The sequence below is a fragment of the Telmatherina bonti genome (assembly GCF_933228915.1).
Source record: "Telmatherina bonti genome assembly, chromosome: 12".
In the NCBI taxonomy this organism is placed as follows: Eukaryota; Metazoa; Chordata; class Actinopteri; order Atheriniformes; family Telmatherinidae; genus Telmatherina; species Telmatherina bonti.
Genome location: NC_136610.1, coordinates 35,917,733 through 36,023,436, shown reverse-complemented (window position 1 = coordinate 36,023,436; position 105,704 = coordinate 35,917,733). Strand labels below are relative to the sequence as shown.

Below are 105,704 nucleotides of genomic sequence, written 5' to 3'. Positions count from 1 at the left end.
ATATATATATATATATATATATATATATATATATATATATGTGTGTGTGTGTGTGTGTGTATGTGTGTATAGTACATAGTTACATGTACTTACATGTTTTACTTTTTGACGGTGGGAGGAAGTCAGAGTAGAACTCACGCACACACGGGGAGCACATGCAAACTCCACACAGAAAGGCCACCCTTCAAACCTCCCCATAGGCTGAGGCTCGAACCAGTGAACCTTTTGTTGTGAGGCCACCATTTCTTCTCCCTTCACATCTCACATCAGATTAGCCTGATTGTTGTTGTGAAAAATAAAAATTACACATCTTGAAGTCCTTGTGAGATGGAGAAGGAGGTTATGTATCATTTTCCTCATTCATACACATATAGTAAACATACGCACACACCTCTGATACTAACCCTGATCCCAGTGCAGCTGAGCTCAGCGGTTTGTGGACACGTACCTCCCTCTCCTCCACTAATGTAATTGTGTTTGTCGCCACCATTAACAGAAAGTCAGTGTGACCTGCCAGAAAATGAGCCCATAGCAGTAATGTGATTACCTGCGTATGAAACATAATGATAGACGATGAGAGCGAGATGCAGACAGAGCAGATCAGACAAAAGGAAAAGGTAAGATGGAGTGAGAAGGGGGTGGAGGGGGACAGCAGGTAAGTGGTAATGCAATCACAATTACATCAATTTGATTGTGGTCAGAGATCACTGCTTGTGATGGTAAATATTGATCGGATGAAACCACTGAGGCAGAAATATGAGCTAACAGGAATCCAAGCAGCAGAGAGGAAAGGGAATACACCTGCTCCAACCTGCATTTTACCAACTCAGGAACTCAGAGCAGAGGATGAACCTCTCCAATAAAACATGACATGAAACAGGGATAATGAAGAAGCTGCTTTCTTTTAATAAATTACTTCATCCAAAACACGAAGTTATAGTGATGATTCTTCATGTCCAATTGAAAAAAACGTGTTTGAAAGCCTTGAGCTGTCAATAGCTCCTTTTTCATTATATTTTTTTACAAAGTAAAAGCAATGTTTCTAAGTTTTGACAATAATTCCAATTTGCAAGTGTTTCCATTGAACAGTGTTCAGCGCAAAAGCCTCAGTCAGCTGGACGAGATTTTACGAGAACTGAGGCTTATGCAAGGTAGACACTCTCTTTACAGCTGTGCTCATAGGTATTCATCCCTTTTCATTAAAGAAAAGCTGAATTTACAACAGTCACTCAAATAACTGGAGACTTAAAAAGGAACAATAACTAAACATTTGCAAAAATATAATTTAGTAATATAAGACACTGTTTTTTCATTTAATTGAGTTGAAGAAAGAAAAACAAACAAAAAACAAATGTGTCCTGGACAAATGAGAGACTTTTCTGTTGAACAGTGGGACAAAATACCTGTCAACAGGTGCAGAAGTCTGACTGAGAGGAACAGAAAACACCTGACTGGAGCGGAAACATTAAAGCATTGTTCGACTAAATATTACTTTATTACTGATGTAATATGTAATAAATTATCTTATTTGTTTGCTTTTTTAAAAAAAATATTTCTATTGAACCAGAATTAGAAAATAATGTGATGATTTTCATAAAAACATGATTTATTATTACTTGAGTCAATTTATTTTACAGTCAGCTGTTTTTTTCCTTCTTTAATGAAAGGGTATGAATAAATATGAGCACAACTGTATGTGCAGTTTATGGTAGACACATAGCGTTATTGTGCAATTTCTACTTGCTGTTGAGAATTTTCTACCACTTTTCAAAGCTTTTTTTTTTCTTGCCGTTTGTTCCACACCGTGCCATCTTTACCGAAAATGAACTGGTCCCGACGCCCGACGTCACATCCAGGGACACGAAAATGCAACCAAAAAAAAGTTTCCATATATTTCTATATGGACACATCTGAACAACCATCTCATGACAGTGTAAAAAACCTTTTAGCAATATTTGAGACTTGTTTAGAGATTTAAGTGTTTCCATTTGCGCTTTTATTGCGATATTTAGTTGTTGCCCAATTCTAGCTGTAACGGAAACACACCTAGTGAGAATACATGTCATGTTTCTTCCTTTAGCATTTTAGCTTGCAGGCAATCCTGCTGAACTACTTGTCGAATAAGACTACCAGTCAAATGTTTGGATACGCTTTCCCAATAAATCCAATGGAAAAGTGTGTCTGTTGCGGCAAAGATAAATTATATGAGCGCCACCGTGGGCTAAACTCGGGGCTCTCTGTCCAACGTGCGTTCCAATAAACTCCAAAATACCTCTGTATTAGCAGCGACACGTTTATTCTTTCCATCAAGTTCCAAGATTATATCAAACACATGAATAAACGTTATACTGACTAAACAGACTCCTCCAGTATGTGTGATGCGATACGACTACCTCCAAGCTCACCCCACTTCCTCATCCATTCATCTAAACACCGGTAAGTTGGCACCTTTCAAACTTTGTGACACGCCCACTAACACGCCCATTACGCCAATGCTGATGCTGAGCATCCTGCGCCACCTCATGAATATCCACACATACTATTATGGCTCCTACATTGTCCAAATGACAAGGTTTCATCAATGCTGTCGAGTACTTTTGATGGCCGACGGCAACTGTTGCAAACGGTGAGGCTTGAAGTTATTGGTTTAAATGCGACACACAATTTCAACATTAATTCCTACACAAAATCCCTTGATTTGACTTTTACGAGTAATTCAGAGTGAGTGTGTGCAAACTGAAAGTTCACACAAGTCTTTTAAACGTTGTTTCTCCCACACAGACGCTCAGGAATCGTACACTTGTTGTAAAACGTTCAGTTCAGGCCAAAATCTTCCCGGAGCAGGAAGCACACACATTTTCATGCCCAGATGAGAGAATGAAGGATGGACTGGTGAGATCCCCGAGGAGCTGCTCAGCTTTATACCTCCACTATGGGTGAACACACAACATATTTACAGCAGTGTTTTGAGGGCGGTGTGAACGGTTAGCTAAGTGTTTCTGCAGAAGCTATGTTCACAAAAGTTTTTCTGTTCATGCTTTGATTTTTTTTTACTCATTCTTTATATAAATTTATTGAAAAAGACAAATATTTAAAAAAATCTAGTTCTTGCTAGCTCTAACGTGAATAATTTTTGTTCTTTATTTCCTTTCAGAAAGCTGAAGCGAAGATGCTCTGATGAAGCTAAGCTCAAGGATAAGCTAATTTTTCCATCATCTGCGTCTGTATGGATGATTTATTACTGATTAAACTCTCATTTCAACCTGAAATCACAGCTGAAATAACTTCAGGATGACCAGAGAACAAAACGCTCGGACTGGAAAAGCAGTAAGACGGAGCTCCGCGCGGTTTCATTTGCATCACATTATTATGGATTTACTTTTAATTCTTTGCTGGTGCATGACTAGATCCCAATGGCATACTGGGAAGGAGTGTGTGTGCATGTATGGGTGGGCGGGTCACACCAGTAATGGCAAAAACCATTAAATACTAATGGAAACGTCATGATTTACTAGTACAGTACAACCTGGGTTATAGATCAGGCGATGATACGGTACAGCCACTGGTTAGACCCTAACTAGACCCGTTTTAGCTTTCATCGCTGATCAGTGGATGGATGGTCAGCTAAGAGACTTGTTGCTGTTACCAAACCAGGAAACTGGAGGTGGTCTGAAGAGTCTCAGCTGTTTGTCGAGTCTGTATGTTTGTCTCAGCGTAAATGACTAATTCAATCTCCACTGTGGTGGAAATGCCAGATACAGAGATGAAGTGACTTATTTTATTTTGTGGCATCGTTGAACAGTGGTAAAACAGCAACATTTTCTCATAGTAACAAGTTGTGGAACATCAAGACAGTCGTAATTTCACTGTGAAGTGCAACTATTGATTAACTAGGTAATTGTAAATGTCATGGGAAGCTGAATCTCCGTCACTTGGCAGTTTTATGGGCTTAACCAGGATTTTGGAAAATCGTGAAGGTCTCGAGTCCCAACAAGCAAACGTTTTAACGTTTTTAGAGCTGAACTGGTTTGGAACGTTAAGTCTGCTAGCGCTGTCTTTGATGGGAAACAGTCAACAGCAAATTAACAGTCACTCCAACCCAGCTAGTTTTTTGGTTTTTTTTAACCTCCCAGCATGGCAGCGTAACAAAATGTGACGTCAGCATGACTGGTTTGTTATTCCAGAACATTTCTTCATATTTTAGGTGCCAAAAACAAATTAGTGCATTACTGCCGTTAAAGTGTCTCGAATGTAGACCAGAATGCTTCCAAGAGCCTGAATTAAAACATTTTCTCAATCCCACGCCCCCCCCCCCCAGTCTCAGAAGCATTGGTCCAGACCCATCTGACTGCACTCTGAAGAAAAGTTTTGATAATTTTCATGTGGAATTGTGGCCAATCATAACCATAATGTGGACCAGTCATGGAGATATAGACCAACCTCCTCATTTGGGATTTTCTGTCCAGAACTGGTCACATGTGGAGCTTTAAGTGAAAACATTTAAAAACATGAGTTGTTAATATAAAAGTGCATTTTCCACAAACAAGGATTTTACAGTTATACATTTAACATCATGTGGGGTCTAGTGCCATTTATAGAAAACACCGCGCCCACATGAGCGTTCAGCAACAACAAAAGCAGTTATTTTCCTCTTCTTTCCATCTGGTCTGTAGCTGCATTTCCATCACCCCTAGATGGAAAAACATCAATACGTAAAACCTAAATATACCAATTAAAACTGGGAATAGAAACACCTGAATTAAAAAAAAAAAAGCAAATATTGTTAAAATGTTTTATGCTCTCATGAGGTGGTTTTCAGATGGGTGTGTATAAGAGTATACAGCAAAAGTGTGATGAAACATACGCATTCCTTGGATGTGACCAGTCTTTCAGACAAAGATTGTGCAGTATGGATAAACTGGCAAGGGCATTAAAATCTAACAAATAAAGAAAAAAATATAGCTTTGACATCAAACAGCAGCAAAATGGAAAGTTTTAGAATGAGTTAGAAAGAGAAAAGAGTGAGAAAGGCTTTGAAAAGCTGTGAAAACATCGAAACGCTACTTGGCATAAACCGCATTTCTCAAAAAAAAAATAAAATAAAATAAAATAGCTGATGGGATTTTGCGAGAATAGTGGCTTAAATATTAAAAAACCTGCAAATCACAGTTGTAGTTTGTTGAAATATGTAGAAAATTGCTTTTATTTATAAAACTAAAGAGCTACTGATGATTCAGCAGGGGTAAAGCAGACACGGGACTCTGGTGTTGAAACTCGCTTGTTTTATGCCCCTGATGACGCAGCGGTTCCACGCTTGAATCGCAGCACGGGAATCTTTGCTCCATCTTTTGTTTGAATGGAAAATAAAGTTTTCCCAGAAAAATAATTTTATTCAGTTTTGCTCCTGTTGAATTCACATCCAACAGCCTGAAGAACCAGGTTTATATAATAAATATTAAAAAAAAAAAAACATGTAATAACCATCAACATTATATTATTTTGAGTACATAAACAACATTTAGTCCTTTTCCCCTCCTTCATCCAGTCTCCCTTTGCCTCCTCTTGTCCATCTGTTGTGTTTCCTCCTTGTCATCACACCTTCGCTCCACTCGTCTTCATCCCCGCTGCGAGATATTGGAACTGCAGCTTCATTCTCGTCCACAGACTCACATTCTGGAACATCGACACGTAAACAAGTAAATAAATAAGGGATGAAGTCGGAGACCGAACAGAAAGGAATCTGAGGGATTATTATGGATAAAACTTTTGGCCTGGTTGTGTTAAATCTCCTCATAATGTCCAGAAACCAGGATCAAAACGGCTATCGCCATCATTCTGGTCTACAGATGGTGGTCCGGAGAGTGAGAACAGAACTTGGGGAGAGTGAAACAGCTTTTCACTCGGAATAACTTAGATCTGGAATGAAACTGATCCCTCTGGTGGAGTTTAAAGGCTGGAGAGGAAAACTCTCTGCCAACGTCGCCGTCTTTAAAAATCCCTTTTTCATTTAAACACATGTTGAAGCTGTTGTATCGTAAAAAAAAATCTAAAATTAACATTTCCAAAATAAGAATGGGTCATATTTTACAGTGAAGAGTGTTGCTGTCACCCCTGCAGCTTTCCTCATCTGCCTAAAAATGCTGAGCGACGGACCAGAAGTCACCCATCAGTAGGGAAAAGGTACTTATTCTGCTAATGGAAACAATAGAATCACATCAGCAGGAAACGACGGATCCTGAAATCTGAAACTGGCTGAAGGCCCACAGCCGCATAAAGAAGCCATGTTGAAATGTGAAAAATTCAAACTTGGAAATGCTGACTGGTCAGGAAGTAATGTCTGCTCCATGGGGGTCAACCTGATTTTCTCGCAGTCCGAACACCAGTTTGTATTCCATCAGGTCACTTTCGATGCTCCAACCAGAGTCGGCTGCAAACCGACTGCTGGTGAAACCTGCACAAACCTCAGCCGAGCCCGAAAAACTGTTTTCTAGTTCTGTGCGGGGAATTTACGTCCATGATGTCCAGACAAACTTATTTGAACAAAGATCTGCTCGACCGCAGCCGTTTCCAGCTGCTGTGTAAACAGCTGATGAGCAAAGTATCACATGACTCCACAGCTACGTGTTATTTAGGAAGCACCGTTTATTTTCCTTGAGTTGATATCTTTAAACACTCGCTGGTTATCTGAAAGACCTGATTTTTGTTATTAAAAACAACATTAAAGTTGCTCTTTAAACATCTTTGCATCTATGTAAAGCTGTATTTCACACCTCCTTAAAGTGGCTGCTGCCCCGTGTCTGATAGCAGACGTCTGTTTGTTGCTACATTATAAACTTGTGAATGTGCTGCCGTCTTGGCAGAGTCTCTCCTGGAGACTCCTGGAGAGTTTATCTGGTTAAATTCAGGAGGAACTTCTTGTTTGCTTTTCTGAAATGTTTGTTTTTACCTCCATAATTTTACAGGATATTAAAGTTTAGGTGGCCAGGGCATCTGGTGAGGATGCCTCCTGGACCTCCCTGGTGAGGTGTTCCAGGCACGTCCCTCTGGGAGGAGACCCCGGGGAAGACCCAGGACACGCTGGAGGGATTATATCTCTCGGCTGGCCTGGGAACGCCTCGGGATCCCCCCGTCAGAGTTGGCAAATGTGGCTGGGGAGAGGGAAGTCTGGGCTTCCCTGCTTAGGCTGCTGCCCCCGCGACCCGACCCCGGATAAGCGGCTGATGATGAAGATGAAGAGTACACACGCTTGGTATCGAGCCGATATCGATACTGGAAGTTTGATTATCTGGACAACACGGAATGTAATGTAGGGCCCTAAACTTTCCACAATCACGGAATCTCGGGACGGAATCGTGGAATTGGCCGATTAAAACGGAATATATTTTCTAACATGTTGACTTAATTTGACTGCAATCGTACGGAGGAGGAACGTTTGGGGTTAAACTGCATGGAGGCAAACAAATCTGAGTGGCACAACAAGCCCCTCCATCTTCAAAACAACGTAAGCGTGACAAAGCAGCTGCCTGCGACTCTTCATCAGGGAAAAAACTGCGAAACTCAACATTAACCTCCAGTACAGAGCCGAGCAGTTCTCAAATGACCTATGTGTTTTTAGTGAACTGATGATTTGCAGATTCTGTCACCACTCCGGACTGAAAACTTTAAAATACACGCAGTGACCACATCGTGTCCAAAAGCCACGTGAAAAACAAGGAAAAGTACAATGCTAGAAAGTAGGGCTGTGACGATATGCTTTAGTCCCGATTCAATACCAATTTTTTTTTGTGCCAATTTGATTTAAATTGCGATTCTCACAATTCCTCGATATGGCTGATTTTTGTAAGCTTAAAAAAAAAAAGGGAAAAAAAAGTAGAAAACTTTTTTTGCTAGTTATTTTTCTTGATATAATATTAGGAGAAAACAACAGCCAGACCATCATTCTGCTGCTATAATGCCGAAGAAGACAAGTAAAAAGATCAATAAAAATATAGAAATGACAATTTTATAATGGATTATTTTTATCTAAAAAAAAAAAGAAAAAAAAAAGAAAAAAATCAATTATAAAAAAAATCACGATATTCAATTTTTTTTTTATTTGATTTTCCAACCCCTACTAGCAAGACCACGTTCCCACAGAAGTGCATTACTGTTTTTCCATTCAAGTCATATATACATTTTTACTTTTATTTAATAAGATAACTGAATATAGTCTTTTTTAAAAGAAGGATTAATAGCTTATGCATCAGAATAAAAAACAACTCCCCATTCCATTAATCTGGCTGACATGTACATGCAATAAGATTAAAGCATTACTTTTTGCACATCTAAATCATAGTATTTATGTAAATCAATTTTGTAATAGAAGTGAAAATATTGTCCATTCCCTTTTCCTCATTTCTTCCTCTATTTTTTAACTTACATGTTTCATTTACATGTCAAAAATAAAAAAATTTATCAAATCAAAATGATGTCGGAACCACCATCCAATTGCGATTTTTATTAATAATAATTTACATTGATAAATGAAACACATTTAGTATTGCATATGTAAATGAATGTTTTCATCATTTATCACAAGAGCTGAAAACCGATACTTTCTGCTGGATGTGGTCTTCATCAATAGATGCAACTACAACCCCTCGACTTCATAATTTAGTGCGTGTTTTTTGATGCACTTTAATGTTAATGCATGAAGGACATGTGCTGTCTGTAACCTCAATAAATTTAAAGTGAATTTATATTTAATTAGTATACATTTTAGTCATTTAAATAAAAAACATTTTTTGGAAGGAAAATAGGAGTAAAAAGTTAAAAAAAAAGAAAAAAGAAAAAAGTGATCTAAAAAATATATATATTGGGGAAAAAAAAATTGCTAAAAATGAAAAATAGCAGAATTTGGGATAAAATGTATTTTATAAGGCCTTGTAATGAACAGCTGATTAGTTTATGTCCACTCAAAACATTTATAACTACTAGTCAGTTTCTATATCTTTATGTTTGATTGAGGTAAAATTGGGGGGGGGGGAACTTACTTGAGGAAGGCTGGTCATCTTCCTCATTATCCCATGGTGGTCATACTCGCTGTAGACGTTGGTGTCCTCCCCGGGGTCGTCGGCCAACATGTACAGCTCTCCGGCGTGGACATCGGATAAGTTCACCTGGATGGAGGGAGACGACACAGATGGTTTCTTTCAGTCTCGACTTCGCCGCCGTGTGCGACACGAGATGGACGATCTTTCTGGTTTCACACAGACAGGAAGGTGAGAGGAAGTGTCGTTGTGCTGTGCACACGTAGCATGAGATGCACTCACCTGAAAGGTTTTGGGGTTGAAGCCCAGCCAGAGTGTGTATCTATAGTCCCAGTTTCGTAGGGAGTAACCCATCACCCTGATGTCTTTAAGATCAGGAAGGTCAGAGTTCACCTGGAAACAAGAAGTCCGAGGTGTGAAGGATGCTGAGTTTACAGGAAGCAGCAAGGCTAACATGTAGCCCAGAACTCTGCTAGACGACTCTACCAAGCATCAGCATCCAAACCGACTGCAGGCGAGGATGTGAGACTGGAACAGGACAGCAGCGTCTCGTCGTTTCTGCTGCACGGCAAAACGTTTTACTCTGGAAAACTCTGCTAATCTGATTCTGCCTGTTTGAGATGAATCGTGAAGGTCCTGCTGGCTTCCAGGGAGATGATGGTCCTGCTGGCTTCCAGGGAGATGAAGGTCCTGCTGGCTTCCAGGGAGATGATGGTCCTGCTGGCTTCCAGGGAGATGATGGTCCTGCTGGCTTCCAGGGAGATGATGGTCCTGCTGGCTTCCAGGGAGATGATGGTCCTGCTGGCTTCCAGGGAGATGATGGTCCTGCTGGCTTCCAGGGAGATGATGGTCCTGCTGGCTTCCAGGGAGATGATGGTCCTGCTGGCTTCCAGGGAGATGATGGTCCTGCTGGCTTCCAGGGAGATGATGGTCCTGCTGGCTTCCAGGGAGATGATGGTCCTGCTGGCTTCCAGGGAGATGATGGTCCTGCTGGCTTCCAGGGAGATGATGGTCCTGCTGGCTTCCAGGGAGATGATGGTCCTGCTGGCTTCCAGGGAGATGATGGTCCTGCTGGCTTCCAGGGAGATGATGGTCCTGCTGGCTTCCAGGGAGATGATGGTCCTGCTGGCTTCCAGGGAGATGATGGTCCTGCTGGCTTCCAGGGAGATGATGGTCCTGCTGGCTTCCAGGGAGATGATGGTCCTGCTGGCTTCCAGGGAGATGATGGTCCTGCTGGCTTCCAGGGAGATGATGGTCCTGCTGGCTTCCAGGGAGATGATGGTCCTGCTGGCTTCCAGGGAGATGATGGTCCTGCTGGCTTCCAGGGAGATGATGGTCCTGCTGGCTTCCAGGGAGATGATGGTCCTGCTGGCTTCCAGGGAGATGATGGTCCTGCTGGCTTCCAGGGAGATGATGGTCCTGCTGGCTTCCAGGGAGATGATGGTCCTGCTGGCTTCCAGGGAGATGATGGTCCTGCTGGCTTCCAGGGAGATGATGGTCCTGCTGGCTTCCAGGGAGATGATGGTCCTGCTGGCTTCCAGGGAGATGAAGGTCCTGCTGGCTTCCAGGGAGATGAAGGTCCTGCTGGCTTCCAGGGAGATGATGGTCCTGCTGGCTTCCACGGAGATGATGGTCCTGCTGGCTTCCACGGAGATGATGGTCCTGCTGGCTTCCACGGAGATGATGGTCCTGCTGGCTTCCACGGAGATGATGGTCCTGCTGGCTTCCACGGAGATGATGGTCCTGCTGGCTTCCACGGAGATGATGGTCCTGCTGGCTTCCACGGAGATGATGGTCCTGCTGGCTTCCACGGAGATGAAGGTCCTGCTGGCTTCCACGGAGATGAAGGTCCTGCTGGCTTCCAGGGAGATGAAGGTCCTGCTGGCTTCCAGGGAGATGAAGGTCCTGCTGGCTTCCAGGGAGATGATGGTCCTGCTGGCTTCCAGGGAGATGATGGTCCTGCTGGCTTCCAGGGAGATGATGGTCCTGCTGGCTTCCAGGGAGATGATGGTCCTGCTGGCTTCCAGGGAGATGATGGTCCTGCTGGCTTCCAGGGAGATGAAGGTCCTGCTGGCTTCCAGGGAGATGAAGGTCCTGCTGGCTTCCAGGGAGATGAAGGTCCTGCTGGCTTCCAGGGAGATGAAGGTCCTGCTGGCTTCCAGGGAGATGAAGGTCCTGCTGGCTTCCAGGGAGATGAAGGTCCTGCTGGCTTCCAGGGAGATGATGGTCCTGCTGGCTTCCAGGGAGATGATGGTCCTGCTGGCTTCCAGGGAGATGATGGTCCTGCTGGCTTCCAGGGAGATGATGGTCCTGCTGGCTTCCAGGGAGATGATGGTCCTGCTGGCTTCCAGGGAGATGATGGTCCTGCTGGCTTCCAGGGAGATGAAGGTCCTGCTGGTTTCCAGGGAGATGAAGGTCCTGCTGGCTTCCAGGGAGATGATGGTCCTGCTGGCTTCCAGGGAGATGAAGGTCCTGCTGGTTTCCAGGGAGATGAAGGTCCTGCTGGCTTCCAGGGAGATGAAGGTCCTGCTGGCTTCCAGGGAGATGAAGGTCCTGCTGGCTTCCAGGGAGATGATGGTCCTGCTGGCTTCCAGGGAGATGAAGGTCCTGCTGGCTTCCAGGGAGATGATGGTCCTGCTGGCTTCCAGGGAGAGGGATTCTCTCTTCCTGTCATAAACTATGATGGTCTTTATGTCTTTATGAAATCTCATGGTGTTTCTAAGGTGAATGTGGGGTTCAAACCTGGATTATCCTGACTGAACATTGATAGAGGTTGTCCATCATCATCATCATTATCATCATCAGCTGATGGCTTCTTGAGACATTTACGTGGTAACACCTCTGTTACACACCTAAAAAACTGTTCAGGTTCGCTTTTTACCTTCTACTGTAGAACAGATCCTCATCACAGATTACTTTACTCTTTAGGATTACTTTCCTCCTTCCAGCTGTTGTCAGGTCTTCACTAAAAGTCGTGGTTTTCTGTTATGTGGAGAAACATTTGCATGTTCTGAGTTCGGGGTAAATCTATGGTAACGTGTTGAACAGAACACGTCTGCAGTAAAGCGACATGTCTCAGTTTTGGTTTTAGACCCACATGGTGCAAACAGCCTCTGCTGTGGAGAAGATGTATTCACGGTTTTGGGTTTGTTGTTTCAGACAGGAGGCATTAAAACGCAGACGTCTCATGGAGCAAGCTGAACTCGCCGCTGATGAGCAGCAGCTTTACAAACTGTTGCAGACTTTAACCCACAGCAGCAGAACTCATGAATATTTCAGCTCAACCAGCGTGTGCTGGAAGCAGCTCTGGTGCAAGCGAGGAAGAAGGCCAAAGAGCAACAGCGTTCAAATCATCTCACTGAAAACCACATCAGTCCAAACCGAGACGACAGCCTTTAAAAAGAAAAAAAGACATTACCTGTGGCGTGTCAGCGGGCCGAGGGTACTGGCTGAAAGCTATGAGTTCTGTGTTCTTGCCTTCTTCTCTGTGTAGGAACGTGTGGGCCAGGTTCCGTCCTTCTGTACACAACTCCACCTGAAAGCAGGACCACGTCAGAGTCCGCGGGATCACATCCGCATCAACGGGCGCGCAGGTCAGGACGGATTTTACACGTTGATGCAGCGCCGTGTGAACTCCCGCCACGCCACAACCAGTTTAGCAAACATCCGTCCTCCCGTGAAGGAGAGCGATCCAAGTCCAGGTGATGTTCTTACCAGACACGATGAGCCTCCTCTTTCCTTCAGAGCTTTGAGATAAAAGGCTTTGAGTCGTCATGACACAACCAGGCCGAGTCTGCAGCTCCGAACATCAACGGTCCTGCTTTCAGCCTCCATTCACCTCAATCACTCGGATTAGCAGTTTATACGTTTACTGCAGAGCAGGAATGAAACTAAACGCTGGTTCAGACTGAGATGAGAAACATCACGTTTCATGTAGATATTTTATCTGTCTGCAGTTGTTCAGACCTGCTGCTGCTCTGCTTCGGGGTCACATCTTACCATGGTTTAGTAAACATCACTCTGGTTTTACAGCCTCTGCATTGGTTTCCTGCTTCATTTTCGTAGTGATTTTAAAATTCTTTTGTTTTAAAATGTCAACATGGCCTCGCCCCACAGTATCTGTCCGACCCGCTTCAGACTTACACCCCTTCTCGTGCAGATCGCCCCCTGCTGGTTGTCCCAAACACCAAGCTGAAATCCAGGGGACCGCTCCTTTTCAGTTGTTGGTCCAAAACTATTCACCGCCGCTGCACCTGAGACGGGCGGGGTCTCTTTCTGCTTTTTAAGTCACCTGTTTCCACTGACTTAACACTGCTTCAGTTGCTGACTCCTTTTTTAATGTTTCTTTTATTCTTTTTATATATTGTGTGTTAAAATTTAAAAAAAAAAAAATATTAGCCACTTTACTTCTATTATATTCTGTTTGTTTTGTTGAGCTTGGATTGTGTTCAGCGCTTTGGTCAACTGTGTTGTTATACAGCGCTCTATAAATAAAGTTGGAATTGGAAAGTGAGAAAGAAACACGGGAATGAAGCGTCGACAAGCTGCTTTTGCAGGTTTTTTTACTTAAATCTGGGACTTGGAACGGAATCGCCTTTATAGTTTCGCCTGCTGACAGTCTGAGTTTTCTCTGTATTGCTGTTTGTAAGTCGCTCTGCGTGGAGACTTCTGCTGGACGCAGAAGATACGCCGACGGACCACTTCGTCTCCTGCATCGGACATGTCGGGGAAACCAGTTACATGGTCTGAGAACCTCTACTTGTTATCGAGGCTACAAGATAAAAAAAAAAGTCCTTTTGTTCTCGTAGACGTGAGACATCCTGCGGCCAAGCAGAACTTTCCTCCGGGAGGTGTTGTGCGATTGGTCGGGCACTTCAGGTGGGCGGGGTTAAACGCAGAAAAACGTGAAGCGGGTCGTGTCCACGTTTCTGCCGGAGCGAGGTGAACAGACAGTTTTAACGGCTGAGGTGATGAGAAAGCTAAACCACACCGGGAGCAGAATCCGCCTCGCTGAACAAACTCAGCGCTTATTAGACATAAAAGTGTGATTCCCGCCACAGACGAAGCTTCGCGTGCCAAAACAAACTTTGTTCTTTCAGCCTGGCGAAGAGGAACAAAGTTCTCGCATCTTGCGGAGCAACAAGCTTTTCAGGCAGTCCTGAAGGAAGGAGGAGGTCCACCCCGGTGCGGCACGGTCAGCTTATCCTGATCTGGAACATCTGGAAGGTTACTGGTTTCACTCCAGTGCTGGTCCCAGTTAATCCTGATGTTGGAAGTGCATCAGTCTCGACATGTTTTAGTCCCCCCACCGGCGCTCGCTGTGCAGCCGACTGAAACGTTGACTTTCCACAAACTGAATCCCTTAATGTAAAACCGAACGTCGCTTCCTTCTAAGTCAGCATCTCATGTTGGGATCCGAGTCCTGCTGGACAGACCAGGAACCCTCCATCCTCGTCTGCTGACTCAGCATCAGCTTGAGATGCAGCAGAATATTCAGCCATGTTCTACAGTTTCTACTGGACCAGGGTGCCCAAAGTGGGGCCTGCGGGCCAAAATCGGCCCGTCAGCACCGTGCTTTAGGCTCGCTGGTTGTTGTTTATATCAAAAGCCTACAGAGACAATACTTTCAGTGTCATGACCCTCCATGAGTCCAGACTCAGACTGACTCCATGACATCCTCACCTTGTAGGGGAGCCAGGTGCAACCCAACATGGAGAGACAGGTAATGTCTTCAGATCAGGGGTGTCAGACTCCAGTCCTGGAGGGTCAGTATCCGGCAGGGTTTTGCTGTTTCTCCACCAACGCAGCTGATTCTAAACAAACGCCTCCAGCAGCTTCTTGTCAACCGGTTTTTAAGTTTTGATCAGGTGTGTTGGAGCCTGGAAACAACAAAAACCTTCAGGATACTGGCCCTCCAGGACTGGAGTTCGACACCTAAGATCAACTTCATGTGTCCCGCTAAGCAGCAACCTGCCTTGTTCAACATGCTGTTATTTGTTGACATGTTGCAGTTTTCTGGCTGTAATTATTCTTTCTTTCCCTCCAACTACAGCGTTATTGTTCTATTGCCATATTGATTTTTTATGCAACATTTTATTTGCCCCGATGGGGAAAAATACACTGTATTAGCTGTTGTTAACTTCATGCATTTACTGTGTTTCGTCCTTAAAGCTGCAGCGTTTGGTGCGCGGCTCATCTTCAGTTTGACCCTTGGAGGCTAAAAGTTTGGGCGGAAACGTCCACCTATATTTCTATCTCAGTCTTACGGATCGTTTTGTTTTCTTACATTATTTACAGCTGTTTGTTCTCCTCTTATTTCTCTGGACTTTAAACCACGATGTCTTCCTTCATGCTGCTGCCCTGTGGCTTCTAACCCCCCCCCTCTGGGACGAATAACGTTTACCGAGCTGCACTTTCTCCTCAGAACGACTGACATCGGGCTGCCGGCTCCAGCAGAGACCTTTCTAACCCAGCAGGAAGGGGATGAAACCATACCTGGAAGGAAACGTCGGGACAGCGTTGAGGTGCTTTCAGACCAGCGAGGCGGGACACGGTGACGAAGACGTCCACCAGTTCCACCGTGTTCCTGATCACTTTGCCGTCTGAGAAGGGAGACACGGTTAGAGGTTTACCTGACAGCGAAGGCAGACAACGCGACAGATTTAAATATGAAAGCATGTCCTCGTCTCAGAGCTTCTCTTCACATCCATCCTGGTAAAACAAACCTGTTCATTCATTTGCTTACTCATGAAGCTGTAATCCAGTTGGTTTAGAACATCAATGAATGGGAACGTTGACTCCCCCCACCAGCTAGGGGCCGCGGTGAGACCAGGGACGAACATGATGAGCGGGACGCGCGTCGTCACGTCAAAATTAGAGTATTTAGCCCATTCTCCGTGCTCCCCTAAAGACCAACCTGCACCAGGAGAGGAGGCAGAAAGCATGAGTCTGCTTTAATGTTGGAGACACAAAACTATTCCATCTGGTCTGGCATTTAAAAATTCATCCAGCTTTAATATTAAACAGTAGCAGGAAGCATTCAGGTTAGCAGACTGGAAAACAAGTCGGACAGTTGATTAAAAAGAAAAGAAAAGGAAGCGTTGCAGACAAACAGCTTTAGAGGACGGAGGAGATGTAGGATGAGCTGGTGCAGCGCTGCCATCTGGTGCTCAGAGGCAGGAACAGCAAGGCTGCATGTAAAAACTGACATTTAATCTGATAAATATCATAAATCATCACGTTTACTAACCGTGATCGGAGGTGAACACAACCACGGTGCTGTCGGACAGACTCAGATCATCAAGAGCACTGAGCAGCCTCCCGACCTGAGCATCCATGTAGGACACAGCAGCGTAGTAGTGCTGGCGGATCCGCAGCTGGAAGACGAGACCAAACAGGATGATTTGGTGTTAAAATGTGGAAGAAACAGACTGTTATAAGAAGATTAGAGATGAGTCAGGTCACACCTGGAAGTCTTTGGGAATCGGGCCGTAGGGGAAGCTGATGTTGAGCCTCTGGACATCGTCCCTCTTCCTCACATCCATCCAGGGGTTGTAGGCCACATGAGGAAGGAGTTCAGGAACATCTGGGTCAGGAGCCAGAGACATCTTCTCCAGCGGGTATAAACTCAGGTACTCCTGTGATACGAGACCAGGTGAAGGGATCATCATGAAGGCGACACTCAGATCCCAACCAGAACCATTCCCTGCTTGGACTAACTGGATGTCTGCAGACTGGCTTCTGCAGCTCTTACAGATGTGCAGAACCACTTATCTAAATGCACACCGCGGTAACGTTCATCTGAAAAAGCAACTTCATAGAACTGTAAAGGGGTAAATATTTCTGAAGAGTGAGCGACTCATTTCCATCAGGTTCTTTATGAATGGATTACTGTGATGAAATCTCCTGACAGGTCTGCTGAAGCCCGCGACTGTTTTGTTCACACTGGGTGAATCAGCTCGATCTGCTCCAGATGTGGAGCTCAGCCCGGATCTATAGGCACCAGAGGGAAGATGGCAGTACTGTCTGGCCTTCTGGTCTGGTTTCTGCCGTGTAGAAAGTACCAGAGGATGCTCATCTGGTTTACTTTCACTCTGATGGGAGCTTTTCTCTGGACCAGGAACGCTCCAAATGAATCCTGATTCAGACCAAAGAATCAGACTCGGTCAGTCTACAAACGCAGGTCTCGGCCCGTTCCAAGCGGACCAAACACAGGAAGCGGACTACAAACCAAGTCCCTTCCTGCATGTGGCGTAGCATTGCATTGTGGGTAAATCCATAGCGATGGCGTTAAGGGTCCTCTGCCTCGTCTGGTGTTCATACTGCGTCCATTGTTGCAGTGGATTTCTGCAGGATACTTGCATAAGACACAATAAAAACCTAAAACAGCCATAGTTTGGTCTCCATGTTTAACTGGCAGGTGGAGGAAACAGAGTTTTCTTCTTCACGCCGGTCTGGTCCTCTCTTCTGATAAATACTAGTGCAGCGCCACCTCTGGTGGGAATGGGGAGATATTATTCTAATGGTTTGACCAAAGTGCAGCGTGAACACGGTCCACATGGATACACCCCCCTACAGCTGGACCATGTCCCCAACCGGACAGAGTCTAGCGGATTCTCCTGATGGGAATGCAGACTAAAAGTTTAACACTGACACTCATGCAGTCCATTCAGTCATAGTGGGTCCGCTCCATTTTCTGCCCTGGTGGCGAGCCGGGCGGGCGTAGTTTTCATTTAAACCGGACTAACAGCTGGATGAACGGCTTGTCAGATGAAGACGCTGCTTTTAAGCAACATGGAGGAACAAACAGATCAGAGTGTTTGCAGATAAACTCAATAACCCCCGACTGCAGCCTGGAACATGGAGCGGCCTGGATATTGGGTGGAATTGCAGGTTTAGGGTTAGTGTCAGGGTTAATCCAATCAAAATGTTGAGTCATTCTCCACCCTGATGCCAGGACCCCGTCGATAAACTTAGAAAATGTTCCAGCTGGAATAGAAATGTTTATGTTGATCCTTTACTAAAGTCCAGAAGATAACAGAGCATTAAAATGATTCTGTTGTGACCCGGTCCATCTCTTTTCAACCCAACACACCTCCAGTGGACAACGTTGGCCTTTACACCCTGGAAAATTATCACTTTATTTACTTTTCATTATTTTTATCGTCAACTTGGCTCTGAAAGATCCATGCCTCCACCTTTCCACCAGCAAATCCCCTCCCTCCCTTTTTCTCTGCTGACTGAAAAGGAGCGGACCCCGTCACAGCCAGTTGCAGACCTGATGCAGGAGATGCGTGTCGCTCGCCTTTCTGCATTAACTTCCACATCTGGAAAGTACATGGAGGTTTTAGAGCAACATCTGCTCCCAACCAGACAACGTCTCTTTCAGGGAAGACCTTGCAGGTTCCACCATGCTGGACCACATCCTGATGGTCTGCTGCAGTCCAGATCTTTAACCAGTACAAACATCTGGAACCAGAATGGGACAACGTTCCTCTCCTGGTCTCCTCACCTCCCAGATGTTTCCAGAGAGATGTTAGAAGAGGAGATGCTAAACATCATCCTGGAACTACTTTTTACTGACGTGTTGCTGCATCAGATTCACAATCAGCAGTTTCCTCATCTGACATGTTTATGTTCTATTGGAAATAAAATATCGTTTAACCCCAACGTGTCCCGTGCAGCAACAGGCGCTTCACTCTTTTCTTACTAAACTTCGCTGAAGGTCCGACATCGACTGTGTACCTGCGGTATCCTGAAAGGTATGTGTGGTTTATGAAAGCCCACAGCCAAGAAGAAAGGCGTGTCGTGGTTGGCTCGGCTCTTCAGTAACCTCACGGCCTCGTCTGTGCTCTCCAGGTCAGGAAGGGTTCCTCCGGGCTGCTCCGTCACGTTCACCGCACACAGCAAGTTAGCGTGGAGTCGACCGTCCTCTCCTTTACACATCTGGAAGAAGTCAACGCCATTCAGTGAAGCAGGAATCCTCAAACTATGTTTAGCCTGAACGGCAAAAAACTGTTTCTTCTTGCGTCGTTTTTTCACTCATCTCTGCAGATGACAAATGAACAAGTAGAGAAAGAAGGAACCAAGCCAGTAAGTACATCTTAAAAGGGATACCGTGAAACTTTCGGCCGCTAGGGGCGCTAAACCCGTAACTTCCCACTGGACCCGCGACAATGTGGCAAAATTAAACAGTAAAACCCTCAAACAAAATAAAAACTGCCCCAACATGACTATATTTCATAGTTCTGAGTGTCAAAATTGTAAGTTTGTCACAACTCAGCTTGCTGTGATGGAAAAGTTAGCATTAGCTGTTAGCTTATGGGATGTTAACTTTGAACAGCGTATGAAACTAAACCAGACCAGTTGCTCATCATTCTCTTATTTCTGATATTCATATGAATTATAAGAAATGCTTTTATTGCTGCAAACCAGCCCAATACAACTTATGCAACTTCCCAGCAGTAAGAATTAAACAACACAAAAACACTTCTGGGGTTAATCGTGAAAACCTCATAAAAATAAAAACAATGGATCTAATAAAATCTGAAAATAAGACAATAAAGTGTGGCCTACTGAATATTAGATCCCTCCCAAATAAGTCTTTATTAGTCAATGACTTGATAGGTGATCACCACATTGATTTATTCTGTCTTACGGAAACCTGGTTACAGCAAGAGGATTATGTTAGTATTAATGAAGCTACGCCAGCTAACTATTTAAACTTTCACATTCCTAGAACTACAGGCAGAGGAGGAGGTGTTGCAGCTATTTTTAAGTCAGAATTTTTAATTAATCCTAAGCACAAAACTAACTATAAATCCTTTGAATTCCTGACATTAAATTCATCTCATCCAAAATGGAATTGAGAGAAACCGCTCCTTTTAGCATTAGTGTATCGCCCACCTGGACCTTACTCCGAGTTTCTGACCGAATTCTCTGATCTCTTGTCTGAGTTAGTGCTGACTACTGATAAGGTCATTGTACTAGGTGATTTTAATATTCATGTTGACGTTGAAAATGATAGTTTAAACATTTCCTTTAGCTCTATTCTAAACTCAATTGGGTTTTCACAAAATGTCAATGGAGCCACTCACTCTCATGGTCACACTCTTGATCTTGTTCTAACATCTGGTATTGAGACTGATAAGCTCAAAGTATTTCCTCAAAACCCTGTCTTGTCCGATCACTTCTTATTAACCTTTGAATTCACTTTATTTGATTACTCACTGACCAAAAATAAATTCTACTATAGTAGATGTTTATCAGACAATAATATTACAAAATTTAAACAATCAATTGAATCAATTTTTTCACATCTACCATGTGTTAGCATGAGTCCCCCTTTAAGCCTTACTCCTGCTCAGATTGATCAACATGCTGATACTATAACAGCTTCAATGCGTACAACCTTGGATAATGTTGCCCCCCTAAAGAAGAAGAAATTAGGTAAGAGTATGAAGGCTCCCTGGTTTAATTCCCAGCTTCGAGCTCTAAAACAGGCATCAAGGCGTTTGGAAAACAGATGGCGTTCGTCAGGACTAGAGGAGTCTCACTTAACCTGGAAAGAAAGTTTAATTGTATACAAAAAAGCCTTACGTACGGCAAGAACAGCTTATTATTCATCTTTGATAGAGGAAAACAAAAACAACCCTCGGTTTCTTTTCAGCACTGTAGCTAGGCTTACTAGGAGCCGGAGCGCTGTGGAGCCATGTATTCCTTTCTCACTTAGCTGTGATGATTTCATGTATTTTTTCAGGAATAAAATTGACACTATTAGAGATCAAATCCACAATACTCTTCCTTCTACCTATAATGTTGAGCCTGTTGTGGTCTCTGAAGCATCCTTAGAACCAGGATCTGACTTGTGTCTAAATAGTTTCTGTCCTGTCCAACCCTCTGAATTAACTAAAATAATAGCTTCATCTAAACCATCCACCTGTATCTTAGACCCTCTCCCAACGAGCCTCTTTAAGGACATTTTCCCTTTAATTGATACATCACTACTAAATCTTATCAATATGTCTTTAGTGACAGGATATGTACCACAATCATTTAAAACTGCTGTAATCAAGCCTTTACTTAAAAAGCAATCTCTGGATCCAGAGGTGATAGCAAATTATAGACCTATATCTAATCTCCCGTTTATGTCCAAAATTCTGGAGAAAATAGTTTCAGCTCAGCTACATGCCCACCTGAGCAGAAATAATTTATGCGAGGAGTTTCAGTCAGGATTTAGAGCTCATCATAGTACTGAGACAGCATTGGTGAAAGTTACTAATGACCTTCTTATGGCCTCAGACAAAGGACTTGTGTCCGTACTTATCTTGCTTGATCTTAGTGCTGCATTTGATACAGTCGATCATAACATTCTGTTACAGAGACTAGAACAGGTGATTGGAATTACAGGTACAGCGTTAAGCTGGTTTAAATCATATTTATCTGATAGACTTCAGTTTGTTCATGTAAATGACAAGTCCTCCTCCCAAACTACAGTAAGTCATGGAGTTCCTCAAGGTTCTGTACTTGGACCAATACTCTTCACACTATATATGCTCCCTTTAGGCAAAATTATTAGACAGCATGGAATAAACTTTCATTGTTATGCAGATGATACTCAACTATACTTATCCTTTAAACCAGATGAAACAAATCAGCCCAATAGGCTACAAAATTGTCTCATAGACATAAAGACTTGGATGTCTAGAAATTTTCTCCTCTTAAACTCAGATAAGACTGAAGTCATTCTCGTTGGATCTGAAAAACTCAGAGCTAAATTTTCCGGTTTTGTAATGAACCTGGATGGCATTACTTTAGCTTCCAGTGCTACAGTGAGAAACCTTGGAGTAATATTTGACCCTGACCTGTCCTTTGGCCCACATATTAAGCAGGTTACTAAAACAGCCTTCTTTCATTTACGTAATATAGCCAAAATTAGGGACATTCTGTCTCGGAGTGATGCAGAAAAACTGGTTCACGCTTTTGTTACTTCGAGACTAGATTACTGTAACTCTCTATTACTGGGCTGTCCTAAATATGCCCTGAAAAGCCTTCAGCTGATCCAGAATTCTGCAGCCAGAGTCCTGACCAGAACCAGCATGAGAGATCATATTTCTCCAGTTTTAGCCTCTCTTCATTGGCTGCCTGTTGAATCTAGAATAGAATTTAAAATCCTTCTCCTTACATATAAAGCCCTCCACAACCAGGCACCACTATATATCAAAGACCTCATTGTTCCTTATATACCAAGCAGAGTACTTCGTTCGCAGACTGCAGGCTTACTTGTGGTTCCTAGAGTCTCAAAGAGCCGAGCAGGAGGCAGAGCCTTTGGTTATCAGGCCCCTCTCTTATGGAATAAGCTCCCAGTTAGTGTTAGGGAAGCAGACACCCTCCCCACCTTTAAGACTAGGCTGAAGACTTATCTTTTTGATAAGTCCTATAGCTAGGGATGGTTAGCATCCCTTAGTTATGCTGCTATAGGTTTAGACTGCTGAGGGACATTTCCTGATACACTGAGCTTCTTTCTTTTTCTCTTTATCTCTTTCTTTTACCCCCCCCCCCCCCATAACAGTGTTGCATCATTAACATGTATGTCTCCTGTCTCAGCAGGTCTCCCTGGCCGGGAGTAGCAGTTCCTGTTGTCTGTTGTCTTTCTGTCCTCTTCCCCCCACACAGCAGAGGCAGATGGCTGCCTGTCCTGAGCCGGGTTCTGCCGGAGGTTTCCTTCCTGTTAAAAGGGAGTTTTTTCCTTCCCACTGTCGCCAGTGTGCTTGCTCAGGATGGGAGATTGAGTTGGACTCAACTCAATCTGTTGGTTTCCTTATATAGGCTGTTATGAATTGGCCTTCATTATGTTTTCCCCTCTGTCTGTAAAGCGTCTTGAGATGGCATTGCCGTGATTTGACGCTATATAAATAAAGTTGAATTGAATTGAATTCAATTCAATTTGCACTAAATGTTTAGGGAGTCACATTAGCATTGGTCTGTAGCCGGTTAGCTTCATCTAGCCGCATTTAGCTTCTACTAACTAGTTAAATAAAGAAACAGACGTATCCTGCAACGTTCTGCGGCTCATCAGACACTTACTGTCGTTGTTCTGAATAAAAACTGTTTGAAAGATGTGAAAAAGTTCATCACATTTTTCTACGTTTGCACAACAAGCAAAGCGCTAACTTAGCATTCTGCTAACAGTGATGCTAACATAGCATAGCTTTTTCTTTCTGGCCTCCTCAGACACCGTTTTCACCTTCTTACTTCCTTCAGACATGACAAACTTTGGTTGGAAGAGGAGGAAAAAGTAGCACAAAGCAGAGTCCTCTGTGTTTAAAAAAGGCAGGGTCGTAAAACGAAGCGCTCCAGGTCACATGACTCCATGAGAAACGGATCCGCTCCTGCAGAGCTACAATGTCTGGTTTCTGAAGAGGTCAACCCCCTCGAAGCTCTGACACACATCAAACTCTGTATACTGATCCCAGAAATCATCCATTATTACTGACATCAGGCTGTTAGGGTGAAAAGTTTCACGGTGTCGCTTTAATAATCGCATAAAATCCCCTGAATAAAACTGTAACAAGAGAAAGACGAAGACAGACTGACAGCAGATCTGCACCGTAAAGTTGCGTTTTCCTCTCAGTTTGTATAAAACCGTTTAGATTCACAATACAGACATGATGCTGCACAAATTCCTGGTCAGATTACCACAGAATACATCTGTACTATTACACAGCAAGGTTTTTTATGCGCGTTACGACACAAAAACGAGCAAAACAAGCATCAGATCATAAAAATAAGTTGTTTGTACCTTCTTTTTCTCAAACCTGTATGATGCTGGATGGTAGGCAGGGATGCTCCAGCTGTAGGGGTAGTCATCTGTGTGGTTAGAGGCGATTCCTACGAGACAGCAGCACGATGAAGGGAAACAACAAAAACACAACAGCAACACAACCTGACTGGAATCCTCACCTGGATGGAACACCTTCCCCACCGACATGCTGAAGTAACCCTGAGACTTGAAGTACTGCGGCATGGTTGTGTAGTTCCCAGCGTGGGCTCTCCAGTAGGAGTTGAAGTCATAGAGCCTGGTTGTGTCCGGTCTGCGACCAGTTAACATGGACGTGCGGCTGGGTGCGCACACGGCTTGCTGAAACGGACGTAAACACGCATCACGCACTTCAGGAAGGTCAAACCCAAGGTTCGATTATCCAATGGGCACAGGGGCACCAAACACCAGCAGTTTGGACATAAAACAAAATGTATAAAAGAAAAGCCAGATAGTTACAACCATAGACTGTATATGAAAGATGGACGCGTTTTTTAGCCGGTTAGCAATGTGACTTAGCTTTAGCCCTTCTTACCTTCGTTAGCTCCTGTTAGCTCCGGGTTAGCTCGGTTAGCTCTTAGCTACAGAAAGCTCAGAGTTTGCTCAATGTCAATCATCCACCATGACGCTCACAGCCCCCCTCTTAGCGCCACCTCTTTGCCAATATTTGTATTTTCTGGGCGAGACGACACGCATGCCCCTGCCAAGATGGCGATGGTAGGAACCGCCCGCCGAGCTTCAATTCAGCTCTTCAGAAACCTACGGGTGACGTCACGGAGGCTCCGCCCATCTTTTATATACAGTCTATGGTTACACCACAATGTCTAGTGTATTGCTACTGGTACCTCTGCCTGAGAGATGTTAGAAATGTTGTTTCACAGTGTATCATTCACAATTTTTTACAATGTTAGGGTGTGGAAGGGGGCCCCTGTAACACTCTGGGCCCAGGGCCCTGTGAACTTTTAATCCGGCCCTGGTCAAACCACCTGAAAAGGATTTTACTAACCTGAACATACGCATTGAGGAAAACTTGACTTTTAGATGCCAGCTGATCGATGTTGGGTGATTTAACCAGAGCGTCTCCATAGCAACCGAGTGACGTCCGCAGATCATCTGCTACGATGAAGATGACGTTTCTCCTTTCTGGAAAGCATCATTCAGAAAAACTCAAACTTCCCACGTGACCGCATCAAATTTCCGGCAGGAGACACTCAGCAAACAACATTAAGGGTGAATAAACTTTTACAGCGCTGCCAGATAACTAAGTTACAGCCTGAATGAAATCATCCACTTAGATTAAAACAACACAAAGCAGCCAGGTGTCCCCAACAAACTGTAGTTTACCTGCTGTCGCAACAACAGCAAGGGTCACCAGGAAGAAAACACATTTACACACATTTATGTGCATTTCTGCTCCCAGGAAACGACTAAAGACGCTTTATATGCGCAGCATTTCCACATCTGAAAACAATGAGGCGTTTAAATAACTTCCTGGAAACGCGTCATCACTTCATTGTGTTTTTATTGGTCCGTTCAGCAGTCACTCCGCGAGGACCCAATTCATTATTTTATTTCATGTCATTTGTATGGTCATTTTAACAATTAAATTAGACTAATTTTAATAATGAAACCAAACTAATTAACTTGTTCACACACACACACACACACACACACACACACACACACACACATATATATATATATATATATATATATATATATATATATATATATATATATATATATATATATATATATATATATATATATATATATATATATATATATATAAAAATATAAATATATATATATATATATATAAATATAAATATATATATATATATATAAAAATATAAATATATATATATATATATATATATATATATATATAAATATATATATATATATAAATATATATATATATAAATATAAATATATATATATATATATATATATATATATATATATATATATATATATATAATAATTTTTTTAAAAAAAATTTATATATATATATATATATATATATATATATATATATATATATATATATATATATATATATATATATATATATACCTGTATGGTCATATTAATATTGAAACTAGACTAATTAACTTGTAAATATATATGTATTTCTACACTGGAACATAAACTAGAGATCTTAGTGGCTTCTTAATCAAATAAAAACTTCCAATTTGATTTTTTTTTCAAGTTGTTCAGGGAATAAATGAATAAATGAATGAATGCGGAATCTGACTGTTTACAACCCAATGAATGAAAGAAAGTGAGTGGTTTTATTCTGAAAGAATAAACCGGATTTACGTTGTTTATTATCGTTAATCCTTTAGCTTGACTTCCCAAAGAGCGAAAAGAAAGAAATGAGGACTCACTCCTAAAAAAAATTGCCCACAACAAACGAGCTTATAAAAACCTCGTACCACGTTATTCATTAAAAGGGACTAATTTTTTTCTTTTTTTTTCTTCTTCTTCTTTTTTTTTTTTAAATCTTGCAGTAATATATTACTTTTTTCCTCTGGACTCTAAACTGGGATTGTTTAGATCTAAGCAATGATATGATCTTAGCTGTCAAGTTTTCGAAAAATTCCTTGTGTGATACCTTATTAATTCACAAAAAAAATACAGGAATATATAAAGCATCTGTAAAGTTAAATAAAACTACGAACTTAAAAGAAATAAATGAAAAGAGACTACATTGATTGACGCTTAAATCCTGTTAGTAAGTGAGACCTGATTGCGTGTATAGACGATCTTTGGTCAGATAACCGGCTGCAGACATGGCGAACAACGCGACTAAACGAGAAGCTGTTTGCACCGACAGTGATGAATTTTCTCACGACGTCAAGAGGACGAAAAGCGACCAAGATAAGGAAAGAGAGGATGAGGAAGGATCTTACAGTGAAAACATTCTCGCTGGATTTAAAACGTCCAAAGTCTTGAGTGATTCTGCGCGGGAGAAACTCATGTTTATCCACGGAAAGGTATTTTCTCTCAGTCTGTAAACACGCACATTATTTCCAGGTTTAAGAGGTTATCTTAATTTATTGTTAGAGGACTAAATATTCCTGTTATGTTCATTTAAAGTGTCCACATTTTAAAACAGGAAACAAAGTTTACACTTCCTGTTTGATATTTCAGAGTAAAAGTCTGATTTGTGTTAAAAACGTTAAAAAAAAAAAAGTAAGAAAATTGATGTTTGGGGGATTATTTCTTTGTTGTAACAGTGCATCTTGATAATAAAGCTTGTACTTTTGGAAAGCCTGTTTGCTTTTCTTTTATACTGTGAAATATTTGCGAGGAAAATTGCATCTGTGGGACGAGCAGCAAAGTTGTGTTTGTGCTTTTTGCATGAACAATTTGCCAAACCTCTGAGTGTGCAGTTATTTATTCACCCATGACTAATGTCATCTTCAGATTGATGATCAGGATGCAGTGGTGGTGCTGGAGAAAACCCCGTTCAGAGAAGAAGCCCTTGCCGAGCTCTTCAGCAGCTCCTCGCTGAGGCTGGAGATGAAGAACGACATCTACAGCAGCTATCGGCTCCAGGCACCTCCTCACCTGAACGGTACGGCGCAGAAAGGATAAAATAGTGCATTATTCCTATATATATTTACATACATATTTCATTAAATAAAGAAATATATATATTCATATATTCATGGAGGTGTGGGTTCGCATCCCACTTCTGACACCAAACTGTCGTGGAATTTCTGATGAGAAATAAATCTAGAAATTTATCTACCATGTACAGATGTTGCGAGCGAGAGGTCTCGAGAGCTCTGCCCCCTGCTCAGAGTGTTACAGTGATCTTTAGGTGGACACAAATAACCTTTTCCTGGCAGCACTAGTCAAAACAACCTGACAGCTTGTAGATAACAACAGTCGAAGCTGAAACAGGCCTTGAACAGAACATTTAGTTTTATGCATGAACTCTGAACTACTCTAAACTATGCAGAATATATATTTAGTACTACATAAAAGAAGCTTAATAAAGGAGTAACATATTAAAACTACGCTATGTGCATCATTTCCACCACAACTCTGTAGTAAGACAGCCATGGAAAACTGGAACCTTTCCCAGCAGTGAGACAATCTGTGTTTTCATTTGTTTTGCAGAGATTAAGACCACAGTGATGCATCCGGCCACAGAGAAACACGTCAAGAGATACCAGAAGCAGGAGAGCTTCCTGGTGGAGGAGACGGAGGAAGACTACCAGTCCATCTCTCTACCTTACGTAGAGAAGCACAGTTTAAGCCTGCAGGTCAGCCGACTTGAACCAGCTCCTCTGTTTCCAGATTCCAGTTTGGAAATCACAACCTTTGCCTTTCTCTTCTCCCCTCAGTGGGTTTACAACATCCTGGAGAAGAAGGCCGAGACGGAGAGGGTCGTTTATGAAGACCCGGACCCGGAGGTGGGATTCGTCCTGCTTCCTGACCTGAAATGGGACCAAAAGCAGGTGAAAAGGACGGAGCGCTGGGAAGCAGCTCACTGGTTTCCAGCAAAGATTTATGCTGTTACGAATCTGTCAACGTGAGCTGGAAATGTCCAGCGGAACGTTTCCCTGTGCAGCGTTTAGTTCTACAGTTGTGCTCATATTTATTCACCCCTATTCATTAAAGAAGGAAAAAAAACAGCTGCCTGTAAAATAAGCTGAAATTAACTAAAGTAATAATAAATAAAATTTTATGAAAATCATGACATTATTTTCTAATTCTGGTTCAATAGAAATATTTTTTTTAAAAAGCAAACAAATAAGATAATTTATTACATATTACATCAGTCATAAAGTAATATTTAGTTGAAGAATCCTTTAATGTTTCCGCTCCAGTCAGGTGTTTTCTGTTCCTCTCAGTCAGACTTCTGCACCTGTTGACAGGTATTTTGTCCCACTGTTCAACAGAAAAGTCTCTCATTTGTCCAGGACACATTTGTTTGTTTCGCTCCATCCAAGGATGGAGCGCGAGATGGACAGACGGATCGGTGCGGCGTCTGCAGTAATGTGGACTCTGCGCCGGTCTGTCGTGGTGAAGAAGGAGCTGAGCCAGAAGGTGAAGCTCTCGATTTACCAGTCGATCTACGTTCCTACCCTCACCTATGGTCATGAGCTGTGGGTCGTGACCGAAAGAAGGAGATCTCGTATACAGGCGGCTGAAATGAGTTTCCTCCGCAGGGTGGCCGGGCTCTCCCTTAGAGATAGGGTGAGGAGCTCGGTCATCCGGGAGGAGATCAGAGTAGAGCCGCTGCTCCTCCGCATCGAGAGGAACCAGTTGAGGTGGCTCGGGCATCTGGTCAGGATGCCTCCTGGACCTCCCTGGTGAGGTGTTCCAGGCACGTCCCTCTGGGAGGAGACCCCGGGGAAGACCCAGGACACGCTGGAGGGATTATGTCTCTCGCTGGCCTGGGAACACCTCGGGATCCCCCCCGCAGAGTTGGCAAATGTGGCTGGGGAGAGGGAAGTCTGGGCTTCCCTGCTTAGGCTGCTGCCCCCGCGACCCGACCCCGGATAAGCGGCAGAAGATGGATGGATGGATGGATGGATGGATATTTGTTTGTTTGTTTCTTCAACTCAATTAAATGACAAAACAGTGTCTTATATTACTAAATTATATTTTTGGAAATGTTTAGTTATTGTTCCTTTTTTAAGTCTCCAGTTATTTGAGTGACTGTTGTAAATTCAGCTTTTCTTTAATGAAAGGGGATGAAGACTTATGAGCACAACTGTAGGTTTAAATAAAGTTTATTCCTTTATTTTCCAACGTCGCAGCGTCCTCTTCCCGTTCGCTCGGCGGCTTCCAGACGTATCGAGACTTTTGCAGCTCGGTGTGACGTTTTTACCGTTAGAAGCTGCTGAAAGGAGAAAAGCTCACCGTGTCCTCCGTCCTCTCGCAGCTCGACAACTTGTACCTGATCGCCATCACCCGCCAGAGACACATCAAGAGTCTTCGGGACCTGACGCCGGAGCACCTGCCGCTGCTGCAGAACATCTTGCAGAAAGGAAAGGTGGGTTTCCCGCTGGTCTCGGGGTTCCTGCTCAGGAGAAGTGACTGACTGATGAGTGTGTGTGTGTGTGTGCTGTAGGACGCCATCCTGCAGCGTTACAAGCTTCCAGCCGCCAAGCTGAGGGTCTACCTGCACTACCAACCCTCCTACTACCACCTGCACGTCCACTTCACCACGCTGGGCTACGAGGCGGCGGGCTGCAGCGTGGAGCGCGCCCACCTCCTCGCAGACGTCATCCAGAACCTGCAGTCTGCGCCGCGCTACTACCGAACCCGGACGCTGTACTTCCCTCTGCGGGCGGACGACGGGCTGCTGGAGCAGTTCAGGCAGGCGGGGAGGATGTAGCGGAGCTTCCGGGACCGATGGCGTGCGGCTCAGTCGGGTCCGACTCCTTCCGGATCGACTTTTCTTCCTTTTTAAAGCTTGTTTTTAATTTGATCAGAATCTTTTCCAGTCGGCGTTCTGCGTGACGTCACGACGCGTTTTTCATGTATTAATTAAATTAATTAAAGTCACTTTTCTACTGATTGCTGTTTCTGATGTTGTGTTCAATGACCTCCTGAAAACTCTGGTGTTAAGAAACCTCTGAAACCTGCAGATGTTTTTATTTTTTAACTCGTTTTCAGGACTGAAAACGAGTCCAGCAGTTTGTCTCTTTACCTGCAGGTTTCCGCTCCACCAGCAGGCGGCGCTGTCGCCTCGCTCCAACCTTAAAGTCTGGATTTGTCCAACTGGATGAAACAAGATGAGGAATAAGCTGCTGGAATGAAGCGTGAAATAAAAAGTCCAGCTTCATTTTGGGTCGTTTTTAGTTTGAGCAGCTTCGTTCTGCTGGACAAACTTTCTGTCCAGATGTTCCTCTGATGCTGCAGGTTTTCTGTCCAGATGTTCCTCTGATGCTGCAGGTTTTCTGTCCAGATGTTCCTCTGATGCTGCAGGTTTTCTGTCCAGATGTTCTCCTGATGCTGCAGGTTTTCTGTCCAGATGTTCCTCTGATGCTGCAGGTTTTCTGTCCAGATGTTCCCCTGATGCTGCAGGTTTTCTGTCCAGATGTTCCTCTGATGCTGCAGGTTTTCTGTCCAGATGTTCTCCTGATGCTGCAGGTTTTCTGTCCAGATGTTCCTCTGATGCTGCAGGTTTTTTGTCCAGATGTTCCTCTGATGCTGCAGGTTTTCTGTCCAGATGTTCCTCTGATGCTGCAGGTTTTCTGTCCAGATGTTCTCCTGATGCTGCAGGTTTTTTGTCCAGATGTTCTCCTGATGCTGCAGGTTTTCTGTCCAGATGTTCCTCTGATGCTGCAGGTTTTCTGTCCAGATGTTCTCCTGATGCTGCAGGTTTTTTGTCCAGATGTTCCTCTGATGCTGCAGGTTTTCTGTCCAGATGTTCCTCTGATGCTGCAGGTTTTCTGTCCAGATGTTCCTCTGATGCTGCAGGTTTTCTGTCCAGATGTTCTCCTGATGCTGCAGGTTTTCTGTCCAGATGTTCCTCTGATGCTGCAGGTTTTCTGTCCAGATGTTCTCCTGATGCTGCAGGTTTTCTGTCCAGATGTTCCTCTGATGCTGCAGGTTTTCTGTCCAGATGTTCCTCTGATGCTGCAGGTTTTTTGTCCAGATGTTCTCCTGATGCTGCAGGTTTTCTGTCCAGATGTTCCTCTGATGCTGCAGGTTTTCTGTCCAGATGTTCCTCTGATGCTGCAGGTTTTCTGTCCAGATGTTCCTCTGATGCTGCAGGTTTTCTGTCCAGATGTTCCTCTGATGCTGCAGGTTTTTTGTCCAGATGTTCTCCTGATGCTGCAGGTTTTCTGTCCAGATGTTCCTCTGATGCTGCAGGTTTTCTGTCCAGATGTTCCTCTGATGCTGCAGGTTTTCTGTCCAGATGTTCCTCTGATGCTGCAGGTTTTCTGTCCAGATGTTCCTCTGATGCTGCAGGTTTTCTGTCCAGATGTTCTCCTGATGCTGCAGGTTTTTTGTCCAGATGTTCCTCTGATGCTGCAGGTTTTCTGTCCAGATGTTCTCCTGATGCTGCAGGTTTTCTGTCCAGATGTTCCTCTGATGCTGCAGGTTTTCTGTCCAGATGTTCCTCTGATGCTGCAGGTTTTCTGTCCAGATGTTCCTCTGATGCTGCAGGTTTTCTGTCCAGATGTTCTCCTGATGCTGCAGGTTTTTTGTCCAGATGTTCCTCTGATGCTGCAGGTTTTCTGTCCAGATGTTCCTCTGATGCTGCAGGTTTTCTGTCCAGATGTTCTCCTGATGCTGCAGGTTTTCTGTCCAGATGTTCTCCTGATGCTGCAGGTTTTCTGTCCAGATGTTCTCCTGATGCTGCAGGTTTTCTGTCCAGATGTTCCTCTGATGCTGCAGGTTTTCTGTCCAGATGTTCCTCTGATGCTGCAGGTTTTCTGTCCAGATGTTCTCCTGATCCTGCAGGTTTTCTGTCCAGATGTTCCTCTGATGCTGCAGGTTTTCTGTCCAGATGTTCCTCTGATGCTGCAGGTTTTCTGTCCAGATGTTCTCCTGATGCTGCAGGTTTTCTGTCCAGATGTTCCTCTGATGCTGCAGGTTTTCTGTCCAGATGTTCCTCTGATGCTGCAGGTTTTCTGTCCAGATGTTCTCCTGATGCTGCAGGTTTTCTGTCCAGATGTTCCTCTGATGCTGCAGGTTTTCTGTCCAGATGTTCTCCTGATGCTGCAGGTTTTCTGTCCAGATGTTCTCCTGATGCTGCAGGTTTTCTGTCCAGATGTTCTCCTGATGCTGCAGGTTTTCTGTCCAGATGTTCCTCTGATGCTGCATGTTTTCTGTCCAGATGTTCCTCTGATGCTGCAGGTTTTCTGTCCAGATGTTCCTCTGATGCTGCAGGTTTTCTGTCCAGATGTTCCTCTGATGCTGCAGGTTTTCTGTCCAGATGTTCCTCTGATGCTGCAGGTTTTCTGTCCAGATGTTCCTCTGATGCTGCAGGTTTTCTGTCCAGATGTTCCTCTGATGCTGCAGGTTTTCTGTCCAGATGTTCTCCTGATGCTGCAGGTTTTCTGTCCAGATGTTCCTCTGATGCTGCAGGTTTTCTGTCCAGATGTTCCTCTGATGCTGCAGGTTTTCTGTCCAGATGTTCCTCTGATGCTGCAGGTTTTCTGTCCAGATGTTCTCCTGATGCTGCAGGTTTTCTGTCCAGATGTTCCTCTGATGCTGCAGGTTTTCTGTCCAGATGTTCTCCTGATGCTGCAGGTTTTTTGTCCAGATGTTCCTCTGATGCTGCAGGTTTTCTGTCCAGATGTTCCTCTGATGCTGCAGGTTTTCTGTCCAGATGTTCTCCTGATGCTGCAGGTTTTCTGTCCAGATGTTCTCCTGATGCTGCAGGTTTTCTGTCCAGATGTTCCTCTGATGCTGCAGGTTTTCTGTCCAGATGTTCCTCTGATGCTGCAGGTTTTCTGTCCAGATGTTCCTCTGATGCTGCAGGTTTTCTGTCCAGATGTTCTCCTGATGCTGCAGGTTTTTTGTCCAGATGTTCCTCTGATGCTGCAGGTTTTCTGTCCAGATGTTCCTCTGATGCTGCAGGTTTTCTGTCCAGATGTTCTCCTGATGCTGCAGGTTTTCTGTCCAGATGTTCTCCTGATGCTGCAGGTTTTCTGTCCAGATGTTCTCCTGATGCTGCAGGTTTTCTGTCCAGATGTTCCTCTGATGCTGCAGGTTTTCTGTCCAGATGTTCTCCTGATGCTGCAGGTTTTCTGTCCAGATGTTCCTCTGATGCTGCAGGTTTTCTGTCCAGATGTTCTCCTGATGCTGCAGGTTTTTTGTCCAGATGTTCCTCTGATGCTGCAGGTTTTCTGTCCAGATGTTCCTCTGATGCTGCAGGTTTTCTGTCCAGATGTTCCTCTGATGCTGCAGGTTTTCTGTCCAGATGTTCTCCTGATGCTGCAGGTTTTCTGTCCAGATGTTCCCCTGATGCTGCAGGTTTTCTGTCCAGATGTTCCTCTGATGCTGCAGGTTTTCTGTCCAGATGTTCCTCTGATGCTGCAGGTTTTCTGTCCAGATGTTCTCCTGATCCTGCAGGTTTTCTGTCCAGATGTTCCTCTGATGCTGCAGGTTTTCTGTCCAGATGTTCTCCTGATGCTGCAGGTTTTCTGTCCAGATGTTCTCCTGATGCTGCAGGTTTTCTGTCCAGATGTTCCTCTGATGCTGCAGGTTTTCTGTCCAGATGTTCCTCTGATGCTGCAGGTTTTCTGTCCAGATGTTCTCCTGATGCTGCAGGTTTTCTGTCCAGATGTTCCTCTGATGCTGCAGGTTTTCTGTCCAGATGTTCCTCTGATGCTGCAGGTTTTCTGTCCAGATGTTCTCCTGATGCTGCAGGTTTTCTGTCCAGATGTTCCTCTGATGCTGCAGGTTTTCTGTCCAGATGTTCTCCTGATGCTGCAGGTTTTCTGTCCAGATGTTCTCCTGATGCTGCAGGTTTTCTGTCCAGATGTTCTCCTGATGCTGCAGGTTTTCTGTCCAGATGTTCCTCTGATGCTGCATGTTTTCTGTCCAGATGTTCTCCTGATGCTGCATGTTTTCTGTCCAGATGTTCCTCTGATGCTGCAGGTTTTCTGTCCAGATGTTCCTCTGATGCTGCAGGTTTTCTGTCCAGATGTTCCTCTGATGCTGCAGGTTTTCTGTCCAGATGTTCCTCTGATGCTGCAGGTTTTCTGTCCAGATGTTCCTCTGATGCTGCAGGTTTTCTGTCCAGATGTTCCTCTGATGCTGCAGGTTTTCTGTCCAGATGTTCTCCTGATGCTGCAGGTTTTCTGTCCAGATGTTCCTCTGATGCTGCAGGTTTTCTGTCCAGATGTTCCTCTGATGCTGCAGGTTTTCTGTCCAGATGTTCCTCTGATGCTGCAGGTTTTTTGTCCAGATGTTCTCCTGATGCTGCAGGTTTTTTGTCCAGATGTTCCTCTGATGCTGCAGGTTTTCTGTCCAGATGTTCCTCTGATGCTGCAGGTTTTCTGTCCAGATGTTCTCCTGATGCTGCAGGTTTTCTGTCCAGATGTTCCTCTGATGCTGCAGGTTTTCTGTCCAGATGTTCCTCTGATGCTGCAGGTTTTCTGTCCAGATGTTCCTCTGATGCTGCAGGTTTTCTGTCCAGATGTTCTCCTGATGCTGCAGGTTTTCTGTCCAGATGTTCTCCTGATGCTGCAGGTTTTCTGTCCAGATGTTCCTCTGATGCTGCAGGTTTTCTGTCCAGATGTTCTCCTGATGCTGCAGGTTTTCTGTCCAGATGTTCCTCTGATGCTGCAGGTTTTCTGTCCAGATGTTCCTCTGATGCTGCAGGTTTTCTGTCCAGATGTTCCTCTGATGCTGCAGGTTTTCTGTCCAGATGTTCCTCTGATGCTGCAGGTTTTCTGTCCAGATGTTCCTCTGATGCTGCAGGTTTTCTGTCCAGATGTTCTCCTGATGCTGCAGGTTTTCTGTCCAGATGTTCTCCTGATGCTGCAGGTTTTCTGTCCAGATGTTCCTCTGATGCTGCAGGTTTTCTGTCCAGATGTTCCCCTGATGCTGCAGGTTTTCTGTCCAGATGTTCTCCTGATGCTGCAGGTTTTCTGTCCAGATGTTCTCCTGATGCTGCAGGTTTTCTGTCCAGATGTTCCTCTGATGCTGCAGGTTTTCTGTCCAGATGTTCCTCTGATGCTGCAGCGGCGTGGAGCTCTGCGGAGGAAACCTCGGCTTCTCCACGTCTGATCTCAGGTCCTGCTTCAGGACTCTCAGATGATGTCAACCCGACATTTCTTTGTCCTCCACCTGTCCTGCTTCCTCTTGTTTAAAAACGTTGTGCAGAGAAAATGTCCAGTTTTCCAATTTTATGTTTTTCAAAACAGATTTTTGCAGGTAAAAGAAAATAAATGATGTTTTTACTGTTGAAATGAGCTTTTTATGACGTTTATGTGTCGACACGATGCTGGTTCGTTGTTGTTAGACGTGTTTTTATGCTGGAATGATTTAGGGGTCAGTAAGTGGCTTAATAAACAAACAGAAGATGTTCAGCTACAAGATAAAGTCTGGAGAAGTTTTTGCTCCAGATGACTTTAAAAGTTTCAGGAAAGTTTTTCTGCTGGAAGGAAAATAAAGAAGAAAAATGGAAGATTGTTCAGATGAAGTGATATTTAACATGTCTGCTAAAACCACGTTTAGATGCATAAAAACCAGCTGCAGCCGCGGCATCCATCCATCCTGCTGCTGCTGGCCACGTTGAGTTGACTAAAAGATCAACGGAAGTAAACATCTCATCAGGATTTTATACATTTATACACTAAAACTTTGTTGCTTAAGTTTTGTATCTGAAATAACTTCTACACATTATAAAATGAAGAATTATTTCACTAAAAATTTATTTAAAATGTTTAAAATATTTATTACAAACTTCTCGTCTATAGCTCTTGTCTTTTATTTTGAAAAGCATCTTTAAGTTCATTAAAAGTTCCTCAGGAATAAAATCTATTATTTATAGTTTACTTTTATTTTGATAAAATATTATTTTGGTAATATCATTACTGTCCTGAATGTTTATACTCTGAATTAGGATTTTATTTTATTTTATTTTAAATTTATTTTATGAGAAACCTCAAATACAGAACATGTAAAAATAATATTTTACATATTTAAGTTAAATTCAGATACAAAAAGTTGAGAAACACGATTTCACTGCAGAAAACTTTAAGTATTTAAAATTTAAGAATTAAAGAATTAAAAAATCGGATGAGACAAATTTTCTTCCAAACAAACATCATCATCATCAGCATCATCATAATCATGGTCGGGGACATTTTATTTTTCCTGTCTTAACGGAAGTTAGTTAGTTAGTTAGTTAGTTAGTTGGGCGGCGCTCAGCTCTCCGCTCTTGATGCGTTCAGGTTCCCCTCTGAAAACAGAACTTGGAGAGCAAACTGAACTGGAATCATCTGACAAACAAAAAGCCAAATTCTTCTTATTATTTACTTATTTTATTTAGAATATAATTTATTAGATTTATTAATGAATCTGACTCAACCACAAACAGCAAGTCTTTCCTCTATAATGTATTATTAATTTTGAACCCTGAACGTAACACTTGAATCACTGCTGTTATTATTTTTACCTTTTGTCTTCTTATGCAACAAATTAAACGTTCAATTATCCAGAAAATTTCATTTTAAGGAATTAAATCAGTCAGAAAAGATTTAATTTGCTGATTAATAAAGAACTTTGTGAGAGTTTTATTACTGGTGACTTAAAAGGCTTTTTATTTTATATATCTAATAAGAGAATATGAATTTAATCCACACACATTTCTTTAAAGAAATGAATTATTTCCCTTGAGTGAGTTGAGAAAACAAGAGTTTTATCTTTATTGATAACTGTTCACGGTGTGATGTAGTTATTAATATCCAAGTGTTGAACCCTGAACATAACACTGAAGACACGGCTGTTTTCCTTTAACACCTAATCTGTTTATATTTATATAAACACACAAACTAATCAAAAGAAAAAGACAGGAATAAATTAAAATCAGCTAAATATTAAATATATTAATTACATGTGAGTAAATATAAGTTAATATACAAACATAATAAATGAGTTAGATAAATATAAATAAAATGAAAACTGAAGGGGGGGGGTCTGATTATTTTTTCTATTCAGGATTTTAATGATGTTTATTCATCTTTTTATTTTTACAAATCTCAAAATTACTCAGAAAATCTGTTTTGTTTTGGGTTTTTTTTTTTCCTGCTTTTTTATTTTTTTTTTTTTTTAGAAACCAGAACAACTAAATGTCATTTAGCTCCAGATCTGCTCACAACTTTCTGCTTGGAGCCTGAAATGTCTCTTATCATCAACAACACTTTTATTTTTGTTTGGTTTTTACATAGATAATGAGATTAAAAGGCAATAAATCCACCCAGACACATTTTCCTGAAAGAAGCTGGACTAAGTTCTGGCTGACATAAGGAAACGTCAGAGTGGAGGATTTTCCGAGCCGCCTGTGAACGCAGCACCGCCAAGCAGCGTTTCAGGACTGAGACAAATAATCCAATCAGCAGCAAACCAGCAGGACTGATGTCTTGGTTCCAGTCTCTGAGGGATGATTTCACTCTGAGGCCGTTCGAGCTCCAGCAGACACGGTGAGTTTCTTCTTCTTTGTGCTTTTTGGAGCAACTTCTCCGCACATTTGTCTGATCGGGTATCGATAGTCTGCATGTGTGTGAGGCTGATGGCTTGCAGTGGTTTGCTGCTGTCTGTGCGTGGACTGAAGTGGATTTTAATAAGTCACAGAAGCAGCTGAGACTTATTTCAGAGGATTTTTTTTTTTTAACTTAATGTGTGTTTATTTACTTTGCTAAATAAACTGCTGGGACAAAAATAAAGCTTGACAGCAAAATAATGATCTTTACTTTCAGATAAACAACTTTTCCAACACGATTAAACCCAAATAAAGTGATTGAGGTCAGTTTGTTGTGCGTTGGTTCGCACCATTTAGCTCCCGGGTGACCCGGAGGCGAGCCGGGTGGGCGGAGTTGTCATTCAAAACCAGCTGGGGCATCAGCAGGTCAGGCCCCCGCTGCTGGTAAAGGAGCGGACCTTCTCATGAACATCTGCATAAAATGCGTATTTTACATTCAAATCAATGGATTTCTTATAAACTACATTAAAGTAGACATTTTTTCTGCTTAAATCAGGGATTTAAACCTTTTTAATTTAAATACAGACTGCTAGATTTAAAAGTTTCAAGGGTTAAAGAGAAGAGTGAATTTGCAAAGCTGTCAGATCTGTAAGTTCATACCAACACACACATTCTTCATCCCAGAGTTTGTCTGTGTTTTCGCCCGGTGTTTGGCGAAGGCAGGTCAAGGACAGTCCAGATTAAACAGTTATCTTTCACGGTGTGAGAAGTGCTGTAATCCTGAACAAAGACATGAACTGATTCAGGACAAGCCGTCAGAGGAAGAAAGACTCCACTGATCCCTGATCTGCTGATGTAAAGAAGTCACACACAGCCCTGCTGGCACGAGTTTCTTCATGCTGTAAATAACAAAGCATGCACAGTTCTTCTTATCTTCCCTGATAAACGATGATGTTGCTCGAGTCATCAGGGAGAAAGGGAGTGTGTATTATCGCACTGGACGAGGATAGGTGAGCTTTAGCGCATCAGCATGGTTAATCTGACTGAGAGGCTTGATGTGTGGCTTGTTGCAGCCTTCCTGATTACATGCCTGATCAGGTCATGTGTCACAGGGTCATTGAACAAACTCCTCCAGCTTTTACCTCTGAGGACATGCTACCGCTGAGACATGATTAAAGATGTCCCTGTTACCTGGACGGTTGGTTATTCTGGCTTTCCTTGTATCCAGTCCAGCTTGAAGCAGAGCTGCCTCTTGTTATTGTTTCTCTAAAGGAAGCAACAAATGACTGAGATTCATATCAGCTAAAATAAAAGACTTGAAACGCTTCCTGTTTTATTAAAAGGACATACCACAAAGGTCAAGCGAGCACCACACAGTAAGTTTGTAACGTGTTTTTAGTGGATCTGGACGGGATAAAAACAGGAATTTATGCTGTTAGAGATGAAGTAACGGTTATTTTCTGAATAAAAAGAGAATAAAAGGTCATTTATGTTCTACGACAAAGACGGATACGAAGCATTTTTCTATCTTCTGCATCTTTTCCATCTGTTTTCGGAGCCTTGCAGTGGCATATCTACACAGAGCAAATGGAGCAGTACCACCAGGAAACTGCGGGGGCAGTGTTGAGCAGCACAGCTGACATGCAACTTGTGAAAGGAGCAAAGATGAAGAAAGGGCTGCGATCATAGACCATATATGAAAGATGGATGGATCCTTCGGCCGTTAAAACTGAAGCCTATGCGTAAGAGCATAAAACTGCAATTCCCCCTTCATCCACTAGGGGCTCCAAAACAGAGCAAATCCCCATAGACTCCCATGTTAAAAAGACCAACTTCACAGCAGAAATAAACATGTTTACAGCAGAAATAAACATGTTTACAGCAGGAATAAACATGTTTACAGCCTGGTACAAAAATCCATTTTAGGTTTAATAGGTCTCCTTCATGACACTCACAGTTGTCATGAAGGAGTGATTTTTTTTTTGGCATATTTAGGGGCGTGTCCTTTTGATTGACAGGTACCCAATCTCCCGCTTCAAGTAAGAAGAATGTAAAACAACTGCGCCTTTTAGCCGGTTAGCAACGTGACTTAACTTCAGCCCGCTTACCTCCGTTAGCTGGTTAGTTCCCGTTATCTCCGGGTTAGCTCTTAGCTACAGAAAGCTCTGAGTTCGCTCGATGTCAATCATCCACCATGACGCTCACAGCCCCCGTCTCAGCTCCACCTCTTTGCCAATATTTGTATTTTCTGGGCGAGACGACACGCATGCCCCTGCCAAGATGGCGATGGCAGGAACCGCCCACCGAGCTTCAATTCAGCTCTTCAGAAACCTACGGGTGATGTCACGGAGGCTCTGTCCATCCTTTTATAAACAGTCTATGGCTGCGACGCATTCAGTGCTCGCAAAGACCACCGCTGTCTGCTGTGCTACTTCTTTTTATCCGTTTTCCTTTTTTTACCAGTCGAAAGTTTGGATGTTTTCCTATTAAAGCAAACTGGAAAGTGTTTTTTTTATTTTATGCATTTGATCATTTTCAGACGCAAACAGACAAACATGCAGCTGGCGACGCTAAGACATCTGTAGACGATGCTACATGTTGAGTTGTGAGACTGCCCCCAGGTGGCCGCTTAATGCAACAACATGTAGATGAGCTGAGATCATAAGTAGCGCTTTTAGACACCGTTCTGGTTCTGTTCTCGAATCTCAGAATCCTGGTGTTTTCTGGTGAACTGGCTTAGCTTCTTCTTTGGTGGTTCTCCGGCAACTCCAAGGATGAACACTTGACACCACAGACATAAAATAGGTAGACGCCTCACAGACTGACGCTGCCTATTGGAGCTGACATAGCAGCGCGACCGCCATCTTGGATGCGTCCAGTGTATGGTCAAGATCAAGGTCAACTTTATTTATATAGCACATTTCCAAACAGTAACACTGCTCCCAAAGTGGTGAACAATATAAAAGAACACACACAGAAAACAGTACAGTAATACACTATTGTAACCACAAATTTAAAAATCAGTAAACAATTAAGTTAATAAAGAGTCATGGGGGATGTACAGGGAAGGAATATGCCGAAATGACAAAAATACCCACATTTTAACCCAATTTTCCTGTCGTTAGCATTTTGTTGTTAGCCAAATAAAGTTAGTTCCGATGACATAATATTAGAAATGTTAAAAATCCGACATTCTTGTTGGATATTTCTTGTCAGAAGTAATTCCACCTGATCTGCTATGAATACTACGCCAGTTACTGCAATCATACGGGTGTAGTTCCTCTCTCTGTGTTGACTCAGTTGGTTCTGGTGCTAGCGTAGAGCGAGGAGACGCGCTGGGTTACACTCCAGTAAGGTGTCTATGTATATTATGTATAAACCAGCTCCACATTTGCCTTTTTTTTTCTGTTGTTTGCTTCTCTAAAAAATATTAAAAATAGCAAAAACTTTGTTGAAACGTTGTGTTGCACAGCACTTCTGTGAACATTAGCGACCAATACGGGCAAAAAAACTAAATTGGAACTTGTCCACTGTTGATTTGATGTCACGATTTACAATGAGGAACTTTTTTGTTGTTGTTGTTAAAGCTGAAATCTGACTTTTCACGTTCTCAACCAACTGAGGTTCAGGAAACGGAACCGGTGTAGGTACCAGATCTGCTTGGGGCTCTGCGCCTACTGATGATTGGCTGGATGTTGGGTAGACAGTTGTGGTTGGTCCGAACAACTTACGGAAGTCGTTTTTCAGCAAAGTGGGATTGTAGCTTTTATTTGTGGGATACACGACAACGTTTATAAAGAAATCATCATTACTGATCGAACGGGACTGACCACAGCTGGACCACCACTTCTAAAACTCCCGAGAGGAGAAAGGCCGCCATTCGGAAGGCATCGGGAAATTACACAACTGAAAATACCAGGTTGACTTAATGTTAGCGACTCCTTTTTAGTTCATATTTGCAATATTGGAGGAAAGTCCTGCCTCAAGTGGAGGAGTTTAAATATCTCGGGTTTTGTTCACGAGTGAGGGAAGGATGGAGCGCGAGATCGACAGACGGATCGGTGCGGCGTCTGCAGTAATGCGGACTCTGTGCCGGTCTGTCGTGGTGAAGAAGGAGCTGAGCCAGAAGGCGAAGCTCTCGATTTACCAGTCGATCTACGTTCCTACCCACACCTATGGTCATGAGCTGTGGGTCATGACCGAAAGAACGAGATCTCGTATACAGGCGGCTGAAATGAGTTTCCTCCGCAGGGTGGCCGGGCTCTCCCTTAGAGATAGGGTGAGGAGCTCAGTCATCCGGGAGGAGATCAGAGTAGAGCCACCGCTCCTCCGCGTTCGAGAGGAACCAGTTGAGGTGGCTCGGGCATCTGGTCAGGATGCCTCCTGGACGCCTCCCTGGTGAGGTGTTCCAGGCACGTCCCTCTGGGAGGAGACCCCGGGGAAGACCCAGGACACGCTGGAGGGATTACATCTCTCGGCTGGCCTGGGAACACCTCGGGATCCCCCCGCAGAGTTGGCAAATGTGGCTGGGGAGAGGGAAGTCTGGGCTTCCCTGCTTAGGCTGCTGCCCCCGCGACCCGACCCCGGATAAGCGGCAGAAGATGGATGGATGGATGGATTTGTAATATTAAGTCACAATTTAAGCAGATATTTTACATAAATCCCAGATTAATGTTGTTTTTTTTGTGGCTGCATTAGATGTAAAGGTGTATCAGTAGCAGGCCAAACGCCGCTTGGTGGCGCTTGGTTTTAAGCACGTTTGCAACGTGTTGAAAAGTTGCCATGATAATAAGATCGATTCATCTTCAGATTAAAAGGAACTTTATTGATCCGGGAAAAAAATGTTTAGTTTGCCAAAAGAAAAATGTAAAAAAACAAAAATATCTACTGATAAATCAGAGACAACAAGCTTTTCATGGAGCGCCGCAGTGTGACGTCATCGGCAGGCGGAGCCCGAGCAGAACCAGAACCGGCGTGGAGCCCTGCTGGCCTCTCAGCAAACTTTGCTCGGCGCCTAAGAAGTGAACCTGAAGCTTCATGACACTGAAATCCAAAGTTGAACCTGAAGTTCCTGCACTAAGCCACTAATCCGACTGCATTACAGGCCTCTGCTCACTGTAACCCAGTCCGGTCCAACACCGTCTAAAGAGCTATTAGAGCAGGTTAACTCCACCACCGTGTGGGATGAAGTGACTGGTAATAAGTTAATATTCCCCACAGTAAGTCGTCTGGTGGTCCAGTTGGGAGTTACGGCGACACAACTTGCTGAATTATCAGTTAACTCATCATTAGGGCATCTTTGACTCTCCGTCTTCTCTGCCAAGTGTTCAGCTGTTTGCTGTTCTGCCTGCGACAACAAAAGGGTTGTTTCTGTCCGTGTTGAAGTCGTTCGAACCCGAGCTGGCAGAGATGCCGTCATGTGTCTCCTGAGCAGCCATTGGCAAGTCAGAAGTGTGACATCACCAAAGATTTAGCTTGTGATGGGGAAAGAGGCGAGAACATAGAGGTTGTGTTTTTTTTCTGTGGGTGTCTGGGTGCAGTTTTAATACCAGCAAAGAAAAGGACGGAGTTTGCTCTGGAAACGTTCCTTCTTGCACAAACATTCTGGTCGGGCTGATTGTGTGCAAACATGAACTGATTATAACAAGCGATTTGTGAGTCGTCATTGTCCTCCTTCAGCTTGTTAAACACCAACAAAAGAGGATCTGTCAGCATCCCTTCGGGACACTCCACAGTGCAGCAATGAGACGCATCGGTTGTGAACTCATTAAAAGCTTCACAATTCAGCTGAACGTTTTAAATAAACTGCTAGTGGCCCTCCTGTTGCTTTAACACACAACACATGTGATGAGATAGAAGGAGAGTTGAGTCGAAGAAAAGTGGATTGTTTTTATTGCCCCATAAACCTCAGCTGGGACCTGAAACGGAGAGGAAGAAGAGAAGTAGGCTGAGTTTCTGTCTCAGGCAAACACACACCACCCAGTCTGTCAGGCTTTCGGGCAGGAGTTTGATTACAGGGTTATTTACATTACAGCACAGAGCGACGGGGATGGAGGGAGAGAGAGAAAATATGGTTTCCAGATGTGAGGTGGAATTCAGAGAGCGGTCGAGCGACTCCCCTCCTCTTCGCTGGGATCAAGACCAGCCTCTGTGTGTTACAATGGAGAGAGTAGGACATGTATGGAAACCACAAAAGAGAGGCAAAGGACGAGGCGTTGCTCTGCAGGAGGGGATGGAAATGAGGACGAGGATGGAAGGACCAGAGAAGAGAGGGAGGGCTTCATGGTTGACCACAGATCCAAACATCTGGAGGACGTTTGGCTCAGTGGAGGATGTAGATATTCTGCCGACGACTGATCAGGTTATCGGGATAAAACTTCAGTTTTTACTGTTGAATCTGTCAAAAGAAATAAAGACTGTCCTAAATTAGAAACTCAGTTTAAGGTAAGGAAGGTACATGTAGGCAGGGCCGGATCAAAAGTGCACAGGGCCCTGGGCCCAGAGTGTTCTAGGGACCCTCTTCACCACCGCAATATTGTGAAAATTGTGAATGATACAGACTTCTAACATCTCTCAGCCAGTGGTGCCAGTAGCCACACACTACACACTGTGGTGTAACTATCTGGGTTTTATGTACATTTTGTTTAATGTCCAAAAAGCTGATGTTTGCCCTACATGAGCCCTACATGGGCCCCAAGGTGGTTGTGGACCCCAGGGCCTGTGCCCATAATGCCCATTGGATAATCCATGTAGGTGTGTACTGGGGTCGTTGAGGAGGTAAGGTATGAAAAGGAAAAATGTCATTGGGGTCGTCAGGTGTTTGACCAAAAAGCACAGAAAGTTTTTTGACTGCTGTGGCGCCAAGATGCCGATTAAGCTGCAGTTTTTGTTTGTTAAACTTAGTTCAACTTTATTTGTATCGCTCCACTTCACAACATTGCCATCTCAGGACACTTTAGACACATCAGTTTGAGCCAGTTCATAATAAACATCCTAGTTCTGAAACATCCACAGATTTAATTGAGTCTGGACTTGGATCCAATCCCCCATCCTGAGCTGCACAAGGCGACAGCGGAAAGGAAACCCCTTCAGCAGAACGACTCAGAGAGGACGGCCTGAACTGGTTGGAATGGAGACGACAGGAAAGACCAACATGCAGTTTTTATCCAGAAAGACCTGCAGAGAGACGTTAATGATGCCGATACTGTCTTGTGGTTGTACATGGAAAATGAGGAGCAGAGAGATGAAGAGGAAGTCCATCATGGACGTTCCTCAGCAATCTAATCCAACGGCAGCATAACTAAAGAATGACGAGACTCCCTAACTAAAGAGAGGTTTTAAACCTGATCTGGGGGAGTCTCCCTCCTGCACCCAATCTGGGATCTGGTTCCACGAGAGAGGAGCCTGATAGCTGATGGTTCTTCCTCCCATCGTACTCTTCGAGGCTGTTGAACATGAACTGTATATAAAAAGATGGACGCAGCTTCCGTGACGTCACCCGTAGGTTTCAGAAGAGCTGAGTTGAAGCTCGGTGGGCGGTTCCTACCATCACCATCTTGACAGGGGCATGTGCGTCGTCTCGCCCGGAAAATACAAATATGGGCAAAGAGGTGGAGCTGAGAGGGGAGCTGTGAGCTTCACAGCAGAAATAAACATGTTTACAGCAGAAATAAACATGTTTACAGCCTGGTTCAAAAATCAATTTTAGGTTTAATAGGTCAGGTTTACCTTCATGACAACTGTGGGGGGATTTCAGGCTAAATGCTAACTTGGCCACACTAGCTGTGTCGGAACGTCCACACTGTTCCCTGTATAGTGGTTCCACCCTCTTAGGGGTGTCCAATTGTCCAGAGAGGAAAAAGTAGTGGACTCAAACTTACCCACAATGCATCAATGCATAGTGGAAATGATTCAGGGTTTTTCTTGGTGGTTGTCAAACTGTTGCGTGAATTGACATCGTGTGGCAGGAGTAAGATATTACTACGAAGCTGACAGAAGCGTTGTAGCAGCATGTACGCTCATCGCTTCAGGGCCTAACCCCCAGACCTAAAACCTGGCAGCAGCTGCCAGAAAAAGACTGATTTATTGGTCTGAAGCTTTGGCCAAACTAATCAGTTTGATTTAATTTATTTCTGTGGCGATGAAGGACGTAATCTTCCTCAGTGTCTCAATGTAATTCAAAGCATTAAAATGGTAAGAAAACCTTCAACCAGTTCTGATGGCTCTCCAAACACCTTTCTATTTAATGACCAGAAGGTAAGAATTGGAAGTTTTCACCCTCCTGATCTTCTGTAGTCTCTGCGTTTCCCTCCCAGTGGGTCCCGACTCAGCTTGTTTCAGGAAATACCAACATCCCGTTTTTTTCTGTTCGAAGGGAAACTGACCGACATTCCTCTTGGCTCTGTAAACAGAAAGTCCGAAGACTGAGACATGCATATACACATATGTCCACACACGCTCGTGATGGATTCAAGACAGATGTGTCATGCTCTGGGATTCGTTTGGACGTGCCAGCGTTGGGAAAGTCATTCACACATGTATACAGAAACGTTAAGAGCTGCGTCTTCCTGTTTGGGAGGCGATAGTGAGCGTCCAGGTTCTTCATACGCAGAAGAGGGAATCGATCTCCTTCAGCAGGAGTTTTTTATTTACGCTGCTTTGGTGGGAATCGCAGAAACAACCAGATTCCATCTGCTGCTGTGGTCATCAGTAGCTTTACAGTAAAATGAAGTCACTTGTGTGTCAGACAGTGTGAGGGACAATGAGCCAGACTCTGCAAGACTGGATTTCTCCTCAGCTTTTCACAGATAACCCCCCCCCCCCCTCCACCCCCAGCTCTAAATGGCTGCCCTCATTGTCACTGATGAAGCTGTAAATTATGAGCTTAGAGGTTAATGTTTGGTAAAACATTAGAAACTTCAGTCTTTAGCTGCTCACAAGTCAGATATTTATGGAAATGTGGGGGTTCCTCTAACACAGGGGTGTCCAGTTCCAGTTTCTGAGGGCCAGAGTCCTGCAGGTTTTCCATGCATCCCTGCTCCAACACACCTGACTCCAACTAATCAGTCATTGTGCTGTTGGATCTATGTGATGGAAGCCAGGTGTGTTGGAACAGGGATACATGGAAAAACTGCAGGACCCACTTTGGGACCCTTGCACTAACAAAGAATTTTTTAACTTAAGAAAAAAAATAATACAATATGTAAATAAAAAATGTTGAATCAATTATATGAATTGAAAAATAAATGGACTGAAAATGGACAGGAATATATACATTTAAATATTGCAGAAATATAAAAGGATAAATAAGTAAAATCAAATGCTGTGGTTTTCTTTCTTTATAGGTCATAACATTGATTCCATGGTGTGTAATGGCCTTGTGGGGTGCTGAAAGCATTGCATTGATCGCTCTAATTAGGGCACAAAACGCATTGATCAGCGTTGGTTGAATGATTCCTGCATGGTTTTATTTATTAAGTCTTCTAGAATAACATGGCATGTTAAAAAAAGATTGTGAAATGGAAACAACACACTGATTAACTAACGTTTGTAACTAAAAAAACCAAACCTTCAAAACACATTTCAAGCATGTTGGATTTAAAAAACTTCATCCTGTCAAATCGTTTTGTTCTCACTAAAACTCACCATTAACCGTTATTTTTCCTCCAAACTTGACCACAAAGGATGTGCTCATGAATATAGTCATTAGCTGCCTTTCCATCACTCCTAGAATTACGAAAAAACCTAAATATGGCAATAAAAAAAACTGGGAATAGAAATACATACGGTTAGAAAAGCCTATCAAATATCACTGAAAAGTTTTCTGCTCCCATGAGGTGGTCTCCCAGATATGTTGATATAGAAATTAATTACAAAAATGTAATGGAAACGCTTTTTATTTTTTGCTTTTACACGTCGACAGATGTTACATAGGAAGTCACATGACCAGTTCTTTTGAGGTAAAGATGGTGCAGTGTGTATGAATGGAGGCAATGGAAACATTTTTTTCTAATAATTAAAGTGAAAAATATCATTTCCATCCATAATAGCAAACAAAAGCAAAATGCAGAGTTTTAATTAGAGAAATGAGTTAGACAATCCTCTGCATCAAGTGGAAAAGCCTGAAACAACGCTACATGGCAACCTGACAAAGACGCAATTCTCGTTAAATCTCGTCCGAGATCTTACGAGAACTGCAGCTATAGAAATATCGCTTTTATTTAGCGAAAAACCAACAGAAATACAGCTTGTCATTTTACATTTCACATTGTGATAATTTTTTTTCCCTTTGGGATTAATAATAAAGTATTTTTCATTATATTTCATGATTATGTAACTTTCCACATCTAGAAGTGACTTCAAATGTTTGTGTACATTTGCATGTGTGTGTTGTAACCACGACCACCTGAACTGACTCATCTCATCATACAAGCTGAAATCACATCGACTAAGTCAGAAAGAACAAGTTATACTTCTTTGTTTACTTTCTCACAATCATCCTAGAGTGTTTCCAATGGCCTGTGTGAAACACTGGTTTAACATACACAGTGTGGAGATTAGAGGTTTCCCATGCAGTGTTTTAGTTTAGTTTTTTTCTCCCATTTGCAGTGACACACCCAAGACAAATCTCTGTGATATTGCTCAATTAGACTTTTTTATTTAAAGTGGTTTTGCTTTACTGTTAACATAAATGTGTCACTACAGTGTGTGATTTAAGTCAGATAGGTCAAAACATCAAGACCCACTGTTCAGGTTTGTGTTTTACTTGGATTAATAATAATAATTTTTTTTTAAAATGGCTTAGGCCGTGTTTACACCATGTTTCCATGCAAAAATGCTCATCTTTTCCTTTGCATATCTGAAAACAGGAGAATAACTGGCTTCATGCACAGAAAACAAAGACCAGAAATGATGCAGTGCACATGCCCGGCCTCCAGGGGGCAGTAAAACTGACAACACACCAATGGGAGAATCTTATCCTCAAACACAACACAAATGTTTCATGGTAGCTGCTAGTAGTCTAGCGCATGTAACCCTTGAGTCTTCACCAAGGGGCAACTGCCGGCGGTTAGAAGTGAAGCCTTTGCTGAAGTGCCAAGAATATCAGTTCCCCCTTCATCCACTAGGGGCTCCAAGCTCATGTTTAAACATGTTTACAGCTTGGTACAAAAATCCATTTTGGTTTAATAGGTTCAGGTTTACCTTCATGACAACTGTGAGGGGAGTGAATTTTTTTCTAACTCGCCCGTTTAAAAGTAATTTAATCTCAAAGTTCTGCATATTTAGGGGCGTTTCCTTTTGATTGACAGGTACCCAATCTCCCGCTTCAAGTCAGAAGAACGTAGAACATCTGCGGTTTTTAGCCGGTTAACAACGTGACTTAGCTTTAGCCCGCTTTCCTCTTGTAGCTCTTGGCTACAGGCGGCTCGGAGTTTGCTAGATGTCCGCTATGTTGTGCTCTTTGCTGATTGAACAAGATCTTAGTGTGCTAGTTAAAGATTATGTCCAAGACGTCACGGGCACCTGAAGATTCCGATTCTAGTTAACACCAGAAGGACTCGGCTTGATTTGAAAGAAAATTTCATTCTGGAGGCTGTTCTTTGTGGTTTTATCCACCCAAAACTCTGTAACCATGTAAACAAGAGGCCAGAACGCAACAAAACATGTCTGTGCTGCTGTCTCAGTGTTGTGGTGTAGACAGACCTTCGTCATTTTCCTGAAATCCCTGCTGTAGATGAAAAGATGAGAAGAGCGACGGATTCAGGGTGGGAAACCCCAGGAGTCGGGTTCCTGGTATTAATCTGCAGCACAGCCAATGCATCACCAAATGTATTGGTGGAAGCACTGATTAACTCTACTCTGCTCCTTCATGATATTTTACTGGCAGCGTCATGTGGTAGACTCAATGCCGTTTGTTTGTGTGTGTTTGAGAGAAGAAAATTCTCAACCCTTGCTGATCTCCGTTACTGTGTTTGTGCATTCTGCTTTTGAAATGGAGCTGCTGAGCTCTGGAACCGATACAGCCTGTCTCTCTTTGTTTACATTGACACACAACCGCGCAAGCTCACACACACACATTTTACTGACTTTGACAGCTTCAACTTGTCTGAAATGAAATCTGAATCACACAGATGGCATTCAGTTTGGGCTTGTTGAGGTTGAGAAATTCATTCCACCACCACCATTCTTCTGCGAACAGTGTGATGATTTGTGTTTTTCCAGTTAATGCAACCACTTTTCACACAGTCGCCTCTGAACTGAGATAACAATTTCTGTGACAATGTAAAAGGATAATGTCACGTAAGGTGATGATTCATCATTTCCAGTAAATAACTTTTTACTTTCACTTGAATTCTGACAAATCCTTGGAGTAATGAAACAAGGTAAAAAATGTCCCCTGAAATAAAAACTCTTATCTGTAATGATCTCATTGTGATAGTTTTAGAAAAAATACCACTTAGCTAAAATTGATTCCTTCTCTCGATTGTGTGGGTCTGAGAGGATTTAGCAGCGGGGTATCTCCAGATCAACCCTTATGTCAGCTCACAGCCACTCACACATATTGTACACTTTCTGAGCTGTAGTGGTTGCAAGCGGTTAATCTCCCTGCTAATAATGATTAGCTGAGAGAGGCTGTTGAACGACTGCTAGACCCTCCACTGAGAAGGACAAAATGAAAACATAAGGCTGCATTTCATTTGATTAATTTTTTATGAAAGTTTTAACTTTATTGTATTTTTAGCTGAGAAGATTGATCATTTTGGTAGAGAAATATAATATTTTTACTTTAAAACAAAGAAAAGTTAACTGATATTGTCAGTAAACAACAAAAGGGGATAAAATTAAAGAATCTAAGGATGGTGATGGACAGAACTGAGATATGAGTTAGGCAAGTTAGCCTGGTTAGAATGCTAACCAGCTAGCATGACTAATATCCTTGTTTATTCAGGCTAGCGCATAACTATGGTGCTAACAAGGTAGCATGATCCTTTACCCTTGTGTTGTCATACTAACATGTTACCATCAAACTAACCAGCTAGCATGATACTTTACAATTCTCTAGTCAAGCTAGCAAGTCAGCATTGTTTGTACACTAACCAGCTAGCATGACTTGTACCCGTGTTTATTCATGCTAGCATGTTATCATAGTGCTAACCTGCTAACACAACATTTTACCACTGGTTTGTTGGGCTGGCATGTTTACCATGGGGCTAACCAGGTAGCATGACTTTACTCTTGTGTAGTAATGCTAACATGTTAGCAAGATTTGTATACTAACCAGCCTGAATGACCTGAATGACCTGCTCTCTCATTAATAAGTGAGTGATGTGAGGTTTACTCAAGCGGAAACCTTGGGTGGTTAAAAGTGAAGCCTATGCGGAAGTGCATAAAACTGCAGTTCCCCCTTCATCCACTAGGGGCTGCAAAACAGAGCGAATCCCCATAGACTCCAATGTTAAAAAGACCAACTTCACAGCAGAAATAAATATGTTTACAGCAGGAATAAACATGTTTACAGCCTGGTTCAAAAATTCATTTTAGGTTTAATAGGTCAGGTTTACCTTCATGACAACTGTGGGGGAGTGAATTTTTTTGTAACTCGCCCGTTCAAAAGTAATTTAATCTCAAAATTTGGCATATTTAGGGGCGTGTCCTTTTGATTGACAGGTACCCAATCTCCCGCTTCATGTCAGAAGAACGTAGAACAACCGCGGTTTTTAGCCAGTTAACAACATGACTTAGCTTTAGCCCGCTTACCTCCGTTAACTGGTTAGCTCCTGTTATCTCCGGGTTAGCTCGGTTAGCTCTTAGCTACAGGCAGCTCAGAGTTCGCTCGATGTCAATCATCCACCATGACGCTTGCAGCCCCCCTCTCAGCTCCACCTCTTTGCCCATATTTGTATTTTCCGGGCGAGACGACACACATGCCCCTGCCAAGATGGTGATGGTAGGAACCGCCCACCGAGCTTCAATTCAGCTCTTCAGAAACCTACGGGTGACGTCACGGAGGCTCCGCCCATCTTTTTATAGACGGTCTATGGCAAATCCTCATAGACTCCCATGTTAAAAACTTCACAGCAGAAATAAACATGTTTACAGCCTGCTACAAAAAAATCTGTTTTAGGTTTAATAAGGCAGGTTTACCTTCATGACAACTGTGGAGTGAATTTTATTCTAACTTTGCTGTTTAGAAGTAATTTCATCTCAAAATTCAGCAAAATTAGGGGTGTGTCCTATGGAGCTCGCTTACCTCTGTTTTCTGGTTATCTCCTGTTAGCTCCGGGCTAGCTCTTAGCAATGAGGCAGGTCGGCGTTTGCCAGCAGTCAGTCATCCAGTCAATCATTATAAGTATACAAGAACAAGAATAAACATCAGATAAGGCCCAGACATCTGGATAATAAACATTCATGTTCATTAACTGCTCTCTTGTTAAGAAGTGAGTGATGTGAGGTTTACTACATGCTAATGAAACCTGACAAAACAATAATAATGACCATAATCACAATAAAAGTCACGCAAACAGATTTGGTATCTGAATATATTGGTGTCTGTATCTCTCTTATATTTTAATTTCAGATATCTAAATGAATCAGAAACCCAAATGACCGTATTGGTACGTTACTATGGTGCTAAGCAGGTAGCATGACTCCTTACTTTTGGCCATTTGACATTATCAATTGAGCTTGGAATGTACTTTTACTCATGCTAATGTAGAATTGACGAGTTTGATATGGAAGTAAAAAGGTGTGTGGATGGAAGGATTCAAGTACACGCCTGCATTTGGAATGGCAACATACTGGATGACGTCAAAGCCGTTGCTGATAACTTTAAAATATGAAATGTCACAACACAAATAAACATGAGAGAGGAGAGTGGAGGATAAAGCTGAGGGGGGAGTATCTTGTTCACACATGCTTCATCCCTCCCTCACTCCTCCCTCTTTATCTTCCTCCTCGTCTCCTCTGCAGCATTACCGGTTGTGGTGACTGGGAAGAGAGGAGCGAGGCGAGAAGCAGTCAGTCATTCAGTCCATTGTTTATTTTTACCACCGTATTGTGACACTGTAAGGATCTGAACTTCTTTTAATAGAAACTTTTGGTCAGGAAAAGACATTTTCCTGTTTTTGACAAGATCCAGTTTCAAAGGAATCTGTCTTTTTTTCTCTAAATCACCAGCTATATTTTTGTGCTTCTCTACAGTATTTTTCAGATATAATTCCAGTTAGACTTCTGCTCTGCGCGTACATGAAGACCTAAAGACTTGTAAGTAATTGGACTTTAGTGGATCTGAAAACAAGAAGAGCCTCAGAAGATGGTCTGACTTGGACTAACAGGCGATCTTAGAGTTGCATCTCTGCTGCAAAGACTGAGACCTCATCAATTTATATGAGAACTGAGGAGAAAACCAGAAGCAGCTGGCTTTGAGGATTCCCAATTCCCAAACCAGAGGATTATATAGCAACAGATCAAATCTTCCGTTTGTTGGGAGGAAAAGTTTGGAAGTTCATTGTCACGTCATGGCGGGGATGTATGGATGCTTTAAGGGCCGCAAGTAAGTTCCAGACATATCAACATTTTGACCTCACACCTTCCAGAATGACTGATTTAAGTTTCTGCACTTATAACAGCAGAATCTGAGGCTGCACAAGAGGATGTGGGTTTTACTCTGTTCTTTCAAGCGGCTTGTTATTTTCAGCACAAAGTAGAGACCACTGACGACTAGTTGTGGGCAGCAGGAGTCTGATCTGGAATGGGAGCACACAGAAGCAGTGGCTTTTAGCTGGTTCTAACAGTTAGCCGTGACTCAGAGCTGATTCAACAGACTGATCAATTGGGAGTGAATGATTAGTCAGAGAATTCCCAAGGTAATCGCTTGTTTCTTGTTTCATGAAGTGGAATCGGACGGGAATTCCTGTAAACTTGTCTGGCACAGACTCAAATCATGTTGCTCAATTGTTTTACATCAGGAAATAGTCAGACATTTAATATACAGTGCGTGTGTGTGTGTGTGTGTGTGTGTGTGTGTGTGTGTGTGTGTGTGTGTGTGTGTGTGTGTGTTCATCCTGATGGATGTTCTCAGTGATTTTCAATGCTTTTAATTGGCTAAATTTAGAACTCTGGGCTTGGCAGTGTGTTTGAACCACATAATGAGTGCCTTGAGTTTTACTACAGTGAAGTATCTCTCTGCTTTTTATATATATAATATATATATATATATATATATATATATATATATATATATATATATACATATATATATATATATATATATATATATATATCCGAGCTGCGTAGATGTGGTGTTGGTCACACTGATACCCTCTTCCACAGTCTTTGTCTTCGTCCTTTTCGTCTCATGATAGGCCAACAATACATGCTTTTACAGCCACTCAGCAGAGTTGACTAAGACAAACATTTATTTATCTGATAGAGGGAAAGTGAGAGATGTGCTGCATGATTGCCGTCCACAGATTTAAGAAAAGAAACACAACCAAATCAGAGTTTACCAAAGGCTAGATTAAGTTAATTTATTTCTTATTCCAGTTTGCAAAATATGGGCTAATACTGCCTCTAAGGCTAATTCGGGTTCGTGGCTAATTGGCTGAGCTCATAAGAAAACAGGGGTTTTTTAAGTTGTTGTTTTTCCCTTCTTTAGTCCCAAAAGCAGAAAAAATAAGTCACATCTTTTTGAATACACACAGACATTGTTAATGTAGATTAAATTAAATTAGTTCTAATAGAGGTTAGCCAGCAGGAACAAACGTTTCCTCACTAAAACCAGCGCTGTTAGCATCAAGTTGACGGCAGGACAACTGTTTTATATCGCGGCGTACTACGTAACACAAGGTCTGTTCATATTCTACATAAATAAAGAAATTCATTCTCTATCAGGGCCGTGACAAATGAAATGCTGCAGTTCTAGCTGCTTGTTTTCGACATCAGAGCAGAAGTTTTTCCATCATGTGGTGTTTGGTAACTGTTGTGTTACTGGTCAGAAATTTGAAGTAGGCTGAGTTTTTATGGGACATCTGACCAAAACGGTGACAAACGATGATAATCTATACCAGTGGTTCCCAACCTTGGGTCCTCTGACCCTGAGGGGGGTCCCACAAAGAGCACAGGAGGTCCTAGAGGCTTTGACTGTTGTGGTTTCAGTGAAGGCCAGGTCCACACAGATGAGTTGAGGTGTGTTCACTTACATTTTTATTATTTGGGTGTTTCTGTCACACGGAAAAACCCAGACTTTAGAAGATTTCTTTAAAGAAACATGTCTGAAATGCCGCAAATGATTGTTCTTTTTCTTACAAAGGAAAAATAGATAATTAGCTTAATTTTGGTTTTATCAGAGGAAAGGAGTCAACAGCTCATGAAAGCATAAAACTAAGGATGGCTTCAACACAGGGGGTCCATAGTTTTAGTTACATGAAGGGGGTCCTCAGTGAAAATCTAGTAGGAACCGCAGACATACACAACACAAGGAAGGCATTTAGAGACTAACTTTGTTGTTGCCATCTTAAAACAAATGAAGAAATTTCTTTGTTCTTGCAGAATATGTTCAGGTTTCCAGTGGTGTCCACTTTCACAACAGCACAACCTTATTTTGACATTTTTCTCAATAAAGTTTCTCCCTTTAAAAAGAGCTATTTCAGAATCCATCATGCTTCCTGTCTCTTCTCTGAGCTCTCTTTAGGCAGTAAAAGTCAGTCTGATCTTAATCCTTGTCTTATCTCTCTCTCTTCCTCTCTCACTCTGATAATGTATTCTTGTGTTTTTTTTGATGAATCAGCTACACATTGACAACAACCAGCATGTTGAAATCCATTTTCTGGCATGTGATTTGAAACTCAGCTGTAACGTGATGCTCCATGTTGAAACAAAAATGTACAAACTGTTGTTTCTCATCCTCAGGAGGCTGCAGGGAAACAACAGCTCTAAGGATACATAATAAATGTCATAATGAATCAGAAACTCATATTTTTAACACCATAAAGTTACACAGTGTTACTGTAGGCAATGTGCGTACGCCACGAGAACAGAGAAATTTGTTCTCTTAACATTACAGATGGGTGTTATTTTATCTTGTAGCTCTGCTTGGAGTTCCAGCAGGTTGTTCTTGACACATCTGGGAAGGACTTTTTCTCATAACGTATCTGATAATTGTTGTTATTGGTTAGAAATTTGACGTAGACAAGGTTGATTCAGAAAAAGAGGAAAAAAAGTGATCATTTTCTGTTTTCTGCAGACAAACAAGTGGATAGATTAGAAGAACAGAAGTATGCAAATGCATCTACACGCAGTGAGGTGTGTCGAACAAAGTTTCTCATTAAGGACGAAATGTCATGACCAAAATGAATATCTCTTCCTAAACACCTTGAAATAACCAAACTTGCATATTCTAGCAGAGTGTGCAGGCATTTAAATAGTGTCTGCTTTATATTTATGTGAATAAATGTCTAAAAAAGGTTTTTTAAAAAGAAGTTGGCTAGATCTGCTGCTCCTGTGCAGAAGCTAGTTTCACCTCTCAGGCCAAACAATGCACAGTGATGTATGTTTGCACGTACATAAACTACCTCAACCTGTCAGATACTTGGTAAACACTAGGCTGATATTTTTATATTTATATTGGTCTTATTTTCAATTATTTTAATAACTTAATTATTCTTTACTTTTGTACTGAGTTACTGGAGCTACCAAAGTCAAAACCTTTTTTTTTTCTACTTCTGGGGTAAATATTTTTACTTTTGGAGTTGTTTTACAAACTAATTAGTTCCACTGATCAGGAAATACTTTTGCGTGTGGATGACTGGTGCAAATGCAAAGAAATATCAGCAGTTTTCATGCGCCTTGTACAATAAATTTTCTTTGTTATCTAAAACTGACACGCTGCCCATAAAAAGGGCGATGTCTGGGTGAAGACTGTGGATCGTTTTTATCCTGCTTTTACGTTTAAGAAGCTGAGATTTCCTCCACATTGTTCCACTGGAGCTTCATGGTAAATACAAATGAAGGCAGCATTTCCCCAAACGGCACAATTTCTCGGCTCGTCTTTGATCTGACTTTTCTCACAAAGCTCTGCGTCGTTTTTCTGCTCCAGGAGCCGTTATGTAAGCAGAGTGTGTGCAAGAAGAGTGGTGATGCAGCTGTAAATGAATGCAGACTGTCCGGAGTGACTGATGGAAGTGTTTGGTCAGTTTCTGTCTTGAGTCCATGTAAGGCTTGTTGCTAAGAGCGCAGCCCCCCCCCCCCCCCCCCCCCCCCCCCCCCCGAACAGGAGGGGAGACGAAGGACAGAAAGGAAGGAGAGCTGGGAGACAAGACGACTCCCCCCTCCCTTTCTAAACTTAAACAAATGATCTCTGAGAACAAAACAGGATGGTGTAAAACATTAAACTGGAGTTTCTTTATTAAAAATCTGAACCTGATTTGTTTTTAACTGTTTTTTTCTTCATAAAGTTAGTTTAATGTTGAAATTAAACATAAAGACTAATGATTTCTTTGCAACAAATCAGATTAAATTATACTTTTATGTTGATATTTTCTAATCGTACTAAAAGAACAGCTAAAGAATTGGGTTTTTTTTTTTTTATATATGAAATATAAAAATACATTTAAAGTGCACGCATTTGAAGTGAACAAAGGTGTAATTATATTGTTACTCCATAAATAAAGTTGAACTGAACTAGAACGGACTCTGGTAATTGTTTGTGGTCCACAAAACTGGTTGTTTAGCTGGAAAATTACAAAAATCATGTCTGAGATATAATTCTTTTTTTTCCAGGATCACTGTTGCCTGCAAACCATCCGCTCTGTCTGTATGACTCCCACATTCTTTGTATTAATTGCAAGTTCTTGTGATTTCTGTTCAGACTTCGTCCGATCAGTCATGTTTTACAGCGTTGGTCTGCAGAGATTGTTAGAATATTTAACCGTCTAGCTATTTCTTTTTTAAGGATTGCGTTTTTCAATCATAGCTCTCCAACTATCATTTGGTTTTGCTGTTTGTGCACTGAAGCATACGTATTTCAAAGGTCACTGTAGGTCATTGGTATGTTTTAATGTTTGATGGGATTAAATTAGAACTGCTTTAATGTAGAGCTGGGAATTTAAAAGGTTTGTTGAACAAACCCCCCCCCCCCCCCAAAAACTCAATTTTTTGTTTGTTTTGTTCCACCTACTTTGTTTACGATATTCTTTTTTTTAAATACATATAGAAACTGAATCCGTTAACACCAGTCAGCCTGCAGACGTGACGTTTTTATACATGACGTTTCCAAGCGGACGTGACGTTTCCAAGCGGACGTGACGTTTCCAAGCGGACGTGACGTTTCCATGGAGACATGACGTTTCCAGCCTCAGCTGTCAGATTCTGAGGCTAAAATGATGTAAAATGAATGTATGAACAGATAAAGCAGCATAAAGAGCAACCAGAGGTTTGTAGAAATAACGCACATAGATCAGCAGTGACCAAGTCTTTTCTCATCTGCACATCATTCTCTCACGTCTGAGACACACACACACACACACACACACACACACACACACACACACACTCACTCACTCACTCACTCACTCACTCACTCACTCACTCACTCACTCACACACACACACTCCTGATTGGACGTTACCGTCAGTTTAAGCTCTCTGATTGGTGGAAAGTCTGACAGGAAGTGTTTTCATCATCATGTCCAGGTGAAAATAGAGGTCTCTTAGCGACATGGTGGTGAAATAGTGATAAATAATTAGTGTTATCATGGATCATTGTGGATTTAGCATGTACGTCTGAATAAACACCACATTTATAGCTGGATTATAAACCTCCTGGATGAAATATAAATGCTTGGAAAACTTTTGTTAGATCAACTTAAGGGTAAACTCTCCATTACTATTTACCCCACCAAATTACACGCTACTGTTCCTGAGAAACGATCAGGAACACTCAGGGGATGCTGGAGATCCAGCAGCGTTTTAAAGGTTCGAGTCCTTTTTATTAAAAAAAAAAAAATCTATTCTCTGTTATTATCATTGGATGATTTTCAGATAAATTTTGAATGGGACATGTAGAGTTCAGGAGTAGAATTTTAGGACTCATTTCCTTCTTGGCCACCATCTGCTGGTGTGGAAGGGTTTACTGGGTCAAGGGGAAATACCACGGTTGTAAAGGCCACGTTCCCAGTGAGGCATGTGCAGCTTGACGACTTAGACAAAAAGAGAGGAAAGGTGGTGAGATAATGAGACAGAGGTACAAAGAATGAAGAGAAAGGGTGTGATGTCTGCTATAGATGTCTTCCTATAGTTTTTATATCCTTTTATGGACTTTTTTGCTCTTTAAAAAAAGAATACAAGCAAGAAAAAAGTTATGAAAAACTGATAACTTTAAAGTTAGAAAACAAAGAGCGAGATGTCCTGCAAGGACGCTTTGTTTTCCGATATTTTACCCATGAATGCTTTATTAAATGTAGAGAAGCCGGTGGCAAGATGGAGGATTAAAGACGTACACTGGATCCCTGTGTGGTGTTAATTGTTGCAATAAAATGAACCAAATCATGAACTATTCTGTTATTTGCAGCCCTGATGAACCGTACCACAGAAGTTCTATCTTTATACTAAATACACGGGTAGAAACTGTTTAATCTGAGTTGATTTTTAACAGAAGAAACAGGGGAAATACTCTCAAAACCCGGTTGAGGTGAATGAAACTGAACTTATAACACAGTTTTTTCTGTTAATCGTTTTGAAATGCACATTTGTTGTTTCTAACATAGAGAAATGAGGCTGGAATTACAGGTTCCCTAAACGCCTCAGGCCTGTGAAAACAGAAAACTACTGAACTCTTTGGAAGATGTCTTTAGCGGTCTCTGTGTACAGAAAGGCAATTTAGGCAAGGGGGCGCGTCCCAGTGTCCCAAAAACACGCCCCCCAAGCATGCACCCAATTTGCACCTAACATGTTGTGATAGCGCTCTGATTGCGTAATCCGAAGACGCCCCAATGCACGCACCCAACCAGATCGGCTCCCCACAGTCCTAAAAGATGAGCCAACATGCTCTGTGCTGCAACAATGCCCATCAAACTAGGCGGGCGGGGCTAACGGTGAAAGCTGGAGGGCAGGGTTAATGATGAAAGCTGATTGACAGGGCTAACGGTGAAAGCTGGTGGGCGGGGCTAACGGTGAGCGTTACTGCAGTTGTCCTCAGAACTCGGCATTTTGAGGAATGTTTTGCCAGAAATGATGAAGGTGGGAACTCGTAAGTTCCAAAGAACCCTGAGATTCCAGATTTCCAGATAGCCGCTAAAATTCTTAAAAGTATATTTTGTTTTCCAGCTGACTTTGTTGTCATTTATAGTTACAGCGGGCTTGTTACAGCATCGTATTTATTATTATAAATGATAATCACAAAAATTGTCTGGTGTTTGCATAATGCACATCTTTACAGCGTGTTTGTTACTCTGTTTACGTTTACAGCATTTCTAAATGCTCACAAGTTGACAACTTTGAAGGCCTCCGTTCTTTTTCAAGTTGGTGCAACTGGAATTCCACCTCCGGGTAATAACTTACATACCCTCGACAACTGGAAGAAAAGGAGTAGAAAGAAGTAAAATGCTAGTTGCTTGGTCAGCGCTAAGTAGCGTGGTGACTGAGGTTCTCTTTGAGTATCAATAATTATTTTCAGCTTCAATATGAAAATTGTGATGTCCCTGAATACTTTCACTGATAACGCAATATGACATAATTGATCTATTTTAGCTTAAAAGTAACTAGACCAGATTAACACTGCTATGTAGCTTCATGCTAACATCAGGCTAACAGCCTTACATAACAGTAGTTTTATTTGCACAGGGACACTGGTGATCCATGCAGATGTGGACACATGTTTATCTCCTCCTCCATGGAACCTGGGGTGTCCAATCAGATTTTTAGAGGAGCCCAGTGGCACCCTGACCCCCCCTCTTGCTTCACCTCTGGTTCCTGAAAAAACACTAAAAATGACTGCTGGCATCATCATCTGTTGCATCCTGCTCTTTTAACACTTTACGTGATCCTTCCTCTTGTTTTGCATGTGTTTAGAGCATCCAGATTCAGCATTTAGGCCGCTTGCTGGTTGTTCGTGGAGCAGGAGGAAGAAAGCAAACCAGGAAACAAATTTAATTCAGAAACATGGCTGGTTATTGAGTTCTAACGTCTCTCATGTGGCCTGCGTTTATTCCTTTCAGCCACACAGCTGAAGGCCGTTGTTCTGTTTGAGCCGAATGAAAAATCATCACCACTCTTTAATCGTGTTATCTAAAGCACGGCGCGTTACAGGAATTCCTCAAGCTGGTCAGGATAGCAGCGATGAAAGCTGGATTTCAGCAGTGTTTCGCTCCCACATCGCAGACATACTCTGCTCTGCTGCTGGTTCATTAAAACCCTGATTACTGTGGTAATGTAATCAGGCTGATGCTGGCATGGGTTAGTGTTTGGTACACGGTGATCTGAACTGGGCTTGAACCGATTCATGTTGTGTTGGAGCTAAAGCACGTTTATTAGATTAGAGATGTAATGTCGGGATCGTAACTGAGTTCATTAACCATATTAATCAGGAAATAAAGGCTTATTTCCTGAGTCAAGATGATTTACAAGTAAAAGCGATATCAGTCAGACATGTCTGCATCATGTGCTTGGGCGATACCAGTTAACACTGGTTGCATTCAGGGATTAGGACTGAACAGAAATCAGCTGTTTCTCTGATTTCTGCCTTGATGTAACTTTTCCAGCAGAGTTCTTCGATAAAAACTGTTTCTGAGCCGAGAATTGGACGACGTTCAGTCCCCTCATGATGTTTGTATGCTGTTGATTTGGATGAGAGTGAACTGATAGCAGACAAAATGATAATTAAAGTGTGTGTGTGTGTGTGTGTGTGTGTGTGTGTGTGTGTGTGTGTGTGTGTGTGTGTGTGTGTGTGTGTGTGTGTGTGTGTGTTGTTGCATGCATTCATTGTTCAATTCAGTCTTAAGCTCATAGACTAATATGGACATGTTTGTTACCTAAAGTGTCTGATGGAGGCAACCTCCTACTGGTCTGAATGCCTCGACATGCTAATCCATGGTTATGTAACGTGGCTCACACACACACACACACACACACACACACATGCACACGTGTTGAACTTCTAAATTAAGATAATTATACGCTTGAGTGTTTAGATAGTCTGCTTAGTAACTCTGCCAAAGTTTGTGAAAAGAATAAAACAGCAGCCTGAATAATGTCTTGAAGCGACACAAATTGGTGAAAGGTGCGTAATTTTCAGGAAAATGATGCTTAGAAAAGCTGAAGAAGATAACTGGGACATGATTTCTTGTGTTTGGATCTATAAAACGATGTCATCTATGTGTTTCTGTCTTAACAATATGACTTTTCCTGTGAAATGTAGTTGAACTGGTGTAAAACAGATTTATGAGGCTCTTCACACCCTGTTTAATGTGCCAGACAGAAATGATGTCGCTTGGCTGTAAAATGTGTCTCATAAGCTGAGGGAGTGTCGTTCTGTCGCACTCATTAACATAAAAACAAAGATTCAGACGCCGTTGATAAAATGTTGTGTAACTCAACCTTAGATAAATCCAACATATAATAATCTGTTATTAATCCTTTAACAAAGACAAAGTTAAAGTTCAGAAGTGGGATAATTTAGGAACAACTTCACTGCTTCAACAGGACGAATGAAGGAGGTGCTGCTAGTCCAGAGCGCTTCACTAACTGGTAACCAGTAAGACTGCACCATTAAGGTACCTCTCGAGTCGATTCCATTATTTTTAAGGATTTATTTCTGTCAAACTATAGAGAAATCCAACATATTTATTATGTTATGTTAATATAATTTCATGGAATTTAGAGGAAAAGTGTGTTAGTAGCAGCAGGGAGCAGCGACAGGTGTGTGTCTGGCATGTTGTTAGAATAACACATTAAAAAGCTACAAATTCATCAGCACTTGGAGATTTCATCGACACAAATCGACTGAAAAGCCACAAGCATTTGTTTTTTGTATTTTATTGCATTTTAATTAAAGCTGGAGGGGAAACCCTGATGAAGTGAATGAAACTGAACTTATAACACAGTTTTTTCTGTTAATCGTTTTGATAAATTCTACAAATTTACCGTTGATCACGTCGTTTAAATTTAGCATGAGTCTACAAAACCAGCGAACGTTTAATTCCAAGTATCTGAAACAGCAAAATAAAGTATTCCACATTATGATCAGGTATCAGAAGTTATTTTAAATGTACGTAAATGTGTAGTAATTCTGAGGTGACTCAGGTCATCATGCAAACATACAAAAACCACGAGTTCAGCCACAAACTTTCTGAACGCTCGGGTTAAATGTGAAGCTTCTGTCTGGAGGCTAAAATTATCCCAAACACAGGAAGAAATCTGCAACATGAAGGCTGTGAAAGAAAAGAAGCAAGCTTGCAATGGTCCATTCGAAGTCCAGATTTCAACCTGAATGAGGACTTAAAGCTGCATTTTCCCTCTTCTCTCTTCATTGTTGTCTTTTATCCCAGGAAGGCAAGAAAAAAAACCTTGGCTGAGGACGGCGGATGAAAACTCGTCCATTCCCTGACAGAGGGACAAGTAGAGACGATGCTGTGCAAACATGAATAAACACGAATCTTAATGAAAAGAAGCAACGTTGTAAAGAAGAGCAGGCCCAAAAGAAAATGATGAAATCTAAACATCTAAGGCTCCGTTCAAACTGCAAGGCTTGCTGCTCATATCGGATGTTTTTGTGAAATCCGAATTTTTTGAAATTCCGTTCATATTTCCGATCAAATGTGACTTTTATGTGATTTCCTGTATGAACCTCATGCGCACCAGAAGCGTCCCGCATGCGTAGAAGACACGGCGACGTGCAGTGAGCGTGCGTGTGACGTCTTTGTGTTTGCAGAAGTAAATATGGACGGCAGCAGAGCATTTGCTATTTTAAACGTTTTATCCAACCGCAGCCACAACAATGTGAATGGGTTCGTCTTAAGGAGACGTTTAACAGAAGAGGAAAGTAAAAGTTTTGGTCTTTGTGGAGCTGTGGCAGCAACAACTGTAGAGAGAAACGTTTGGGTTCGGAGTCGCAGTCAGGATTGGTGGGAGAGGGATGTGAGCGCATTTACCGATGAAGAGTTCATAAACAACAAACGCAGAATAATGAGGTTTGTCGTGTGTCGGATTAATGCGACCTGACCGTTCAGACTGAAGTCGCATGGCAAAAGATCAGATACATATCGGGTTTAGGACCACATATCCAAGCGGTCTGGGTCGCATTAGAAAATATCAGATCTGTGTCGTTCAGACTGTTAGGAGAAGATCGGTTACATGTCGCATAGGGGCTCAAACACCGGATTGAAGTCACTTCAGCCTGTAGTGTGAACGTAGCCAAAGTCAGACATACAGAGAGATGCCTCTCAAAGTATGCTGAGTCGGTACTTTCCTTTTATAAGGAAAAAGAACAAACATGGTAAACTTTTAGTAAAGTGAGTAAACTGAAGCTGCAGTTCAGGTTAGAAGAAGAAGAATTTAACTTCTTCGCTGCTTTCTGCTGGAAGCCTTCTGTGTTTACTGTAAGTCTCTTCTCCTTTTGTCTTTCTTCCAATTCTCTTGTGTTTATCTAACGGACTTTTCTTTCCTTTCATGCTGCTCTTTCCCACAACCCATCTCTCTGACCCCGTCCCTCCCTCTGTCTTGTGTTTCTCACTCCCCCTCACTCTTTTTTTTATGTTCCCCATCCATCGTCTCCTCTTTAACTTTGTAAAAATCCATCTTTCCGCCCTTGTTTCGATTCCCCTCCTCTGTCCTTCTCCATCATCTTAGATGAAGCGGAGGATGCCACCATGGGGAACCAGCTTTGGAAATGAGCGCAGGTCAGTCATATTAACCCTGATCTCCAACTGTAAGCCTTGTAGTCAGACCGCACAGAGTCCTTTAGACCCTGCCTGGCCAAAAACAGAAGCAGCCGCAGAGAAAAAAACGGTTTCATATTAATCGTTCACTGCATCATTGTCTCAGAAAGCTTCTGCAAAGTTACCTGCTTTATTTCCATCCAGTGTTGCTTCATTTTTCCACTAAGATCTTGTAGTGAGAGTCAGACCTGGAACACAGCCCAAAGATTCTCCTTAAAGCTCAGGTCTGGACTCGGTGTTTGTCAATCTAATGATGTCTTTTTCAGTCTGTTCTCCATGAATCCTGGTGTTGCCATCCATCCATCCATCCATCTTCTGCCGCTTATCCGGGGTCGGGTCGCGGGGGCAGCAGCCTAAGCAGGGAAGCCCAGACTTCCCTCTCCCCAGCCACATTTGCCAACTCTGCGGGGGGGATCCCGAGGCGTTCCCAGGCCAGCCGAGAGATATAATCCCTCCAGCGTGTCCTGGGTCTTCCCCGGGGTCTCCTCCCAGTGGGACGTGCCTGGAACACCTCACCAGGGAGGTCCAGGAGGCATCCTGACCAGATGCCCGAGCCACCTCAACTGGTTCCTCTCGATGCGAAGGAGCAGCGGCTCTACTCTGATCTCCTCCCGGATGACCGAGCTCCTCACCCTATCTCTAAGGGAGAGCCCGGCCACCCTGCGGAGGAAACTCATTTCAGCCGCCTGTATACGAGATCTCCTTCTTTCGGTCACGACCCACAGCTCATGACCATAGGTGAGGGTAGGAATGTAGATCGACTGATAAATCGAGAGCTTCGCCTTCTGGCTCAGCTCCTTCTTCACCACGACAGACCGGCGCAGAGTCCGCATTACTGCAGACACCGCACCGATCCGTCTGTCGATCTCACTGCAGGTCAATGTAGAATAACTGCAGTAGGTTGTGGAAGTTCACCTAAACATAGTTTATACCATTGTCAGTGACAACTGGCTGCATTATTTACCTATACATAGTTCGGCCAGTTAAACACTGTAATGTCCCTCCGTTACGGGGCGTTACCATAGCAACGCGTTAACCAGCTGGTTCAGATCAGCTGTCTTTTAACAGGTGAACGAGAGAAACGCGCTGCAGCCTGACAGCAGTTGTTTGGAATAAAACGTCCATCCAGGCCAACGTAAAATAGTTCCTATATAAGCTGTAAAAGTGGATTAAACAACTCAGAACCGTCCATTAGGTTATAATGCACGACACAGAGTCTAGAACACCACGACGCGATAATTGTGTTAAATAATCAAGATCTCAATTTCAGTCAAAATAATGGTGATTATAATTTTTGACATAATCGAGCAGCCCTACCTGAACCCGAACCTGGACCTGACCACCTGCAGCAGCCCCAGATGATAGGCTGCCCCCACAGGCTTGTGCAGTAGACACGAGGCAGGATCACTTCATCTGCCTCTTTTCCAACCATGATGCTTCCATCAATCTGGTCTCATCGGACCACATACCGCTCCAGAGTCCAGTCTTCATGCTGCCTAGCAACCTCCAGTTAGCCTCACTAGCTGCGTAACCTAAAGATCGCAATACAAAACTGTTCATGAAGTCACCTAAAATAAAACAGCTGAAATATAAAGGTTTTTACACCTTCATGAGGTGGTTTTCTCAAACTGTCAGAGTAAAAGTATATCACAGAATGTAACGGGAAAAACCTTTTTCATGTTTACACGTCACCAGATGTGACTTTGGAAGTCACCTGATCAGTTCGTCTCAGGTAAAGAGGCCGCACTGTGCACAGACGGAGATGGAAATCCTTTTACAGATAATTAAAGGGAAAAATATAACTTCCATCCTTGACTGCAAACAACAGATTTAAAAGGAATTAGGAAAGGAAATGAGGGAGGAGGGCCATGTCAACCCCTCCGCAGCAAGCAGAAAACCGGCGAACACTTTTCTCCTGAACACCATTCAATGGAAACGCCTGCAAATTGCAAGTTTACTTTGTCGAAATTATAGAAATATGTCTTTTATTTAGCAAAAACCAGAAAGGCAGCTACTGGTCAGTGGTTTTCTTCTGGCTCCACAGCGGTTCAGTCCGCTTGGCTTCCTTCACATGTTCTTCCTTTCACTGTTAAACCTGCTCCTGAGTTCTACTGCTGTTTTTCTTCCATCTGGCTCCACCAGACGTTCCAGTGACCATCATTCTGCTTGTTTTTCCACCATATTTCTGCCTGGAAGACTATGCTTCCCGCAATCCTTGCAGTTCTGAACCCAGTTTTAGTAGTTTCTGCATCTCCATGCATGTTTCCTCTGCTTGACGCCGATGATCTGACCCTTCTGAAACATCTTTTTATTGGTGAACCAGGCAGAGAACAGATCTAAAAAGTGCAAACAGCATTGCTTTGGAAGTTTTGAAGCCTCGTCATGACCGCGTCTGCCAGGAAATGATCAGCTCTCATAACAGCAACAGCAGTGTGTGTTTATAGACATTTATTCTACTTTATAGAATAAGAATGTGGATACGAGGAAATCAGACAGAAACATCAACAAGTCCGACGATGAAGACCAGAGAAAAGGTTGCAGGGAGGATAATCTGAATATTCTTTAGACTTTTAAGGTGTGATGTTCACATCACTGCAGCTGATTTGATTGCGTAACAGTAATACTGAAGAAAGATCCTGGGCATGTCTGCAGACTCTCTGGAATGTTCCGGCTGTTTCTATAATACACAACTCGCTGTAAACACAGCTGAGAAGAAACTCTCCAGTCGCTTCACCCGATGGCGAGCCAGGACCCGTTCGCACTGCTTCATTAATGTTCTCCTTCGCAGGGGAAACTTCCGGCCTTCTTCACATTATCAATGACAAATTATGATATAAAGTCTGGTTTAACTGTTTAATAAAGGAAAATTATAGAGCTGTTGATCCACTAGAAACTCGCATTAAGAAGAAGCTTATTAATGGTTTTAATAGGCTGAAGTGGGACTGTATGGAATGAAGATTTATGAATAAATGTGCCAGTTTGGCCCCGCCCACGTCGGCATGGCGACCTGTCTGGGTTAACTTGTCCTGTCCAGCATCATGTCAGCAGAATGGCGGTCTTTGCCAAGAGGAGCTTTGTGGATCTAAGTTCCTTCTTGATAATTTAAGTTTTAGTCTTTATTTTAAATTTGGCTTTTGTTGAAAATACATGTTATTGTGGAACCTGATGCGGGGGATATGAGAGGAGAAAGTAAGCAGGAGAGAAAAAGAAAATGAAGAGAGGAAAAAGGGAATGAGGTTGCACCAGATAGACTGTGTGAGATGTTCAGTCTAACCAGAGAAAAGCAGCACGGTTAGGGTTAGTTAACCCTAACCCTAGGGTTAGTGTTAGTTAACCCTAGGGTTAGGGTTACAGGAAGTCTCCCCAGTGAAGGAGAACATTAACCCTAACCCTAACAACTGTAAGGAAACAGAAAACCGCCTGCAGCCTCTCCAAGAAGCCAAACTAACAATTATCAGGAGAGTTTAAAAAAAAAAAAAAAAAAAAGAGACAGTCAAGCTGAAAAAAAAATCATTGATCGCGACAACAAAAACATAGTGGACACAAAGAAACGTGATTAAAACAGTGTTTTTTAACCACTGTGTCGTGGCACACTGGTGTGCCGTCAGAGATTATCAGGTGTGTCCTGAGAAATGATCCGATGTCTCCTGAATGGAAAAAGCAGCTCTGTGTTCATCCAGGTGAAAGATAATAAAATTCATTTTTCTTTCTATTTTATGTCTATTGAAGGCCACTTTGACAAGATGGACTTTATATTAATAATATGGGCCTTTTTTTTTTTTGTAAACAAAATCAAACAAAACATTTTTGTTTGTGGTGTGCCTTGTGAGTTTTCAGTGGGAAAAAAGGGTGTCTTGGCTCAAAAAAGGTTAAAAAACACTGGATTAAAGCTACAGGACGACTCAATCAGCAGCAGGTCAGGAAATGTGGAGGAACTTATCAGTGATTAGTCACTCTGAGTGTGACCGGGACCCCACGAGGATCAGAGGCTGACCAGGGAGTCCACGGGACCCAGGGACCAGCTGCCATCCCAGGGCATGCATCCCAACCAACCCACCACCGAGACGACCGCAGATCCACCCAGAGGCAGGAGAGAGAGACCAGAGGACCATGAGGCCCCATCGGGCGCCATCTTCCCAGAGACAGACCGAACACGGGGGCCTGAGAGCAGCCCACTACCCCAAGGCAGTGCCCCCCCCCGCCCCAGAGGGAGCAGGCCCCCCGAACTGCCACCCGCTGTGCTACAGACCAGAGGAATAAATATAAATAAACTCCTGGAATTTTCCTGCATGTTTGCAGCAGTAATGTGGAGGCGCTTCAGAAGCTACCAACTCCTTTCAGTTTTCCACTTTTCCTCCATTTTTATCCTTTTTATTTACTTCACTGAATAAAGCGCAAAGACAACAAAGTATTGATCTAAATCCTGCTGGAGCAACGGCACCTGAATGAGTGATAGCGTAGATAATCATTTACTCTGATCCGAGCTGGCTGAAGCCTTATCAGTACACACTTCCAGACAGACTGCCCAGGAAATCCCGAACGAGCGGCACGCCGAGGAACTGGATCTGATGAATTAATTGTCCGTCTGTGTGAGAGATCGGTTCGATCAGCATGCTGCAGCTTCCTACATCTTCCTGTACACTGGAGTGAAAGAAACTTGGTGAAAGATTTAGTGACTCAGGAAACTGTGCGAATAAGCGAGTGTACTGTTTTTATTGAGCTTAAGGAACCGTAATTTAACACACTTTCAGCTGCAAAACAACACTGTGCTCTTGTCAGGTCATCCTGTGTGTTGCGATGGGCGTTGCTAGGAGCTGGCTGTTCGGAGGATGTAAACATTTGCAAGCCATCACCGTTTACCCAGAGTACTGGAAACGCAGCAGAGATGTAAAAAAAGGTGTTAAAGTCTTCATGGATGTGACCTGGAATATCGGATTTTCACCACAGACCGTGTATGACAGATAGACGGCTCACCCGGCGGTTAAAAGTGAAGCCGATGCAGAAGTGCATAAAACTGCAGTTCCCCCTTCATCCGCTAGGGGCTGCAAAACAGAGCAAATCCCCATAGACTCCCATGTTAAAAAGACCAACTTCACAGCAGGAATAAACATGTTTACAGCAGGAATAAACATGTTTACAGCAGATATAAACATGTTTACAGCAGGAATAAACATGTTTACAGCCTGGGACAAAAATCCATTTCAGGTTTAATAGGTCAGGTTTACCTTCATGACAACTGTGGGGGGAGTGAATTTTTTCTAACTCGCCTGTTTAAAAGTAATTTAATCTCGAAAATCGGCATATTTAGGGGCGTGTCCTTTTGATTGACAGATACCAGATCTCCTGCTTCAAGTCAGAAGAACGTAGAACAACCGCGGTTTTTAGCCGGTTAACAATGTGACTTAGCTTTAGCCCGCTTACCTCTGTTAGCTGGTTAGCTCCTGTTATCTCCGGATCAGCTCAGTTAGCTCTTAGCTACAGAAAGCTTGGAGTTCGCTCGATGTCAATCATCCACCATGACGCTCACAGCCCCCCTCTCAGCTCCACCTCTTTGCCCATATTTGTATTTTCCGGGTGAGACGACGCCCATGCCCCTGTCAAGATGGTGATGGTAGGAACCGCCCACCGAGCTTCAATTCAGCTCTTCAGAAACCTACGGGTGACGTCACGGCGGCTCCGTCCATCTTTCTTTCGCTTTGTCATCCAGTTGTGATCCCACGTTGGCGGCAGCTGAGACGACGAAGAACTTAAAGCAACTGAAGCTTCAAGAACTTGTTTGTTTTACCATTCAGTCTTTCAAATGATCTGTTTTGTGATTGGATGTTATGTTATTAAGCTTCCTGTTTTATTTGGAACCAGCAGTAGATGATCTGAGTCTCCAGTCTAAGCTGTGAGGACGTCGGAAGGAACACTTGTCCTCATCATCTGTGTGTTTCTCTCAGCAGTGAAAGTGCTGCCATGGCATCCGGACCTTCAGAGCCGACCAATCAGGAGCCTGCAGAGGTCCAGGAAGAGTGCTCAGGTAGCAGTTTGATTATTTAAATACATATATATTTTTACTGATTCAAAGTTTATTTCTACAAATTGTTAAATGATTAAAACTTTGTGGATTTAATGTAGAAATGTTTTTCAGCAGGTGAAAGTGGGATGAAGTTAAAGTGATTCTTGAGTTACAGCTTTAAAACATAAAGTTTGTTAGACGCTACAGAAGAAGCAAGAACTGTTTTTGCTCTCGAGGCCACAGGAACAAGAAAAATGTCTTTTTTTTTTTTGTCTGGTCAGGTCATTGTCCATGAGAGGCTTTGCCTACGATGGGGCGGGAATCGCTGCGGGGGATGTCTGGCTTTTATGCAAAGTGAACCTGGTTATTTCATATTTAATAAGAAACTTCGTACATGGCAGGGTGGGTCGTGCACGCCGCTGGGTCCGTGTGTTTAAATGCCACATGTTGAAGAATTTTCTTTACTTTCTCACCACCTTGATCAGCTGTTTTATCAAAACAATCAGTTTTACCTGCAACAGCAAACATGCAGAAGCAGTAACTTCCCACTTCATGCAACAGGAGATTCTCATCATGATGAGGTGGAATGGGAGATTCTCATGGTGATGAGGTGGAACGGGAGATTCTCATGGTGATGAGGTGGAACGGGAGATTCTCATCGTGATGTGGTGGAACGGGAGATTCTCATCATGATGAGGTGGAATGGGAGATTCTCATGGTGATGTGGTGGAACAGGAGATTCTCATCATGATGAGGTGGAACGGGAGATTCTCATGGTGATGAGGTGGAACGGGAGATTCTCATCATGATGAGGTGGAACGGGAGATTCTCATGGTGATGTGGTGGAACGGGAGATTCTCATGGTGATGAGGTGGAACGGGAGATTCTCATGGTGATGAGGTGGAACGGGAGATTCTCATGGTGATGAGGTGGAACGGGAGATTCTCATGGTGATGAGGTGGAACGGGAGATTCTCATGGTGATGTGGTGGAACGGGAGATTCTCATGGTGATGAGGTGGAACGGGAGATTCTCATGGTGATGAGGTGGAACGGGAGATTCTCATGGTGATGAGGTGGAACGGGAGATTCTCATGGTGATTAGGTGGAACGGGAGATTCTCATGGTGATTAGGTGGAACGGGAGATTCTCATGGTGATGAGGTGGAACGGGAGATTCTCATCATGATGAGGTGGAACGGGAGATTCTCATGGTGATGAGGTGGAACGGGAGATTCTCATGGTGATGAGGCGGAACGGGAGATTCTCATGGTGATGAGGCGGAACGGGAGATTCTCATGGTGATGAGGCGGAACGGGAGATTCTCATGGTGATGAGGCGGAACGGGAGATTCTCATGATGATGAGGTGGAACGGGAGATTCTCATGATGATGAGGTGGAACGGGAGATTCTCATGATGATGAGGTGGAACGGGAGATTCTCATGATGATGAGGTGGAACGGGAGATTCTCATCATGATGAGGTGGAACGGGAGATTCTCATCATGATGTGGTGGAACGGGAGATTCTCATCGTGATGAGGTGGAACGGGAGATTCTCATGGTGATGAGGTGGAACGGGAGATTCTCATGGTGATGAGGTGGAACGGGAGATTCTCATAGTGATGAGGTGGAACGGGAGATTCTCATGGTGATGAGGCGGAACGGGAGATTCTCATGGTGATGAGGCGGAACGGGAGATTCTCATGGTGATGAGGTGGAACGGGAGATTCTCATGGTGATGAGGTGGAACGGGAGATTCTCATGGTGATGAGGTGGAACGGGAGATTCTCATGGTGATGAGGTGGAACGGGAGATTCTCATCATGATGAGGTGGAACGGGAGATTCTCATCATGATGAGGTGGAACGGGAGATTCTCATCATGATGAGGTGGAACGGGAGATTCTCATCATGAGTTGGAACGGGAGATTCTCATCATGATGAGTTGGAACGGGAGATTCTCATGGTGATGAGGTGGAACGGGAGATTCTCATCATGATGTGGTGGAACGGGAGATTCTCATGGTGAGGTGGAACAGTGTATTTTTGCAACTAGTTTTCTGCGTGCAAAGACGAGCGAAGTGTACGAATTTTCTCATTAGCTTGACAAACTATTGGAATTACAAACCTTGCTGAGATTTAATACAACTTTTGTTTAGACCAAGAAAAGCAGAAAAAAGCAAGTCAGTCCTTCTCATGTTTTTTGTTCTTAAAGCAGGAGATTAAAGTAGAAAAGTCCATGTCGTAGTTTCCTCTCAAAGAGCACCTTTTTCTCACAGTATCAGCTAATAATGACCTTACACTGCATTCACACCCCCCACCCCCGCTGCTTTTCTGAGGACGTCTGCAGTCATGTTGGGGACTGACGATATCTCAGCCTTGCCATGAGGATGGAGACACGGTGACCTTCCCCTGAGTTGATGACCTTTTTAAAGTTCCTTCTTTAATTTAATATACTGCATTGTGCCCTAAAATAGCACAATGAGTGGCGCAGTAGGGTGGTGCTTCCCCCTGATATTTCACTTTGTCCGTGCTGACTGCCTTCACTGGAAACCAGGTTGGAAGCTCCTCAAGCAAATCCAGGACTTGACTTTGTTGTGCTGCTGGAGAGCAGAGGACTTCCATCCAACCGCCTCTTTGTAGAAATTGGCTGAAAAATCAAATTATTTTCCATTTGGTTAAGTGGCAAATAATCAAGAATCTTTAGTGCTCTACAGAAAACAAACGTTTGTTTGTAGTTTATTTTTAATGTTTGTGAGATCCCAGAGGACGATGTGGGCGATAACGGGCGAAATGCTGAAAATGTTTCAACATAAGTGAAATTTTCAGCGTCCCTGCTCTTAGCGGCAGATTTGCATTCCTCAGATTCTTCGGTTGTGATTTAGCTCCAACCAGAAAGAGTATTTTTAGAAAAGGAGGAAACTCAAGGATTTCCCACAGGGAGAAGGACAAAATGACACAGCTGGCACTAAAATAATGTCTCTATTTTAAAAGTCTCTTCCCAAACAGTCCTCTGTTGCCCAGGGATGTGGATTCTCAGAATATTTTTTTTTTTCATCGGTTGTTTTGTATTTTGCTTTGCTTGTTTCCTGTCCAGACTATATTTCTGTCTGTTTTATATCTGTCGTGTCCCCGTCCGCTGAAATACAAACTGTAAAACAGGAAAATCTCGGTCTGGAATGAGTTTAGCTTCCGATTGTTTTTGATCATCTTCTAAATGATCAGAATCACAACTACCGGCCTTATCAGATTCAGTTCCTCCATAAAAACCTGGAACTCAGATTTCCCACCATGCACCTCATATCTAGACAGTTTCATTTAAAGTTTAAAGATGCATTACGTAGCTTTCCGACCTTAAAACCTGTTTTTACACTGTAAAACTTTCTTCTGCGACATCACACACTAGCAAACAGAGGTAAACACGCCGGCTTTTTAAACATGCAGAGAAACAAGAGGACATTACTGTGGGGAAGAGAGGAAAAGAAAGAACGAAGAGGACACGAGATATGAGACTCTTACTGACTGCAGAGAGACAGTTTTAGAGGCATTTTAACACCGTTTCGCTGCTGTTTGTCCAACACAAGTTCATCTATCAAAACAAACAAGCAGCTGATTTATATTAACCTTTAAGGATGCATTACGTAACTTTCTGACCTTAAAACTCTGCATTAGACATGTTCGATGACACAGTGACATCAATCATGTGCATTTCTGGAGCCGCTGCTGCCCAGCAGCGTCTTGAGGCTGAGAAACGACACGATACAACGTTTACATCCGGGACGTGACGTTTCACTTCACGTTAAAATAAGGAAGTGAATGTTTTGAACTCGCAACGTCGCAGATTCAGCAAAAAAACAAGAAGAGAGAAAGAGACAAAACAAGAGTCATCTTAAGATGGTCTTCTGCTGGCTGGAGAGAGCTAACAGGTCAGGTAGGATGCAGGATGGAGGCTGAGTTCAGTTTGTTCCTTCCTCCACGAGAAGCCAGAACTTTGTTCTTGTTCTCGAGAAAATGATCTCATTTTGTTCTGAAGAAAGTTCTCGACACATCGGGCCGGCAGAAGTTTTTTCTTGCGGGGCTCCGAGAAGTATCGTGTGATTGGTCGGACATGTGAGGTGGGTGTGGTTAACACGGAGAAAGCAGGAAGTGGAGTTGCTGCTTCCTGTTTTTACTGTTGCAGGTAAAACGGACTGTTTTGATAAAACATCTGATCGAGGTGGTGAGAAAGTACCAACATTTTTTTTTTTTTTTTTACGAACATTTTTACAAGTGGGATTAAAACAGTCGGACTCAGCCGCGTGCCCGACCCGCCCTGCCGCGTGCACAACCCGCCCTGCCGCGTGCACAACTCGCCCTGCCATGTGCACAACCCGCCGCGCCACGTGCACAACCCGCCGCGGACGAAGTTGCTCGTTAAATCTGAAACTAGAAACTCGGAGAGCGGAAACCTCCACCAAGCACGATGTTAAAGAATCCTTTTAAAACATTCCTGGATCCAAACGGTGATCCGGATCACCACCAGAATTTAATCAGTTCTTCATTTTCACATTTCCAACAACTCTGGAAATGTTTATAAAAATCCGTCCGTATCCTTTTGAGTTATCTTGAACACAAAGACGGCGGGAAAAACATGACCTGGTGGAGGAAACAACCGGGTTCATGGCACATAAAGCAGACATCTCCCCCCCCGCAGTGACCCCTCCCCGCTGCAGACCTGCTTCTCCTGGAGGATGGATGGACCTGATGAACAAGACGTTTTTTCTTCTTCTTGCTTCTCATGGAGGATGGAACGAGCTTTAGCCATCAATGGGGGGCGCTGACGGGAAAATGAGAAAAGTTTTGTCGTATATCTTGAAAACTGTTGGATCACCAGCTCAGCTGAGCGCTACAGCCGATCATCGTGTGTAACTTTCAGGTAAATTGTGATCAATAGCTCATCTTTTAAGCGATCTGCAGACGTTTTCCAGGGAATTCTATCTTACCCAGGAGGTTTACAGTCCAGCCACAACATGTAGAGTTTATTCAGAGGCTTTATAATGGGGTCTCCAGCTCCAGTCCTCCAGGGACACAATCCTGCAGGTCTTCAGTGTAGCCCTGCTCAAATACCCCCGACTGAAACTAATGAGTCATTGTGCTAAAGTTTCTAGGCTGTTAGATCCATTTTATTTTAGTCTGGTGAGTTGAAACAGGAATGCATTGAAAACTTGCAGCCGTGCAGGACCGACTTTGGACACCTCTGCTCCTTCTGGTAAATCCAGTTATCCATGATAACACCATTATTCATCACATCTTCATCACCATCACTACCATGTTGCTAAGAGACCTCTATTTTCACCTGGACATGATGATGAAGACACTTCCTGTCAGACTTTCCACCAATCAGAGAGCTTAAACTGACGGTAACGTCCAATCAGGAGCAGCCAAAGATCAACAAGTGATGAGAAAAGCAGGAAAATAATGATCCTCTATGGCTGGAATAAAGCCAAGAAGACGTTTGGGATGCAGCTGAGGTGGAGGTGCTGCAGTGAGGACAGCAGGTAGATAGTAGCAGGAAGACGTGTGGAAACATGGAAACTGTGTGTGTGTGTGTGTGTGTGTGTGTGTGTGTGTGTGTGTGTGTGTGTGTGTGTGTGTGTGTGTGTGTGTGTGTGTGTGTGTGTGTGTGAGTGAGTGTGTGTGTTTCAGACGTGAGAGAATGCTGTGCAGATGAGAAAAGGTTTGGTTACTGCTGATCTATGTGTGTTATTTCTACAAACTTGACTGGTTTCTTCTGGTTGGTCGTCATGCTGCTGCATGTTTTCCTGTTTCGTGCATCGTGTCCGTTCCAGGTGACGCCTGTTTAACCGTGCAGCAGGGAAACGTTTAAAGCCTGCAGTGAGATTTGCACGACTTGTTAAAGGCTGAGTGTCATTTCCACATCTTTCAGTTTTTACTTTGTGAAGCATCCGTCGATGTTTTCTGACAATAAAGCTAAACTAGACGACAGTAACCTTTTAACGCTAAGGCCATAAACTATTAGCAGCTCATAGTTTAAACAGCAGTGGAGGAGTTGTTACATGTTGGAGATTAAACCTGAAGCATGTAATTGCTGGTTCCTTCCAGTCCTGTTGGAGCGAGACAACACCATGGCTGAAGCAGTTTACCTGTTTCAGAGGCTATGAGATTTTCCACTGTGGCGCTAACAGCCGTGAACTTGGTGTGGGGGACGCTTTACAAGCTTTTGTGTGTGGTTTCTTCTGGGCTGCTACCTGCACCATTTCCAGCCAGCGCTGGGCTAATAGCTGTTTAACTAGAGCTCATTCTGGGGAAATGTGTAAAGATGCTGTGGCTGTAAATTCCTCTGTAATCGATGTGAAAATTTGTGTGAGTTGGAATGATTTTCTTTTCTTTTCTTCGCAGGAAAAAAGAAATCCAAGTTCCAGACGTTTAAGAAGTTGTTTGCCAGGAAGAAGAGAAAGGAGCCGTCGGCAGCAGAGGCAGACGATGGTCTTAAAGCCAGCCAGTCCAGCGACAATGTCAGCAAAACGTCGGAGAGCAACGCGCTCACTCGCTCAGAGAAGGAAAAAGGATCTGGGTGAGATATCCTTCCCGCTCGGAGTCTCCGGCGGGGCTGCACAAGTCCAGTCCTGCGACTTTTAGACCCTTTTTGCAACACTGAGACGGTAAAACAGGAGAGTTTTCTGCGTCTCTTTAACACGCTTCCAGAGTTTTGGTGTAAAAAAACTCAAGTGATGTTTTCTTGCAACGCCGTTTTGTGTAAACTGGAATCGGAATCATCGGTAGAGCTTGATCCAAATATGCATCGTATCCGTACTAGCATCGATATCGTTTGATACCAGCTGATTAGAGCAATCTGTTTTTCTTGCAAAGACCTTTAAGGGTTAAAAGCCAAGTAATGTAAACAAGAGCCAACCAATAGCTTAGTTTGTTTACCTTCTGTTTAACTAATTCAACCTCTTCGCTTTATTTTTTTAAAACATTTGTGTATGATAAAAGGGAACACCAGGGTTATTTTATCCATCCATCCATCCATCCATCCATTATCCTAACCACTTAATCCAATGAAGGGTTGCAGGGAAGCTGGAGCCTATCCCAGCAGTCTTTGGGCACGAGGCGGGGTACACCCTGGCTTTGTAGGGCTGTATGCTATGTGTTGACATTGTAGTTTGTGTTTTTTTATTGAGTTCATATGAGCCTAATCCTTCTGTTTATGAGATGTTACAATGACGGTGAAAGCAGGTGCGGTGCGCGCTCCCGATGTAGTGCAGTGGCGGGAGGCGGGGCTTAATGCGGAAGAGTCTCAATCCACTCGTTTTGCCCACAGGCTGATCTGACAGCCTACGGAGAGGGTCGGTCTGAAGTAAATAAAGCCATTTGTGACAATAACTCGATCAATCCCAGCCCTTCTGGTCTCAGAAATAAAAAAAAAAAAAATTAGCCTGAAATGGACAGAATAGTTCCACTTTAAATTTAATTTCTCAGTTCGGTTTGTTAATAAAAAAACGTTTAATTTCTTAAAAAATCTTTGTGATTGTTTTGTTATGATCATAATTATGATCAAGAATTCGGAAAATCATCATTCAATAATTGTGAGATTTCAAGTGAAAAGTATCTTTATCACTTTTGGTATCACTATCTGTGATATTTTCCGGGATCAACACTAAAATCTGAAGTATCGGCCAGGCCTAATCTTTGGGTAACATTGACGACTTTCACATTACGTTGCATGTGCGCACTCAGACACCTCCATGTCACCACGCTGTTTTTAGTTTGTTTAATCTGTTCAAACAAATATAGAACAGAATATTCTATATTTATATATTCTGTATTATTCTGGTAGAATTTTTATGCCATCGGCGAAAACGCAGAGGTTACACGCACCTGGTAGCTAGCGGTTAGCATGCAACAGTTGTGTGTGTGAGGCTGTGTCAAAGTGTTACTGCCAACTAGAGGCCTGGCATGTGTACTGCATCTGTTTGCATTTTCCCTGCAGAGATAATCGTCTTTCTGCTGATGGTTTTTTGTTTTTTAACAAGAAAGGAAAAAGCTTTGGGTTTTGCACGGAAACCGGGACTTAACTAAGGAAAGCAAGATTGTACTTTAACATCCGTCTCTGCTGAACTCTGCTTCTGCTTCCTGTTTTTCTAACAAGAAGAGGAGTTTCTCTTCCTGAGGACGAGTCCTGAATTTTCTGTTTGTTTTCCTAAGCTTTGCCACTGACAGCCTTGTCTGCTGTTTGTCTGTGTCACAGGATATATCTGGTTAAATCTTATTACTGTGCTACATAGACCGCTAACCATAACAGAAAAGAAATCAGTTTTATTGCTTTTGTGGCTTTTTTTTTTACTGACAACACCAAGTAGAACCAATTGTAAACTTTATTGTTAAACTGTTATTTTTATTTTAGACCTCTTGTGTTTGTTTTGTTCTTAAAGCAGTGAACCATCACTCTGGACTTTTTCCTGTTTCCTGAAGGTCAAAGATCAACCTGGGCAACAAGGCCTTGTCGCACGACTCTGTCTTTGTTTCTGACTCGTCGGAGGCCAACGAGGCTCTCGGAGCGTCTCAGGACAGCATTCACGGGAAAGTGAAATCACTTCAGGTAAAAATACTGACCTCTGACCGTTCTGTGTGTCTGCAGGGGCTAATGAGGAAAATAAAACAAAGATGCCATTTTCATGTGTGAGAGTGTTGATAATACTGTTGTCAGATGTTCATAAGACAAGACGGCACCAGCTGCGCTGTTTTATCTTTAGCCAATGTGATTACGCTGAAGGGCTGAGTGCAATAGATGGGATTAAATAAGGTTACATTTCCTCAAAACTACAGTGTGGTGTGGTAAATGCATCAGTTCAAACGGGCAGAACTGTGTTGTGTCAATTGAAATGAATGGACAGGATGGTGATAAGGAAAGCAGACAGCAGGTATCTGTCACAACAACAGGCTAAAACGGGAAGACATGAGGCGCAGAGAGACAGACAGACACGGAGGCAGAAGTAAACAAATCCTTCAGGGGATTTACAATAAAGGAAAACTTTCTCCACAGAGGGCGTATTTGATTCATGCCGGTTTGCAGATGAGATGCCTCAGAAACGATGTAGAAATGTAATGAAAATATGAAACCGTTCCAGTGAAAATGATGGAGGTTTGCAAGCAGATCATTTGCATAAATTGAATTTGTTGTGGAAAACGATCTGATGGAGATTTCCTGCGATTAATCCTCTCTCTGGGCGCGACTCCTTCTCTGATAAGGAGGAGCTCATCCCGAAGCCAAATATAAACACATTATGCAAGGATCCATATCAAACGAGGTGCTATTTACGGAGAGCGCCGAATAAAACGCTGTAAACTGGATAGAACTCAGGTTCACTCTGAGGTTAATTTATCAGTGTAGATAAAAACATTCAAACGCGACCGTAAATGATGATAAAAATAATGATGATATGATCATGGTAATGATAATAATGATGATTCTGATACTACTACTACTACTACTACTACTACTACTACTACTAATAATAATAATAATAATAATAATAACAATAATAACAATAATACTAATAACAATAATACTAATAAATAATATCATGATGATGAATATGATTTAATGATACTGATAATGATAAAAGATTATATCTCATTATTATAAATACAGTGTTATCAGCTTGAAGAATTTTTGTTAAATTGCAATTATGACTGTTTTCATTTTTGGATATAAATGATAGGGGAATTGAAGATGGATGAATGAATAAATTATTCAATTAAATAGTTCAAATATGGAGAGAAAATGGAGAGCATAAAGTATAGAAAAGAGTAACAAAATATTACATGAACTTAAAATAGAATACTACAGGATGAATCACAGTATTTGTATACCACTTTGTTAGTGGAAGATCTCTTGTTTTAAATATTTTTTAATTATTAAATTAAACTATTTTGTTCCTATGATGCCCTCACAGAAACTGTATGTTAGCAGCTTTGCTAGCAACCGTAGTAGCTAGCAAAACTAGTAGTTACAAAGCTAGTAGCTAAAAAGCTAGTAGCTAGCAAAGCTAGTAGCTAGTACAGCTAGTAGCTACAATGCTAATAGCTTCAAGGCTAGTAACTTGCAAAGCTAGTAGCTACAAAGTTAGCTACTAGGATAACTAGCAAAGCTGCTAACATGGTATGATCAGTAAGATAACCTTATTAAGAAGGATTTTAAAGAAATTTTTCTTTATTTTAGTTGTTAAAATAAAAAGATATTTTGCATAAGTTTTATGTTTTGCCTTGTTTTATTTCGGATTTATTTAAACAGGAAATATGGACTCACTGACTTAACATTCAACTGTCCCATTTTACCATTTGTTTGTCACATCTGAGTTACATGCTCTTTTTTTTTTTTTTTTTTTTTTTTTTTAAACTAAGTCACAGTTATTTGCACTTATATCCCAACAAAAACTAGAAATATACTTTTGAAAACATTTAAGCCTAATTTTTATTTTAGAGGAATCCTAGTTTCCTCGAACATGTGCTAGCTACACAGTTTGCTTATTTTTGTTGCATTTACTCAAGTTTTAAGGAAATATTTACATTCAACAGCTGTGACTGTTTTGTTTTAATCAATATCTCGGTGTGTCAGTGTCCAGCTCAGCTAGACAAAAGCTGTGTAGCACAGTGTTTGCTTTGTGTCCCAGTAAATGAGTCCCTGAGTGACTGTAACAGGACAAAATGGAGATAAAGGAACTGTTTGAGTTTCTGCGATACCTGCCACCCACACATGCACGCTGATACACAAGGCACTTTCACTCTCCTCTGCCAGGCATCTGGCCTCTACAGACATTCTTTGTTAATCACAATATTGATATAAGATCATGACCCTAAAAGATTACCTGTATACACACCTGTGTTTTCTTTTAAAGCTGTCATTTATAAAACTTGTTCGCAGATTTGGCAACACAAGTTTACTTGTAGAGCACATTTCATGTACAAAACAACTTCAAGTGTGAGGTCCAAAAGGGACATCAAATAGGTAATTAAAATAAAATCATTCAAATCAACTAAAAAGGATAAAGATAGAAACAGAACAAGGTCAAATAGACAAAAGAAGAAAGAACTCATCTACTAGTGTTTTATATGATAGAAACAGACACCGATGGAAAATACATCATCATTTTTCTAATTCATGCTGTTGTGTCTCTCCACTTATTCTAGATATACTCTTCAGGTGGTAAAAGGCTGATATGGTGCCTGGTTTAATATGGCTGTTAAAATTTAGCTCAGTCTGAATGACAACAAGGTTTCTCGAATGATCTGTTGTTTTTAACATTGCTGGCCGAAGCAGAGCCCCGATCGTTGGATGCACATTTTTTTTCCAAACGTCTTGATTTCAGTTTAATCTTTAATTAGGGGGAACAAAGTCCAGACACATCAACATATTGACCTAACTGAGGCATAAAATGAAGCTTTATATGAGAACAGAATCTCCTGGTGAGACGTTAATATTGAACTTAGTGTCATCAACGCTGAAAAAAATAGGGGGGTCCAGGAGGAGCCTTGGGGAACTCCATGAGAAATCTTTGTTTTAGTAGATCTGTAGTCACCATTTGACATAAAGAAGCAGAATTCAACCCAATTCAGAACTGGACCAGAGATCCCCACCCTGTTTTCCAGTCAGGTTAAAAGGATGTGATGATCGGCTTTGTCAGAAGCAGCACTGATTTGCATGATTTCTTCTGAAGTTTTCCAACTGATGGGATTAAAGATTCTCATTCTGTTTAAGTTTTTTGGGATATGCAAAAACAATCCTGGTCCTGGCTTTTATGAGTTGATGTGAAATATTTGTCAAATTGCATCAGTTTTCCTTCCCAGGGTTTAACAGATAGAAGTTCAGGAGCAACTGACTCCTCCTCCACCAAACAAACGCCGTCACTTCTTACTATTAAGTCTTTAAAGTGCACAATGCTTAAATGAAAGAGTGGTGATGAAATGGGTGAAAATAAGAGTTCCTCACAGACTATGAAGACCCGCCTGGCTAAATGTGTTTTCTGTGCAGCTCCAGCTGAAGCAGGCCATCAGACTGGGCTCTCCTCCTTCGCTGATGTGTGTGAAGAAGACAGAAGATGCTGGAACCATGTCTGAGGATGACGGGTTACCCTGCAGTCCTCCTGAATACTCCGCTCTTCACACGGTAACACACAGCTTCTGTAATGAAGCTCACCTGAATGTCACCAGCGACTCAGCCAACGTTCTTCTTCTCCTTCTGCTTTCCAGAATCAGGCTCAGAGAAGCAGCTCCAGCAGCCTGCATAGAGTAGAAAGCGACGATGACCAGGTAACATCTGACGCTACAACAGGGGCGTTGCTAGACACAGGGCTCTCCGGGGGCACAGCCCCACCCCCCTCAATCTCTCAGATCACTCTTTTTAAATCATAAAATTCTGCTGAGTTTATGAAATGAGACATTTATGTTCTGTTCACTTCCCTTTGCTAAGCTGCCTGTAACTGATGCTGAAACTTAAAACACTCATAAAGGTTAAACAAATGCGTGGAAAACACTTTACCACAAGGTGAACATAAATGACCAACCACCATGCCTTTTTAGACATAAGCAAAACTATAAACTAAAATTAATTCTTAAATTTTTTATACATTTGACTTCTCTTTAAACCAAAATTATTATTTTTAAATGGGATCTTGCGCAAGAATTACTTTCATCTAACTTTCAATTCATGTATCGGATTCACATGAACATTAGAGCGCCTCACTTTTTACAACACCTGTTGCAGCAATGCTAGCCGCCGTCTAAAGCCTCAACACGGATAAACTATGTCACCCAGTGACCTGAGTCATGAACATCTATAAACTAAAATATAAACATCTATATAAACAAGTAAATAAAACAAATGACACAATAACATTTAATTCGATAAACCATAATTAAATCAGGTATTAGTCATTATTACGTTTATCATTTTCATCCTCTTATTTTATGTTTTATTTGGTTTTGCTTCTACTTGTCATTATTATCCATATATTTCATTATCACAGAAACTGTTTTTTGATAATCATCATTACGAAACAGGATAATTATATGATCAAATCAAAGATACTTTATTCATCCCCGAGGGGAAATTCGCTCATCCAGTCACCGACTATAGTGAACTATATTCTTTTGCTTTCTTACTGCGATAAAAATAAAAAGGAAAGTAAAAATCTGTACATATACAGGACAGAGATAAGTGGTTGGTTTTGGTGTCGGTTCTTTCTCCCACACTTAGTCCTACCAGCAACCCAAGCCATAGCACATGCATGTTTTATAACTTTGTTGTCGTTCTGTATGCGAGTTGTGCTGATCTGCCTGTATGATCCATCCGTTATGAATCCTGAAGATGCTGACGGATCTTTGCGGTTAATTAACTGCAGCGTTTAATACTGGGATTATTGGTAAAATCAGGTAATCATGACATCCCTGGTGTGTGCACCCAGGTGTTATGTTTCTATTGATGCTAATTGATGCTAGCATGCTAATTATATGTGATCAGTGACGTCATTCGACCTGGAGCTGAATTGCAGTGAAACTTTTAGCCATTGCACTTAAAGAACAGACGTTAGCAGGCATTAGTGGGTCTGTGGATGAGCTTTAAAGGGTTATTCTGTTGGTTTTATCATGAAATCATTACAAGTTTGTCAACAACACCAGAAAATCCTGTTTGGCTTAATGCTTACGACTTCTTACTGCAATCCTTGCACCGATTTTCCCACCAGTGTAACTTTCAGCTTGGCAGATTTTTGTCACAAATTCCTGTATGTGTTATATTATTAGCAACTAATCTAATTCTAAGTATCTAAGTATAGATGAGGAGCAAGCTAAAAATGTCTGGGAAACACATTTCTTTTTAATTTAAATGTCATTTGAGATGTATTAAAAATTGTGTGACTGTCAGGAGCAGCCAGAAGTTTTCTACTTTGTTTTTAGCAGTTCCATCATCAGCTTCCCTCTAACTTTGCTGACCAGTAAAAGGAAAAAAAAAAAAAAAGCTAAAAACTGGGTGGCCTTACATTATAATCGTCAATACCAGCAACTTGTTTAAAAAAAATGGAGTCAGCAATGCTTAAAAACCTGACCCGGATCCAGAATCTACCCAGAATGAGTAGATTCACCAGCTTAAAGGGGTGCTATGATGGTATTTGGAGTTTTCTGAGCTTTCTACAGTGTTGAATCCTCATCAGACATGTGAACGACACTGTTTTTTTTATCACCTAAACGCATGTTTGAGTTTGAGTTCCAGCACTCTCTCCGTTCGGTTTCCATGGCGACGGAAAACGCATGGTTTTAGAGAGTTTTTTCTACGTGGAAATCCTTATGACGTCCCGGGGGATAAGGTTGGGTGATTGGTTACCTTCTACTGGTTAACAAGGGCATGTACAAATACATCAGGCGGGTGGAAAACGTGGGATAAAGTTATTTCCAACGATGGCTGGTGAGTTTACCAAAGAGAGACATCCTGCTGCATTCGTTGCTGTGGGTTGCTGTTTTCCACTTCGTTTTCAGGCTCTGATTCAGGTTCCAACATGTAGGGCTGTATGCTATGTGTTGACATTGTAGTTTGTATTTTTTATTGAGTTCATATCAGCCTAATCCTTCTGTTTATGAGATGTTACAATGACGGTGAAAGCAGGTGCGGTGCGCGCTCCCGATGTAGTGCAGTGGCGGGAGGCGGGGCTTAATGCGGAAGAGTCTCAATCCACTCGTTTTGCCCACAAGCTGATCTGACAGCCTACGGAGAGGGTCGGTCTGAAGTAAATAAAGCAGTTTGTGACAATAACTCCATCAATCCCAGCCCTTCTGGGCACAGAAATAAAAATAAATTAGCCTGGAATGCACAGAATAGTTCCACTTTAACATAGTTAGTTTTGTTTGTATCAGTCACAATCAGTTTGTCCATTTCCAAAAAGAAAAAACCAATCAAATAAAACTAAAACAAAATAGGCAGAAGCAAAGCTTGTATGCCTAATAATGTACACTTACAAGTAGAGTTACCTTAAAGCAGATGCATTACATCCACAATGTATGACTTTTATAAAGAAAAATCATTTATAAAGTTGCATATCTCTCAAAAACAAACTGATAATCTTTTTAAATAGAAATTATATTTTTTTTACCTCATTACTGAGTTTTAGTCCACAGTTGAACCCCTCGAAAGGACAAACATCTCTGTTTCACCCCTGTCCTAGGTGCTGGAACAAAATATTTACAACTGTCTCTGAAGTTATATCTAGTCTGCTGGAGCTCAAAGTAATTTGGACATCTTCTGTTAGAACATTTTGTTTAGCCTTAAACATAACTTTTATCGTCTTATTGTAAACTAAATCATCAAATTTCAAGTTTTGATTTAATAAATAATGTATGTGTGTGATCATAATATCCAACATTAAGCGTACGGCACGTTTTTGTATTAATAAAGTCATTCAGTTATCTTGTGTGCGCCGCCCCATAGTTCAACACAGTATGACAGATACGGAAGTATTGAGGTACAGTAGATTATAGACTGTGTGTTTTGGTTAGTTTTGTACAAGATACCGAGTATTTTTTAAAATTTTAACATGAATGTAATGTACATGGTCTTTCCAGGTTAATCCTCCCTGCAGTAAGTGAAATATACCCAGGAGGAGTTGTCAGGATGTGTGTGTGTGTGTGTGTGTGTGTGTGTGTGAGACATTTCTGCTCATGTGACGAAGATGTTGGACATCTCATGATCCAGTCTTCACATTAAACCACCGCTCTCAGTTCTAAATGAAACCCTTCTTCTTTTCCTGGTTCCCCCTCTTCATCCTCACGTTGTTTTCCCTCCACTCACTCTGAGAGCGTCTGCGGCTCGGGCCATCGTGAGATGAAGACTGTGGAGCGCCAGTAACCACTGGTCTGACTGGTTGTTATTCGGACTGAAGGCACAGTCAGCAAACGATGACAAATGAATACTTAATGATCAGTTTTCAGCTGGTTTTCCCAACTGGGAACGGCCACAAACGTGCACGGAGAAGCGTGAAAATCCTGTTTTTACTCAGGAATGTGGCGGAGTTGCAGCCAGATCGTTATGATCTGGTCTGTCTGTCCTTTATGTTTCCAGTAAATCCAGTAAAAAAAAAACAGGATTTACAGGAAATACTTTTAAATTAGTGACTCAGAATGAAATCTGTGATTAAAGACTCGATTTTCTCACTCAGATTTTCAACATTTTAATGTGAGAAATGGATGAAATCACCGTGTGGAAGAAGAAAAAAGGAACTTTTGAGAATTTGCCTTTTTAGCCCAACTTACTGGTTTGGATCAGTTTCAGCTCTTATTAGTGTCGTTTCTGCCTGATTTGATTAAATTTGTCTGGATGTAGAAGGACTTCAGTCTTCTGAGGTGTTTTTAATCAGATTTCCACATTTTTATCTGATTTAAATAACTTCCTCTGTTCCAGTTCATCTCGACATTTCACAGGACAGATGCAGTAAATGGTCGTCATGTGCTCTGTATGTGATGCTACATGAACTTTACTGTGTGTGTTGTCCTGAAGCTGCTCTTTTTCTTTAATATGTATTTATTGTATTGTTTTCATGACAAATTTACAAAATGATTGAAGATAAATAAGAAAAACACTTTATCATCTCAGATATAAATTATCTCCCATTATTTCTAAATGTTGAATTTTTATTTATCTTTTGTCGGGTTGCTTAAGGGGTCCTTTTAAACTCTTCTTGCTTTACCTCCATATGTAATATAAAGATATTAAATTCAAATTTATTTATATGGAACAAATCACAGTAAAAACACCTAAAAGTGTTTGATAAGCACAGAAAGTTCAAGCTGATTGGGATCCAATAAAAACCAGTTCCAGCTGGAACTTTTCAGACTTCTGCAATTCAGCAACGTTCCAGGTGTCATGGAGACGGAAGTGGAAACATGTGGTTTAATTCCAGCCAATGAACGGCCGATACCGATGAAGAGCCCTCCTCCACCCGACAGCCACGTCCTCATGCAACACCAGTCCTAGGTCCCAGTGATGGCACTGGTTCCCAGTATCAGTCCTGGCTCCCAGTATGGGTACTGGCCCCAGTAATCATACCAGCTCCCAGTATCAGAACCGGCTCCCAGTATCAGAACCGGCTCCCAGTATCAGAACCGGCTCCCAGTATGGGTACTGGCCCCAGTAATCGTACCAGCTCCCAGTATCAGAACCGGCTCCCAGTATCAGAACCGGCTCCCAGTATGGGTACTGGCCCCAGTAATCATACCAGCTCCCAGTATCAGAACCGGCTCCCAGTATCAGAACCGGCTCCCAGTATGGGTACTGGCCCCAGTAATCATACCAGCTCCCAGTATCAGAACCGGCTCCCAGTATCAGAACCGGCTCCCAGTATGGGTACTGGCCCCAGTAATCATACCAGCTCCCAGTATCAGAACCGGCTCCCAGTATCAGAACCGGCTCCCAGTATCAGTTCATAATGGTGGATCTTTTTTGACGGAGTCTCTTTCTAAAACAACGTAACATAAAGACGGTATGAGGAAGTTTCTCCAGCCTCTCTGCTCCTCCTCCTCCTCCTCCTCCTCCTCCGTTCAAAATGTGATCAGTTCAGATGAATTGATCACATTTCATGTGTTTTATAGAATCCCAGCCAGAACTAGAGATTTGTTTGAAACATTCATCCTCTCATGTTTCCTTCTCTGCTGCTTTTCAACCCGAACTGGAGCTCTGCAGCTCGACCTGTTTGTCTTGTTTCTGCAGCTGCAGGACTTCACATGCTCTTCCACTAACCTACTGTATGAGTGTGTGTGCGTGTGTGTGTGTGTGTGTGTGTGTGTTCAGAGCGCATTCCAATGGTTTCCTTGGCAGTCAGCATGTCTGCATGTAGTTATAGCATTCAGAGTCTGACTCGGTCCTGTTTCCGTGACTAGAGAGGACTTTCTGGTGATTTACTGGCTGCAGACCGGCTCGGGCCTCTGCTGCTCGTCTCTGGTTCTGATCCAACCCCACCGTCACCGTTAAGCATGAAAATAAACACAGAGAAGATGCTGTTTTTGTTCTGAAGTTGTGGATTTGGTGAAGTGATGAGGAGTTAGTCTGAAGCGAGATGAACCAGGCGAGCGAGGAGCTGGTCCCACTGATAAGGACAGCTGATGTGTGTGCAGCTGCACTCTTTCTCAAACGCTTTCTGTGGTTTCTTTATTGGCTATTTTTATTATTTCAGCCTCTTCTGTCCGGTGTGGACAGACAATAACAAGTTTCTCTTGTTTAACTTGTGCTCTGCACGGTGACCAGCATGTGGACGTACAGCTGTGCTCATATGGATTCATCCCCTTTCATTAAAGAAAAGGCTGAATTTACAACAATCACTCAAATAACTGGAGACTTAAAAAGGAACAATAACTAAAAATTTCCAAAAATATAATTTAGTAATATAAGATACTGGTTTTTTTTTTTTTTCATTTAATTGAGGTGAAGAAAGAAAAAACAAACAAACAAATGTGTCCTGGATAAATGAGAGACTTTTCTGTTGAACAGTGGGACAAAATACCTGTCAACAGGTGCAGAAGTCTGACTGAGAGGAACAGAAAACACCTGACTGGAGCGGAAACATTAAAGGATTCTTCAACTAAATATTATTTTATGGCTGACGGAATATGTAATAAATTATCTTATTTGTTTGCTTTTCAAAAAAAATATTTCTATTGAACCAGAATTAGAAATTAATGTCATGATTTTCATAAAAATTTTTATTCATTATTACTTTAGTCAATTTCAGCTTATTTTACAGGCAGCTGTTTTTTTTTCCTTCTTTAATGAATAAATATGAGCACAGCTGTAGTTGCCCGGACACGAGACTAAAGTGTTGGTTTTTCAGAGTCCAGAAGCAGCAGGGAGTTAGTTTACCTCCACTCCCAAACGCTGACCCAAGTGTTCCTCCTTTTTAATAAGCTGAACGTCTCCTGTGTCTTTATTTCCCAGCTGTCCTGCTCAGCCTCCAGCAGAGCGGTGAGCCCCCTGGTGGTTCCCGGGGACTTCAGCCAGCCAGCCAGTCCCTTCGGCTGTCTGGATAACTCTGCTGCCAGACACAAGCTGGGCCTGAGACACAAAGCCTGCAACAAACGGAAACCTGCCAGGGTAACACACACACACACACACACACACACACACGTATATTTATAACATCCCCAGGAATCATTATTCTAATAGCAGCTCTGGTGCTACTTTCCCTGTTTTGGACGGTTTTCTGACGTTGTCATGAACCTGGACTCGTCGCAGTAATCAGACTATAAAAGATCTGCAGCAGCGGAACAATCAGCTTCTCTTGTAAAAAGCTTAAAATTTTACAGGATTATTAAACATGTTTAGTTAGAATAATGCATCATCAGCCGACAGCTTCTGTAGGACTTTTCAGCATCATACCAGAGTCACAAGGAGCTCCTGATGAAACCGATGTCTGAAGTAAAACTGTTTGTGTCGCAGCTGGAGGGGAAAGTGGAGAGAGACTCGACGCTGAACATCTCGGCAGCAGCAGAAACCGAGGAAACGAAGGCAGAACAACAACAGATGGCAGAAGGTTGGGATTTTTGTTCAGTCTTTTGTTTCAGTGTGAAGGTTTTTACACGCCGACACGAAGGGAAAGCTGCAGTCAAATAAAAACATGTCAGTCAGTAGGGGAATTTAAACAAATGATAAAAGATGAGATAATTAAAAGTTAGGAGGCAAATATGGATTGAAATTGATGTATATTATGATTGATTGTGTGTATTACTACTATTTATTGTTTAAGTTTTATTGTAATATTACATAATGTTCATTAATTTTATCCTTTATAATGTTAGGATATAATTTATGAGGGTTTTTGGACCAGATAAGTGTTCAACTTCTTCTAAGACCCTTTTTAAACATAAGAAGCTTGTTTTGTTTGTTGTAATGATTATTTGTTCTGTTTTAAAGTTTGTTTTTTTAGTTCAAAATAAATTATTTAAAAAAAAATTCAAATAAACAACACAAAAATGCGAATAATTAATAATAACTGAGGTGCAATATCAACGTTTATGTGTGCCGTTATGAAGAGTTTAAAATGAAACCACAAGCTGGCAAAAAGACGGATTCCACATCAGACGCGACATCGTGCTGAGGTTCAGGCTATTCTAGAAAAGAGACGAGAACTTGTTTAGTCCAGGATCTGAAGCGGGACCACGGTCTCTGCAGGACGGGACAGTTTCAGGGTCTGCTTCAGCAGCTCGCTGCGAGCCTGAAGAGAACCATGAGAAGCTCGGCCATGGTTGCCATGGTGATACTAGGTGAGGCTCGTACAGCTGGTGACGAGCGCTGGTAGCATCGTCAACACGCCTTCTCTGATTGGTCGACTGTCTTTCTGTCAGATGATAAAAGATCATAAAAATCAGCCTGAAAAACTTGTAAAAATCCTGGACGGAATTTCATCACCGACATCATCGTTTAAAAAATATTCATTCGGTCTTCATGTACTGAAACTTTACGTTCTTTTTATTTTTGCCGGATGCAAAAGAAATATGCAAAATTATTTATTTGAATTCAGATCAAATCTAGAAGTGTCTGAATGCTTAAACACATTTATTTTTTAATTTAATTAGAAAATTCTGCATCTAAATGTGCAGTTTGCTAATTTAAAACTGAAGAGTGCAACATTTAGAAATGTTTTATTATTACTGAAATAATGCGTGATGATAGAATAATTCAACACATTTTTAGTGTGAAAACTATTGATAGTGTTTTGCTATTTAATATCTGTCTTTACTTTTTTAAAGCGCTATTTAAAATGTAAATATGTAATGATAAATATCGAAATACCATTTTGCTGATACCGGATTTATTTGACTTAAATCAAGTCATTTTGATGATCAGAAAGTTCGGTGCTGTAAAAAGAAAAGTGTAAAAACTCGGTTATAGTAAGGCAGGTTAAACTTTAATATTGATTACTGACACATGTTGCTGAATGTTAATTTATTTCCATGTCGTTCTCCAGGTAAGACCTCTCCATTCTTACATGAGATCAGTAGAAATCAGACGGTGGAAAATTATCTGGACTTTAATCATATTGAAATTACAGCTGTTGACTATTTAGGAAACATTGTTTTTTTCCCCTGAATTCCATTTGTTTTAAAACTAAAAATGTAAAACTGTTTGTTTTTTCTGTAGTTTTAACGTTAGCAGACCCAGACGTCCCTCTGTTCTGTTCGTACGATCCAGATGTCGACGACGAGCCGCTGAAACCGAAAGCGGAGCCAGACGACGAGGACGACGACGGGGTTGAGGAGAAAGGTCAGCCTACAACATCTCTCACAGATGAGGAGGACAAGGAGGAGGAGGACGAGGAGGAAGCGGAGCCGGATGTTTCCCACGACCCGGATGCTTCCTGCCCCCCCCAGCCGAGCCTCTCAGAGCAGGAAGTCTCTGACCAGCAGCCACCGCCCTCCTCCAGGCTCAGCTCCAGATCGTCCTCGCTGGACAGTCCCAGGTGTTTGCACCTCACAACTTCCTGGTTTTCTCCTCCTGATCCTCTGCTTTGTTTTCTCCTCCCATTAACGTCACCTCCTGCTTTTCACTTGTAGGGTCTCACCGGAGCCCCCTGCTGGTCCGAGGGAGTACCTGATGGACCCTCCGGGTGTTCTCTATGGAGCCGAGGAGAGAAACTCGGCTTCAGAAGACGACCTGGTCCGCAGGATTGAGGATGAGGAGAGCTCCCTCTTAGAGGAGGTGCTGAACTCCCTGAAGACCCCCCTCACATGTCGCTCTGGAAATGCAGATCCTGAAGGTGTTGTCCTGGAGTTGGACAAGGAGGAAGAGATGGACAAGCGAGGCGGAGGGGTGGAGGAAGATGAAGATGAAGAAGAGATGGAAGAGCCTGTTGGTAATCAGCCGGCACCTTCAGACTCTGTGGTGTTGGATCAAACTGCAGAAGAAGAGGTGGAGGAGGAGAAAAATGCTGCCTTGCAAGAGGAAGAAGAGGAGATTGCTGTTGGAGAAGAGGTGGAAAGCAGAGCGGAGGATGAGGAGGATGAGGAAGACGATCTAATCGTAGAGCGATTCCCTCAGCATGGTGTATGTATTCTACGTTATTCGCTACGATGTGTGCATGTCTCCAGCAACACTCTGATTAGCCTTAAACTCTACCACAGATGTAGCCGTGTCGCAGTTTGGTGTCTACGCGCTTCGATTCGTCGGCTATGTGCGGCACAGTGGCGAAAAGTCACTGCTTCAAAGCGAAGGGCTCCGTCGAATCCACCGACAAACCTGCGCGTCGGTCGGCCACAAGCGATGGGTCCATCGCCGCTTTTCTCCCAGGATTCGTGTGTTTTTGAAGCTGAACTAGAAGGCAGTTAGAGGGCAGCATAGCTCAGTTTTATCACCAGACTTTGGGTCTTTTCTTTCAGCTAAATCAGCTTTTAATAATGAAATGAAGTTCGGTGTTATTTCCGGTCGTGGAGAGACGAGATGAGACGTCAGCAGCATCGGCTTCTGCTGAGCTGAATCACAACAAATTAATGTAATCACATCCGTTCCACCCATAGACTGTATATGAAGGACGGACGGAGCCTTCAACGGTTAAAAGTGAAGCCTATGCAGAAGTGCATAAAACTGCAGTTCCCCCTTCATCCACTAGGGGCTCCAAAACAGAGCAAATCCCCATAGACTCCCATGTTAAAAAGACCAACTTCACAGTAGAAATAAACATGTTTACAGCAGGAATAAACATGTTTCAGCAGAAATAAACATGTTTACAGGAGAAATAAACATGTTTACAGGAGAAATAAACATGTTTAACAGCACAATCCATTTCAGGTTTAATAGATCAGGTTTACCTTCATGACAACTGTGCCCCCACAGTTGTCATGAAGGTAAACCTGAGTGAATTTTTTTCTAACTCGCCCGTTTAAAAGTAATTTAATCTCAAAATTCGGCATATTTAAGGGCGTGTCTCTTTGATTGACAGGTACCAGATCTCCCGCTTCAAGTCAGAAGAACGTAGAACAACCGCAGTTTTTAGTCGGTTAACAACGTGACTTAGCTTTAGACCACTTACCTCCGTTAGCTGGTTAGCTCCGGGTTAGCTTGGTTAGCTCTTCGCTACAGAAAGCTCGGAGTTCGCTCGATGTCAATCATCCACCATGACGCTCACAGCCCCCCTCTCAGCTCCACCTCTTTGCCCATATTTGTATTTTCCGGGTGAGACGACACGCATGCCCCTGCCAAGATGGCGATGGTAGGAACCGCCCACCGAGCTTCAATTTAGCTCTTCAGAAACCTACGGAGGCTCCGCCCATCTTTATATACAGTCTATGGTACCACCAGGATTATTTTCACCAACGTTAACATTAGCTGGACAGAGTGTTAACAGTCCAAGGAGAGCTTCAGGACCACCGCCACATTTTTTCAGTTTACCCACAGGCAAATAAAAAGGAAAGATTCACGCTTTGTTTTTTTTCACTTTTAAAAAAATTTGTTTTCGTGTGTTTCTCGTATCCACGCGACTGAAATGAGTTTCCTCCGCAGGGTGGCCGGGCTCTCCCTTAGAGATAGGGTGAGGAGCTCGGTCATCCGGGAGGAGATCAGAGTAGAGCCACCGCTCCTCCGCATCGAGAGGAACCAGTTGAGGTGGCTCGGGCATCTGGTCAGGATGCCTCCTGGACCTCCCTGGTGAGGTGTTCCAGGCACGTCCCTCTGGGAGGAGACCCCGGGGAAGACCCAGGACACGCTGGAGGGATTATATCTCTCGGCTGGCCTGGGAACGCCTCGGGATCCCCCCCGCAGAGTTGGCAAATGTGTCTGGGGAGAGGGAAGTCTGGGCTTCCCTGCTTAGGCTGCTGCCCCCGTGACCCGACCCCGGATAAGCGGCAGATGGATGGATGGATGGAGTTTCTTTAAAGAATGGGAACACTAAACGTAGCATCTGCGGTTGCTAGGCAACGGGACGTAGGACTCACCATCAGCCTTCGCCGTCCGCACAGACCCGAACATTTATTCTACCTCTACTTACATGCGCCGTTTTCTCCAACTGAAGGTCAAGTCTGACTTTTAGTTCAACTGAAAATTTTCCATTTATTCTGTTTTCCTTCACTCGTGTCTTCCAGGATGAAGAGGAAGGACGGCAGGAGGAGGAAGAGGAAGACCAGCCTGAAAACTACGTGCTTCCAAAACAGAACATCAGGCAACAAGAGGAGGAAGAGGAAAGTGAGCGAGTGGAGGAGGAGGAACCAGAGGAGGAAGAGGAGGAACCAGAGGAGGAGGAGGAGAGGGAAGAAGAGGTAAAGATGAAGGAGAATAGGGAAGCAGAGGAAGAAGAGCAGATGATTCCTGATTCCCAGGATGAGGAAAGTCAGAGTGCTTCCGTGCAGGAAGGTGACGAAGACGAAGTGCTTCAAGATGCAGGTGTCTACGTTACAGAAGAGAAGAACTCAGCACGAAATGGAGATGAGGTTGTGACCAGCCTGCAGGATGGGGAGGAAAGCTTCAGAGAGGAGGAGGAGGAGGAGGAAGAGGAGGAAGGTAAAGAAGCCGACCTTGTCGAGCAAAAACCAGAGGAAGATGTGAAGGAAGAGCAGCCTGAGGCCGACCAGATGGAGCAGCGTCGTCATGACGAAGTGACTCTTTTAGACACAACAGAGATGCAACAAGGTCCGCGTGAAGCTGCGGAACAAGTCGCCGCCTCGTCCACGTCTCCTCCGTCTCATGGTAGGACTCGCTGTGACGACGGTGCGGTCAGCCCCCCCAGCAGGACGTCCACCTTACTGATAAATCTAGCGTCTCCCAGCTCAGACAAAGCCGCCTCGTTGTTCCAGCTGCCTCCAGCTGCTGTAGATCCCAGCCAGAGCACCGCCAGGTCGCCACCTGCTGATGCAGACTCCACAGAACCAAACGCAGCGCAAGACCACGATGATGCTGGCACTGAGGAAGACGAGGAGGAAAAGCAGCCCAACCAGGAAGCAGAAGAGCCGCCTCCTGCAGCCACCCAGCCAACGGACCAGAGCAAGGTCCGCTTCACCATCGCCCCCGCCTGGCAGAGGTCGCAGAGCTCCAGCCCTCCTTCCTCCCCACCCACTCGTGTCTCCTTGTCTCCCGGCGTCACTGATGAGGTGGGCGACGCCGTCGGGAAGGCGGTGAGTTCAGGCACGGCGGAGGTGAGGAATGCTGGGATGAAACCTCAGAGCGACACAGCTCCAGTCGAACCTCCGAGCTCAGACGTCACAGCAGGTGAGGATGCTGAGCGTGATGAAGGCTGCGGCGGAAACGGACCATCTAACGACTTTTCCCACCTGCAGAAAGCTCCGCGGTTGCCGAGGGAAACCCGGACAATCCTTTCGGAGTTCGGCTGAGGAAGACGTCGGCTCTGCTGCGCTTCAGCTCGGAGGAGGAAGCTCCTGAGGTGATGAACCCCGACGAGCGGGCGCCGCTTTCTGGCCTAAACCGCCGCCATGCCGCCAGTCAGAAACGCATCACGGCTTCTGGTTTAGTCCTATCTGCAAACATTTAACGCGGATTGTGGCTTTCATCATTTTTACAGACATTTAAGTCTCAACGAGTTTAAACAACGTTTGTTTCCGTTTGCCTGCTTTTCTGGTTTTCTGGTAAATAACTTTTTTTTTATTTTTTAGAACAAATACTAAGATATTCTAACTTTATAATTTCCTTCAGAGGAGAAATAAACTATTTTTCATTCATTTAATTTAAAATCAAGTCCCAGTAGAAACTAATTAAACCACTTCTGGTCTTTATTTCGCTGCATTCGGCTGAACACACATCGGGTGTGTTTCCTACATCTGCAGCTCCCAGATCCTCCTGCTTAATGTGGTTTTTAGTCATTTAGATTTCCTACAACTCTGCCTTTTTATCATAATAACAAATGACCAGACTTTAGGCTGAATTAATGACCTGTTTGTCCATAAAGCTGTTTTTATCTCACCATGTGATTATTAACAACTAACCACTTTTAAAACGTTCACCTATTTATTAATATTTATTTCAGAATCAGAAACACTTTTATTGCCATTATCTTTGAACAATTCACAGACTAGGAACTTGTTTCAGTGATAAGGTGCTGAATAATTGAAATGATAAAAAAAAAAAAAAAAAAACACTGAATAATAATATAAAAGTAGAAATACAGCTATTTTCTAAATTAGATTTTTTGTTTAATAATAATAAAATAGTAAAGGTGAAAGTAATCTGGTACATAGACATTGAGATATGTACAGTATGAACAGTAGCATCCAAACAACCGTGCAAATTAGTAGTAGATGAAAATAATCTAATATATATATACACAGACAGTGGCTTTCAAACGGCATTCATCCTTCATTCTTTTGACATTATGTTTATTTTTCCATCTCTGTCTCATCTTTGTTTGCCGTTCTGTATAAGAGAGAGGAAAAAAATGTCTGGTTCATAGACGGTCTGGTCAGACCGAAGCAGTGGAGATATCGGAGGTCTCCATGACGTCGCTTTTAGTTTTACTTCCAGTTTTTTTTTGCCACCAAATGAACAAAAGACAAGAAAAAATGTTTAAGTTTAGATTTAAGAAGGTCTAATTATTTTTTATGTTTATTTTGTCCTTCAGGCTCCATCAGAGTCGCCATCTCAGCCAACCAGCTGTAAAGCTGACTCCCTACAGCCAATCAGCAACAAGTCAGTCGTATTTCAGCCAATCAGCAACAAGCCTGTCGTATTTCAGCCAATCAGCAACAAGCCTGCCCTTCCTAAAAAACCTGAGATACACGTGGATGCTGGAGGGAAACCAAGGCGTATCTCAGGTATGTATTCCCGTTCACACACGGCTGAGTGTGTTGTGCAACCTGTCCTGACTCGGTGTGTCTGCTGTGTGTGGATTCAGACCCGGGTCGGGGTGGAGCAGATCCTCCAAGCTGGATTTCTGTGGCCAAACAGAAACAGAAAATCTACAAAGAAAACTCTCTGGATGAGTTTTCTGCCATAAAGGTAATGTGTGTGTGTGTGTTTTTTTAAGTTTCTGTATTTTTGAGCATCATGAGAAACTGGAGCGTGCAGCTTAAACACACACAGTCTTCATCATCAGGAGGAGCAGGAGAGGAAGTCTTCACTGCCGACATACGTCAGCTCGGCTGCAAGCAGGGAGCACAAAACGGCTGAATGCACCAGCAAAGGTACACACACACACACACACACACACACACAGAGTTGTTTAGGCATCCAACTTAGAAACAAACAGAAAAAAGTAGATTCTCTTTAGTTCAGACAGTTTTATGTGTCAGGACTCTAAAGTTTTGTTTAAACTATTAATAGAAATAAAAATATTTTTGTTTTTTACTTTGTTTTATCATATTTAGTTTTAATTTTCTAACTTTTATGAATTTTTTTTTTTTTTATCTTACACACAACATGATGCGAAAGGATTGGAAAGTATCAGAACTTTTTCCATGAAATGACTTTAAATCCAGATTGAGAGCATCTGAAACAGCCTTCATAACCTCTAACTGCTTGTCTTCTTTTGTAAGCAATTATAATGGGAACTTTGCTGTAATTAATACTTTAATACCTCTTGGCTAGGACTCCCTTGAAAAAGAGTTTTTTAATCTCAATGGGAATTTCCTGGTTAAATAAAATCAAAATAAAAATGAAGTATAAACCGTATAAAAATAAAAATAAAACAGTGGATGTAAAAACTGAATATACCTTCGCTGCTCACGTAGGAATGAGAGGCGTTGGTAGCAGCCTGGTGATGATCATCAATGCCGGTGATTAAATTAAATGTGCGTTAACACGATAATAATGAGGAACGACATCATTAGAGAAACACTATGAGATCAACATGGGAACGGTTAAATACGGTCATTTCTTTGTTTTTGTTTTTGTGTATTTGGCCACCAATAAAAAATAGATATATAGATAGATATATAATAAATAGATATTAGATTGATTAGACGAATGGCATAGAAGCAAGGGCCAATGACGTGTAAATGTAATTAATAAATGTCCAAAAACCAGTCATATCTCATGTCTTTCACCAAAATAACAAACGCAGTGAACAGAATGGGGGGTGAGGGGAGTCACATAAAGAGTCCACACTCTCAAAAATAGAGGTACAAGATAAGGCCATTTCTGTACCTATAGGTACATTTTAAAGAAATGTTCCCTCAAAAGTACAATACTGGTCTTTAAGAGACCAGAAGCACACCTTCAGAGTACGAAAAAGGGTTCAAAGTGACAAAGTACAAATTTGTACCATTTTGACAATAAGGGTACCTGCAGCATTGAAAAATGTAATGTTAATGGCTGTAATGTTACAAACTAGAGCAGAGTTGAGTGATGACAGTAGTACTACTTAACAGTCATGTACTACACCAGATAATGAAGGTCAGATGCTGCAAACTAAGTGTATGGCTGGTCAGTATTTTGAGTTTTTGAAGATTATTTCTAGATTAAAGATAAGATAATATTGCTAAGTGTTGTGGACCAGGCCTAATGCTGTGGAAAACATAAAAAACATAACTTGATAAGGTGAGGTTGAACTTGATAAGGTACAAAAATAGACCAGAACTGAAGGGTACAGAAATGTCTCTCAAAAGAGTACACCCCCAGCGACAAGCATTTGTACCTTTTTAGGCACAAGCTGGTACCTCTATTTTTGAGTGTGCAGCGGACGTTTACACGGACAGGATTCACCTGGTTTCATGTGAGAGTTTCACTCTGCAGCCATTTCCAGGTTTGTCCGCCCATAACGCCGTTACCGTGGAAACGGGAAGCAAAAAAAAAAGCCTAGAAATGAACATGGCAGCAAATGGACAATAAGCCTGGTGGACAGACCCGTCCAGAATGCACTTCATGACAACCGAGCACGGTGGTGGAGGCTTGATGGTCTGGGTTCTGCAGCTACAGGATCAGCAGGCGACCATGAACTTCCCCGGATACCAAAGTCTTCCTGTCAGACGTGAGTCCATCCGTCCAGCAGACGAAGCTTTGCTGAAACCGGGTCGTTCAGCGGGACCACGAAAAGAAGCGACCCGTTTCTGCTGTTGCCATGGAGTTTTTCCACTTGCGTAACACTGCCCTCATCTGGCTTTTCTGTGTTCCTGCAAGTCTGACATGAAACCAGTGTGAGCTCTGGTAGCTCTGGCTGCGCACACACACACACACACACACAAACACACGCAAGGTTACGATCACATCATCTCTGCACTGGCTTCCAGTTAGTTTTAGGACCCAGTAGAAGATTTTATTGATTGTTTTTAAAGCCCTAAATGGTTTGGCTCCCGCCGGGACTCTCAGGTCCGATTCTCAGCTTCTACTTCAGCTTCCATCGTCCAGATTAAAATCCAGCCTTTTCCGTTGCTGCTCTAACATATGGAATAACCTTTCTCTTCACATCAGAGCTGCTCAATCTGTCTCTGATTTTAAGTCTGTCCTTAAAACCCAATGCTTTGGTCATACCTGAGCTTTTTCTTGTGTATTTTAATTTTTACTTGTATTTTAGATTTTTGTTTTGTGTCCAGATTTTATTTTTTAATGTGCAGTGTTTAATTTTAAATTGTGGAATGTTGTTGTTTGTTGTTTTATTGTTCAGCACTTTGTGCAGCTGCTGCTGTAGAAATGTCCTGTAGAAATAAACTTGAACACACACACACCTGTATACTCAACTCAACCTTATATATACAGCACTTTCACACAGCGCCAGTTGCAACAACGTGCTGAACAGTAAAGACATACAGTGAGATTATAACAATAGAAGTTAAGAGAATAAAAGATAAAACAATAAAAGCAATCAGAAGTAAAAGAAATGAAAACATTCAAATAAAAACAATAAAGCGGGACATAAGAGAGAATAGAAAAGCAGAGTCTCAAACTGGATAAAATGCCAGATCATAAAAATAGGTCTTTAGGTGTGTTTTAAAAGTTGACAGTGATGTTCCACAGTTTTGGAGCAGCAACTGCAAACTCTCTGTCCCCTCTGAGCTTCCGCCTAGATCTCGGTACCTCCAGGAGGCGCTGATCCACTGCCCCTCATCTGAATTTGGCTTTTTGTTTGTGTGTTTTTCCTCCAGTTGACCAGTCGGAGACCAGTAAGCCGACGGTGTCGGTAGAAAAGGACACCAAGAGGACTCTTTCTCCTCCAACTCCAGTGCCACCTCAGCCTTCAAAGTCCCAGCCGCTTCCTTGCCCCGTTGCCCCGAAACCACAGCTGCCCTCTGCCCCGGCAAAACATCCAGCGCCGCCCGGCTCGCCCCAGAGGTCCCTGTCGCCCCCCACTCCCATCCCTGTTCCTTCAAAGTCCTCTCCTTGTACAACGCCATCATATCTCTGTAAAACTCCCACCTCACCCAAAACACCCGCAGTCACCTCCCCTCCGTTTTCATCAAGAACCGTCCCGGAAAAGCCTGGTCCCAGAGCCCCCGGTCTCCCCGGACAGCCCGTGTCCCCCCAGCGAGGCCTGCCTCCCCCGGCCCTGCCCCAAGACGAGCCGCCCTGGATGGCGCTGGCGAAGAAGAAAGCCAAAGCCTGGAGCGAAATGCCGCAGATAGTCCAGTGAAGGAAGGTCTGGTACACGGGCCGGAGCTGACCCAAAACCAACCTGAACCGGGTCAGGTGTGAAAGAGGGGGGGTGGAAATCATTTGCACACGTTTCAGCTTCACATTGGTATAAATGTTCAGTCCCGCGGCTGAAGGCACATCTGTCCAACTCCTCTTCATTTGCAGCCATTTTTTCTGACCCACCGGGTAGGAACAGAGACGTCGGCGTGTCTTACGTAAAAATAATCCATATTTTTCCAACATCTGTTGGACGTAAAGCGGCGCCGGAGTTACAGAAATGACAGCGGATGTCGTGTACCGGGGTTGAGTCGACGTGACTTCGTTTAACCAGGAAAAGGACGAGGGACGTGTTGTTTTATAGAGAAAATACCTAAGTTACAAAAGTAGAATCAATAATGGAGACAGAATAAATATTGTCGTAAAAAGTCATTTGTTTTGTCTTCCGCCTGAATGAACATGACGCCGTTCGGTGTTTTCCCGTCTTTGTGTGTGTTTGTATTTTAAGGCAGTGAAGTTTTCTGAAACAGATTTATTTTTTCTTCGCTCCAGTTTGTGCATCAAGCCAGATTTCTCCGTAACACAAATCACCGTCTGTCTGTTGTGTTAGCGCGTGCCGAGTGTGTTTGAAGCTGTCGATGTAAATTATATTTTTAATTTCACTATTTTCATATTTTTATGTTCTGTTTTGTTACTCTGAATGGATGAAAACAGATTGTCTGCTTTGCATCCTGGAGCTGTCACAATGACTAGAAGCATTTCTTGCATCACGATGTTTTTCACCGTAAAACACTAAAATAAAATATAAATCTTTTTCTAAAGCTACTTGGTCACTTTGAGTTTTGGGTTTTCTACAGGATGCAAAGCGTTTGTTCTGTATCGTTTCAGTCTGTCCTACATGTGTTACACTTTGGTTTTATTTTCTATTGCCTTTTGAGAATCTTTCTTGTACATAAACTGTACAGTAAAGAACGAATGAAATCACAGTTTTGTCTTTTATTTATGTCGCTTCAGTGCATAAGAATTACTGACATCTAGTGGTAGAAATGGGTACAGCACCGTTGTGAATGGACGGTGGCCATCAGTGGTCAAAATTGATCCAGTTTTCATGTGTGAGTGGATCCAGTGGCCTGAGGTGCAGCAATAATGGCACTACAGGTAACTTCAGCATTATTAACATATACTGTCTTCTTCTATGGTCCTTTTAAAGCATTTCTTTGCTACACAATTCCACACTTATTTATTCCATTTATTGTTTAGAGAAATTTGTTCACATCTTATACTTATTACTACACCAAAAATGCAAAAGTAAAGCCTTGCTAGCTGGTTGTTTAAATTGAACTTAATGGAACTGCAGCATATTGCTTTCCAAATTTTGAACAAATAGTTAAATGATATAAAAGACAGAAATAAAACATTTTTCACAAAGAAAAATATTAAGGTAAAAATCCATCCATCCATCCATCTTCTGCCGCTTATCCAGGGTCGGGTCACGGGGGCAGCAGCCTAAGCAGGGAAGCCCAGACTTCCCTCTCCCCAGCCACATTTGCCAACTCTGCGGGGGGGATCCCGAGGAGTTCCCAGGCCAGCCGAGAGATATAATCCCTCCAGCGTGTCCTGGGTCTTCCCCGGGGTCTCCTCCCAGAGGGACGTGCCTGGAACACCTCACCAGGGAGGTCCAGGAGGCATCCTGACCAGATGCCCGAGCCACCTCAACTGGTTCCTCTCGATGCGGAGGAGCAGCGGCTCTACTCTGATCTCCTCCCGGATGACCGAGCTCCTCACCCTATCTCTAAGGGAGAGCCGGCCACCCTGCGGAGGAAACTCATTTCAGCCGCCTGTATACGAGATCTCCTTCTTTCGGTCACGACCCACAGCTCATGACCATAGGTGAGGGTAGGAATGTAGATCGACTGGTAAATCGAGAGCTTCGCCTTCTGGCTCAGCTCCTTCACCACGACAGACCGGCGCAGAGTCCGCATTACTGCAGACGCCGCACCGATCCGTCTGTCGATCTCACGCTCCATCCTTCCCTCACTCGTGAACAAGACCCTGAGATATTTAAACTCCTCCACTTGAGGCAGGACCTGACTCCCGACCCGGAGAGGGCAATCCACCCTATTACGGCTGAGGACCATGGTCTCAGATTTGGAGGCGCTGATTCTCATCCCAGCCGCTTCACACTCAGCTGGGAATCGCTCAAGTGAGAGCACAGGCCAAGAAGGCCCGGTAAAAATCTAGTCGGCACTATTTGGATACTAGCATGTAAATGGTTCATAAAAACAAAGGATTATTTTAATAAATCCATTAGATATAGAATATTTTTAATGATATATTAACCTTTGATTTTTTTTTTTTTTGTCTCCTGCCACTTCGCAACGTCCTCTCAGAAGACTCTACAGACACATCAGTTGCAGCTGTTTCACAGTGAACAGCCTAGTTAAGGAAAACCAGCAGGTTGTGTTGAGTCTTCAGACAGTCCTCAACCCAGAGCTGCACGAGGCGACAGAGCAACACATCCCTGCAGCAGCTCGCCTGACTCAACATAGTCATTGTGCAGAACTTCTTTGGCTCTCGAAGCCTTTTCGTTTGGATCAGGTGTGTTGAATAGCCCCGCCCTGCTCATTAGCATAACAATCCAGTAGTTGTGAATGTATCATCTGTAACCCCCTTCTACCTCGGTCTGCAGGATCTTACGCAGCTATCGCTCCAAAACGAGTCTCTAACGGTACAAGCTATCTCCGTCCTGACCCTCCATCGGCTACAGAAAGCCTGACGGACGTTTGCAAAAGGTCAGATGGGATAAAAGCATTAGATTATCTAAGGACATGTTCACATCGGCCTTACTGGGCAATCCGGGTCCGTTTGCTCAGAAAGTCGCTTCATTTGAGGAAACGCACCAAACGAATTCTGATTCAAACCAAAGAAGCGGACTCGCCCCGTTTCAAGTGGACGGAATACAGGAAGCGGAATACAAAAAAGTCACTTCCTGGTTTAGACGTAGCGTTGATGTGAACGTAGCCTTGAACCTTCCAGACAAAAGTACTTTAATGCAGGTTATTCTGTCGGGCTCCAGTCTAAAACGAATGGGAAAAACTGAACATTCCTTTTCAACTCTTTTAGCCTTAAAATCTTCAGCATACTTTCAGCTAGAGACAACATTCAAACTTTAAACAAGTCACCAGAAATTCAGCTATTAATCAACTTTTTGATATCTTCAACTGTTTTCAAAATAAAGCAGCTTTAAAATCGTTCAACTTCTTGGCGATCACGGTTTTGCTCCCACTTTTCGCTGCTTGAACAAATTCTCAGAACTCCTTAAGCTGTTGCCCTACAGACACATATTATACATGAAAACCTTGCAAATCTTCAGTTTAGATCATTATTACTGGTTCAGCCGTGACTGAAATATTCAGGTTTTTAAACGTCTCATGCCAGCATGAAACTAATTGTGTTATTAGAAGAGGTAAAGATATTGATGCATGTCGTGAAGTTATGGAAAATAAATGGATTTTTTCCAGTCTGCATGCAGGATGAACTGTAAATACAAATCCAGCTTCCTGCAGAGCTTGTAAACATGTCAGAGTATAAATGTTGGTTTCATGGTTCTGTGTTGAGTTTAGGATGCAGACTGATCTCACAAACTCTCAGTAAAAGCAATAAAGTCTTTAAAACTCTCTGACAATAAGAGCAGAGTGTCCTTAAATCTTTCTGTACAGTCTGGCCACAGATACACACCAACACATGTGTGCTGTTTGTCTGCACGAGGAGATTTCCCCGTGTGTGTGTGTGTGTGTGTGTGTGTGTGTGTGTGTGTGTGTGTGTGTGTGTGTGTGTGTGTGTGTGGCCACAGTTTGACCCAAATACCAGTGTGTGCATGCCTGCATAGATAGCCAGTGGTTACATGAGCTAATGTTTGCATGCACATGATTTATGGTTTATGTTCGTATACAAACAGGAAGCGGACGGCTGGTTAAACTCCACAGATGTCCTTTCAGGGGGAGTTAGGTAACGCCACTGCTGCCCTACTTCCCATACAAGCACTATCACATCAACATGTGGCTCCGAAGTGGATCAGCCAAGAAGCTGAGAGTGTGTGTGTGTGTGTGTGTGTGTGTGTGTGGACAAGCCGATGCCAAGTATCCATGGCAATGACTGCTTGGGGCTGACCTTCTCGTTTTCAGGTTATATAACCAACCGACTTGGCAGCGGGCAGAAAGGAGGAGGGGTTGTAATGATATCTACTCTTCCAGGAATGAA

General features: G+C 42.7%; 3 protein-coding genes across 3 annotated transcripts; 2 read left to right on the top strand and 1 right to left on the bottom strand.

The window, feature by feature from the left end:
* Positions 1 to 5,554: 5,554 nt before the first annotated feature.
* On the bottom strand, positions 5,555 to 25,281 carry ids (iduronate 2-sulfatase). The gene is made up of 13 exons (XM_079249565.1): positions 25,192 to 25,281; positions 24,854 to 24,990; positions 23,991 to 24,168; positions 23,830 to 23,918; positions 18,774 to 18,974; positions 16,496 to 16,666; positions 16,279 to 16,405; positions 15,775 to 15,945; positions 15,525 to 15,631; positions 12,448 to 12,564; positions 9,312 to 9,422; positions 9,033 to 9,158; positions 5,555 to 5,673 (listed from the first exon to the last, which is right to left on the bottom strand). The coding sequence occupies exons 1-13, from the start codon at positions 25,253 to 25,255 to the stop codon at positions 5,593 to 5,595; spliced, it is 1,680 nt and encodes a 559-aa protein (XP_079105691.1). The 5' UTR covers positions 25,256 to 25,281; the 3' UTR covers positions 5,555 to 5,592.
* A 1,364-nt stretch (positions 25,282 to 26,645) lies between these two features.
* dcps (decapping enzyme, scavenger) lies at positions 26,646 to 30,226 on the top strand (the record flags this gene model as incomplete). Its single annotated transcript, XM_079250207.1, has 6 exons — positions 26,646 to 26,849; positions 27,283 to 27,433; positions 27,985 to 28,130; positions 28,212 to 28,325; positions 29,759 to 29,869; positions 29,948 to 30,226. 6 exons carry the CDS (start codon positions 26,646 to 26,648, stop codon positions 30,212 to 30,214), a joined length of 993 nt encoding a protein of 330 aa, XP_079106333.1. The 3' UTR covers positions 30,215 to 30,226.
* Positions 30,227 to 37,888: 7,662 nt separating this feature from the next.
* LOC306762935 (uncharacterized protein) lies at positions 37,889 to 102,328 on the top strand. Its single transcript, XM_079249588.1, has 16 exons — positions 37,889 to 37,988; positions 70,859 to 70,938; positions 77,312 to 77,486; positions 79,388 to 79,514; positions 82,947 to 83,081; positions 83,165 to 83,224; positions 89,886 to 90,041; positions 90,387 to 90,480; positions 92,088 to 92,406; positions 92,501 to 92,990; positions 95,021 to 96,140; positions 96,209 to 96,312; positions 97,504 to 97,696; positions 97,777 to 97,880; positions 97,978 to 98,065; positions 100,961 to 102,328. The coding sequence occupies exons 1-16, from the start codon at positions 37,924 to 37,926 to the stop codon at positions 101,443 to 101,445; spliced, it is 3,795 nt and encodes a 1,264-aa protein (XP_079105714.1). The 5' UTR covers positions 37,889 to 37,923; the 3' UTR covers positions 101,446 to 102,328.
* The last annotated feature ends 3,376 nt before the right edge of the window (positions 102,329 to 105,704 follow it).

What these genes read in the sequence shown, in the direction of transcription:
- ids (XM_079249565.1), bottom strand. Translation starts at nt 25,255, where the DNA reads ATGCACATAAATGTGTGTAAATGTGTTTTCTTCCTGGTGACCCTTGCT. An exon ending in TGCTGTTGTTGCGACAGCAG is followed by an intron (nt 24,991 to 25,191) that starts GTAAACTACAGT and finishes GATGCTTTCCAG; the next exon opens with AAAGGAGAAACGTCATCTTC. An exon ending in TACCTTTCAGGATACCGCAG is followed by an intron (nt 16,667 to 18,773) that starts GTACACAGTCGA and finishes CTCGTATCACAG; the next exon opens with GAGTACCTGAGTTTATACCC.
- LOC306762935 (XM_079249588.1), top strand. Translation starts at nt 37,924, where the DNA reads ATGTCTTGGTTCCAGTCTCTGAGGGATGATTTCACTCTGAGGCCGTTC. An exon ending in ACAACAACAGATGGCAGAAG is followed by an intron (nt 90,481 to 92,087) that starts GTTGGGATTTTT and finishes TTTTTTCTGTAG; the next exon opens with TTTTAACGTTAGCAGACCCA. An exon ending in AGCGATTCCCTCAGCATGGT is followed by an intron (nt 92,991 to 95,020) that starts GTATGTATTCTA and finishes CGTGTCTTCCAG; the next exon opens with GATGAAGAGGAAGGACGGCA.